Source organism: Podarcis pityusensis (assembly GCF_964106645.2).
Source record: "Podarcis pityusensis genome assembly, chromosome: 2".
NCBI lineage: Eukaryota > Metazoa > Chordata > Lepidosauria > Squamata > Lacertidae > Podarcis > Podarcis pityusensis.
In genome coordinates this window covers 58,591,244-58,735,422 of record NC_138029.1, presented here as the reverse complement: position 1 = coordinate 58,735,422, position 144,179 = coordinate 58,591,244, and the positions used below count along the sequence as shown (strand labels likewise).

At 43.0% G+C, this 144,179-nt stretch overlaps 2 protein-coding genes, 1 long non-coding RNA gene and 1 pseudogene across 15 annotated transcripts in view; 2 read left to right on the top strand and 2 right to left on the bottom strand.

The window, feature by feature from the left end:
• Window positions 1-19,119, bottom strand: part of TCF7 (transcription factor 7) — a 115,357-nt gene extending 96,238 nt beyond the window's left edge. For 3 of the 12 annotated variants that reach the window (XR_013983438.1, XM_080997205.1, XM_080997211.1), the window contains exons 1-3: window positions 18,556-19,109; window positions 18,279-18,345; window positions 17,286-17,392 (exon numbers count right to left, since the gene is read on the bottom strand). Coding sequence is in view for 11 of the 12 variants with exons in the window: in XM_080997205.1 (XP_080853331.1) it covers window positions 17,286-17,392; window positions 18,279-18,345; window positions 18,556-18,837 (456 nt within the window). In the remaining variant the exon portion in view is untranslated. Of the gene's footprint in view, window positions 1-9,959; window positions 10,038-17,285; window positions 17,393-18,278; window positions 18,346-18,555 lie in introns of those variants that run through there. The other 9 variants (XM_080997212.1, XM_080997207.1, XM_080997213.1 and 6 more) reach the window with 8 other exon arrangements.
• Window positions 19,120-43,519: 24,400 nt separating this feature from the next.
• LOC308472435 lies at window positions 43,520-53,481 on the top strand. Its single transcript, XR_013983514.1, has 3 exons — window positions 43,520-43,617; window positions 48,222-48,344; window positions 53,388-53,481. It is a non-coding gene; the product is annotated as an uncharacterized lncRNA (long non-coding RNA).
• An 18,200-nt stretch (window positions 53,482-71,681) lies between these two features.
• Window positions 71,682-98,083, bottom strand: LOC308471539 (phosphatidylcholine:ceramide cholinephosphotransferase 2-like; annotated as a pseudogene). Its single transcript, XR_013991585.1, has 5 exons — window positions 97,658-98,083; window positions 84,736-85,161; window positions 78,735-78,762; window positions 78,069-78,145; window positions 71,682-71,726 (listed from the first exon to the last, which is right to left on the bottom strand). The product of XR_013991585.1 is annotated as a phosphatidylcholine:ceramide cholinephosphotransferase 2-like (transcript).
• Window positions 98,084-98,207: 124 nt separating this feature from the next.
• VDAC1 (voltage dependent anion channel 1) lies at window positions 98,208-121,079 on the top strand. The gene is made up of 9 exons (XM_080997268.1): window positions 98,208-98,390; window positions 110,187-110,256; window positions 111,305-111,354; window positions 111,511-111,663; window positions 111,760-111,812; window positions 115,985-116,212; window positions 116,756-116,906; window positions 119,317-119,374; window positions 120,075-121,079. The coding sequence occupies exons 1-9, from the start codon at window positions 98,292-98,294 to the stop codon at window positions 120,164-120,166; spliced, it is 954 nt and encodes a 317-aa protein (XP_080853394.1). The 5' UTR covers window positions 98,208-98,291; the 3' UTR covers window positions 120,167-121,079.
• The last annotated feature ends 23,100 nt before the right edge of the window (window positions 121,080-144,179 follow it).

The window sequence follows — 144,179 nt, the reverse complement described above, 5'->3', positions numbered from 1 at the left end:
ACCCATTCAGGACCAGGGAGTCACCCACACCCGCCCCGTCCCCCTCAAATAGTGCTTCTGTCTTGTCAGGATTCAACCTCAATCTGTTAACTGCCATCCATCCTCCAACCACCTCCAGGCACTCACACAGGACCTTTACCACCTTCACTGGTTCTGATTTAAAAGAGAGGTGGAGCTGGGTGTCATCTGCATACTGATGAACACCCAGCCAAACTCCCCTGATCTCTCCCAGCAGCTTCATATAGATATTAAAAAGCATGGGGGAGAGGACGGAACCCAGAGGCACCCCACAAGTGAGATCCCAGGGGTCTGAACACTCATCCACCAACACCACTTTCTGGAAACGGCCCAGGAGAAAGGAGCGGAACCACTGTATTAACAGTGCCCCCAGCTCCTCTAGACCAGGCTTCCTCAAACTCAGCCCTCCAGATGTTTTTGGTTTGCAACTCCCATGATCCCTAGCTAGCAGGACCAGTGGTCAGGGATGATGGAAATTGTAGTCTCAAAACATCTGGAGGGCCGAGTTTGAGGAAGCCTGCTCTAGACGGTCCAGAAGGATGTCATGATTGATGGTATCAAAGTCCACTGAAAGATCCAGAAGAACTAAGAAACAGCTTTCAAATTTGTCCCTAGCCTGCCAGAAATCATCGACCAGCACTACCAAGGCAGTTTCAGTCCCATGATGAGGCCAGAATCCCGACTGGAAGGGATCCAAATGGTCTGCATCCTTCAGGCATGTTCAGCAACTACTTCAATTACAGCTTTAGCTTCTACTGGATTCAATAATTGGCATTCATGCTTATCTTGTTAAAACCCATGGAAACTCTAAAAATCATATGAACTTTATGCCAACATACTTAACAAGAAAGCGTGATCAAATGCTCAGTTCAAAACCCAGAGGCAAAATCAAAGCAGAGAAGGATTACTGGGGGATTGTACTTCAGTGAGTTATTGCAGTGATTTCCCTTTTGGTACAATGTGGCTTGGCATTTAGGGGACGTGATGAAACATTTGGTTTACCAAACAATGGTAACTTTCTTGGATTGCTTGAATTAATTGCCACATCAGATCCCTTCCTATGTACACACATAAAGCAGTATATGAGTAAAGACTCTTGATCAGCCATTGAACTTATCCAAAACCATATGTGAAGAGGTTATCCAGCTGATGGCTAATACAGTTCGAGAAGCAATATTGAGCAACATCAAGCAGGCAGGTTATTTTAGTTTATCAGTCAATTACAATCCTTGATGTTTCCCATGTTGATCAACTTTCTGTCCTTGTTAGATACGTTACTCCTAGTGATGAATTACCAGTTAAATGGTTCCTGAGTTTTTTGAACTGAAAGATCACACTGGTGAAAGCATGGCTGAGCTGATACTGAACGAGTTCAATGAACTTGAAATGAATTTAAGTAAATGCAGAGGACACTCATACGGCTGGAAAGTATAACTGTGTTGAACAAAAAATTGTGGAAAGGAACAAGTATGCAAAGTTCATTCCATGTACAGTGGTACCTTGGGTTAAGAACTTAATTCATTCCAGAGGTCCGTTCTTAACCTGAAACTGTTCTTAACCTGAAGCACCACTTTAGCTAATGGGGCCTCCCGCTGCTGCCACGCTGCTGCTGCGCGATTTCTGTTCTCATCCTGAAGCAAAGTTCTTAACCTGAGGTACTATTTCTGGGTTAGCGGAGTCTGTAACCTGAAGCATCTGTAACCTGAAGCCTATGTAACCCGAGGTACCACTGTACTGGACATTCGCTAAATCTAGTTAGATAAACCACAGTAGACTTGTGCTTACATTGTTGAAGCCCTCAGTTATATTTACTATGATGAAACTGAAAAAGGATACTCTAGATGCCAAACTGACAAACCTCTGCAAAAAATGGAAGAATCTGAATTCATTTTCATGCTTCACCTTTGGAAACATTTGCTACAGTTAGCAAGGCAATCCACAGTATACAAATTTCACTGAGCACATGTGCAAATATTTACAGCTCACTATTGCAGTTCGTATCAAATGCTCAGGCTAGTTTTGATGAAATTGAACAAGAAAAATGCACTTTACTGGATGTAGAGCACAAATCTATCAAAAAGCAGCAGAAAGTAAAAACAAAAACAAAATGATGGGACAGCACCCGAAGCCTTAGATAAACTTTCTCCAAGAGACAAATTTAGGATAAATTAATTTATCCCTGCCCTGGATGTTCTTGAAGCCAACCTAGACAGAGCAGAAACAGTGTATAGGAGTGTAGCTGGCAATTTTTCATTTTTGGTCAACCTGCAAGCTACTAATGAACAGATTCACAATGGCATCAAGATGTTGATGCAGGAGTATCCAAAGGATGTTGACCTTAGTCTAATTGATTAACTCTTGCCCTTCTACCTGTAGTCAAATAAGGTCACCCTGAGAAAGAAAAATTCAGCCACCAAGATATGTATCAAATAATATTCCAAGAGAAACTTCAGACAGCTTTTCCCAAATGTGGAAACAATTTTCAGATGGTTCCTATGTTTAACGATTACAAACTGTACTGGCGACAGATCATTTTCTAGACTAAAAAGGATAAAGAATGATCTACGGTCTATAATGTCCCAAGATTGGTTGTCTGATCTAAGTATTCTCTGCACAGAAAATGATAAACTGTTACTTATTGAGTTTAAAGATATAATTGATAAGTTTGCATCCAAAAGAGCTTGAATCTGCTCTGACTTTGCTTAAAATGTGATGTTATAACATAGCTATGATTCTGTACGAATTTCTTCATTAATTCCATACTTTTGCAAACTTACTAAAGTTTACAAATTTATAAGCAATCTTTCTATCAATGCTAAAATTTCACCTAATGCAAATGCACCTACTGCAGCCCAATGGACACTTTCTCTGAAGAAATGCGGCTTTCAAGAGGGTCCATCTTTGAACAGAGAAGTGATGGGAAGAGAAGGGTGCACAATTTTTTCTCCACAAGGAGTTTTCTTCATCCAAATTAACTCCCATGCAAAGACCTCTCTCACCCAAACACATTTTTGCTTGTATTTGGAAGTACACTGTGTGTGCGTGAATGCACAAGGGATGGCAAATTGGAAATGGCAATTTGTAGCAGATAAGTATTGGGGCAAGAGAAAAGCACCCTTCCGCATCCCACTGCTCCTCTGCTTAAAACATGTTCCTCCTGAAGCCATTTTTCTTTAGAAGAAGTGAAACGAAGTCAATGCACTTTGTTTTGATTCTCCCACATCACTGGGTGATGGGAGAAACACATACACAGTGCAATGACATCACATAACACACTGAGCTCCCCCATTCTTTAATGAGAAAGAGGGTGGAGAAGCACAGAGTGGTGTCAGTTGTGTGTCCCTTGAAACATTCTAGGTTTGATTAATTACTTGACTTTCATGTGTCTCAAGGTGATTTACAAACATACCACCAAACAGCTAAAAATGTTTTAAACACGGTACAGGAACAACTAAAGATAGATTTAAATCCAAGGCAGAGACCGTCATCCATCTGGAAAAGCTTGTCAAAACAAAATTTGTCTTCACTTGATTCCAGAAAGTACAGATCGTGTTTGCCTGTCATATCTTAACAAGGATGGTGTTCTGCATAACAGGGGCAGCCCCACTGAAAGCCCTGCCCCCAAGTTACTGCGGAGTGGGTTGCTGATGTCCTTGCAACTTGAGGAAGCTCTAGTGCAGAATGCAACAATGTATGCCTCCATCGGCACTATACCTTTAAAGCAGTACCATATGACTTTAAACTAGGCATAAGCAAACATGGCCCTCCAGATGTTTTGGGACTACAACTCCCATCATCCCTAGTTAACAGGAGCAGTGGCCAGGGATGATGGGAGTTGTAGTCCCAAAACATCTGGAGGGCCGAGTTTGCCTGCTTTAAACGGTCATGGCTTCATCCCCCCAAATTCCCGGAAACTGTAGTTAAGGGTGCTAAAAGTGGTTAGGAGATCCCAATTCCCATCACAGAGCTACAATGCCCAGAGTTCACTAGGAAGAGAGATTGACTGTTAAATAACTCTGGACGTTACAGCTCTGTGGGGGGAATAAAGGTCTCCTAATAACTCTTGGTACCCTTAACAAACTGCATTTCCCAGGATTCTTTGGGGCAGCTGCGACTGTTTAAAGTGGCAGAATGCTGCTTTAAATGTATAGTGCAAATTAAGCCTTACAGAGACTATGAGGGATAAAGCGCAATGACAACACATCGTACACCTGGTCCTAAGCTGCATAATGCCTTAAATGTTAGTTCTGCCCTCATTTGAGCAAAATAAATGAAAACTGCCTGCTAAAAAAAAAAAGCAGTTTTTTAAAAAAAAAAAACCAATTCCTATGTAAAATATAACAAGTCAAGAACTCCAGCTTGGAGCAATGTTATTTTAAAGAACTTTTCTTCCCGCCCTGCCTTTAAAATGCCTTATTCAGTTCTTTTCAAGTTGGGTTATTAAAAGCTGAAGAAAAATGGTTGCCATTTCACAGATGCACTGTGTACTCATTTAGTTCAGAAATCACTTTGTTCTTCAAAGTGAGAGTTTCTAGGATGCTAATCTGTAACGTGGATAAGCCTTGTGGGTTTTGGTTTGTCTTTTTTTTATGAAAGAAAGAAAAACTAAACAGCTGATTTTGTACTGTTTCAACAAACAAGCCTAAAACTACACTCAGAAACTCATATAGTTAGTGATTTAACATCAGTTAAAATGAACACAACGTAATAAAAACACAGCAGCTATGGATGCAATATTTTATACAAAGGATGTATCATGAAAAATAAATACTCAAGGACTTTCACACATACTTTTTATTCATTTTCATACTGCACAAGTTGGCAGACCATAATAAAGAAATTGGCTCTATTAGTGGTATTTTTAGGAGTGTGTATCTTCAACCCAGGGCAGTGGATCAGGAGATCTTGGAGATTCCACCCTGCAATTATGAGATTCCATGATTCAGTGTTTCATCCTAACTGATGCCTCTCCAATACACTCGAGTTAATGTAGCTCATGGCAGGCGCACCAAACACGTTGTTTCTTCTGAAGCAGAAACAAAACCACCAAGGCACATATACATAAAATAGAACTGTAGAAAATTAACACCTCTCTTCTTGAGTTCGCCAAAGGTGAACGAGATCAAGTTTGTCACGGCCACATGAGAATTTTCAGTGACATGACCATGCCCAATACAATCAAGCGCACACTCTTTCTCTAGTGGGTATTGTAGATCTTGTGCATACACACGCCTAAACACCCTTGCTTTGATTGGACATAAAGCTCACTGGATAATCTTGGGCCAGTCACATCCTACATCACTGGATTGCTGTGAGGGTAAAATGGGTGGGGGTGTAAAATGGGCTCATACTCCCTGACCTCCTTAGAGGAAGGAAAGTTTAAAGGAGAAATAACATCAAATACAAAATAAACTGATCTTTTGAGACATGGTGGCCATGTCACACTAGAACAGCTTTCCAAGCTACGACCCACCAAATGTTTCGGGCTACAACTCTCATCATCCCTAACCATTAATCATGTTGGCTATGTCCGATGAGAGCTGTTGCTCAAAATATCTGGAGGACACTAGGTAGGGGAAAGCTATGTTACACCAACACCATGGTTTGGCAGCACTGTACATGCACAAGCAGGAAGGAGTTGCAAAAAGCTTTTGGCTTACACACTCTATCAACAGCTGCTGAAGCTTTAACTTAACTGTATTTTCTCATGATGTCTGCTGCAACAAATAGTTATAAATACTAACTTTTCAAACAAACCATAGTTTCTGAAGCTGGCTTATTGAAAACTAAGCATAATTAATGTTCACTGCAATTCCAGTCCACACGACAGAGCAAACTGTGGATAACTTAAAAATGGAAGCAAAAGATCCCACACTCCCCATCTCAGAAGCATGGGAGGAAGATAGCGGGATCAGGGGGAAGGAATGCACAAGCCTGAGTTCCACGCTAAACCATGGCTCTGCATGATGTTAAAATGTGGCTTGGCTGAAACAAAGGGAGCTCATCAGGTTATACCGGGTGTGATACTGAGAAAGATTATGACCTGTCTTATAATCATGAATGCCCCTTAAAATGAAAAGGATTCAGGAAAAGCAGTGTGATAAGCAGTGTGAAAGATGGCTATATCACCCTGCACTCCTTGGCAGAATAGTATGGGACAGAAATGTGGTTAAGAAACAAAATCTACCGTAAGGAAAAAAGCAGGGAAATGGGACTACTGCATATTCAAATATCTTGACTGGAGATACATAGCTAGACTCTTTGATACATAATGTGCTTAATTGACCAAGAGTAACAGAATTATGACTCACACCTGTAGTACTCCATATGCAAAATGCTTTATAGTCTTTATCACATCCATCTGCACAGCATCCGATGAGCCATTTTTAATCCTTACTATTCTTATTTTACAGATGCAGAACTGAAGCTGAGAGAAAGTAACTTGCTTAAGGATACTCAGTGTACAGAGATGTCAAAGAAAGAAAGAAAGAAAAAGCAATAAGAGCACCATTACCCAGACTTTAATTATCCAGTGCTCACTATCATCCACATTCATTTTGTATCATCCATAGATTCATGTCATGGTAACCCTTGTAAGGATGATAATTATATCCAATTTTCCCATTATATAAATGCTTTAAATATTCTACAGGGCACTTGGCTATATGGGGCTACAGGTAATAAAGGGTTATACCAGTTCTGTAGTTGTATGGAAGCTGCACAAAAGGCTGGTTTGCAAAAGCAATGTTTTCTTATTAATGTGAATCGTGTTCCCAATCAAAGTAACAGGAAACAAATGTAAAAATATTTCCCTTTTATTTGTTTGGATACCCACCCCCCCGCAGATGTTATACAGGTCATTTTTAGAAACCAATGCAATATGATTTGAGATCAACCAGCAGTACGGCTAGGTTTAAAGGGCCAGTTGCTTCTCTTGTTTTCCAAATAGTAGGTGGGATATCATAGAATCATAGAACTGTACAGTTGGAAGGGACCCAGGGCCATCTAGTCCAACCCCCTGCTATGCAGCAATCCTGCCCACAGCTGTCCCTGGGCGGTATTGAATCAGCAACCTTCTGGTTAATAGCCAGACACACTTCATGGAGACAAGTCCTGAAGTCTCGGAAAAGCAAGTTCCATTGAAGTAAACATGCTTAACGTCATCAATACCTCAGTGAGAACACTTTGAAATGTTAGGCTAGTGTAAAGTGTAAAGGGACAAAGCATCCAGAACTGGCAGATCCAAGGCTCAACTAGATGAGAGTCATATGAACATAAATGTGCAAGTTTTTGTTATGTAAATAGCAACTGCAGCATCAGGACACGGGGAGTGAGAAAGGAGAGTTTAAACCTGTCCACTCTTGCAGTGGTCACTACAAAAATGCCTCCCCCCCAAAAAAATTGCTATAGGCATTGGGTGGGCAGCCTCCATAGGTGCCCATGGTGAATTGGTTCCAAATGAAATTTTGGGCAGATGAGTGATTTCTTTTGGGACCATGGCAAAGGCGGAAAGGGCTAAAGTCCCTTCCACCCCCTGCAATCTGGATGCTGTGCAGCCTCCCACCCTTCTGGCAGCTACTACTGACATGTGTATGTTCACACAATTAATGCTGCTTCTAGCTTGCTCCTGAGGAGACCAACTGCCCAATGGATTATATGGATAACTGTTCTTCTAACACAGTGAGGGACACTCCATACGTGGCAGTAGAAGTGGAGATGCACCGAAGATGAAAGATGTATCCATTTGCACTCAGCAATGTCTGAAGGAGCTTGCATCAATTTCTCTGTGCATGTACCCTGTTTTGGGAAGTCAGTCTAGATACTGGTTCTCTGACATGTACACTTAAAAAAGAAGAAGACGTATAGCTATTTCACATAACAGAGAGGAAAAGTGGGCATTTTAACAGACAATTGAGGGGGGGTAGGGGGAGGGAGAGAGAGAGAGAGAACGAACAAGCTTTCCACTTGGTATTAAGGAAGGAATTAACTTTCCCTTTGCTTAATACACAAACCCACAGAACCCAAGATGGCTTACACACAGCCAGAATCTGCCCTTCCATCATAAATGTTTATTTTAAACCCATAAAACTGGATGTCTCTGACCTCAGCCTGTTCAAGCCAAAGGGAGTCCTTGTGTTGACTGAGGCTGAGCAAGTCTGGCCTGCAAATACCTATGGGAAACCCCAGCTCATTTCCGTAGCTAACACACCCAGTTCCAAAATTAAGAAACATAGAAGTGCTTCTTCAAGCCTTTTGGCTGCTGTATATTACCGACCTGCTGCAAGATGCAACAATGTTCAGAAAACTCCCTCAGGTGTCAACTTAATTATATTGCCATAGAAAGGAGAATAGTTTAATCTGATCAAAGTTTCAACATGTCTGACCTTTAAGGTTTATAACCACCTAAAAGGCAGACCTACCTACTGACGAGATACCTCAATTTGGTTTTAAAGTGATTTGTACCATTTAAAAAAGGATATACTTTTATGATTTATAGTTGATTTTGAGGGGGGAAATTAGCTTTTGATGATGATATATTCCACACTGGTTTTTGCAATAAGCATCGCTCTGTCTCTTTCATCTCTTTCAAGGAGAGGTCCTGGTAAGGGTAGACAGAGCTTCAAAGCTGCTGGATTAAACCTATCATATATACACTGCAGCTAGTATTGAAGGTCAAACTATGTTTTGAAATGTGGGCAGACACTTAGCGGTAAAGCAGACAAGGGAGACTTCCACCAAATGCTGTAACGAGCCCTCATCTTCCATAACACGAGTGTTCCATTCATGGCTTCCTCTAAGATACTGTAAAAGCCTCAAACAAGTCAATGCCCTTCTCTCCCCGTTCTCAGGTTTGTTTGTTTCCCTCCACTTTCCAGTTGGTGACTTCTTGAGGTCACTGAGCCTGCTCAATCATCATAGGTCCATTTTAGGATTCTTGTTTTAGTTCCCCTTTGGTTTTTTTTTTTTTTAAATGTTTTGTACTTCTAACACACCTCGGGTATTCATCCAACCACAAATCTTGTTAGCACTCAACCATCCAAGTTTGTTATTAGAGAGAAAGAGATTATGGGGGTTGAGGTGGCAAAGAGAGCGAATGTATCTTGTGCCTACCTCAAGTGCAAACATGGTTAGACGCAACATAGAAAAGCAAAACACTGCCACCTTCTTTCTACCCCGCCCCCAAAAACCAACAGAAAAGCAATATTAAAATATTACAAGTTTAAAATCCTAGAAATCAAAAAGAAGTATTGTTTAAATATCCATTCTTCAGGGGAAAGGCACATGTAAATATCATAATGGTGTAAAATTATTTAATATGGTAAATACTGTTTGTGTTTTTATATTGTAAATCACCTTGATATCTTTTGATGAAAGGTGGTATATAAATCTAATAAATAAAATAGTGGGTATATTTGACTGTCTTCCCTCAGATTATCTGCAAATTATCTGTGGTGCAGGGAGGAGATGTGGCTGCCAGTTGAGGGAGGGTTATACCATGTGGACAGCGCAGAAACATAGAAAGTAAAAAAAGGGACACAAGCAGCTTCAAATCCACATTAAACACCAGTGTGGATGAGCTCCCTTGTCCCTTCCGGGCTAAGAACAAAAGTTTCCTAGTGATGAAATTATACATTGCAGTGTGAATATTGAGGAGAAATGTCTTCAGATGTCCGGATACCAGCTAACACACAGACACCGTTTGCTGCTGACAGATAGTCCTGCTAAGACTGAAACAAATCTTCTATGTAAGTGATCCTGTTATAATGTATGCTGAGATAACAGCATTCAGGTTACAATCCCAAATACCCTTACCAGGGAGTAATACCTGTAAAACTCAGTGCGACTTCCTCCTGAGTAAACCTATTTAGGACTGTGCTGCCAAACTAGATTTGCATGCCCTTGATCTTCCCGAGAAACATTATTATAACTGAAGTACTTACTCTTTGGTGGTTTAGCAGAACAGGACCCTTGACAGTTTCGAACAGCGCTCCAGAGGGAGGCATACGAAGGGGAGCAGAAAAGAAGGATTACAGAATTAATCCCAACCTCCTACATATGTTTACAGGAAACCCTGACAAGAAATAATACACCCTTCACTAAACATGGGTAATGCACAGTAATCTCATTTCGGGAAAAGAAGGGAAAGTGAGAATCTATTTAGAATTTTAATTCAATAGAAGTACCCCTGCTAGACAAGTGAGTGATGCCCAATCAATTTGCAGGCATCAATATCTAGCTGAATCTTACCCCGTTGGAATAATCTGTCAGCCCCAGGTACTACTTCTCATCCGCCCATGTGCTCTTCCTCTGTTCCTGCATCCTGCTCTGTAAGCCACTTGTGCTACCGGGCTGGTATTGATTCATATAGATCAATGGACCACTGTATTTACGGGTTTCCCCAAGTGTTTCTGTTCGCAGAATCCCAGCCAGAAACCAGATTCAGTGTTGCTTTTCTCATGAACTCCACCCATCTTAATTGCCAGCTCAGTTGTCCCTTTCCTTCACCTTGGAATTCTCCAGATTTGTTTCAGCTGGGAATCTCCAGCAAGATTGGCCCTAACATTAGGCAGAGTGAGGTAACTGCCACAGTTGGCAAATCCTGGGGGTAGGGAGACAGTAGCAGGAGCAGCCCCACCCACCATTTTTAAGTCCCATTGTAGTTTGCCTCTGTTGGAGGATAGAGCTGTCTGTGCCATACAGTCTGTCCTGTGTTCCCAAAGCGAGCCTGCTACCCTCAGGCGCAGAGCAGCACACTGACCCATCCTTAACGTTGAGAGTAATGTGCAACTGGGAGTCCAGTTGGCTCTGTACGTAGAATGGGGGGGGGGCACACCATCTTGTCCTTTGACTCAGGCCACAAAATGCCTTGAAAACAAGCCCTGATCTTCAGCACTTACACATACGTATACTGAAACAAACTAAAACCAGAGGCACTGCAACTGTCTCTTAGGTAGAATCTTTCAGCTTTCTAGAGGTGATGGGACAATGTTCTGACTTAAAGCTTATCTCTCTCTACATAGCCATGGAGTCTTCAGGCTCATTTAAGCTCTGAACCAAACCTGTTGAGCACTGGTTAAACGCCTCACCATCACATCTAAACATATTTGGAAAGGCTGAAAACAAGTTATATGAAATAAGATCTAGAGAAGTGAAGACTGGTGATACAGATACAAAAGGAGGTAATGTCACAAGCAACAAAGAACATCACAGCCGCCGAGGAACAAAGAGCAGTGTTAGAAACTCGGATATATAGTGGTACCTCGGGTTAAGTACTTAATTCGTTCCGGAGGTCCGTTCTTAACCTAAAACTGTTCTTAACCTGAAGAATCACTTTAGCTAATGGGGCCTCCTGCTGCTGCCGCACCGCCGGAGCACAATTTCTGTTCTCATCCTGAAGCAAAGTTCTTAACCTGAAGCACTATTTCTGGGTTAGCAGAGTCTGTAACCTGAAGCGTATGTAACCTGAGGTACCACTGTATAAGTTAGGCCCCAAATGGCACCTTAAACCTAAGTTACGGTTGCCACATCGGAATGTTTATTAACCAGGGGGTTGGACTAGATGAGCCTTGAAGCACTTATAAGGTAGGATAAAATCTGCAAGATCTTCAGACTCATGGAAATAGTTAATGAATTTGGTAGCAACTGAATGTAACTGGTATGCAAGAGTCTGCTTATGACTTTTGAAGAAAACCCAATCCAATCCAATATACCGTAAATACAAAATAACCCCAAAGTCCATGATAAAAAATCCATGTACAGCTACATTTTACCTTGCAATTTTACTTCTAATCTTTTGGGAATTAATAACTAATATTCCAACGGATAGAACAGTAAATTGATTTCAGTTTTTATGGCTACAGTTTTAGACATTCTACTAGTTGGCAATCCATTTCCTACTTGGAGGTTTGCAAGGAGGATAGATCAACACATAAATTTTCTGTTGCTTCTTAATCTCTAGGGCATTTCTTTTGTGCTACAAAAGGCATTTGGGTTAACCTACCATCCCTGCTCGTGCCAACCTAGCAGTTCGAAAGCACGTCAAGTGCAAGTAGATAAATAGGTACTGCTCCGGTGGGAAGGTAAACGGCATTTCTGGTTTGCCAGAAGCGGCTTTGTCATGCTGGCCACATGACCCAGAAGCTGTACGCCGGCTCCCTCGGCCAGTAAAGCGAGATGAGCGCCGCAACCCCAGAGTCGGTCATGACTGGACCTAACGGTCAGGGGTCCCTTTACCTTACCGTACCTCTTATTTCTGTGGTTTACCTAAATAAGAAACAAGCGAGTCATTGTTTCTCTTAGTTTGCATGTCCAAAGAGGTGTTAAAATATGCCCAATTCCCAAATGAGCAATAAAACAAGTTTAAGAAACAGAGATGCTCAAGTCAATAAGCCTAACATCAGTCTACTTCTTCTGACTGGGAGTAGTATGATCAAGGCACTTTATCAAAGCCGCTAACAGATATCTGCAACTGTTAAAATCATCCTCTTGCATAGAGCTAAATGCATATCTTGTGCTTAAATGTGCTTTAAAAAAACTTTAAAAAATTCTTTTAAAAAAGGAAACAAGTAATATTCCAAAAGAAACAATATACTGTTTAAACCAGTAAGTATTGGGCTTCTGCTGTGCCAGAAATTTTGGAAAGCGGTATGGCACAGATCCCACAAAGAAGAACTAGACTCTGCTCTATCCGGTCCTGCTGTTGCAGGTTTCAGTAGTTAGCAATGTTTTAAGGCCAATGTCACATATTATGCGGAAGTGGTGAAGCAGAAAGCACAAGTGATATTTCCACATAACATACAAGGGTGCTCTAAGAAACCTCTGTATTTTCATGTATTTGTATGCTCATGCCTGTACTTCTGTCCCATCAATCAGACCAACATTGAATCCTGCTCAGTAAAATGTACCGGTAATGAGACCTTCATTATCTCTTTCTGTAGTTTGTTTTTAAATGTAAGTTTCCCCTTTCCTTGTTTTCCTTTTCTTTCTTTACACTAGGTGTAATGAGGACAATGCTCCTGTATTTCTAAAGCAAGCAGTACTCTTGCTCATATTACTGTTCCAGTTTTCTATTGCTAGCAAAATAATCTCCCATGAACAGTCCAGTCCATGACGCTGTCAATCCCACTGTCCCTTGTTTACGATTGCAGCCTTATTTTTTTTCTATATTAACATTACCAGTGAACTAAAACAACTGCATGCTAAAGTTCCTTTAGATCATAATTTGTTGTTGTTAATGCTATATTTTGCCAGTATTTTCACTGTGTGAATTTTTGGCCTGGTGTGAGAAGGATCTGTGAACTCCTTAGTAATGGACCAAATATTAAGTATATGACCCTGAAACACTCTCCTTGTAGTTAAAGGATCAATCAAAATAAAAATGAACTGGTAGCACTTTAACAAGCTATAAAAAGTTTTACTGCTTCATTGAGGCTTATTTCTTCTGTAGTTTTCATTTCTAAACTACCAATGTCCTGATATCCACTAAAATTAGCAACTGTTACCATTATATCCTTTGCCCTTTTAAGCAAAATGTTCCTCTCTTTAAGGGTCACCTGTGATACCAGGCAGCTTCAAGGGTTTTCCATTTAATTTTGACTCGTAAAACATAACAAAACATTGCAAAGCTGGATCCTTCCCCCTTTTCTGTGTTTAGGAACTGGTGCTATATTTCCCTTCCAGTTATTAGAAAATATTAAAAACGTTCTCTTTAAAACCAGACACTACCCTTCAGGAAATTCTAGAATTTCAGGTATGCCCAAGCCAGCACCTTTGCTTGCATGCAGTTACCCTAATACACAGAAGCCAGTCTAAATGTAGACTAGCTCCACAGTAAAAGGAAAAGGTTCTGGAGCATGAAAACCAATGACTGCATGAGCAGAGCTCCTGTAACTGGCTAGTGATCGGTGCTGTCACTTGTAGAGGTGCCAATCACTTGTTGCTGAGCATTAACAAGGGGATAGTGAAGCAGCTTTTGGTCCCAGTCCAAACGCTGCTACCCACTGTAACAGGTGAGAAGCAGCATTCTTAGCTTGGAACGCCCTGAACGCATCTTAGGCAGGCTTGCACGTGTATGTCTGCATCTCCGCACAGCAGCAGGATCCAGTTTCTGTTTCCAAGATGAGGCCCAGCATCTTTATGAACTGAGCCGCCCGAGCTTGTTTTCATTTCACGCAGATGCACATTTGCCAATTCTATTTCGGATACCATTTTGTTTTCAACTCCCATTATTTATTTATTTACTGTGGAAAGGGAGAGAACCGCTCACACCTCCTGTGGGATTAAGTTAAACTGTCTAGTTACATTTGTAGCAGGCTAAGGAGAGAGAATGCTGTGATTTTCATTGACAGGCATTCCCCTTTGTTCTTAGAACTCACACTAGTAATTTTCTTTCTTTGTCTGGAATAAGATTCTTATTACTAAATAGAAGCATTTACATTCTTTCATGGCAAAACTTACTTTGATCCTTGTTTGAAACCCTTTTTACACGGGGGAAAAAGTTTGTCCTTTATGTTTTGTTTACAGTGCTATCTGCAAAACAAGTACCATAGAGCTTGGAAAGGTACAGAAAAAGGTACGGTAACCAAAATGATTAAGAAACTGGAGCAAGTTTCTCCAGGATGGAGAAGGAAGTCCCACTGAGTTGAATGGGGCTCACTCCAAAGTAGGCAGGTACAGCACTGTGTTTAAGGTGTTTTCTTGGGGAGATGGGGAAGATTGCCAGAGACGTATTATAGAGGATATGCATGGAGTGGAGAAGGATAAATTGCTCTCTTATTTTATAACATTATAACCAGGACCTTGCTTCCACAAGAATGGCTACCGGCCAAGACAGGAAATCAGGCAAATTCAGGAAGTGATGGTCTGGTGACAGCTGCCAGTCATGAAAACAAAATGAAGACTTCATCTGGAACAGGCAGCACACCAGTTATTGATGGGAACAAACAATGGGGAGAGACTATTCCCTTCTTGCCCTGCTTGTACACTTCCTGGAGACAACTCCCATTTGTCAAGAAAAATGTCTGACTCTAGCAAGATCTTGCATTCGGCCTGAGATGTACCATGGGTTTCACCCAATCATTTTTCTCTTTCTGTGGGAAAGTCACTTCAGGTACATTTTCTACCACCAAGACTTGGGACCGTTTCCTCACAACTACCTAGAATTCTACTAGAATTCTTCCTTCATACACTGAAAGCATTGTTTCATCTCAACTACTGCTGAATAGAAACCCACAAACACACACGGCTATCTCAGGCATCAGCTGTCTAAGAAACTGGCCTGCCCATTGTACGTTCAATATCAGACAGTGCTGATTGTACGCTCAACTAAACCCAAACAAGTTTACCGACCTAATGGAAAGCAATTGTTTCCCGACTTGGCTATTGTAAGAGATGAGTATGTAGAGTCCCATGACTATACAGCTAGACACTTGGCCTCTGGGGGCTGTAAGCGATAGAAAAAGGGGGTAGGGAGCAAAACAGCAACACAATCCAATGCCTGCTCTCATCCTCCAAATGCAATCAAGTTTCATTTCAAAAGTAAAAAAAAGTTTATAGTGCAAACTACATGTATAGTGCAATCTTGAGACAGATCTGCTTAGAAGTCCCATTTTCAGAAATGAAACTTACTCTTAAGTAGGAATATCAGAAGCTGCTTTATATGGGATCAGACCAGTGGTTCAGCTCAGACAGACTGGAAGCAGCTCTCCAAGATTCCAGGCAGGACTCACGCTCAGCCCTACTGAACCTGGCACTTTCTGCTTGCAAAGCTGAGGGCTACAGGCCCCCCCCCCCCAGCAAACTTGTGGCCGTACGTCAGTAGGAAGCCCCACTGAACCCAATGGGATATACTTCCAAATCATACATACATAGGTGCATACTGCAGGTCATAGTACTGTCAATCCCAGTCTTAAACATAATGTTTTTAAGTAAGCTCAACTGAAAGCTGGCGTGTGTAAAAGGAGATCGTATTTGATTGTCACATGAGAGGCTTATAAAGTACTTGAAGCAACATGACGAAAACAAGGCAGGAAAACAGAAAAGTATTCAACTGATCTTTACCTTTACAAACGAAAAAAAGTGAAACTAAAAATAATATTAACTGCAACCGCCTTCCTGCAGTTAAGATGCTCAAAACATGCCAATCCCAAACACATCTCTGTCGAACAGAGTCCCTCTGCCATTTATAGTACCCACTTCCAAATGAGTAGGCATAAGTTCACAGCCTAATACTTGCAATATTTTAAATTATTTGAGAGGATGCACACAAGAGCCAAATACTGACATACTGCTAGGATTGTTTCCCAGCACACCAAAAGCATCACCACTTCATATAGCACTGGTTTATTTAGTCTGACTTTTTCTGCATATAAATTATTGCAAGTCCTAAATTTAACAAAATTATTTTCAGTGAATACTAAAGAAAAAGAGAGAGACAAAAATGTAGGGACTCTGTTGTCATATTTTAGCCACTATCCATAGCAGAGTTCCAAAACTCCACTGCATATATATATATATACACACATATATATAGGCAGGTCTTGCTCTCATTTCTACCAGTATCCATCTGGTTCCAGTCTACTGATGGTTAGGTACTGTAGTCTCAGCTTTCTCAGTATGAGAAAAATGTAGCTTTAAGAGTAATTGTTTATTTGTTAAAAAGCAAACAAACTGATTTGTTACAAGGTATGAAGAGTACAGTGCACTTAAACGAAGGGTTCCTACATCATGCATCTGTATGCAAACAAGGAAAGTCTGTCTGACACTAGATCCTTCAGTATGAAAATTTCCTTCCAACAAAATGTTTGCCTCCTTGCAATAATCTCAGAACTAATTTACTTGTGCAAAGAGAATAGGGGGAAATAAAAGTGACAACTAAGGCAGTAATCCTAGACACAAGGCAGCAGCTCCCACTGAATGTACATTACTCCAGTCTCTATACCCATGCATGCATTCATGAATGAAAATGCCAGTCCTAAATATATTTACAAAGAAGTCGCATTGATTTGAGAAATACTCAGTTCTAGAGTTTACTTGGATTAAAACTTAATGGAAAGAAAAATCTGGAATTTCCATATGTTGTTAAAAACCATATATATTCAAGAACCAGGTTATCACTTTTAATTAGGCCATTCTTGTGTGTTCTTTATCATTTCCTATACTGAAAAAAGCATAAAATATAGGGACTAAGACTGTTGTCACTACTGTATTCTAATGTAAGCATAACAATGCAAAGTATTAGAAAACTTTACAAAACGAAGAGAACTCACCAAAGGTGACATAGATCCATTTGGCAGGTAAGCATCTGAGAGCATTAGGAAAGGGTATCCAGAGTAAGAAGATCCTTTATACATCCCTGGGTCCTGATGTTTTAAGCCTGTTAAAATAAAAGTTTAACATTAGGACTTCGTCTTACAGCCAATTCCCACTCCATTCATACTTGCCTTACGACAAGAAGCACCACTGCATCTCTATGTAACTGCATGTTTTAAAACAACAACTCTCCTTTGATTATGTGCATCTTTGCAGAATCACTCCTCCACCTGAAGTTCATTTCCCCTTCGCTAGCACACATCAACCCAAAATCCTGACTTCTTTGGTAGCGACAGAAACAGAACAAAAAGCCACAAATAATCTGAATAACAAGCTTGATGTCAAAGTTATCACCGCCCTCCACCTTGCCTGATCTGACAATACAGCAGCAGCAGGTTTCCCAGAGTTTTGATGAGTGGGGAAAGAGATGTGTATCCCTCAATCTGTTACCAAGCTCTGTTCCAGGTATTTGTACCAGGTCTGCCCCTCCTCCAGGAGGTCCTCAGACAATTCCCAGTCCAGGTGCTCCAGACCCAGAGCTGATCAGTTTGAGAGAGACAGACTTGGATCAGGAGTGCTCAGACAGACCTCTGCTTGCCTCCCTCCCCAGTCTGCCTTGGATTCCTCCATCCCTGGTATTACATATATTAATCATATTTCAGTTATGAGCAAGTTGGGGGTGGCAGGGTGGGGGTGGGGAGGAGATTGTTACTTATTAAGTTTCAATGGCTTGTCTGTTTGGTAGCTTAGCAGCTAAGGGCTTCAACTACCAAATCAAAGTCCCTCCCTCCCTTGATTTCTTTTTTACTGCTTTGATTTAACAGAAAGATGGTTTTTCTCCTGCCGCCAACTCCCCCACCTCCTCCCACGCTCCCCATCCTCTCCTGAGTTCAGCATGTGAAAAGGGGAGAGAGAAAGAAAAGGCAGAATGAATGGATTCCAAAACTGACCATCTTCCATGTGATCCGGGAGTTTCTCCTGATAGACCCTCTGAGGATCTTGCAAGCGCCTGATGGCCTGTGTGGAAAGGAAAAAGAGAAGGGTGATCAGAGTTGGATGGAAATATTTTTTTTTTAAAAAAAGATTATATATATATATATATATATATATATATATTGCTCATTCCCCCTGCTTATAGCTCGTTGTAATAACCAGGGGGAATAAGAAGGTGGCGGAGGGGCAGAAAGCCCTTTGTGATGCGGAGTAGCGAGGGTCTCCCTCTCTCACCTCGGAATGGGCTACTGCTGTTGTCGCCACTGTGGCCGCGGCGTTAGAAGTCTGGCTGCTGCTGGTGGTGCTGCTGCTACCGGTGCCGCCGCCGCCGCCTCCTTCGCCGCCGCCGCCGGTGCTTTCGGACTCATTCACCAGCGATGACTTGAGGTCAGCCAGATCCCCCTCGGTGAAGACGTTGGCCTGGATCTTCTCCTCTTGCTCGCCTTCGTCCTTAAAGGCGAGCATCTCGTCATTGGCTCCCAAGTCATCGCCTCCGCCGCTGTTGAGCTGGGGCATTTTGTCTCTCCTTCTTTCCCACCCCCCCCAGCCCGAGCCACGCCACCAACAAGAGAACTTCTTGGTCGGGAAAGGCGACTGGGGGATTTACAGATATATATTAAAGGCCGGGCGTGGAGAGGAGGAGGGGACGCTTTGAAATACAGCTACTGGTCTCTTCGCCCCTCGAGGAGAGCAGCCCTCTCTCCTTACTTTTAAGGGAATCTGCCGGCAACTCGAGGGGAGACCGAGACAATCGGAGGGATCGGAGGGATTAAAGCAGCGACCAGCCCGCACCTCCTTCTCCTCCTCCTCCTCTTCTCCCCGTGTCTGCTTCGTTCCTCCCTCCCAGCCCCAGGAAAGTTTGACTAAGTAGCAGCAGCCAGCCCTGCCTGGGCGCGAAACCGGCGACGGCAGCGCCAGAGGCTTCTGCTGGGAAAGGCACGGAGCGCTCGAGAGAGTGAGCGCCCGTAAGTGCGCGAGCCAGGGAGAGAGCCCCAGAGAGCCCCAGCCAAAGGCTTTCGACATCAAAGCAGCCGCCGGGTGATTGACAGCGGCGGGGAGGGGTTGGCGAGGCTCTGTTCCTCGCGACGCGCTCTGGCCTTAAAGAGACAGCGCCCGTCTCCTCTTACAAGCCCGCTCCGGGAGAGATGCCCCATTACAGGCATGCAAAGCCCGCCTCACTTCTAGGGGTAGGGTAGGGTAGGGGGTCAGGAAGAAGGTGCCGCTTCCCAAATGCTACAGCAGCAGCAAAAAAGGCAGCAAAAGAGGCTTTTTTGTCTTCCAGTGAAGCGCCCACCGCCATATCTATACATACACAAACACACGTGTGTGCTTTCTCCAAATTTACTGTGGAACAGGTCCCATTGACCGCAGTGGGAGTTAACTTCTGAATAAAGACGCAGGTTGGAACTGATGAAATCAGTGCGAAATGAAACCCCTGTGATAGGGCAAGTCATCAATCAAATGAAAGGGGGCGGGGCTGCACAATTTCTTGCTAGTTGCCGATACCGACACTTTTAATATGGTAGTAATGATAGAAATTGCCCCGTGCAAGCTAATGGAAATGGTTATCATCACCACCATCATTAAGAACCATGTATAGTATAAATCGGATTTCCCCCCTTCGATTGCTTGGAATTCCTATCGAACTCAATGCTTCAATATTTCAAACTTTCATGTTTATTAAGGCTGCAATCCTAAACACACTGCCAAGGGAACAAGCCGCATTGAACTGCGTAGGATTTACCGTACTTCTGAGAAAATGAGCATTGCGCTGCAAGGCTGTGATCCTAACCCCACTTGAATTCAATAGGACTTACTTCTGAGTAGACATGGTTAGGATTGCGCTGTGACTTGGGCGTAACCTCCTCTCCAGCTTTACTTCCAAGTAGTCAGACAGAAGATGTCCCGGTTAGCGGGTCCTTTGGATTGAAATCAGGTCCTTTAAACTAATATTCACAAAAAGTGCACCGAGCCTCTCAGGAAACCACACCTGTCTTGCCAACAGATCCTAAAGCACAAGCACAGTACTTGGAAGTCAAATTCCTTCTAAAGGCACAAGATTTCATACAGGTGTGAGCAGGACTGCAGCCTCATTTGTCTTTACTATGTTGCATTTTATTTCCCTAATGAAGAATCAGAACTTTTTTAATTGAACAAGGGTTTTTAAGATTAAACACAAAACAACATGAAAACTCAACATAGGGATTTGATTAAGGAGGCTTCCGATTTTTTTCCGGCCAAGCCTGCAATCCTATGCACATTTTTTCTTGTAGATTGGAACCAAGTGGGACTTAGTTCCATGCTCTGGACGTGTCCCAGTCACGGCTCCCTTGCCCCTCTCTCTCCTCCCACCAACTTTTCTTTTGCTGATTTCCTCAGGACTTGCCGAATCTGGACCCATTTTGCACTGATTTATTTCTATTTTTAATGAAGGCCAATCTCCTTGATGCCTATAGATGACTTGTGGAACTTCTTCACTACTCCAGAAACTCCACTGGCATCAGGAGGAATCTCGACAATATATCAGTTCCCCAACACCCTCTCTGAGGAGCAGGTTTCCAAAAGATCACCAGGTTGCCCGACAAGGGGTGGCCTGGCGCCATCTTTATTTTTAAGGGCGAGCCAAGAAGCTTCCTTTTTTTCGTGGCCTTTGGCCCTTAGTCCGATTGGCTTTAGGGATTTGTGGCCTTTCAGTGGGGCGGGACTGTATTTTATACAGTCTATATACAGCTTACAATATTATAGTTGCGTTGGTTTCGTTGGTTTTTCCTGTTACACTCGGTTTTGGTTTGGTTTTTTAAGCCACTTTTGGTCACTTTTCTCTCCCCCCCCCCCCGAGAAATAGTAATTGAACTTACTGGGACTTGTGAGTAGGCATGTTCTTTGCCAGAGTTTCCAAAATACCAGACGCTCCAGTTTGGGGAGTTATTAGGAGGAGATGTGGGGGTGGGGGCACCAAATGTTTTGGTAGTTTTGAGGAGAAATAGTTTCTTCCAGATCATTTCTATATCAGACATTCCTGTAGGCAGGAAGGCTTTCAAGCAGCAGCGAATGCAAATCTCTCTCTCTCTCTCTCTCACACACACTCAGAGGCTGGGTAGGGCCGCGCTGAGCCTTACAGATCTTCCGTCTCCGGTTTGCATGGCTCCACGCAAATGGGTCTTCCTAACACGCAACATAGCACGTAATTGTCAGTTTCAACACCTCAATTACCTCCAGCACCTCCGCTCTGTGAAAAGGTCGTGCTCAGCTGTGGAAAAGGAAATTCAGAAATAAAAGTTCCGAAATAAAATAAAACCAATATATCAAAATTCTTTTGAGGACTTCTTTTTGGGGCGGGGTGGGGTGGAGGAGATGGAGAAGGGGTAGCCTTTCTGTCGGATTAATGACTTATCCGGAGGACACATTTAAAAGGGGGTAAGCGAAGGCGAGTTCAGGTTTTTGGAGGCAGCTGAGTTTGATCTCCGTGGGGCAGAAAAAATCGTGGCCCTTTTGCTTGGACTTCTGGCGAGGTTGCCTCCGACGTGTGTCTCGTCCAGAAGAAGCACGCTAAAGAAACATTTTTTGCACTTTAAACAGGACTAATCCGCATCCCGTTTGGAAAAGTCCTCGCTGTTTCACATACTGTAGTTCGGTTTGCAGTCAAAAGGAAACGAGATGGGAGAATTAAAAAAAAATGCTACTTCTCTCCCTCCTCTTTTCAGACGATTCTCTTGGTTTGTGTGTGTCTGGTGTGTGCGGGGGGGGGGGGCGAGTCGTCTGAGATTTACAGCCCTCCCAAATGGAGATAAAACCTTGGCAATGAGTTGGAAACCTGTTGTAATCTGTGATCCAGGAAACAAAGAGGCTCATTAATGCAGAGTCTTTGGTGAGCCTTTGATGTTAGCTAGCATAGCATTCACTCTCAGTTCCATTTGCATTTAAACATTCATAAACATCATCTCTGCTTCCTTTGCCTTAAGCAATTTAGGAGTAAAGTATAGCTTCTATTTAAAGAAACCCACTGTGGTGAGGCTTAGAATACAAATATCACATAATCTTCCAACAGAGCAAATATTTTATCCAGCGCATTACTAGTGGACACAGATCTAATAGACTGAAGACCCCAAGTAACATAGATAAAGCCAGTTTATATTCAAGGGGAGACAAAACGAAAAGGAACTTGAATAATCCATTTCAGTAATAATGATACTATGGTACTACTACTACTACTAATAATAATAATATCAGCACAGGCATTTTGAGAGACTTCAAGCAAAAACATGGAACTTATGAGTTTTAAAAGTAGTCCTAAAACTGAGCACCTATCATTAATCTGAACCCCCCCCCCCCGCATGCCTCTGCAAAGTGGCTCTTGAATTACAAAATGTTTATCCCGACTCAAGACTCAAGGCACATATTTGGCAAGCGAAAAAAATGAAAATAAAAACAAGCATCTAAGAAAGCTTTAATTCCCAAATCACTTGGCTTCAAAGAGAAGGCTGAGGATGCATCATAATCACAGAAGGTGTCTTGAAAATTTTGAGAAAGTTAAAGCTGGACAAGCCCCATCCTTTGGGCAGTCATATGTGCCCCCCCAAAACAAAAAACAAAAAACCCCCCAGTTTCTGGCAGCCAAAGAAGCAGCTTGGGGAAGGGGAGGAGAGAGTAGGAGTGAAGAATGTGCAGGTTCAATTAGGAAGCAGTAAAAAAACCAACAGCACACAATGTGCACTAAACTGTAATGTGCACATAGTGTAAGACATGGAAGAGACAGGATCAATGCTGGAAACACACAGCACTGGAGCCCCACCCCCTGCACAAGTGTCCAAATGCTTAGGGTGATTCTGCAGTTAACGGTGCAATCCTAAACTTGTTTTTTTGGAAGTAAATCCCAAGATTCCAAGCTTAGGTGAAACACACTGAGTTTTACTCTTGAGTAAACTTCTGCTCAACGACTTGACTTCTATTTTGTACAGTGCAGCTAGATTGCTTTGTTATGAAGGGTGGGCATGTGGCAAAGTTGGGAATTAAGAAACTGGAACAATAAAGGTCCATTTTATTTGTCTGGATTCTCAACACAGTGTGCTAGTTTGAACAAATGCAGCAGCATCCTTGAGAGCTGCTTCTCTTGTTAATGAATTAATTGCATGGGAGTGTTCCTGTAAACCACACCCATGCAGGTTTCCCCCCATAAAAACAAACAAACAAATGTAATGCAGGAAAGCAATGTAACATGAATGCTTTGTTGACACCCGTGGAGCTGCTTTAGAGCAATGGATTTGTGGATTACCCCATGATCAACATGGTCTTACTGCACAATCTTATGCATGTCTGTTCAGCAGTAAGTCCCACTGAGTTCAATGGGACTTACTCCCAGGTAAACTGCAATAAGATTACAGCAAAGGTGGGGAACCTGTGACCCTTCAGATATTGCTGGTTGGGGCTGATGCAAGCTGGAGTTCAGCAACATCTGGAGAGCCAAAGGGTCCCCATCCCAGGATTACAGCCTTAATATCCAAATTTGGAATAACATAAGCATGGGATTTAAATCACTTTACCAGAATCAGTCCTTTAGACATGAAACATAAAGGTAAAGGTACCCCTGCCCGTACGGGCCAGTCTTGACAGACTCTAGGGTTGTGCGCCCATCTCACTCAAGAGGCCGGGGGCCAGCGCTGTCTGGAGACACTTCCGGGTCACGTGGCCAGCGTGACAAGCTGCATCTGGCGAGCCAGCGCAGCACACGGAAACGCCGTTTACCTTCCCGCCAGTAAGCGGTCCCTATTTATCTACTTGCACCGGGGGGCGCTTTCGAACTGCTAGGTTGGCAGGTGCTGGGACCGAGCAACGGGAGCGCACCCCACCGCGGGGATTCGAACCGCCGACCTTTCGATCGGCAAGCCCTAGGCGCTGAGGCTTTTACCCACAGCGCCACCCGCGTCCCTGACATGAAACATATAATGTTAATTAATGTCTAACGTGCATAGTCCAAAATAAAAATGGTTACACTTGGGGAAAAAAGAAAAAAGAAAAACCAACTCTTGGATATCTTATTGGAGCAACATCAAAGTAAAACAAGGAGCTTGGAGCATTTGTCAGATCATATCTGCATGGAACGTCAGAGGCTGATTTGTATTATTTGTATGGAAAAAGTCCCAAAGAACCAGTTTGGCACTAAATATCTTCATTACATTGTCTGACTTGCATAGGTGATTTAAATAAATCTAGCTTTTCCACTTTAATAATCTGGAGACTATGCTGCCAACTATGAATTTAAACAAAACAAAAATTTCTGATGTCTTTGTTCCTTTGGCATGGCTTATCTCCTTCTTCTTCCTCAAACATTAAAAAGAGGACAGCTGTTGCCGGATATGCTTAAGAGTGACCGACTACTTGTCTCGTAACATTTTGACTGTAAATGGTGCTCGGAGACACAAAATAAGTAAGGCAAATTCTTTTCTTCTTCTTCTTTAACTAAGCAGTTCTGCTGATACTGGGAGTCTCTGTAATTTTCTAGTCTGTGCCATTATTTACCCTGTCAGGCGTGGGAAATCTGGAACCATTTTAGATGGCATTTATAAGAGAACAAGCATGTGCGCATCAGTGAAGGTATCAGGGTGGTGAGTTTAAGATAAAAAAGGCAGGTGGCAAAGAAATATTGATGCTGATCCACAGCACTACAATGTGATACTGATGCAACACCCACTTTCATGTCAGTGCAGGCAGCCTCACATTGGGAAATCCTAGACATACCTGGAAGGTGGGGTTTTATGTGAGCTGTGCCTGCTCAGGGATCTGTTGTAGTAGGGGCAGGGGGGAATTCATCAGCACAATGCAGTTGGTCCCATATAATGTCCAATGATTTGGCAAAGGGAAAAAGATGCTCTCATTTTATAATATGCCGAACTGAATCCAGACAAATTAAGTTGCACCTGCCTGTTGCCACTGAAATTGTTTTCAGTTCAACCCATTATGTGAACCAGGGAAAATGGGGTGCTGAGATGCTTTGTCCATCTGCTTCAGTAGTGTCTGCTCTGGCTGGCAGCAGCTCTTCAGGATCTCAAGAAAGAAAGATTTTCACATCGCTTGCTCCCTAATCCTTTGATCAGGACCTGTCATGGATTGAACCTCGAACCCTTTGCCACTGACCTACGGCCCTTCCCTTCTACATGGGGCTTGGTATGGTTGTAGAAATGCTTTTGTGTGTGCGCTAATTTCCAAGTGCATACAGCCTGGGAGCATATCCTGCCAAACATATTTTCAAATAGGAACTGATGTTGCTGTATAGACCCATGAACCAGGAGCAGAGAACCAATGGCTATCTAGTGGTTGTTGGACTAAAGCTCCCATCATGCCTGACCATTGGCCATGCTGGCAAGGGCTGGTGTCCAGTTGAGGGCCACTGAATCCCCCTCCCTGCCATTTTTGTTTACCGTAAGCCACTTTTGAGTTTATTTTATACAGAAAGGTTTGTGGCTTCCCAGAAGTACGTGGTTGGCTACTGTGGGATGAAGAGTGCTGGACTAAATGGACCTCAACTCTGATCTAGCAGGATTCTCGCCCTAGCAGAGCAAGTTTTTTTTTTTTCCTGGAATAACTTAACTAAGGCTGTGTACAGTGTACACACATTATACCTTAAAAGCATGTTCAAAACACATTCTTTGCCACGAAGAATGAAGGGCGCAGTAGTTTACCCCCCACAGTATTGCAATTCCCAGCTACCCTTAACAAACTGTGGTGCCCAGAGTCCTTTGAGGGGAAGAAAGTGCTTCAAATGTGCTTTAACGGTGTGGCCAGAATCCATGCAAAGTGCTCTTGATCATGTGCTGGTTCAAGGCATTTTAGTGGATTGAGCATTATTCTAAATTATGTTAACAATTCTGAATTGAACCAGATTAATTAATATAACATTAAAGAGAGTGACACATATGAACTATTAAGAAACATCATTTTCCTGCAACTATATTGATCCAAACCAGAGAGCCAACAGATATGAGGACCAGGCACGGAATTGTAGCAAAGATTGAGTCTCTTTAAGCACTGAGAACTGAAAAACATAGTTATGTGACATCTTGGGCCAATTGTATGTAAAGACAAGGATTTTGTCTATGTAACATTCTTTAACTCTGCCCCCCACAAAAAAAGTGCAGAGGGGGAGGGAGGTGATATTAGACCTGGTGGAACAAACATGGTACAGAATGTTCAGTCTTTGGCACCAACCTCCTGGTGATGGCAGAACTTGCACCTGATTTTAAACAGAGTTTGCAGGATTCCATACTTGTAAAGCAAAATATGAGAACAGAAGTGCAGCCAAGAGAAGCTGTTGCAGCATCATCAGGAGGTATGGAGAAGAAGAAGATGAAAGCAATGGCCAGGAAGGTTCCAAATGGGGACATTGCTGCTGGGACTCCTGCTAATTTGAAATGCCTTTGATGGGCTTTCCCTATAGAGATGGAGCTCCTAGTTATAGGGCTACCTTGGCCCTATGTCTGGCAAACATCCTTTGGCAGGTAAAAATCATTCCACTTTCTGAGAATGTACATGGTGTTCGTTCCCTCAGTTATAACCTAGACTCTTACCTTGAATCAGGGGGAGCATGTTGTGGCACCAGAAAAACGGGGGGAACACAAGGAGCAAAGTATAATTCCAGGCGGCTAAGTTGTGTCCCACATCTGAAAGAAGTGTAACAGCATATGCAAATAGCAGGACTCCAGCAATGCAGGTGGAAAGCTTCTTGTTTGCGGGGGATTGACTGAACTCCTGTCCCTTTCTGGTTAGCACACCCATGCCTGAGTTCTCTTGGGGTGGACCTTCCCTGTAGAAATGCTTTGCCCCCCAAAGAGACCAAATCTCTGTCACCAACATGCACACTCTTTTGGTGTTGAGCAAGGGGAGTCAGGAGAGATCAAACAAGCTGCTCCCTGGTGGATTGAGCACCAGGGCTTCTTTCTCCCATTCCCAGTAGAGCGCCTTTGAAGTACAAACTTTTAAATATGCTCTTTTCGGCAAACTAATAAACAACTTTAAGCATTTGCTGAGGAAGACGTGTGTTTGTCCTGCATGCTATTCCTGCATGCTGTTTTCCACTATTGCCTCTGGTTGCAACCTAAGTCCTGGTGGATGTTTTAGTCTCCAGGAGGAGCAGAGGAAGGGAGTCAAATGGGGAAGAGAACTAAAAGTGGGAGAGACACAGCAGGACTGGGTCTGTGAAGAGAAGGTGAGGAGGGCCTGGTTGGAAAAGCGCAATGGGTGGTGGAAGAAGCACATCGACTGGGGCGTCGGCAGCCCTGCCAGGAGGGCCAGCTGGTCTAGTGCAGGGGTGGAAAGTCTCTTTCAGAAAAGGACCACCTTTCCTTGTGGGCAATCTGAGAGCTGCATGATAGTGTTGGACAAGGCTAGAAAAGGGAAGAAGAGGTCAAGACAACAGGTCCCAACCATTAAAATGCCAGAGGTTTATATATACACATTGGCCTCTTTTAGCCTACATAAAAACCCCACTCCCCCTTTCAAACTCAGCTCCCCTAATTATTATCTTTTTGAAATTTCAACAGGATTGGAATATCACAATTTTGGTTATCATTATTATTTACTTCTATTGTGCATTTTTTAAAGGAAACAGCCTCACAAATCTCTGTATGCCCCTTGTTTGTGTGCCCCACTGGTTGAGAAACACTGCGCTATCCAGCAAGCAAGAGAGATTATCACTGTCAAGAACATATTCCAGCTAGACAAAGGCAATTGGACGGGGGCAGGGTGGTCTCTGTTATGGGTGAGGCTCAAGGAGGCAAGTATATTGCCTGGGTAGGGATGTTCCTTGGGGAGGGTCCCGGAGGCTGCATGAAAGGCCACATTCCCTGTGTCTAATAGGCATTGTTCTGTGAACACCTACTTTGTGTCTCCACCTCCTGGTTTAGTGCCATTCTTCTTCACAACATTCTTGCAAGGTAGGTCAGCATTTTTATCTAAGTAGTGAAAATATGCATGGAAGCTGAGAGGAGTGACTTGCCTAAGGCTAACTGTTGGGTTCATAGCAGGGGCAAGATATGAACTCTGGACTTTTAAGTTCATCCTTCAGTTATTCAGCTACTACATTACAATCCTAGGCTCACAAAAACCCCGACAGAGGGAAGGGAACGTAAGTGTTTCTTGTGGATGAGGCTCTCACAGTGGAAAGGGGAAAAGAACTGTCTGCGAGAAAAGAGTAACATAAAACTCTGGCCTCTGCAAATCTATGCATTTAGCAGGGCATAGACTTCTAACCTGGGGAAAGAGTGATTCAACATTTCCAGAAGAGGAGTCTGAAAAGCAAAATGCTAAGGACGGTTTGTTTATTTGATCTGCTCAGAACAGATGCATCTAACTAGGGTGTGACTATATATGCTTGTAGTCGTTTATGAAATGGCAAAATGGGTTTTAAAGAAAATGGATGAAGTTGTAAAGATCCACATTTACAGAGAGACCCTGGAGACACTGCTTGCAAAAGCAATTGTTTTAATACCACTCAAAATAGGGCTTTTAGAGCTACATGCTCGGACTGCATGTTGCTCCAAAAAGTGTTGTATGTGTGCAGACATCTGTTGCTGGCAAATGAGCAGACCCAGGGCTGCTTGCCAGCTCGCCTTTTTTTGAAAGGGGAAAAAGGAGACTTGCAGTGTTAAATACATGTGTCATCACTGGGCTTCTCTCCCCACCCGCCCCATCACAAAATCTAAATTGTCCTCTTGTGCAATCATATTAAAATGTGGGGGCTTTTTGGGGGGGGGGGAGGAGGTAACCTCATAGCCCAGTAACGTTTATTTGAAATTGACTTCCAAGTCTTGCTGTGTATGCCACAAACAACACACAACCAAATATTCTTAGCGGCAAGGGGGTTTCTCTACCAGTTATCAAGAGGAGTAAAGTGGGATTGAGTTGCAACAGCACCTCTGGCATACAGCAGTGAATTTACTATGTTGTTGTTTTAAATCAGAAATTCTGTTCAGAGGAATTGGCTGTAGACAATTCATTGGGCATTGTTCTACTGACTCTTTAGCAGCCAGCTTGCTGCTGGTGCTGGGGGGGGGCAACTGACTCCCTGCATCTCACAGATGGCCTTGAAGACAACGTGGATGCTGTTCCCTATGCCCTCTCCCACAAGTGATCCAGTTCTGGATATAATACTCCACACAGTTCTTAAGAGACTGTCTAGGAACCTCTTCCTTGACATTACTCCATGTAATGTGTACTTTGAGCCTTGCGTACTAAGCGGAAAGTTCCCAGTTCAAGACTTGTGGTGGGAGGCGGAGGTTTGAACTTTAATGATGAGGTGCCCATAATTGCAATGCTTTTTGTGTGATGATTGCAGTGCTTTTCCTATATAGCAAGAATGAAGAACCTGGGGCCCTCCAGATGTTGTAGGGCTACAACTCCTACCACCTCAGACCATTGGCAATGCTGACTGAGGATGATAGGTGCTGGAGTCCAACAACATCTGCAGGGCCAGAGGTCATCTATCCCTGATATATAAGGTCCCAGATTCAGTTCACACTTCAGTTAAAGGATCTCAGGTAGAAAGCACTGGGGAGGTGCACTATTAGTCACAATAGCACAGGGCTAGCCAATGTGGTGCCCTCCAGATGTTTAGAATTATGACTGCCATCAGCCTCAGCCAGCAAGGTCAATGGCTGAGGATGAATGGAGTTATAGTCCAGAGCATACAAAGTCAGCAATCCCTGCTGTATGGCAACATCCGATGTTCATCACAGCCATGGATGGACAGCTCTGTGAATCAACTTCTACACAATAGCCATAATGTGTAAGTCTCAGCTTTTATTTCAGTGATTAAGAGTGGAATGAAGGTAGAAAAGGTAATACCTTTTGTTGCTGCTGGTGTTCAGTTAATTAAGTTAATGTGCGTGCTTGAGTTGAACAGAGCCACAGTTCCATCTAAGAGAGTTATGAGAAACCCTATCTTTAGCTGCTCTCGCCCACAGAAGATGGCTTGATAGAAATTAAAACCCCTGTCTGCTGTACATCCCTTTTAAAAATCAAACCGCCAATGCAAATTCAAGGCTACATAATCCCGTATCCAGAGTTATGCAGACCTAAATCCCATTAATTTCACCGAGACTTAAGTGGGAATAGCAAGTCTCCCAAGATTGCAGCTTTAGTATATGCACATAAAATGTATAATAGGAAGAGCTGCATTCTTAGTGGAAATTAAAAGGCAGAGGATAATCAGTTGTAAGAGAGGAGTTAATAGCTGATCAATCACAGGTTTCTTAAGGGGAAAAAATCCGGGCAAAAGGAAGTAAAATGCATTGACAAAAGAAATGTATCAGGTCTGATTGCCCATTCATTTATAGAGGTATTTTTAAGGATGATAAAAAACTAAACATAAATTATGTGTTGGAAGTCTTTCATCTTTGTGAAGCTTAGCATTCCTTAGCTTTTTATATTTGTATATAAATATTTTTCCTTGAAGCACAGTTAGCTTAATTGGAGGTAAAAGCTATTCTATTCCATTTATTGGAATGTCCTAATATGATTTCCCCTAGTTAATCATGTCTATTCCTAAATATAAGTTTCCTTTTTCTTTTCTTTCAAGTTGCTTCAAAATGAGAGGGCCTGCGTCGCTCTTTGACCTTCTGTTATATATCAGACCCTTGAAAGGCAGCATTTCCAAAACGCAGCAGATGGATTTAGTAAATTACAGCCTGCAGAGGAAACGGTACCCGGAGCCGAGTTAGGATAGAGTGTGGGGTTAAATGACACTGGGAGATTTTCTCAACTGCATTCTTCTTCTTACTGGAGAATGTGGAGCATTCGCTTCCTGTGACAAGCACAGCAGAACCCTCATTATCAGCTCCACTATGCTAAAGTTCTGGAAAGTACATTTCCTTCAACAGGTTTCTTTTTGATATTTTGCCTCTGATGGATGGACCTGTTGTTTTCTTTTGGAAAGGGTTCTCCTGAGGGTAGAGCTTTTGAATTCCACTGGTACAATTGAATTTGTTTGGTTTCCAGCTCACCTTCATAGGCACCAAGGCGCCTGAGATCCTGAGGCACATGAACTTGTCAGTTCTCTGGTTGTACTAGGCAGAGATTCCCAAACTATGTGCTGGGGTCCAAAGAGTATGCCACAATATCTTTTCTACTTTCCCCTCACAGAGGTACAATTCCCAGAGGTCCTAGGGAAGAGGTATTGATAGTTAAAACCACTCTGGGAATTGTAGTTCTGTGAGGCAAATAGAGGTCTCCCAATAATTCTCAGCAACCTTAACAAACTACAGTTCTCATAATTCCTTGGAGGGGCAGCCATGACTGTTCCTCTGGTTATAATTAGGAAGTGCCAGGAGGTGGGTAGGGTGGCTTAGCTATTATAAATTTGGGGAATGTAGGCACATGGTACGTCTGACTTTTTTCTTTTCTTTTCATAGGTAACACAGTGCACTTGGGATTTCAGTTTTATACCCAAGAATAGTGTTGCTGCTACTGTTGTCCCTGACAGGGGCTCAGTTCCTCCAGCTTCTGAATGACAGCCAACTCTTCATTATTTCCTGTTCTGTAACTGTCAAAAGATACAGAACCCTGTCAGGGTAAAACAGAGATGGCAACCCTAACAATAACAAATAAAATTACTTAAGGCAAATATAAGGGGGGAAAGGTCCCACCATTATAACATTCTGGAGATTATTAAATTGGCACCTGATGAGTTAATAACTCAATTTGGTTTAATAATAATAATAATAATAATAATATTTTTTTTTATTATTTATACCCCACCCATCTGGCTGGGTTTCCCCAGCCACTCTGGGGAACAGAATACTAAAAACAGCCAACAGAATACGAAAAACATGATAAAACATCAAACATTAGAAACTTCCCTAAAGAGGGATGCCTTCAGATGTCTTCTAAAAGTCAGAGAGTTATTTATTTCCTTGACATCTGGTGGGAGGGCATTCCACAGGGTGGGTGCTCAGAACACTACTCAGAAGGCCTTCTGCCAGGTCCCCTGTAACCTCACTTCTCACAGTGAGGAAACCGCCAGAAGGCCCTCGGTGCTGAACGATGGGGGTGGAGACCGATGTAAGCAACAAACAGGCATGGGTGAACTCACTGTGTTTCTAAAGAAAAACAGCTTAATTGGCAATACAGGACCAGACAACATAGTTGAACATTTTTTGCTGGTCCCCACCTGGATTTGGCATGGAGGGTAAGTTGTAAGCAAGCATGACTTACAAATCATTGCACAACATCATTACTAATCACCAGGCACACCTGTTAAGGCACCAGCCTTAACTTCCAGTAACCCAGATTTGTGAAGTTTGACCCAGTTGACGTTTTAGTGGTAAAGAGTGAGTTTTCCTGGGGAAAATGGTGGGGCAAATAGAAACTATGCTATGGCACTGGGTCATTGGATCAACCTGGACAGGAACAGTTATAAGAGGACTTCTTATTCCTTTAAGCCTTATTTGAGTAACAAGGTCTTGCTGATTATTATTTTTTGTGTGTGTTCCTATAGCCCTTCTCCCTGGCTTGTTCGTGCTTTGTCTTTCAGTACTGACTCCATCCCATAGCTGCTGATTCCAAGTTCCTGGATCACCTCTGACTGCTGCCTGTGGCCAAGTCCTGCCCTGACACCTATGAGGTCACTGTCAGATGGAGAGACAAGGCTGGAAGATAATTGCACTCTTTATCCACTACACCATGAAAAAATATGTGCTGCTAGCATGGTAGGCGCATCAATCAATAGGCATCCCTTTCAACCCTTTATATCAAAGATCCATTTGTTTACAAGAATATAAAACAAGGAGGTGAACAGTAAATGAGAGAAAGGTAGATGTGATCACAAACCCTTTCCAGGTCCATTAGCCTTAACTTCTCTTTCTAATGTTCTGCTACTATGTTTATGGCATTTCCAGGTCCAGGCTCATCCTTTCAGCTTTTATTCCATTAAGGAATTATTATTGAATTTATTGGATTGGTTATGTGACAAGGGACTGAAGAGCATCTGTTAATTACTGCATGCTTCCCTGATGGTTTTCGAGTGTTGCTCCAAGTCTTGAATATCAGTAAAATGAGCTTAAGTGGCAGAAAAGTACCACCATGATAAAAGAGATACTTTTAGGAGGATAAAGAAGGTGTCTGTGTTTATTATTTGAGTAGTTCAACTAAAAAATTGTGTTGTTGTGTATTTTTTTAAAATCTGACTTTCCCAGCAAGTTTGTGACTAAGCTTGCAAATATTTTTACTAGTACTGTTCCATAGGCTTTCACCATGTGCCATCACCATCAGTCTTGCTATGGAAGAATTAAGTACATTACAAATAGTCTCATTATTAAGTGCTTGCAAACCTACTGCAGTTCCACTGTTCCAAACCTTTTTTGTTTGATCTAACCTGAATGAGATGATTTCCATAATACTATCTATCTGTCCCAATCCGTTGCCTTGCAAACATTTGGGTCACCAAATGGTTCATAATCATGTGACAGATCTTGGTGGACATTGCTGCCTGGTTAAGGATGACTCAAGGGATTTGCCGGTGTGCAAAATTAGGCTTGCAGGAGCTACCTCAACAACCACCGTCATCTGACTTCTGCCAAAAGGAAATTCTGATGCTCTTCCAGGCATGCCTCAACAAACCTATCCATTTGCAGAGCTGCTCTTACTCACCTCAGGAGTCCTCCTACCTCTGTCAACAATATTATAGTTGCCATTTGCTCCCCGCCTCTTGCAGCAATCTTTGAAGAATACAGTGGTACCTCGGGTTACATACGCTTCAGGTTACATACGCTTCAGGTTACAGACTCTGCTAACCCAGAAACAGTACCTTGGGTTAAGAACTTTGCTTCAGGATGAGAACAGAAATTGTGCTCCAGCAGCGCAGTGGCAGCGGGAGGCCCCATTAGCTAAAGTGGTGCTTCAGGTTAAGAACAGTTTCAGGTTAAGAACGGACCTCCGGAATGAATTAAGTACTTAACCCGAGGTACCACTGTACTGGTTTTCAAAAGTGGCATCTATTCCAAGCATTCAATAATATTTGGACTTAACTGGACAAATCCTACAAGGCTAGGGAAGTGAAAGAAGGATATTGTGAGATGGATCCAGCATTTTTTCTTCTTCTAAAAAAATGTTTAGGGGTACTCTCATTTTGACTCAAGAAAACCACCATTTTATAGTTCAAATTGGGAAAAGTAAATACAGTAAATGGACAAAAGTACAAAGATTCACAAAATGTTTATGGGTATGCGTACCCTTGCATCGCCCCAGGAAAAAAAGCACTGGACGGATCTATCCTGAGTGCCTGTGACATCTGGCCCTTAGGAAATCAGTACTGCAGACAGTGCAGAGTGAATATACTGAAAGAGAACAAGTGCGATTTGTGGAGGAGGATCCTAAGGCGACGAAGCTGAATGCTAGTAGCATTCATTTCGAGCCTTCATGATCAAGGGTGCTAAAAAACTAAATGAAGTCTACAGAAGTTCTGCAACAGAGTCAGGTAGCTCGCATTTTTTAAAATACTAAAGCAGCTGTAATTAAAACAGTGCAAAGGAAATAGGGCTGTGTTGCATCAGGTGAACAAAGGATCATCTTTCTAGGCTTTTGTTTACCTTGATGTTTGCTGAAGCTGAGGCAGTCAGTGATGTAGTGCAAGCAGGGAATGCGGTTACACCTTACCAGATCCAGACTGCCATGTGATGAGGGGCTAATAATAATAATAATAATAATAATAATATATTATTTATATCCCACCCATCTGGCTGGGTCTCCCCAGCCACTCTGGGCTGCTCCCAACAAAATATTAAAACACGACAAAACATCAAACATTAGAAACTTCCCTAAACAGGGCTGCCTTTGGATGTCTTCTAAAAGTCAGATAGTTGTTTATTTCCTTGACATCTGATGCGAGGGCGTTCCACAAGGCGGGCGCCACTACTGAGAAGGCCCTCTGCCTGGTTCCCTGTAACCTCACTTCTCACAGTGAGGAAACTGCCAGAAGGCCCTCGGAGCTGGACCTCAGTGTCCGGGCTGAATGATGGGGGTGGAGACGCTCCTTCAGTTATGTCGGGCTGAGGCTGTCTAGGGTTTTAAAGGTTAGCACCAACACTTTGAATTGTGCTTGCAAACGTACTGGGAGCAAAGAACAGCTAGGTTGCTTCCAGATGTGGACTTGGTGCTCCTGAGCATGGTGCTCTGCTCGCTCAGCCCACTGCTCACTGCTGTGGGTGTCACTCCATCAATGCAGTATTTCCCCCTGCCCAACATGCAGCCAGGGTTCTGCCCCACCATTCCCAATGGGCGCCAGTCACCACTGTGACTGTTAAGTCGTGGGTTGACATAGCAGCCGGCACAGCGATTTCTTCAAGTAGCTCTTTATTATGGTAAGCTGGAATAGAACTGACTGCGAACAGCTCAGCCGGCCTGTATTTATAGGCAGCCGGCTGTCAACATTGTAACCACAACAGCCCAGAGTTCCCGCCTAAAATAACTGCCGCGGACCTGAGTGAAAACTATCTACAGACCTGAGTGAAAACTATATACAGTATCCCCCTGTTGGCCCAGGGTGAAACTACACTACATAACACCCCTCCCCACCGAGATAAGGCGTTAGTTACAATCGTAATGGTTTCCTTATATACAGCACTACGCGTAATGGTTCAATTAAGCACAAAAGCATATCGGTTACATTTCCCATACTTAGACCAACAGTGATACCTGTCCAACAACATAGTCCTTTAAATAAGTTGGGCGCTTGGAAACTCTGCCAGACCGCCGGGGACTGGTAGCCAAGTCCGGAGGGCCACACAGTTCTCGCTGAGGCTGTGGTGCGACCCTAGGTGGCGTTGGAACCAACTCCCCTGGATCCGCTGCTGTGGGTGGAGCCTCCGCAAGTGGAGTGGTCTGAGCCTGTTCTGAAACGGCTTGGTTCGGCTCCACGCTGGCAGTTCGCGAGGGAGGTGTAGGTGGGGCCTCGCCATCTGTACGTGTCTCTTCTGGAGCCGCAAGCGCAGTTGGGGGCACCTCGGTAGTGTCCAAGTCCCCAACCCTGCGCCTAAGCTGGTCTATGTGCCGTCGCCACAAGCGTCCGTCTTCGAGTGCCACCTGGTACGAGCGAGGTCCAGTGACTCCCACTACTGTGGCTGGCACCCAAGGGATGTCCCCCACATAGTTCCGGGCAAAGACCTGGTCTCCTGGGACAAATGACCGTGGTGCGTTGGCACAGCCTGGGGGTTCAGCCACGGCAAAGTCTGGGTGTAGCCGGTCGAGCGGTGACCTGAGGCGGCGGCCCATAAGCAGTTCAGCAGGACTCCTCCCTGTGGCCGCATGAGGGGTGATGTGTTGCACGAACAAGTATTCGGCGACCCGCTCATGCCAGTCTCCCCGGTCCAGGCGCGCCAGTGCCTCTTTTGTCGAGCGCACCATTCTTTCCGCTTGCCCGTTGCTGGATGGATGAAAGGGTGCCGTTAGGGCATGGCGGATGCCCAGTCCCAAAAGATACCGCTCAAACGTGCCTGACGTGAACTGCGGTCCGTTGTCAGAGACAAGAACATCAGGACACCCATGCATTGCAAACAGGCCTCGCAGCACCCGGATGACAGCTTCGGTAGTGGTGGAGGGCATCAGGGCGACCTCCAGCCATTTGGAATAGGCGTCCACCACTACCATAAAGGTCCGGCCGTGAAAGGGGCCAGCCAGATCGATGTGCACCCTCGACCAGGGTGTCTTTGGCGTCTCCCAGGTGTGTCCCTTAGCTGCCGGTGGTGCAGGCCTCGACTCCTGGCACGCTTGACAGGCGGACACCCAGGCAGTGATGGCATCGTCCATATTAGGCCACCAGACGTAACACCGAGCCAACGCCTTCATTTTGACAATTCCCGGGTGGCCAACGTGCAGAGCCTCCAGGACGCGCTGACGGAGTCCCTGGGGAATCACGACGCGGTCTCCCCACAGCAGGCAGCCGCGATGAGCTGAGAGTTCATGTTGTCTGGTTGCGAAGGGCTGGAACTCCGATGCAAAAGGCCCTTGTGGCCACCCCCTCCACACCCAGTTGAGCACCCGGCTGATGGTGCGATCCTGGGCAGATGCGGAGGCCACAGTGGCAGCCGATACAGGCGCTGCCGGAAGATCCTCAATCAGAAGGAGCGATGAAGCTGGAGCCGGGTCTTCCACAAATGCTGGAAGAGGGCAACGGCTGAGGGCGTCGGCATGGCCCATCGATTTCCCCGGGCGATGGATGAGCCGGTAGTGGTAGGCAGCCAGGAAAACAGTCCATCGCAGCATGCGTGGTGAGAGGACCGGTGGAGTTGGACGATCACCGGCGAGGAGGCCCAGGAGTGGCTTGTGGTCAGTGATGAGGTCAAAAGTCCTGCCATAGAGGTATTCATGGAACCTCTTCACTCCAGCCACAAGTGCCAATGCCTCCTTGTCGAGCTGGCTGTAATTCCGTTCCGTCGGAGATAGTGTCCTGGAAAAGTAGGCGAGCGGTGCTTCTCTTCCATCTGGAAAACGGTGACTAAGGACAGCACCGATGCCAAAAGGTGAGGCGTCGCAGGCAAGGACCAGCGGCCTGGATTCACTGTACTGTACCAGCACACTGTCTGAAGAAAGGAGAGCCTTGACCGCGTTGAAGGCCGCCGTCTCCCGATGACCCCAGGCCCAAGGCGTCTTAGTGCTAAGGAGTCGGTGAAGAGGCTCAGCCACTGTGGCTTTGTGGGGCAGGAACATGTTATAAAAGTTCAGCAGCCCCAGGAATGCCTGTAACTCCGTTTTGTTCTTTGGGGTGGGGGCCTGCTGGATAGCGCGGATCTTAGATGTGGTTGGATGAAGACCGGAGGCATCGATAAGATAGCCCAGGAACTCTACCTGTGGAACGGCGATCTGGCACTTCTCCCTCTTTACCTTGAGCCCGGCCTCCTGGAACCTGGTCAGCACGGCACGGAGGCGCTCGAACAGCTGCTGGTGTGAGTCTGCAGACACCAAGACGTCATCAAAATATGGTACCACGCCCGGAAGCCCTTGCAGGAGACGCTCCATAAGGCTTTGGAAGATGCCAGGAGCCACACTCACCCCGAACTGCAACCGGCGGCAACGGAATGCCCCCCGGTGGGTGACGATCGTCTGGGCTTCAGCAGTGGCATCATCGACTGGCAGTTGTTGATAGGCTTGGGCAAGGTCCAGCTTAGCGAAGACCTTACCCTCACCCAGGGAATGCAGCAGGTGTTGGACAACAGGAACCGGATAAGCGTGCTGCTGAAGTGCCTTGTTGATCGTGCACTTGTAGTCAGCGCAGATTCTCACCGACCCATCTGGCTTGACAGGCGTGACGATGGGGGTTTCCCACTTTGCGTGGTCAACCGGCTCCAAAACTCCTTGGGCGATCAGTTTGTCCAGTTGTTCGTCCACCTTAGCCTTGAGAGCAAAGGGAACCCGGCGTGGCTTTAGCTTGATGGGGGCGACTTGTGGATCAAGGCTAAAGGAGATGGGCGTACCTGTATATTGGCCCAAGGTGCCGTCAAAAACCTCGGCAAAGTCTTTGACCAGACCCTCAGTCTCTGCGTTAGAGATGCAGTTGATGCCGGTGACTTCCAGGCCGAGGGCATCAAACCAGTCTAGCCCTAGGAGGCTTGGCCGCTGACCTTCGACCACCACCAACCGGAGCAGGCCCGAAAAATCCTTGAAGGCGATCCGGAACCGGCCAACGCCTACCACGGGAATGTCGTTTCCCTGGTAGTCTCTCAGGTGTACGCGGTGAGAGTCGAGTTGCCTTTTGGACACTCTGGGTACCAGTCTTTTGATGGTGCTCCATGACACGATGGACAGGGCAGACCCGGTGTCGATCTCCATGTCACATGGAGCTCCTTCAATGAGCACCGTGACGTTCAGCTTGCGTCGCGTAGGCGAGTCGGTTTGGCCAATCGTGGTTCCAGACGGGCAGCGGCAGTTGGTGAGAGCGAAACAACTTTCCTTGGCAGACTGGAGTGAAGACTTGGACTTGCGAGTCGATGAAGGGGGGGTGTCAGACGGAGCCGATCGGCAGACCTTAGCGATGTGGCCCCTTCTGGAACACTTCCTACAGATGGCGTCTCTGAATCGACACTTGGCACGGGAATGGTTGCCTCCGCAGCCAGCACATTCCGGTTGGCCCTTGGACTTCTGTTGGAACTTCCTGCGCTCCCGCTTTGTCTGGTGCACGTCCTCGTCTTCACTGGCGGATGCCTCCTCACTGCTGGCCTCTTCATGATGCACCAGAACTGGCGCCCTAGCAAGACGCGGGCTGCTGGACTTGCGGATCTCCTGGGCGGAGCGTTCAGCAGCTTCTGAGGCCACAGCCTCCTCAATGGCTTTCTGTAGCGTGAGGTCTGGCTTGGCTAGGAGGCGCCGTTGCAGATGGATGTCCCGGACCCCGCAGACGATTCGATCCATCAGGGCATCGTCTAAGTCTCGGAACTCACAGTGCATTGCAGCCTGTCGCAGGGCGGTGGTGTAGTTGTTGATTGACTCCCCCTCTGCCTGGTTCCGGTGGTAGAACGCATGGCGGGCAGCAATCTTGGACGGCTTTGGTGCGTAGTGGTTGCGGAGCTTCTCTTGGATCGTGTCCCATGGTGTTGCCTGGACTGCTTCAGGCGCAACCAACGCTCGGGCCGTCTCAAACACCTCAGGCCCACAGAGGCTGAGGAATAGGCCCCGCTTCCGATCCTTTGATACTGCTGTCAGCTCGTTGGCTTGGAGGTAGCAGTCGAACCGAGCGAGGTAGGAGTCCCATGATTCAGAGGCTGGCGCAAACGGCGGTAGAGGCACAAGTGAAGCCATGATTCCGATGCCGGCGTGAAGGGCGATGGATGGAACACAGTGCTCTAGCCAGAACAGTCAGCTCTGAATTGGTTCTGCCCAGTGATTTCGCTCAGTGATTTCACTCTGTGATTCAGCTCAGTGATTCAGCTCAGTTCAGAGGCTGGCCGCATCTGGCTGTGCTCTGATGTCCATCTATCCCACCCTCGTCGCCAGAGTTAAGTCGTGGGTTGACATAGCAGCCGGCACAGCGATTTCTTCAAGTAGCTCTTTATTATGGTAAGCTGGAATAGAACTGACTGCGAACAGCTCAGCCGGCCTGTATTTATAGGCAGCCGGCTGTCAACATTGTAACCACAACAGCCCAGAGTTCCCGCCTAAAATAACTGCCGCGGACCTGAGTGAAAACTATCTACAGACCTGAGTGAAAACTATATACAGTATCCCCCTGTTGGCCCAGGGTGAAACTACACTACATAACAGTGACAGACCCCAGGAACCCCAGGCTGTGGGTTGGAAGCAGCATTCTGTCTGTTTCAGGAGAGCAAGAAGAAGAAGTTTTGAATCTCTCCTGTCCAGGAGAAACATTTGCATTTTTGCAACTGCCTAGAAAGCAGAAGCCCTTGAGCACTTAGGGCAAGGGCTACATGCATAGTATTATTCATAGATCATGTTATTAAAGATCTCAAGAAGCTGATGGGATGAAAATAATCAGACAGTTTTGTAACTGACTGTGATGAAATGCAGTGGAGTGTTATAACTGCAGTCCACACGTCCCATTGAATTCAGTGTGGCCTATTTCTTAGCAAGCATGCATAAAATCAGACTGTATGTACGTAAAAAAAAAACCCCATAAGAGTGTAATCAGAGGGTTTGTAGGAAATCATAGAGTATAATCAGACAGTATGCTGGAAATCATGCTAAACTGAAACAATTGCACCTTGGCATTTTTACCGCTAAAAAAAAATCAAATTAGTGCTGCTAAACTGAGTGCTATATTACTGATCGTAGCAGCTTAGTGAAACTTACCACCATAAGTGAAGGCAACACACCTGGTGACAAGGAGCAACTTTTGTGATAACAGAGTACATGTCACCTGAAGCTATAGTGTGGAGATAAAGATTTTAGGCACCACAATTTATTTGCTTCCGGGAATACCTAGTTATAGAAGCCACCCACAGAGGCAGCTGTTCCTTTAGTGTTCCACATGGCACAGAAATGAATCCAAGCTGTGAATATGATTATTGCAGAATGATTATTGTTCAACACTAGAGCTGCAACAAATTATTGAATAATCAGTTAGATTAATCCACCAAAACTGTTGCTGTGCAATGCAATGCAAGTCTACTTGCATAGTAGTAATAATAAAATTATTATTTATTACATCTGAAGACAGCCCTGAACCAGGAAGATTATAATGTCTGATGCTTTTTTATGTTTTATATATTCTGTAAGAGTGGCTGGTGAAACCCAGCCAGATGGGCAGGGTATAAATAATAAAATTATTATAATTAATTATTATTATTACTCAGAAGTAAGTCCCATGGAAGTCAATGAAACTTAATCTCATGTCAGTGTAAATAACTATTTTACACAGAAGTAAATCTTATTTGGGACGCGGGTGGTGCTGTGGTCTAAACCACAGAGCCTAGGGCTTGCCGATCAGAAGGTCGGCAGTTCAAATCCCCGTGACGGGGTGAGCTTCCATTGCTGGTCCCTGCTCCTGCCAACCTAGCAGTTCGAAAGCACATCAAAGTGCAAGTAGAAAAATAGGTACAGCTCCGGCGGGAAGGTAAACGGCATTTTCGTGCACTGCTCTGGTTCGCCAGAAGCGGCTTAGTCATGCTGGCCACATGACCCGGAAGCTGTACGCCGACTCCCTCAGCCAATAAAGCGAGATGAGTGTTGCAACTCCAGAGTCATCCGCGACTGGACCTAACGGTCAGGGGTCCCTTTACCTTTAAATCTTATTGAATTAAATGGGTCTGACTCCTAGGTAAGTGAGGTCAGGAGTGCAGTCTTAATTGACTAAATAATTGCCTTGAATGAAGCAGATTTAACTTAAGTATTATGTGGCAAGCATTGTCTTAGAATAGGCATTCCACCTGCATCTCTCACAAAGGAGAGGGTGCCTTAGGATGATGCTTGCTATGACATATGTGTTTCATCCATGTGCAAATTTTAACAATAGATTAAACAGATCAAGACACTCATGACTCACTAACTAAGATTTTCTTAACTAGGTTACAACACTGTTGATCATTCTCAGCATATTGGATTTGAAGTTACTTTACCACCAAATATGCTGCTTTCCCACCAATGTTGTCCCCCAGTTTCAGTGAAAAGATGAACTTGGGTGTGGTTGTAGCTGTTGTAGAACTTCTGCACTTTGAGACTGGAATTGGCACATTGCATCCACGGGGCTGAGTAAAAGAGCCCTAGGTTAGCAGATAACCATCCTAGTTTGGGCTATTCACTGTCTAGGTAGGCCACTATCAGATGTCTTGTACTGCCTTGATGATGGATTTGTTGTACTTTCCTGTACTTTCCTGGTAACCTTTGTAGTATTAATATGCTGTTCCTCATAAACCATAACATGAGATAACTCTTTTTATGGGGTATCTACCCAACACTTGCATCAGCTTGTTGTTCCTTATGCTTCTTCTGATTTTATTTTTTTTTAAAAGAAGAGTTGTGCAATCTTGGTTGCTACTCTTTTGCATACTCTCTATTACGCCGTGATGTAGTTGGGTGGATGAGTCTATCGTGAGACACATTCTCTTTGGCATAGAGCTGAGCCAAACGATTTGCTCTGCTCTCTTTCTAGCACTAGGTGGCGGCCCAGCAATGGGTGGTGCCCACTGAAAATGGCAGGGTCGAAGGTAGGGAGACCAGCAGTTGGTGGAGCCTTAGCCAATGACAGGCAGAGCAACTTCTGGTAGGTTACAAATAAGAAGGCAGGCAGCTTCGGGCCCTAATGGACCAGCCTTAACTGGTGGTTGAGCCAGTGTGGTGTAGTGGTTAAGAGTGGTAGACTCGTAATCTGGGGAACCGGGTTCGCTTCCCCGCTCCTCCACATGCAGCTGCTGGGTGACCTTGGGCTAGCCACACTTCTCTGAAGTCTCTCAGCCCTGCTCACCTCACAGAGTGTTTGTTGTGGGGGAGGAAGGGAAAGGAGATTGTGAGCCGCTTTGAGACTCCTTCGGGTAGTGATAAAGCGGGATATCAAATCCAAATCCAAAAGCAGCAAGCATTCATCCTTTGGTGATGATGAATGCTAGTAATTTTTTGTGGTCTCAGGATGTTTATCATTACAAGAAGATGGCAGAGGGTAGCAGTGCTTTCTCTTCTTTTACAGAACAAGCTTTGCCGCTGCTTCAAGTAGCGACAGGGTTGCAATGAGTACATCTTCCCATTCTTCAGGCCTATATAATGGATCTGGCAAATGGGGTGAATCCTTATCTCCTGCAACCCCATAGATCAAGTTTAAGAGGTGGGGAGAGCCAGCCACCCATCAGTCGTATGACATTGCAATTACATCAGGTGAATTATTTTTTAAAAGTGCTCTGCGTGTAAACTCTGCACTGTGCAGCAAGCTATGCAAGCCCTGGCCACCAGCTGATCACCAGGGTTTTCATGCACAGTGCTATGCAAGCTCCGATGACCAGCCGCACTGTGCCATAGTATAAAATGCCCCATAGGGAACACTGCTATATCATGATGGAAAAAGATGGCTACCCCAAACAGCCCTGGCAAGGTGTGTGTGTGCATGTGGACATGCACCTTTGTAAACTACCCTGAGGTAACTTGCTCAGCTGCCTAATCCTATCAAGTAGTAAGGCTTTTCTTTTCTTTTCTATCACATATCAGCTGCCAATGTTTGGTAGAATGTGTGGTAAACTGATCATCTAGAAATTCAGTGTTTGTGGCAACCTCCTGCTGCTTTTTACAGCATGTTTGTATCATGCCATTATGCTAGTTCAGTACATCACCACTCTTGACAGATTTTTACCATTTCTTTAGAGGAAACAGTCAAACATCTGCTCTTCTTTAACAAATGTGTGTGTGTGTGATTCTGTGATGTGTGCGTATGTATTAAGCTTGGGTACCAGAAGACACATAAAACATCATTGACTTTAAAGACTGCAATTCCCCGGTTCTCTTCCTTTTTGAGGAAGTCGTTGAAGAAGGAAGCCAATGTTAACTTTTTCGGCTAATTATCCATCAATCTTATCCATAATATCTGTGTTTGGGAAAATTTCAAGGCCACTGTCTGGATCACCACCCAGACACTTATGGCAGGAACTTTAGGGATTTTAAGATTTCATGTTCCAAATCAAACTGCTTGGCTTACCAAAAGTTTGTCTCATGGATATATAAAGAATTTCTGAACTCAGGACCAGGACACCAGAAAGGGGGGCGGGGTGTACACATTTTAAATTTTGTTCTGATTGTTCTTCATGTTTGCTTACTCTGTTGCCTGCAAGATCCTAGCTGCCTTATTTTTACTCCCATCCACCATGACACCTCATGGCCCAATTGTTTGTGAAGCAGCTCACTCATTAACTGTTGGACTTCTTTCCAGTCTTCTGAAGGTTTCAACTTCACATAGCCAGCCATCGTCAACAATTTGCCACTCATACCTATTTTAGATGGAAAGGAGCCAGAAATTCCTGAACAGGATGCTTTAGCACACTAATAAAACTGTGTCTACACCTATTTCCCATCTCCCATTTTGTGTTTATACCCCCTGCCATTTTTCACCGGTTCCTTTTTTTGCACACTTATATCTCAGTTACAGAACTTGAGTAAAATAAATTGAAGAAAGGAAGTTAGAGTCACAGTGAGAAGACTTGCAGCAGGATGGGGCACTGAGTATGGAAAAGCTCCATCCTCTTGGCAGATATATAACTTCATGAGCATATGTGCTAACCTACTCCAGCCTTTTCCTTGATAAATTAAATTCGGAGCTTATTCAAAGTAGTTCTTCTTTCAAGTAGACACATTGACTTCTGTTTCAAGCCAGCAACCTTGCAGAAATCAATGCATTTTGAGGTCAGTTCAGTTGTTACGCAGAGCACTGCAGGAGATTTGAGATCTTAGCTCTGCCCTCCTTATGATGGAGAAGAGGTGAGGAACTTGATACAGCCAGTGGGCTGGATTCTGACCTCCCTCAACCCCCAGGGGGCATTTTGACAGATGGGTGGGATCACTCACCTGCCAAGCACCTGACATCACCTTGATGTCAAGTGAAGTGCGTTCATTTGCCTGCACCGTTTGAATCAAACTGCATGGGCAGGTTTGCCGGAGCTTCTGACCACCTCATTGGCAGCAGGTGCAAATCCACTTTCTGAAGGGAGCCATACCTTTACCTGCTCTGCCCACCTGATGGTATGTATGACATCAAATGTAGGGCAGGTGGATGGGATTGAGAGAAAATAGCTTCATTGAGTCTGTGGCCCACAAGGTCCGAACCACTGTGCTAGGGCAAATGCCCATGCAAGTGAAGGGCCTTGTCACCAGGCCATGTCATTCTTCCACCTTTGCTTTGTAACATTTGTGCAAATGTAAAGTGGCTTGATATTAGCAAAGTATGTATACCCCTCCCTCAGATAGCTGACTTGGTTTGCAAGAGGGACGAGACACAACTTGATGATAGCACATCACATTCTATGCCTTGCATAACATCAAGCCAAGCGCTGATCATCTATAAAATGAGAATTATAACATTGGCACAGGGATCTGTGCCAATAAATCTTTCTGGGTTGTGATTGATGAAGGAATGCATGTGCCTTCAGACTGATTCTAACATCCAGTGGTAAAGTCCAGGGCTGGATCAAGACACATCAAAGAAGCATTTCAGTTAAACGCATTGCAAACTTTGTATGAGAAATCAGGTTGGCAAAAACGGAACTCCACAGCGCCATCTGGTGTCACAGTGTTATAATGCATATACAACGCATATAAAGTGCTTTTTCTTTGCCAATGTAGCTGAGTCTCAGATTTCAGGTTTTCCAGATCATTGTGAACCCTGAATCTAGGTTTCACGAAGGTTTGGTTTTTTTTTTAATGATATTTATTAAAGTTTCAAAAAAGATTGCAAAAATAAGAAAAAGAGAAAAAAGAAAAGAAAAAATACAAAATACAAAATACAGAAAAATAAAAACACTTAAAAACAAATCAGTCTTTCCATGTCTTGTCTTTCATTTACTTGTTTCCCTGACCTCCTCACACCTCCCTTTTTTGTATTCCAGTTCAGTTAGTTAATTCAGCAAATCCTTCCCTCTTTCTTTTTATCTTAATCCTTTAACTTAATATATTTTAACTTTAGATTCTCACCTGTTAACAATCCATTTTTACATACTCCTTTGTAACATTGCTGCTAAAACCACTTAACTTCATTCTGACATCATTCTAACATTCATTAATTTTGCAGTATTTCTGTAAATAATCTTTAAATTTCTTCCAATCTTCTTCCACCGACTCTTCTCCCTGGTCTCGGATTCTGCCAGTCATTTCCGCCAGTTCCATGTAGTCCATCACCTTCATCTGCCATTCTTCCAGGGTGGGTAAATCTTGTGTCTTCCAGTACTTTGCAATAAGTATTCTTGCTGCTGTTGTAGCATACATAAAGAAAGTTCTATCCTTCTTTGGCACCAATTGGCCAACCATGCCCAGGAGAAAGGCCTCTGGTTTCTTCAGAAAGGTATATCTAAATACCTTTTTCATTTCATTATAGATCATCTCCCAGAAAGCCTTAATGCTTGGGCACGTCCACCAAAGGTGAAAGAATGTACCTTCAGTTTCTTTACATTTCCAACATTTATTATCGGGCAAATGATAGATTTTTGCAAGCTTGACTGGTGTCATGTACCACCTGTATATCATTTTCATAATATTCTCTCTTAAGGCATTACATGCCGTAAACTTCATACCTGTGGTCCATAACTGTTCCCAGTCAGCCATCATTATGTTATGTCCAACATCTTGTGCCCATTTAATCATAGCAGATTTCACCGTTTCATCCTGAGTATTCCATTTCAACAGCAAGTTATACATCTTTGACAAAATCTTGGTTTTGGGTTCTAACAGTTCTGTTTCCAATTTTGATTTTTCCACCTGGAAGCCAATTTTCTTGTCCAAATTATATGCCTCTGATTATCTGATAATAATGAAGCCAATCTCGCACTTTATTTTTTAGTTTTTCAAAACTCTGCAATTTCAATCTGGTTTCACGAAGGTTTTTATCCCCAACGTGGCCAGGAATCATAGAATCATAGAATCATAGAGTAGGAAGAGACCACAAGGGCCATCGAGTCCAACCCCCTGCCAAGCAGGAAACACCATCAGAGCACTCCTGACATATGGTTGTCAAGCCTCTGCTTAAAGACCTCCAAAGAAGGAGACTCTTTGGCAGCAAATTCCACTGTCGAACAGCTCTTACTGTCAGGAAGTTCTTCCTAATGTTTAGGTGGAATCTTCTTTCTTGTAGTTTGGATCCATTGCTCCGTGTCCGCTTCTCTGGAGCAGCAGAAAACAACCTTTCTCCCTCCTCTATGTGACATCCTTTTATATATTTGAACATGGCTATCATATCACCCCTTAACCTCCTCTTCTCCAGGCTAAACATGCCCAGCTCCCTTAGCCGTTCCTCATAAGGCATCGTTTCCAGGCCTTTGACATGTTCCAGTTTGTCAGTGTCCTTCTGGAGAGGGACCACAAGTTGCATCCTCATCTGGCAACCTTCCCTGGAGCAACGGGTTCCTTCTCAGCACCAGGCAGAGAACATGTTCTCCTCACTCTCTCATGCAGGGTTCCCCAACATCCTGAAAGGCAACGCATGGCCCCTTTCTTTCATTGCTGACAACACTTCTCTTTATAGACTACGTTTGCCCAAAATGACCATGATGGCAGGGGGAAATACTTTGAGTTTCTTTTTTAATTGTTGATTTCCTTTGCTTAAGTAATGCTAACGCTGTAATTCTAATGAAACTATGAATTAAGAGGTCATAAATCTAAAGATACTGTGACTACCACAATGTGGGATGCGGAACAAATAAGCCCTATGGGGTTTATTATATTACACCTTGCTTTGCACAGATGTTATCTATGCTACTTTAAATTATATTGTATTGCTTTCCTTTCAGTCATGACAAAGCATAAGTTGTGAACAAGAATACTGAGAATCCAACCTGATGGGTAATAAGGAAGAAGGCTGAGCTGAGAGCTTGGAAGTCCCTGAATTCTCAATTCAGCAGTAAATTTACAAGGTGGGCCTTGACACTACACTCTCTCCCAGCCCCCTACAAAGCTGGCAATAATGGGGAATAAAATTAATACTGGTCTTTCTTGCAGGGCTGATTTCAGCCTTACTGAGATATTGTATCTGAAGCACTCTGAACATGGAAATGTGCTGTGTAAAAGCAAATTATGATCTCCATGCACTGCTTGCCAATCAGTCAATATTTAAAAACTGATAAGTGTTCAAACCTTATTTTAAATTTCAATAATAAACAAAATGCTTCTAATGAAAAATAAAAAGCCTATTTCTGGGCTCTAACAGCTTGATTGTATGTAACACACTCCAAACACTTCAGAGTTATCCAGAACCAAGTAGGAATAAGGGAGATTAAATTGGTCCATTGGGGGGGGGGGGGGCGTCCAATTTCTGGTGGACCACTTAGCGTTTGGAGTCTTGCGAAGAAAGGATTAGGTGTGCTTTGGTCTCAACCAGTGCATCAGGCACTTCTAATGCCATAGAGTATATAGAGGAGCACTAAGTACAGATGAGGTATATGCCAGTAGACGATGCAAAGTGTCAGCCGCCCCCCCCCCCTTCTAGAAGAATGTCAGCCTTCAGCCAGTAATCTGCATGTCATTTTCCTGTAGCTGCCACCCCATTGGAAATCAATGTCCTTTGCCTTAAATAATGCATTTGACATACAACCTGGCAATAATACAGACTGATCTAATGGGAGAGTGTATCCATTAGCCTTTTAGATAGACCAATTTCCTTCAAAACGAGTAGCTTGCAGTAAGGTTGTTCACACAGCTTATTTTAAGGCCTAAATCAGCCCAAATCCAGGTGCTCAAGGCCTAAAAACCTGAGATCTGTGCACAAAAAATTGTTCAGGAGTTGTTGACACTTTCATAATTGATTGCGTTCTGCAAGCTGTTTCTATACATGTGCACCTGTTAAAGTCACAAAACAGGGTGGTGTTGCATGGTGGCCATCGTATTAGGTGTGCAGCAGCAGGGATTTGGGTTCTCTGTGTTTATATTGGGCTTTCAGAGGGCTCCCGTGGGCTGCCACACAAGAGCGTGGATGTTCTGAAATTCTGACACCAGCAGCAGGAGGAGCTGAGGCAGGCAGACAATGCAATTAATCATAGTAGATAGCAGAAGGTACTAGGCTTCCTACACCCCCTAGTGGACGGCTATGGAATGGTCAAGGTACTTGGCACAGTAAGCTTGTGCAAAAAGTGGGTGTTTCTTTTTTTAAAGCAACTTATACCACCACCACCACCACTACTAATAAATAATTGTCCACCCTAAGGTCTCAAGCAGCTTACAGCATTAAAACATAATATTAAAAACAATTTAAAACAACCGAGATAGCCAGAGTGTGAGCTGTATCATTACATAGCCAGGCTAAGCATCATTTCTGTTCAGAAACGTAAAACAGCACCATATGGAATATTGCAATGCTTTAATATGCTCTAGAATCATTACCTGGTGGGCTACTACGATGAGACTCAGCCTGTTAATTATGCCAAAACAACAAAACAAAACCCCAGAATTTATAATTATGTCTTCAGCAAAATACTTACCCTTTTTTTGGTATGAGTTGCAAATGATGTTTTTTTTTGTTTAGTCATTTAGTCGTGTCCAACTCTTCATGACCCCATGGACCAGAGCATGCCAGGCACTCCTGTCTTCCACTGCCTCCCACAGTTTGGTCAGAATCATGTTTGCAGCTTCGAGAACACTGTCCAACCATCTCGTCCTCTGTTGTCCCCTTCTCCTTGTGCCCTCAATCTTTCCCAACATCAGGGTCTTTTCCAGGGAGTCTTCTCTTCTCATGAGGTGGCCAAAGTACTGGAGCCTCAGCTTCAGGATCTGTCCTTGCAGGATCTGTCCTTGCAGCACTCAGGGCTGACTTCCTTCAGAATGGATAGGTTTGATCTTCTTGCATTCCATGGGACTCTCAAGAGTCTCCTCCAGCACCATAATTCAAAAGCATCAATTCTTTGGAGATTAGCCTTCTTTATGGTCCAGCTGTCACTTCCATACATCACTGATACTGAATATTAAAACAGTTTTCTTTCACATTGCCATCATTCCTGTCTCAGGCACACGGTCCAGAATCTGTTCCTCTGTTCTCTGACTACATTAATTTTTCTCCCATTTCTTTTCAATTTTTTCATGAGTTAGTTCTTCAATAATTTCTGCCAATACATTTTATGTTTCTTCCACCTAACAAAGTTTACACCCTACTGAAATTAAATTGAAAGTTAGATTTTCACTGAAGAAGAAAAGGCAAGATACGGAGTAAATTTGAGGATCGATTCCTTAGAGATACTATATACAATTCTCTGTCTCAGGCAAAAAAGGACAGAAGTGCTCTGAAACTTGCAGTTTGTCTGGCAGGAGGGGAAATTGTTTCTTTGCTTGCTAGTTTTGGAAAAGTCCTTATGAATAGATGCCATCCAGGACAGAGAGCATGACTAAGCAGCCAGAGAAAGGGAGCAAATATTAATTATGCTGAACTACAGCCAGTAATGGTCCCTACTGATGAAATGCTGCATTTTTATGACCTGGTATAATTTGCAGCATGAAGCTACCCAGAGTCAGACTTTGGAGAAGAAGTCATTAGCCTTTCAGAAGCTGCAAGAGTGACATCATGTGAGCAATGCATGTCTTAGCCTTCAGATGACAATATACCCAGTCGTCTCTTGCTCTTTCTGGGGTCACTCCATGTTGCTAATGTAGGCTTCCTCAACCTCGGCCCTCCAGATGTTTTTGGCTTACAACTCCCATGATCCCTAGCTAGCAGGGCCAGTGGTCAGGGTTGGTGGGAATGGTAGTCTCAAAACATCTGGAAGGCTGAGGTTGAGGACGCCTGTGCTAATAGCACTGGGTCATGCTTGCATTTCATTCTGCAACACAAAATATGATGGTTCAATGTTAAATCCTTCACCAAAGTCAGAGACTATGGCATCCTAATTTTGCTAGGATTAGAATCAGGGTAGCGCAAACCAGTCCTTTGGATAAATTGTATTCACCAGCCAATTCTAAAATGCTCTTCCTTGCCACTACTTGTGGAACTCTATAATTGAATTGATTATAGGCTGCCTTTTTTCTGTGAAATGGGTCAGACTTTTGGGGATATTGGAGCAGAAAAGATCCAGTGCATTACAGAATGTTACATTCCAGCTTTGCATTCTAGGAATTCTACAGGACCCAAAAGAACAAAAATATGTTGGATAGAATGTCACAGTTCTAGCTATAGAGCTGCCATAATTTGCTATCAGGGGTGGGGTGGGGGTGTCAGGATAGAGAGAGAGGAGACTTCCATCCACCCTGCAGGTCCCCAGGAACCATTTATATGGCCATGGATTCAAGAGCCGACCAATGGCTCTAACTGGAGCAGCATCCTTCAAACTGGGAATTCCCTAGGTTCATACATTAGTGGACCATGGGGGATTCTAGCTCCCCACCTTGAAGGTTGAAGTCAACCTTCTCCATTTGCAGGGACTGTCCTGTTTGTGCAGAAACGCATCCCATTCATATAATCATATCTTGCTTCTAACTTAAGGGTTTAGGATCAGGAGATAGAAGTGGAAATCAAATGTTACAGATGCACAGCAGATTCCGCCCCTTCTGTTTGCATACAACTGGGTGAATGGGAGGCAGTATAAGAAGAAAAGGTACCAAATTCTTATGGGGGGTGGTCCTGTGGATCTTTCCATAATATGGGCCCTGCACTGCAGGGGGATTAACGGAAAGCTAGTACAAGTACTAGGTATATGGCTGGAGGATTAAGTTACATTTAAAAAGGCACCTAAAAATTCAAGAGTGGTGTGCCTTAATTGTCTATTCACCAGACAATGTAGGCCCTGGAAATGGTCCTTAATGTCTTCCCTATACCATATTATATTGAGACATGCAGTGTATTTAAAGTCTTAAAAGAAGACCCCCCTCCCCCACTCAGAAAAGCTCCACACCCTTCTCCCATAACAAATAAGAAAACCTTTACTTGGTGGTTTTTAATGAAAATGCCATTTTGTTGTTCTAATGGCCAACAGCTGGGGAAATGAATGCTTTTCTCCTTCATCATCTGAAAACTTATTTGGAAGAGTATTGGTTTGTGGCTCTACTGGGTAACTTTGCTGATGATCTGATTTTAAAAGTCATTTAATTTCTTCTAAGACCACAGTGGTTACCATAGAAATACATTTGCTGCAAAACAAGGAATAATTAGTATACATTTGTTTCTTCATATCCCTTAATTTCTTCCATTCAGGGTCTTAAGCATATAATTAAAGGGATTATTTGGCTTTTTGATCCCCCCCCAATTCGTTTAAAGACCATACTCTTGTGTCGGCAGCGCCTAAGTCACATTGAGTAATCAGTCCAATCTGTTTGTCTACATGGATAAAAACGTCATGTTTTCCGCTGAAAACTCAGAAATGTAAGTAGCAATGAATTTTAGGATTTTTGTTTGTGTGTAAACAAGTAAAGCAACTGATTTACACAGGTAATGCTATAACCCAATGTTGTTAGAGAAGGTACTCCTAAAGAACGCTTTATGAGTGCGAAGCTCTCCTGTATATGCAGCTTTCTCTATTTGTGGAATGGCTGCTTCAAAGGCAGGCGAGGTCATTGGCAGCAAGAAACTGAAGCATGGAACAGCATACATGGGAGGAGGTGGATAGGATGTGAGGGACAATTGGATCAGCCCCAAGGTGTATTTGCCAATCAGGTGTGTGTGGAAAACATTTCTCACTGGATCTCTCAGCAGAGACAGAAAGAACATATGGTGAAAATGGACCATCGCGTTTTAGTTGACTCAGCATGTTCTGTCATGGCGAAGTCTATTTAAACAACCCAACTTTGCAGATAGAAAATGAAGGCTGCAATCCTCTGTGTGCTTGCCCAGAGTAAGGCCCATTGAACTTAGAGGAACTTTAACATGCATTGGATTGCATCATGCATCCATCCTACACCCAGAACCTATTATTTGCACATTTTTTTCCTAATTTATTTCAGTTGCAAAATATTTTTGTTTTCTTGGCGTGTTTATCCAACAGGGAATTTAGTGGTGGAAGAAAATGAATGAATGCGGCAATATAGCAGAAGGAGGGGTGAAAACAGCGTAGAAGGATTACAAATAGGCAGATGGAGGTAAGTCATGTTCCAGCTGAACTTGCTCCAGCTGACCTGTTTAGGAGCTTTTTGAAGATGTTAGTGGGATATTTTTAAGCATTTATTTAATAGTAGAGAAGATTTGATTTAATACTTGTATTCCTCATTTCGAACAACAAATGTTGAGCACAAAGCAACTCACGGTAACATTAAGAAAGCAACACACAATGCAAACACTATATTATCAAACACTGTGGCATATTAATAAAGCAAACAGCAGCTACAAATTCACCAAAACAATGAATACAATTCAATAAAGTCATTATAATTCAAAATATGAAAATGAAAGATTGACAAAAAATTGGGAAGGGGAAAGAGAAAGAAAACATGTGAAGTGTTTCAGATAGGCCAGGCCTTCCCAAGAAAAGCTGCCATGGACCTTTGAAAGCTCATTGGGTACAGCATGAGACTCTAAATCTCAGAGTTGTGGATTCGAGCCCCATGTTGGGCAAAAGATTCCTGCATTGCAGGGGGTTGGACTAAATGACCCTCATCGTCACTTAGAATTCTATTTTTCTTTTTCACATTAATATCTCTTATTTATTTCCTAGGGAAACAAGAATGGAGTCATGCAGAGAAAGAGAAAGAGAGAAAGAGAGAAAGAGAGAAAGAGCAGAAACAGCTACTATGTCCAGGGCTTAAGTAGACCAGGGTTTATTTAGTGCTTAATGTTATTATTTGTATTGCACCTTTCTCCCATTCTGGAAAGTCATCTGCAAGTGGTTTTTAGGCACTGACCAAACCAAAACCTGCTTAGCTTTAGCAAGATGGTGGAACCGCAAAAACAGAATCTGATGTCAGTACCAGGATTTAGGACATAGAGTAAGATTAAAGACAGCCTTTTGAGGTAGGTGTCTTTGCCTCCCCACTAAGAAACTCACAAAGGCATGCTCGCTTGTTGACAGAAGCTTCAAGAGATGCGTTTACCAACATGAGACTGTTCGCTGACAATACATCACAGATAGAACTTTCACGCCACATGAAACACAAAGGTGCATTTCATACATTCATCAACCCCATGTGATGGTGGTACAGGTGCATATGCCTCTCCACACACCTGAGCGAATATATTGATGGCATTTGGGGCATACATGTTCATACATAGTTGCGTGGCAAGACCCTCAAGCTGACCCCTCATTAGGGTAAATAAATTCACACAGACACGGGCGAATGTGTTGATGGCATTTGGGGCATACATGTGCATACAGACATAGTTCTCACATCATTCATGGCTTCATGTGCACAGGGTATGGGTATACAGTCCTACTCTTCCCTCATATGTACTTGAACCTTGCTGGGCAAGGTTGTGAACCAGCCCCTACTGATTTTCTCAAGACTACCTATCAAATTCATTGTTGGGATAGGAACCTCGAACATCAGCTCCAGAGTTCTGTTGCCTCCTGGAAATACACAGATTCTCTTTGCTGCTGCCACACACATCTAAATATATTTGTAAAGAAAAATGGTATGTTGTACATGTTTATTTTTGTGACTGTCAGTCCTGTATAGGATGTGTATTTAGGGTATCTTATGTGAAGTTTTTGCCTAGAAATGTATTGCCCAGTATTTGACGGTTGAATGTAACTCAGAGGTTCCGTTCTGCGATGGGCTAGCAGCCTTGCTGAGGTATATATTTAGGAGGCTTTATATAGCACACTACTTATGCTAATGCACAGAAGATAAAACGACTTGTAAACCACTAAGTACAAGCAATAAAAGACAGTGACCACTGAGCATTTCATTGCTGAAAATAGATGAGCATAGTGTTGCATTTCAAATGTTTTGCAGACTGAATATAACTACAGATGCTAACAGATGCTTTAAATATATAAAGGAAACTGACAGATAATTATTTAAGATATGACTTTTGAGGAAAAAGTGTTCCCACTGGATTTATTAACTGCAGCTTACAAAATCCAATTGCACCATATATTTTCCAGGCATATATTATTATTATTATTATTATTATTATACCTTTTCACATGACATGGGGATTAGTTTAAATTCTAAACTATGGGGTTACTCACACATTGCACTGAAAACAGATATAAGCTATCTCCACACATGTACAAGTGTTTGTTTGTGAAAGAATGCACATTTGTTTATTTGTACAGCTCAAGTGTTGTGTACACATACTGAATACCATTGAATATTTCATTTGCATTACTGTATGAGTATACGGCTCAAATATTTGTGTACTCTAATACACAAATTGTATAATCTTTGAAAGTAATGTGCGAACATCCCTTAGGAAAGCAAAGGTCAAAGTACATCAAAATGATTCCTAAGATTGGAACTCATTTTACACATACAACTTGCTACTACTATAGGCATGGCAGTGGCAACAGGACAGGAAATAAAGTTCCTCCCAGGCACACAGCAGAAAACATTTGGCACTTTTCAGACAGAGTGCAGAGAGCATATCAAACCAAACATACATAGGCACTATGCAGCATCAAACACATGTTGGACAGATAGAAACAAACTTTCTAGATAAAGCGCAGTCATGGGGGGAAACCACAACTGTACACATAGCATGGGCAAGCATATTACGTACAGCACAGCAGAACACATAGAACAGATGCACACACTATCAGCACAAACAGTTGCATATACGACCACACCAATATCAGAACATTAGATAAAGAACAGGATGCTGTGCCATTCCCACACAAGCATTCAGTCCTGTGACTTGACTGGCAGGGCACATGCCTTGCAGCACGGGCACAGTGCATTTCGTTTACGTCTTGGTGATTTCATTCTAACCTACTGATCTGGGAGTAGGTGGCAAGGCTTCCAGCCTTATCACTTGTGTTTTAAAAAAGTAATTGCTGCCTGTTCATGACATTTACAAGGCTACTCCTCCCCCTAATCTGAGTGACACATCTAATATAAGTCCTCTTCACACAGTTGGCGCATTTTGTTGTTGTTTAGTCGTTTAGTCATGTCCAACTCTTCGTGACCCCATGGACCAGAGCACGCCAGGCACTCCTGTCTTCCACTGCCTCCCGCAGTTTGGTCAAACTCATGCTGGTAGCTTCGAGAACACTATCCAACCATCTCGTCCTCTGTCGTCCCCTTCTCCTTGTGCCCTCCATCTTTCCCAACATCAGGGTCTTTTCCAGGGAGTCTTCTCTTCTCATGAGGTGGCCAAAATATTGGACCCTCAGCTTCAGGATCTTCTCCTTCCAGTGAGCACTCAGGGCTGATTTCCTCAAGAATGGATCGGTTTGATCTTCTTGCAACCCATGGGACTCTCAAGAGTCTCCTCCAGCACCCTAATTCAAAAGCATCAATTATTTGGTGATCAGCCTTCTATATGGTCCAGCTCTCATTTCCATGTTTTGACTGAATTCACGGAGGGGTGCTCCTGACCTTCGTCATATGTCCTGTGGAAGATACACATAGGCTCTTCCATATGATTGGGATTGCTGTTCACCCAGGGCTCCTCATACAGCTGTAATGCATGTAGAATCCCTTCCACACCTTCTAGTGAAGATACAGAGGTGTGATTCTGCTCACCCTTCCATGCATTCAATCGATACACGTAAGGAGTGCATGAACTTGTCTCCATCACTTTGTTTAGAGCTTTCCCACCACTCACACTTCAGCTTCCAACCAATGGCAAGAAATAACGATTACAGATACACATGGTTATGATCATTTTTATTCAGCTGAATTGCTAAATGTGAATGTCAACCACTTGTCTGTCCAGTTGCCTTACAGTTATGACCTGTTTGACTCATCTGTTTCCCATTGTGGCCAACAGTTGGCCAGCCCTTCTGTATGTATTTTCTCAGATGCTGTGCAGATGCAATTGTGTTAGTATGAGTGCAAGAAAGATAGATTTCATCCACCTTTTCGGGTGCAATTGCTTAGCAGGCATCACTGTAAGGTACAGTACACATCCCTGAGTGTTCGTGAATTAACAGAATCCTTGATATTCAACAACAGGTCTTTGTTTTTTTAAAAAAACCAAAACCAATGACTGAGATAAAAAGGCTGAATCTGAGCATTGTGTTCCATTCATAGTTAATTATTATATGCTTCAAGAAGCACATTCACTATTGCGTGAATGAGCAAGTTAGTCAATGGAATTCTGCTCTCCGATACCAAGAGTGTAGCTTCATGCCAAGACTTTTTATCCATTCATTATTTCTGATAGTTATCATCTGCAAAATTATTTTCCTGCTAAATCTGAGCCAGATAGAAGGAAACTTCAGCTAGATGCTCATTTCTGTGAAGTAACTGAACAAATAAATTAAAGCAGACAAACAGAGTTCACTTTTAACATTTAACCCCACATGCTGGTTTGAATGTAAACAACTAAAGAGTGGAGACATATAAGACTGTGCACAAAATCTTTTCAGAAAGCGTCAAGTGAGTAATTGCTTGGCTGAAAGTAAGGAGCAATTTAGCTTTTCTGGACTTCAGCTAGAAGAGATTTAGTGTTGGAAAGCGGATGTAAAATTCCATGGTGATTTGACACAGAGCTGTGATTTCATGAAGCACTTTAAAGTTTACCAGCCATATAATAGGCTGCTAGGATAAGGTCAATGTTAAAATTACTAAGAAATGCAATGCCATCGAGAGCATTGGGGACAGGCACCACTGGGAGTACTGTGTGCGCATCAAGTTCCATAAGTGGCCTTGAGAACAAACTTGAACAAAGTGCTTGTCCGATATGGACTTTTAAAAGAGAGGAATTAACCAGATTTCCCCCCCCCCCCACGATGATAATAAATTCATTATTGAAATGGAGAAGGACATTGCAAGCCCCTGCCTATCAAAGGAGAGGCTGCTAATTAATTCAATTCTGTAACACAGATTTCCGTTGAGCAATCAAGAGGAGTGTCCTTTCACACATTTAGCTCTTAAGGCTCAAGCTATGCATGGCTTTGATCATGTATCATGTGCCAGAACTGTTCCAAAACATTAATGAATGTCTGCCTCACAGATGTGCAGCTCAAAACTGTGTGCATGTTTACTCAAAATTAAGAGCGTAGAATCATAGAAGGGATCCCAAGGGTCATCTAATCCAACCCCCTACAACTGTGATCATTGGAACTTACTGGTGTTCTAGGTAACAAGGCAAGGATTGCAGCTTTAATTTATGTGGATCACTTAAATTCACAACAGAGTTTGCCTCAGGCCCGTCTTACCCATAGAGGCTAGTGGTGCAGGGCGCCATGGCACCAAGTTCTGGAGGGCGCCAGGCGAGAGTCCGGGGAACACCGAACGAGTGCGCTGAGTGAGCGAGGGCGCGTGCGCCGCTCCCGCTGAGCGTCGGCTTGGTTTTTTCCCTTTTAGCCTGCAGGCGCTGAATTCTGCGGGGCGCCAGAAGGCTAAAAGGGAAAAAACTGAGCCGACGCTCATTGGGAGCAGCACACACGCCCTTGCTCACTCAGCACAGGCCCACTCGCTCAGTGTGCTGCCTGCCATGGCCACCATGGCACGATGCGACCAGCTGAGCTGGGAGGCACCTCGTCCAGCCTCCGCCTCTTCCCTGCCGGAGGAGCTGCCCTCCAGCCACTGCCCACTTCCTCCAGCCCTAAAAAAAGGTTGAAAACTCTGGGAAGCTGGAGGAATCTTTGCAACAAGGTGCCTGATATGCTTAAGATGGCCCTGGTTTGCCTTGTGGGTTCTGGATGATTGTGCATCTTCACATTTCAGTTTTTGTAGTGTGTCAAGTGTTGATCTTGAACTGAGGAGATTTGGCTTCAAATCTCCAGGCAGACATGTAGCTCACAGGGTGACATTAGCTCAGTCAGTACATTCCAGTCTCACCTACCTCACAGGCATTGTGGGATGATAAAACGGAGCAGCGTTGTGTATGCCGCCCTAAACTACTTGGAAGAATGGAGCAATAGAGATCTATAATAAACAAGCAGTGACTCACATAAATAACAACCTTAGGTTTATATTAAAATAATATGCACATAGGGGAAAAAATCACTTTGTTCTTCTCTCTTCCCAGTGCAGTGATAATGCTGCCTAGAACCTGTAAGATTTAACATGGGGCCCCGTAAATCACAGATAAGTGTTCAGGGCAAAGTCTGGGATTTGATTAAAGCAACTTTCATTGAAACAAAGATGTAGAGTGAGGCCCACCAGGATCTATCATGGCTGCCAAGCCAAGCACAATTTGTAGAGATAATTCAACCCATAAGTAAAATCTGGATTGGATTTCCTCCAGGTCTAGTAAACTAGAAAATATGGAGTGGACCTAAGGCATCTGCTTGATGGCCATGAGAACAGGACACTGGACTAGATGGGCCTTTGACCTGATCCAGCAGGGCTCTTCTCATGTTCTTAGGGATTTCTAAACATTATGGTACCATTGATCCTGGAAAAATTTCATTTATAGGCTGGAAGGGAGGAGCAACCTATATGTGACATATGTGATCACCAGTTGCGCAGTCAGGCATAATTTATCAAAGGTTGCTATGACTATAATTCTTTTTTTTTAAATAGTTTTTATTGGTTTTTCGATATATACATCCTTTATGAAATATCTCTCTAACCATTTTCCATTTTTTTTCTGCCCTCCCCTCCCCTGGACTTCCCTCATACTTCCACTTTGTTTTACTTTCAAGTTATTCATCCTGCGTATTATTCCCCCAATTAATTCCTGATACATTTACATCTATTTTTTATTATTATATATATTTGTGAATATTTACTCAAACCCTGGCAATGAGTCCAACTCTTCATGTTGTCTCTTCATATATATTGTAAATGGTTTCCATTCTCTTTTAAAGTCTTTGTTGTCCCTTTCATGTAATTTATCTGTTAATTTTGCTAATTCTGCATATTCCATGAGTTTCTCTTGCCATTGTTCTTTCGCTGGGGTTTCTTCTGTCTTCCAAGCTTGTGCTAGTAGAATTCTTGCCGCTGTTGTTGCATACATAAATAATTCCCAGTTGTCATTTCTTATTTCTTGATCTAAAATCCCTAGTAAGAATGCTTCTGGTTTCTTAACATTAGTCTTTTTAAACATTTTTTTTCAATTCATTATATATCATTTCCCAATAATTTCTGACCTTTTTGCATTCCCACCACATATGATAAAATGTACCATCTTTTCCTTTACATCTCCAACAAGTTTTTGATCCCGTCTTATACATTTTAGCCACTTTCTCTGGTGTAATGTACCATCTATACATCATTTTTATATAATTCTCTTTCAACTATGACTAAAATTCTACAGTGTCCGGAATTCTCTGAAGGAAAGAATGCGCTTCGATTGTGCTTTAAAGGTATAGTGTGCACGCAGCCTTAGTCATCACAATCACCACAGTGCTGACTTGGCCAGAGTAGTCGAATGCTTTCATTGTGTCCAAGCCCTTGTGTTCTCCCAACTAGTGATCGTATCTTAGAAAGAGGGCATTCAGCCTAGCTTCGCTTTTCTCTTGCCACAACACATTGCAAAACACAAGCATAGAATTCAATGGGGTAAAAAGCAATGTGTCTCTTGATTTTGAGTGGGAAGTTGACTGGTTGGGGAAGGGCTAAGCATCCCTCCTCCTACCCTCCTACCCTAGTCACATCCAATCTCTGTCAAATGTGTGGCAAAAGCCATGTTAGGGGAACATGGATTGAATCTGAAAATTGGGTGAGCGAGTAGGGAGCACCCACTACCCCTTACTATCTCTTGGAGTTACCCTGTCACCTTTGTACTCCTCTTAAGGATGTTAATAATCCTGATCCTTTGGAGACAGTTTTGGTTAATAGGTTTTGTTAATATGTCTGTTGTTTTCTGACAAATTTTGTGAAATATATCCAATTTAAAAGTGCACATTAGCATTCAGCTGCATTGAGCTCTCATCCATGTTTGCATGTAACCTATGCTAAGGCCATGAAATAATATTAGAAGATCAAACTTGACATACTTGCCTCCTGTTCAAAAGAAGTAATGGGGGAAATGTCATACCCCAGAATTTTTTTTATTTTTAGGGAAGGGCAAACCAACCTCCAGTTTAAAATACTTTTCTTCTTCTGCAGATTTCCACCAGTATTTCATAATGGGGAATTTTGAACTTCAGTTGGTACAAATAACAGAAAACTTATTGGATTTTTGTAAAATTGGGGGCATAGTCCCAATTTTGGATTTTTTGAAAATTGAGATATAGCTCCCAAACTTGGAGATAGTTTTTCAAAATAGATTTTAACTTTAAAATCTTTAGTATCGGGGTGTTCAATACATGTGAATACAAATGTGCATTGTTTTTTTAAAAAAATGTTTGATTATCCCAAAATTGGATAAATTAACAGGATTTTTTTTACTTTTAAAACTTTGTCTCCAGAAGAGTAAAACAACTAGTATCTTTAAAGCAATATCTGTGCTGAACTGTCTTGCTGTAGAGTGAAGTTACAATTGACAGATGTTTCCATTCTGTCTTTATCTAGGTACAAATCTGCAAACCCTTTCACCACAGGTACAGTTATACCTAAGATCCCTATCTATATTCCACTACAAGTTTGCTAGCAGGTAACTAAACATAGAAACATTAAAATGGCATGCACCTCCCACTGCTGTATGAAATGTACTGAACAATTTCCATGTAACTTTAGCATACTAAGCGTATTGATCTATCATGCCCTCCTTTATCCAAATAGGTGTGGTGACAGCAGAATTTACAGCACCAAACCAATCAAGACGTAAGTCCAGCATTGAACTGAGTCATGTATATGCTATAGGGTGCTGTGTATGCTATATCCATCCATTAGTGCACAGCTGATCAGCATGTAGGTCTTCACATGTAGCTTCTGCTGCTTGACTGGGGCTGTTGCTCAACACATGCACATCACCTGTTGGTGGGGATAGGGGTTGAGAGACTGAATCTACTAGCTCCCCGTTTCCCTTTCAACAGGGGACCTGTAGACCATAATGCAGTGCTTAACATTTCTTGCAAGAATTTCTGAATCTGGGCCTTTGTTGTTGTTGTTTAGTTGTTTAGTCATGTCTGACTCTTCGTGACCCCCTGGACCAGAGCACGCCAGGCACTCCTGTCTTCCACTGCCTCCCGCAGTTTGATCAAACTCATGCTGGTAGCTTCGAGAACACTATCCAACCATCTCATCCTCTGTCGTCCCCTTCTCCTTGTGCCCTCCATCTTTCCCAATATCATGCTAGTCAGAAATCTGCAACACTAGAGCTGCTATATTCTGAAACTGAAAGGGCAGATAATGACAGCGGATCTGTGACTAAAGGAAATTTCAGATAATTTGAATACAGCAAAGATGGGGAACCTGTGGACCTTGAGAGGTTGTTGGACTACAACTCCCATCATCCCTGAGTACTGGCCACGGTGGTTGAGGGTGATGGGGGAAGGAGTCCAACAGCCTTTCGAGGGCCACAGGTTCCCCCATCCTTGGAATAAAGAATGTTTGTTTGAAATGTATACCTTCAGTATTTTTATTCAATAATCTAATGTCTTTGAATGCTGTCAGCATGGCTTTAAAAAATCTCATTTGTTTGGGTTATTGTAAAAAATGAAACCTTTCACAGAAGAATGAGATAAAAAAGTGTGTTCATTTTATGGATGGTTTACTAGTGATTAAACACTGATGAATCAATCAGTTTCAATAAATTATTTTAACACGATGTATCATCCCCACAGCATACTTGCTTAACATGTGCACTACAATCCTAAGTATGGTTACTAAAATATATCCCACTGAGGTCAATAGAACTTACCTTCTGGGAAGTGCATTAAGGATTGGAGCCTCAACTATACATAAACAACTCTAATTGAGAGCAATCCTATGTATATATAGAAATTCTGTTGTGTTCTCAGGAGTTTAAATGTGAATAGTCAACACTGAACACAGTGGGTCTTACTTCTGAGTAAATTTGCATAGAATTGCTTCTTTAAAATAGCTATTTTAATTTTTTTGTAAAAAAGCGTAAGTCCTAATTAACCTTTTATTCTAGGCAGTGCTTGGAAAATGAGGACTGCTAATATAAGGTGAAATGAGGTTGTATTTTTCTAAGGCGTAATTGTTCACATTGTGAAGCACAAACAACTCCTAATAACCGAGCTCTAGTACCATGCACAAGGCACCTCTGTATGACGAGTCTCGGTGCAAATCAGGGCCAATCTGATGGTGCATAAATATTCAAATCCTCTGTAGAGAATGAGCACACCTGGCTTTATTACAGGGTAACACATTCTAACAAAGAGAAGGTGATCAATATGGATGTCACAGCAAAGCCCTGTGTTCTCCTTTGAATGTGAAGTACAGTTGCTTGCACATCAATAACTTGAGCATCAAAGGAGCAGCACATTTTAATGAGCCATTTCAACAGTTTTGTTTGAAAAGAATTGTTTTAAATTCATTTTAAAGCACCATCACCCATCTCAATCACCCATCTTAGTGTTTATTATGTAGAATGGCATTAAGGTTATATTTACATACAATCACAGGTTTGGGGAACTTGATGGCACTGAATATTGTCGTATTCTGCCATTGAAATGAAGGCTAGAGCAGAGGGCTTTTAAGAACTAGATCACATTGTAAAACTAGTTACAATAAAAGTGTCAAGTCATGGTCAGCAACCACATACCAGCCGGACGAAAGTCAGAACAGGAGCACTTCAATTACAGATCAGGGACACCCTTACATTTACTGTTGCGGAGAATTAAAATAAATGTTACTCAATACAAAGAAAAAACTACCGGTAATAATATAATTTTAAACAATGCTGTGAGTTTCTTCCATCAACTATTTGGTCACTTCCTGCTCTTCAGTCTATATCACTCAGTCAAGAGGTGGCTAGGTTGATTGTGGGGACAAACCACCATAAGCATACAATGTTTTGCTTGCAGGATTTTCACTGGCTGACAATCTGCCACAGGGCCAATTTTAAGATGTTGGCACTAACATATAAGGTCCTATACACCTGAGAACCAGGTTACTTGAGAGACCAGCTTATCCCTTATGTATGAGGAAGATCACTGTGGTCAGTGAGAGAGTTTCTCCTGCAAGTTCCAAAGACCTCAGAAGTCTGCTCTGCAGTAACTCAGATCAGGGATTTGAATATGGCTGCCTCTTCTGTAAAACAGTATCACTGTTGTCAGGCGCCTAGTATCTGCACTTTGTGGAAACAATTGAACATTTTTATTCTGACAGTCTTTCTCTGCTGGATAAATGGGTCTTTGCCACAAGTGTCTGCTTTGTATTATTTCAGTTTTGTTTTAAATGTATCCACTGGGTTTTTAACTGGGTTTTTTGCTCTTTTTATTCTATATCAGCTTGGGATGATTGTGTAGAAGGCGTTTAATAAATAGATTAATAATAATGTAGATGCATTTCTAAAAAAAGAACCTATGATTCTTTTTTCATGATTCTAGCTTGCACTGGCCCTACCATTTGGTAGAATGATGCTGCAGCGGCAAGGAGCAGCAGTCAGGTGTTAGTGGACAGGGGTGTTTTTGCCACATGGCTAGCCCTGGGCCTGCTCTATTCAGTTGTGATGGGAGAATCTTTCCCTTCTCCATTGTTGAAGTAAGATTCTACTGGAAGTCTCATCAGTTTTCATATGAGGAATGGGAAACACTAGCTAGTCTTTCACCCAATGCCGGATTTACATATAAGCTAAACAAGATATAGCTTAGGGCCCCACTCTCTTGGCCCCCCCAAAAAAATTAAAGGAAAAAAACAACAACTGGATGTACATTTCCAAAATTCTTAATTGTATTTCAGTTCAACAATTACTTTGATAAAATACATATCTAGTTATATGCAAATGGCTTTAGATACCTATTAGGTCCATGAATTACCATATAGCATATATTCAACACAAAAAACAGCGACCATTTGTTGTTGACAAAGGACAGCTGGACATAAAAGGCCCCATTAACTTCAGTAGCTTAGGGCCTCATCAAACCTAAATCCAGCCCTGCTTTCACCTCAGGTAGAAAAAGACATTGGACCAGTCCTTGTTATAACATTAGGTAGCAGTGCCAAATAGCACCAGACATGTTTTTATTTATTTAAGAAAAGTACACCCTCTTTTTCATCATGTGTCTCAAAGTGGTTTACATAGCGGCTTACATAGATTAAAACATTTCACAGCAGAACACTAGAACAATGTTCATGGTGTTGGAGCAACTGGCTAAAATGTTTTTAAATGTTTCAAACAGTTCTAATGTTGGTTCATCTGTTTTGTTTTTGCTGGGTTGATGTTGGTTAAATGTTTAGTTGGGGCTGGCGGTTATTTTAATTTTGGTATAACTGTAAACTGTTTATTTGTTATTATTGTTATTGTTGTTATTATTGGTTTCTATTGATTTGTTTGTTTGTTTGTTGCTCTTATAGGATATTTTGTTTTTTAATGTTTGATGCTTTGTTGTGTTTTTATATATGTTGTAAGCCACCCATAGTGGCTGGGGAAACCCAGCAAGACTGGCGGCATATAAATAAATAAAAATATTATTTTTATTTTATTATTCAAAAGCCTCTTGAAGTAAAGCCATTTTAACCCGTTGCCTGAAACTTAGAGATTGTGCCTGCCTAATTTTGACTGGGCATCAAGGGCTCAGACTTGCTCAGAAAAAAGAAAAGTAAACACATGTTAAAACTGTTCTTATAATATTTTTTAAAAAACAATTCACAAGGAACCTCCTGGACTGGTTTGTTTTTTTTGGTCAAAAGTGTTAACCTCTGATTCAGAAAAATAATATTAAATGAAAATAAACATAAAAGCTTGTCTTAAAAAAGCATCCCTTTCCGGCCAAACACAGTGAAATACAACGTTTGCTTGGGGATATCAGGTACATCTACCACATTTTACAGCAAGCGAAGCCTGTAATATAGAACGGTTTTGATCTCCAGTAACCTGTTCACAACTGCACATATGTCATAACGGATCCTGTCTCTCTTCTCGATAAGAATCTCCAAGAGGTTTTTTTGTTGTTTGTGTTGTGTTGTGTTTTTTTTCTTTTTGACAAAGTACTGCAAGCAATTCAAAGCTGCTTGGCACACAACAAATGTGAGAAACCCATGACCACAGACTGCCTTTAAAGCAAACCCAAGAGTTGACATTACTCACATCTTCCGATACCTGTCAGAGTTCAAACAGGAAACCTGCTTTTTCCTCAAATGTCAACAACATTATTTTTTACGAGTTGCTCTGAGGTAAAAGTCACAATGTAAGGGGCCAACTGTCTTGCAGCTTTTCAGGGCCGGCGTGAGCTACTATTTTTGTATCATTCTTGACACAATATTAAGTGCACTCTTGGGCGCTTCAGCAGAAATGGACATTTTTGCCCTGAACTCACAAAACACAGCAGCATTCTGAAAGATAGAAATATTTCATTAACAATCCCAGCATACGTGTAAAGCACATTTATACCACTTTAACAGTCATAGATTCCCCTCAAGTATCATGGGGCCTGTAATTTACCCCTCATAGAGCTACAAATCCCAACACTCTTAACAAACTACAGTTCCCAGAATTCTTTGAGGGCATGTAGCTTTTAGATGATGATATCTGCTAATGCCTTTTGCTGGCTTTGCTGGACAGGTGATGATGGCGCTACAATCACTATTTCCAGTCAAGAAAACAGAACAAATCTCCGTCACAAACAGCTGTGGCACCAAGGGTTAAAAGTGAGGAATTTTAGATTATTTTCAGACCTATTTTGATCTTTTGTAACACCAAGACCCCAATGTTCCTTCCTTCCTTCCTTCCTGAGTGGGCAACTGGGGTGACTGTTGCTTCACCCTTGCCAACATCCTGAAGCAGATTAGGCTACTGCATCCATTTCACAAGGCAATAGTCTATAAATGCTTTCCCAGGTCCCGTGCTGGAGGCCTTCATTTGGAGTTAGCCCATGAGTCATCATAAAATCCATGCTGTTCATTTGCTAGGAGGGCAGGGATAGGTGGATGAGTACAGTGAGATGTGTGTTTTTAAAAAATGGCATAAAATTATTGTAAAAGTGTTAATTATAGTTTATTCAATGAGTTGGCTCAAGAGCTGCCTTTTAAACTTCCCACCCTTTAAAAAATAAATACCCTAGCTGCCATGTTTTATCCCGAAGTGTCTCTCTGAAAGCAATGACACATTATGAGATGCCCTCAGTTCAGGCAATTCCATTTTTTTCTTTTCTTTTAACATGCAGGTTTGATTTTTCCCTTTTTTATAATAATTTTTATTTGTTGTTGTTGTTTAGTCGTTTAGTTGTGTCCGACTCTTCGTGACCCCATGGACCGGAGCACGCCAGGCACTTCTGTCTTCCACTGTCTCCCGCAGTTTGGTCAGACTCATGTTTGTAGCTTCGAGAACACTGTCCAACCATCTCGTCCTCTGTCGTCCTCTTCTCCTTGTGCCCTCCATCTTTCCCAACATCAGGGTCTTTTCCAGGGAGTCTTCTCTTCTCATGAGGTGGCCAAAGTATTGGAGCCTCAGCTTAAGGATCTGTCCTTCCAGTGAGCACTCAGGGCTGATTTCCTTAAGAATGGATGTGTTTGATCTTGCAGTCCATGGGACTCTCAAGAGTCTCCTCCAGCACCATAATTCAAAAGCATCAATTCTTCGGCAATCAGCCTTCTTTATGGTCCAGCTCTCACTTCCATACATACAATAATTTTTATTAGTTTTTCCAAATATTTTCCACCATAACATCAATTTAATAAATAAAATAAAGAAACATTTGGCTATATAAGCCAGGCTAGGCAATTCCATTTCCCCCCTCTGACTAGTAATTCCAAATGTGCTTCTCAGTTCTACTTTTCTAGAAAAAGAGGTGCTGGGACTCATGCCTCCCTTGTTCTGTTAGAATGCCAATGGTGCCCACCTGAGAGGTGCTGGAATTGAGTTCCGTTGAGTTCCTGATGATACAAAGCCCTAGTGCATCTACTTATGGGTGGCTTTTACCTGCTGTTCCCAGGTACTTTTTGGACTCCATGTCACGTAGTGTTTGGCAACCCTTGGTGTGAACCCACCTGTCCTTCCGGTCATTGTGTCATTGAACTGCCCTGGCTGAAGGAATTAATTCCTAGAGTGCTACTGGGTGGTGGGAGAATGAAGAACAGCTGACCATTTTTGACACTGACTGAAAATGAATAAAGGGGGAAAATTAGCCTATGGGGAAACTGCTTGATTGGGAAAACTTTCCTTGATGATTTATGAATGACAGATGAAAAAATGCATTGTGAAAAAGGACACACAGGCAGTTCCATTACTATCATCTTGCTTTTTACATGTCATTCTGAAATACATTTTTATAGTGTGCATAATCAAGAGGCAGACCATATGGCAAAACCGTGTCATTCTAAAAAAGAAAATCACATCAAATCCATTGAGCTCAGCTGTACAGCTGGCTTGTTTAAGAACAGCTGGTTGGCATTAAGAATACTAATAATGCTCATAGGGAGAACTACATGTGGAGGCAGCAGGAATGAGACCAAATGGTCCACACACATCAGCTGATTTCTGCAGAGATCAAGGAGGGTTTCTTTTTTTGTGAGCAGAAATGCATAACAGATTAGCTTTGTTACTTGTATGAATAACACATTTGACTTGTTTCTGCTACCTCAAACTTTGAGAGTTGCAACAAGGCATAGAGTGCATTCATTGACAAAGCTACAGTTGCATGCTGAGCTTAGGGGACAGGCACATATTGTTGTGTTGTATGTCAGTTGCAATCCTGCTCACAAACCTTATGTAGTCGGATATAGGAAGCATGCAGACTTGTGCTGCCATGGCTGGATCTATGATGGTGTAGGGATCAAAGGCTGCTGCTTTGCAACAAGGTATAGTTCTTTGTTCTTTGCCTGAACTCAAGGAACTGTGGTTTCTTCTAACTCTGGTTAGCAAACCAGCATCAAACTGCATCAAACTTATTTATTAGCTAGTTAGGATAAACCATAGTTCCCTGACTTCAGTTGTAATAGGGAACCATAGTTTGCTGAAAAGTGAAAGCCTTTCATCTTCTCCTTGCACATAGGGAGGAGTTGTGGTGGGAGATGGATCAGTGGGGATGGGAGATAGACCATGAGGGCTGGACCCAGGGGGGCATAAGTCTATGGTTCCTCACAACAACACTTAGAAGGGAGGAAAACACAACAGGGCCGGATTAGTATGTTTTGAAGACAGTGAAGAAATGCACATGGCAATCGAAAGAGCACCGCTCACTCCAGAGTCTAGAATGATCTAAATGAGCCACTGACGGGAGCCATGTAAGCTTAAGGCTCATGCAAGTTCATTTTTGTAATGGGAATCCATCGGCATTAGGCCACTCTCTGCTTCTAGCTCTATGCTGGGCTTTCTGGATTACTGGAAGAAATGAGATTAATTTCATATTACCTGGTGTCTGTCTCAGATTACAAGCATTTCATTTAGTTTTAAAAGAGTAAGAACAACTGCAAGATTCAGACCAAAATCCATTCAGTTTCTCATTCAGCCCAATTAATTTGATGGCTCTGTAGGAAATGAACAACTACCTCATCACTGAGAAATGCCTTTGCTGTTGGGAAATCAACTCCTGATGTAAATTTTGATCCATGCTGGTGGGAATGTTTCACATGAAATTAGAGCTAAGCACAGCCTAATATCAAATTAATCTACTGCTTGAAAGAGAGGAGCTCATGTCTGCATAGAAGGCCCCAGTCACAGAATGATTATAGGCCATATTTACAAAGTAGTGAGGGAGAGGTAAGGACTCAGCTAAAGGTCAGAGGGACCCTCGCTGGTCAGCCTGCAGGGAAACAGTGAGTTCTATATCAGAAAATGTGGGATGAGGCCTGACAGCAAAAGCTTCAGTTGGAATTATTATGTACTGATTCTTGTTCTTGAATGCTTTGAGCTGGTAAAGCAATCTGGTCATATAAAGCTCTCTTGTTATGCTTCCTTGTTTAGAATAGAAATTCCAGGGATTGAAAATGGGGTGTTTTATATGACGTGTACACATAGCATAGTCTCAGACACTAAGCTACAGGCCCAAAAAACCTCCAAGATAATTAGAATTTATTCTTATGACTTTTAGATTGCCATGGATGACCCCCCCCTGCTTTCAAACTGCTTTTAATTGACATTTTAATGCTCTGTGTATAACTATCCTTTAACAAAAAATCTTAAAAAAATATTTATACTGCTTTATTCTGCTGGGATTCTTTTGACTGCTACCGTAATATTGTTTTAACATTTTTAGACTAAGGCTTTATGGATTGTATATGTTATTATGACGTATTATTTTTTAATATGTGACTCTTTTCTAGGTTCAGAAGCTGAGGAAGGAAGAAGCATTGTGGTCTTTGGGAGGGAAACCGAGACATGAAGAGGGGAGATTGTTTGGTCCTGAGGGGAAACAGAAACAGATGGCAGAGAGGAGGTATTGTGGTCCTAGAGAGGGGCTCTCTGAGGGGAGAAAACTGAGGCAGAGAGAGAAGATGTGGTCTTGAAGGTAAACTCACTTAGTGACCCAAGGGTTCAAGGTCTCACATGATGACCTAAGGGTTCAAGCAGGAGGACATGAGAAAAGACAGGTAAATAGGGCAAATGGGTCCTAGATCAGGGGTCACCAACCTAAGGCCCATGGGCCGGAAGTAGCCCATGGAGGTCGTTTGACTGGCCCACAAGCGACCCCTGAACTGAGGTGCCTGCTCGCACGCTGTCCTAAACTGGCACAGTTTGGCACAGGGACTTGCTTCTGTGGTGCCGGAAATCATATCTGCGCACACGCAGATCCCAGAAATCACATCTGCACAGATGCAGACTCAAAAAATCATGGGCACACACGTGCAGACACTGAAAATCACGGGTGCTCATGCATGCGAGAGATCCGGCCCATGGAGGGAGCTCTGCGGGACCAATCCAGCCCAGGCAAGATAAACCTTGCCGACCCCTGTTCTAAACAGATGAAGAATTTATACACCAACTTGGCACAGTAGCTAAATTGGCAGCCAGCACAGACCTCTTAACAGCAGTATTGCATGCTGACAGTAGGTCACTCCTAACAGCAGCCTAACCCTGGTATACGCCACCAGCTGTAGCTTTGGGACCAACCTTCAGGACAGCTGTACATAGGGTGCGTTACAGAAATGCAGCTTTGAGGTTACATGCACTGTATTAGATCATTTCCCCATGTAGCTGTATTCCCAACAAAGGCTGTTCCGTGAGGAGGAAATACATGTCTGAGCCCCTCACGCGTCTAGAAAGTCCAAAAAGATCAGATACAGGGAATCAACCACAGCAGCTGAATTATGGCGATGACCTGCAAGAAACAAACATTAAAATGAAATATTAGGACACGTTAGGTCTCATATTAAATAAGTGAAGGCAATGGTGTGGTGTGGACTATGGGTGAATATGACTTGGAGCAAGTGGGCTTTCATTGAATTAGACTACAATTTCAGCAATTGAATCTATTTGAAAGAGAATCCCCTGTTGGGACTGGGTGGGTGAATTATTGTGAAGCCAAGTTAAAAGCTCTACTTGTGGAAACATTCGGTTGGTGGTCCTTTTTCTTTGTTTTGTCAGCTCTTGTTGAACATCTGTTTTGAAGAATAATTAAGTGCACAAGTGGCTAGGAACCAAATCATATTCGTGAAGTCATTGCTGAATAATTCTGTTTTCTGTGTATGAAAGCATTATGAAGCTGTGTTAGGACCGGGGGAAATGCTTGCCCATGTAATTCAGCTTTACCACGACAAAGAGCTGAAGTTGTTCCAGCCCAGGCAGAGACGTCAGCTTGTCAACAGCGGAGCTCTCGAAAACACTGTGCCAACTTTGCAACAGAACTCTTTGAGGAAGACATCACATAGTGTTGGCTGAGTAAAACAATGCAGGGAAATGCTTCTCCAGACGGGAACATTTGGGTACCAAGAAATCCTTATTTATTTGTGTAGGATACCTTATTTATTTTGTCACCTTCCAAGCTATCTTGCCTTTCCCCCAAGAGTTTATAATAACTTCAACCCCCCCAAACCCTTATCTAACTTTTTTTATTTTAAAAAACACTATATGTCAAGGCTCAGTGGCACAGCACATGTTTTTCATGCAGAAGAATCTAGTTTTGATCTCTGGCTCCCCCTGCTTAAGAAGAACTCTGAGTGGAGAACCCCTACCAGTCAGAGTAGACAGAATTGGATGAACATACGTAACTCTCTATGATTACATTAATTCAGTGTGCCCAAGCCATGTGCTGCTTTGTAAACCATGTGCCCCTGGCACAGCTCACATCCAAACCATGCACTGAAAACACATAGCTATTCTCCCAAAGAATCCTGGGAAGTGTAGCTTACCCCTCACAATTCCCAGTGTCCTTAACAAACTGCAATTCCCAGTGCCCTTAACAAACTGCACGCAACCTAGATAGACACTCAGTAAGGCACTGCAGTTGTGGTAACAGAAGCCTCTGACTGGTTCGGGAGAATTGACAGGGTTCCATTGTTCCTGTTCCTCTCATGATGCAAGTTCCCTCCATCCATCCCTCTCCTTAATAGGCTTTTGGACTCTGTTGGTCATTTTTCTCAGCCATGGAAGGCAAGGATTGAGCAGACGAGGGATGAATGGATCAGTCATGCTCCTTTCATATTTACCCATACATCTGCTCTGTTCTAATTCCTTATTGATTTCCCACCCCCCTAAATAAACTCTGAATGGATTTAGTATGCAATAGTACACAATATCAGATACAATGGGTTTCTTCTGTTACTGCAAGGATTTATGTTTGCGCAACAGAACACCCGTCTCTCTGCACCCCCCATGTGCTCCCTACATCTGTTCTCTGTTCTCCTCTCAAAAGCCACTGGAGCAGATCTGGGGAAGGTGCAGGAGGGTGGAGAAGAAGGAAAGGTCTGTTGTGCTAGCATAAATCTTTTCACCGACAGGGCAAATGTACTGGATACGGTGTCAAGGACTGGACTGAGGAGGAATGGTGGGGACCGCCCCCCCCTCTTCCTGAACCTTCCCGAGAAGAGGAGGACAGTATAGATTTAGAACAGTGGTTTGCAGAAGGTCATAGTTCAGAGACGGTAGCAGGGAGAAGCTGGGAAATATTGGGAGAACGGCAGGAAGATAAAGAGAGGGATAAAGAGAGGATGTATATTTTTTTTGCTGTCTGCGTAGTAAGAAATATACATCCTCTCTCTATGAAAGCAGAGAGCAACTGAAACAAAGGAACAAAGGAACAGAGAAACCAGTACGTCACATCCGTCTCCCTTCTCCTGTGAGACTTCCAATAGCCTGGACTGTCTCTGGAATGTAAACAGAGCCTTGTGACACTAAGCAGCTGCTCAGTGGCAAAACAGAAACTAACAAGAAGAAGCACCAGGGGAGAGACAGCTGACAGACTCAGTGTCTTTAGATAGCATTCCTACCCCACCCCCTCCCAGGACCCAGCATGCATTGAGAGTAGTAGAACAGAAAGCTCAGAGACAGAATGCACAGATCAGCTGGCACAGGGAGGATGTAGAATAGGAAAGACAGAAGGGTGGAACTTTACTCAGAGCAGACATCATCTCTCTCTCTCCCTCTCTCTCTCTCTGAATATTGAATAAAATACCATGGTAATAATGTCTTGTTTTCCCATTTCTAGCTGCCAGCCACGAGGGAGAGGGATCAAATTCCTTGAAGCTTGACATACAACCCAATATCTGACAACTGACTGTATACATTTTTCTTTGTTGTTCTGTGGAGCAGTTGGAAAGATCTGTTCCTGCCACCCATATTGAAAACAGGACTGGTAATTGCATCCATGGTGGTGCACCATCCCAGTGTTTTTCAACCTTTTTTGGGCAAAGGCACACTTGTTTCATGAAAAAAATCACGAGGCACACCACCATTAGAAAATGTTAAAAAAATTAACTCTGTGCCTATGTTGACTATATATAAAGTAATTCTCTTGAATAGGAATCAAATAAACACAAAGAAAGTATTTTATAATTACTTTATTATGAAATAGTAAGTAAACAGAAATATGAAAAATTATAAAATACTTTATTCAGTGCGCAACCTGGGCCTGTTTGGCTGAACACAAAGCTGATATTCTGGCTGGAATTGAAGAAAGACACACACGTAGCTCTTTGTCAACAGCTCTCCGTCTCTCTCTGTATTTAGTTTTTATAGCAATCATGCTTGAAAAGCTCATCTCACACAGATATGTAGTGGAAAATGGGAGCAATGTCAAAATAGCTTTGTTTGCCAGAAGGGGGAACTCCTTGGCAGTATCCAACCAAAAACTGTCCAAAGGTAGATCAGCAAATCTTAGCTTGAAACCACGATTTTGTCTCAGTTCAGTTAGTTCCTCCTGCTCCTGTAAAGTCATGTCCTTTCCACCAACTGATGCTATAAGGGTCCCTAACCCAGTCAAGGCATTCAGTGGAGACTGAAGAGAAATAAAATGACAACTTCTCCGGTCCTCCTGGTGACTCGAGTCGCAACGTCTTCTTCTCTCCGCTGCTGCGCACACTGTGCTCGGGCGGGAAGGAAGTCGGAAGATGATGTCCTACTGTGATAGGTCCAGGCTGGAGTCTGGACCAATCACAGCCCGGACATCAGAAAAGTGGAGGGTGTCCCCCTGAGGAGCCCCAATCGGCGCCCCTGCTGGCCGAGGGTGGGGTCAAACCCCCCCCATACCCAGGACACAGTCCGGCGCCCGCCTAGTGGGCGAAAATTTGAATTTGTTTTTTTAAATCTTTCGAATTTTTCGATTTTTCCCACGGCACACCAGGCAACATCTCGCGGCACACTAGAGTGTCGCGGAACAGTGGTTTAAAAACACTGCACTATCCCAACCAGGGATGTAGTATGGGGAGGGGGGAGATATACAAGGCAGCCTTCATAGTCATAGCCTATTGATATCAGGCAGGTGATCTCACTGCTTGGTGCCTGCTAAAAACATTCTTGTTTAGACAAGCCTACCCAGATATCTAGACTGCTGAGGGGGTTGGACTTGGTGACCCTCACGACTCCTTCCAACTCCAGAATTCTATGATTTGGTTTTTTGCTGATTCTAATTTTTTGAATGATTTAACTGTTTCTACTAATAATTCTATTGTGTCGTCCCCCCCCCCCCGTAAACTGCTTTGTGGTTTTATGTTTCTCTTAACAATCAAGTGGTTACGAAATAAATGTTACAAAATAAAAATAAATAAATAGTTCTATCTGCCACTTCCTCCTTTCTGGAGTCATTCCATGGGTAATACCATGCAGTCAGATATGGCCATACACCATAACTATATGATGATGCCACTGAGAGCGGGTTGGGCAGGGTGAGAGTGAATAAATCGCAAGTACAAACGTTTCCGCAAAGAAGGCCAAAAGGCTTTAAGAAAATGAGAGCCGTTTTCCCATGCTGCTGAAAAATACTTTCTCTCTCTCACACAAAGTCTACTAGTTTTGTTTGAGTTCTAGTTGCAATCCAATTTGGCTTGATTCTGTGTGTACATGAACTTTTAAACAGCCCCTTCTTTCCTGTCTGTATACAGACACGCTGAAGCTTTGTTCAATCCCATCACCAGAAATGAGGATTATCTGTCTATCCTGCAGTAATTATGATTCATCACTTCAATGTAGTTCAGTGTTAAATCAGGACAAGCTGTGAGTTAGTACATCTCTAATCTGCAGCTTCAGAATGTTATAAACAGCAGGTCACATCATGCATATGGATTATTCAAGAATCTGAATATTGTAGTTGCCTTTCAAACTGAGCTCATACTCATGTTTAGCTGGTGTTTAGATAAGAAAACTAGCGTAGCAAGACAGACAGCCCAATGTAAATTACCCCTTTTATCTGTTGTTACTTGATCTGCAATGTCAAATGTCCAGAGAAGAAAAAAGGTTTGCTGCTACAAAATCCTGAACAAATCTTGTATGAATGTCTATTTGTGCAATATGCATATGGCTACAGTCCTACTATAGAAGGAGCTCAAATGTAGGCCATTTACTCAAAAGTAAGTCCCACTGAGGGCTCACTCATGTAAGGGGATGACAGAGTACGAGATGGTTGGACAGTGTTCTCGAAGCTACCAACATGAGTCTGACCAAACTGCGGGAGGCAGTGGAAGACAGGAGTGCCTGGCGTGCTCTGATCCATGGGGTCACAAAGAGTTGGACACGACTAAACGACTAAAAAAAAAACATGCATACACACCAAGGAGAAAGTTCCATTGAAACCAGTGATTTTTGCCTAGTAGGACCAGTTTGTTAGCTATGTGTATCAAAGTCTGCTTGGCTTGGGAGGTCATAATATTCCCAAATGTCAACATGCAAGTGCAGCTCTAGTTTATTGTTTATTTATTTTATTAAAAAGTGTTTGTAATCCACCCTTCAGCTGAAGGTCCCAGGGTGGCCTTTTACACAGTCCAAACCCAAAGCTAAATGATAAGATTAAAATGGTGTAAAACAAAATACAGAATTCAGTTAAAATAAAACCATCCATGGCAACAGAAATTCAGATGGCAAGTAGAAAAGTCAAATTGTTATTCTCGCTTTATTTTATAAAATGCCTGAAATTCCAGATGCTGCGCAATATTGAAAATGAGAATATGGAAACTTGAAGCAACTAAACTAGACCCAATGCATGGAGGTTTCACTGGGTCTTACACTATTTAAAGAAGGGATCAAAGGTTCTTGGCTGAATATATGTTTTGCATGCAGATGGTTGCAAATACAACCTGTGGAACTTGGAATCCTGGTAAAACTCCCACCCACATTTTGATATTGTGTTATGTAATGTTTGATGCTTCATGGGTTGTGCAGAACTCATGTGGAACATCTGCTAAGGAAGCATGGGACATGACTTACAAAGACAGCAGTGCGAGTTGTTACCCCTTCCTGATGCCCTCAGGTTCATCCTCCATTTTGCAGATGCTTAAAAACTTCATAGACAGAGTCCTGTATTGATGGAAGTCATGTGTTCCTATCTCCTACAGTGATTGCGACCATCTCTCACTGGGGATGAACTTCAGAAGAGTCGCTATGTTATTCTGTCCTATCAGAATAACAGTCTTGAGAAACGTTGATGATTAACTGGTGGACTACAGCATGGGACTTCATAAGCAACGGTCAGCTCCATCAGAGACATCTGCCTATTGATTAATGTTTTAACTTTAAATAGTAAATAATGCGTAATTCCACTACAGACAGCAATGATGATTTTCTGTGGCTTACAGTTTAATTCTTTTTTTATATATAAAAAAATCAAATACATTATCTGAGTTGTCTTAATCAGCTGTCTCACTAAAAGATAGGCAAAGAGGAGGAAGAAAGTGAACACAAGGGTGGAGCCAGGAGGACATCTAGAAAAACAAAGGCGACCACATCTGAAGACCACAAGTGTCACCCAGATGGCGGGCGGGGGAAGCAACAAAACAGTTTCAAGCCAATTAGTTCTTGGTTGTAGCTCATATTGAGGTAGAAAACAAATTGCTTCCTTGACACAGTTTTTGTGTGTGTCTTGCTATGTATAAGAGGCTTATTAAGAGCTTGTCCTGAAGGAAAAATGGATTGTGAAATAGGATTTATATTTCCTGGAAATGTCTAGCAAGCATGGGTTAGTTAACATCACTAACTAACTGAGCTTCAGTTGGTTCTGTTGTTACTTGTGACATACTGAGAAAGAATGAGGAATACTTCCTAGGATATTTTCCTCACAAATATTCTGAACCACCAGATGCTGGAGAGGTATTTCTAAGGAGGCCCTTTCTTCAGCTACTAGTGAATAGAAGGGAAGGTCTGTGAGTTCCATGGCACTGATAAGTAGCTCAGTACATCTAATATACAGGTCAGTTATGCTGAACCTGTGTGGTGTAGAGGATAGAGGACCAAGGACGCCCAGCCTTAAATCTGCATTCCTTTCAAGAAGTGACCTTGGGCCAGTTACTCTTTTGATGCTTCCAGACTATCTACCCTTTGAGTTTTCCTTCTGAATTGTTAAACGGAGATGTTGCATTGAGCTCACACTTTCCACTACATTTTCCTTATTGCAAAAAAGTTTAATATTTTTGGGGAAGCAGGTTTGCTTAACTCTTCCATGGAAATGTGGAATTCGAATGCTTAACTTTGGCTTGATCAGGCCCTAAATATGTGGTTTGTTCATAATTTTCACATACTATGGCCAAATATTGATAAATCTTATGAAGCCTGAAGGATGTCTTATTTTGATTTCAAAGTTCTGTTTCTCTTAACTTTAGGCTTGAATTGATGAGTTGCAGACCCAGAAACACATTCTGTTGTTTTGTCAAGCATGTGGCAATAATATTAGTACAACAAAACTTACATCATCAGAAAAGACAATTGATTTCTTACTGAGCAAGATTTATTAATGAGCACAACTGACAATGGAAGCATAATGGAAGCAACTAAACGCCACATGTACTTGAAATGTTTAAAAGAGACACCATGTATAAATGTATGTATTTTACTAAGTTTGTAAGGTTACAAAAAATACACACACAGAAACCACGTGTTTCATGCAGTGGAGTCTGGTTCATTAGAGCAAATGGGGCACTGCCCCATCAACTTCAGTATGCCATCAGCTAGATGCCACCTGCCTTCATACTTACAACCAGCCAAAGGGGGTGACTCCAGCTGTCAACTTCCTCCTGCTTTGCCTCAGTACTAACCCCTTGTAGGGAGGAAGATGGGGGCAAAATTACAATAAGTTGCCCCCATCTGTCCTATGCTCTGGTGGCCTTTCTGCCTCACCAGACTCAGTTGGTACCTGTGACTATTGGTTTCATGGTGGTTTATGACAGTGGGTTTCACCCAGTGTGCTGTGGCACCCTGGGGTACCTTGAATGATGGTCAGGGGTGCAGCAGGCAACACTGGCCTCTGTCCCTCTTTCCTTCCCTCCCTCCTCTAATGCCCTCTCATATCTCTGCTTCCCAAAGGCTTGCACAGCTGTTTCTTGCAGCAACCCTGCTGCCGCCACTGCTGCCTCCCAAGGTAAGATGCTGGCCTCACATTCACCTTTGGCCAGTCTCTGTTGGGCCACTAAGGCTGGGGGCATCCTCTGCCCAGGCCCCTGTGGGGTGGCGTGAGGTGGCACCTTTCTTTGGGGCGGCAGCAGCAACTGCCCGGAGTATTCCCAAGGAGAGGGGAGAGGAGAGGAGGCTGAGGGAACACTCCACAAGGGAGGGGGTTCGAAAAAGGGTGAGAGGCTGCCAGCTCTGCAAGCCAGGGGTGACATAACTGGGCTCCTGAGCCTCACAGGGGTGCCGCAGAAAGAAGGCAGTTGGTCAAGGGAGCCGTGGACTCAAAAACCTCTGGTATCTGATACAGTAATATCAAAATGAGCATAAAACAACCAAAGGAAAAAAAAATGGCAAAAATGTAAAATAGTAGTAGTAGTAAAGTAAAGGTAAAGGGACCCCTGACCATTAGGTCCAGTCGTGGCCGACTCTGGGGTTGCGGCGCTCATCTCGCTTTATTGGCTAAGGGAGCCGGTGTACAGCTTCTGGGTCATGTGGCCAGCATGACTAAGCCGCTTCTGGCTAACCATAGCAGCACACAGAAACACCGATTACCTTCCCACCGGAGCGGTACCTATTTATCTACTTGCACTTGACGTGCTTTCGAACTGCTAGGATGACAGGAGCAGGGACCGAGCAATGGGAGCTCACCCCATTGCGGAGATTTGAACCACCGACCTTCGGATTGGCAAGTCCTAGGCTCTGTGGTTTAACTCACAGCGCCACCCGTGTCCCAGTAATAGTAGCAGTGAACATAAATTAGCAAAACAGAAACAAAAATTTCTTAACTAAGGAGGGGCAAATCAGTCTGGGTGGAATTCAGCATTCTGCTCAGATGATGGTTCAAACAATGCCAGAATTTCTGCTTGGTGGATGGAATGATCTCTCCTCCCCTCTCCTCTTGTGTTGTTCTGAATCCACCACATCATCCCAAGGGGATTTGGAAAAGGTGGAAGGGAGGGCAGGGAGAAGGAAGGGGGGAATCCTACTGCACTGAAAGGACTTGCTGTGCTGGCTTCTGCTAGTGCAAGAACTTGGAGCTGTCATTCTGTTGGGGAAGTCCTATGGACTGCTCTCATGTTCTGCTCTCAATTTGTTTTTCATTTAGCTGTTGACTACGGTGGGGGGGGGACCCCATTTGGGCTACAATTGTATTTACAGGCTTTAATGAAGAGGCAGGTGAGAATGAGTTTAGTTGCATGACCATACACATACACTGCAGGAAGTGGAAGATCTCTGAATAATCTACCTGCTGATTCTGTTTTCTGTGTCTGTTTCAGCAAAAGTTTCTGTCTCCATAAAATGGAGAGGAAGAACAAAACATGAGTTTGTCTGTGTACGTATGGAGGAAACCGTGCCTGCTCACCATTCCAACCAAATCATGAAGAGACAATTGCTTCCATGTTTATTCTGTGGTGGTCACAGCAGGAAAGCTCATTAAAGTTTAACTGAGAACCTGTTTTGTTCCTGTCTGGCCAAGCCACAGTAATATATCAATAAATCACAACATGGTTCTGGAAAAGATCTCAAGATCTTAAATGCGCTTTCTAATGACATCACAAATATCAAGTCCAAAATATTTAGAGCATTCTGCAATTGGGAGCTTTGCTCATAGTAGAAAGAGAAAAAAGGTAAACCTTAGGGCTGAGTCCATGTAGTCTTTTATCACTCATTAACCATCCTCCTCTCCCTTGTATGAATCAGTGGGGCTTTGACCAAGGAGCCATTTGTGGACCATGTCCCACCTCTTGCCTTCCATTCAACATCATAGTTGCATCGACCCCTGAAGCGTCCCCAAGGCTCTGTGTCCAGTGTAGCTGAACTAGTCGTGCTTCCCTAAATCCACCTCTGCAGGAGCTTCTATATCAGAGTGCTGCGTGTTCCTAGCGCTAGCGGCAGGAAGAGTGGTCTTGTTTTGGGCTCCCGGTAAACAACTCTTTAGCTTGCTTGTCTTCCCTGGCCTCTGTGTGGTTATGTCCCCATGCCAAGCAATCTGTTGGATTTCCCTTACCTATCCTGGCTTTAATGCTTCCCAAAAGCTTACTGTTTCTCCTGGTAACTGTTTTGGGGCCTTCAGTTTTTAGCAAAACTTATCACCTCCTGCCAGTGTGATACCAGAAAACCAGGTAACATGACTGTCTTAGTGCCACACACATAGCTGATCAGATTTGGCAAGGTAAAGTAATCTCTGCAAGTGAACAATTTCCCACATTGATCCAACTTTTAAAGTATTTTCAAATACAGTGGTACCTCGGGTTACAGACACTTCAGGTTATAGACTCCGCCAACCCAGAAATAGTACTTCGGGTTAAGAACTTTGCTTCAGGATGAGAACAGAAATCGCATGGCGGTGGCGTGGTGGCAGTGGGAGGCCCCATTAGCTAAAGTGGTACCTTAGGTTAAGAACAGTTTCAGGTTAAGAATGGACCTCCAGAATGAATTAAGTTCTTAACCCAAGGTACCACTGTATGTCAAATGTTTTCCATGACAGAGAATTTGAACAGCTTTTTAGTTTTTGGAGGAAAAGGGTGTTATTTTCCAAAATGTACCGACAGCTAAAACAAACGTGTTACAGGTTATATGTGATGTTGATGGCTGTGTACACACTGTACCTTTAAAGCACATTCTTCTCCTCAAAGAATTCTGGGCACTGTAGTTTACCCCTCACAGAGTTACAATTCGCAGCAGCCCTTTACAAACTACAGTGTCGAAAATTCTTTGAGGGGAAGAATGTGCTTTGAATGTGCTTTAAAGGTATAGTGCTTTAAAGGTACACTGCTTAAAAACTATGTTATTATGCAGCATATAAATTACTAAAATAGCAAATAAATGTGGAATGGGAAAAGGGATTGGAGAAAGGGATTGACTGTCCTTCCCTCCACTTCTTCCCCAATGAAATTAGCAGTCCTCCCCAGCTGCTTTGAAGTAAAGAAAAACATCTGGTTTTGCCCTCAGCGGAAACAAAACTTTATTATAATGTAATACCATTGTACGCAGATACACAGAACTCTAGAGAGGGATGTGGAAAACAGCAATGCCCATTGGTTTAAATGTAAATATTAACAAATATATCTAATTATTTCTCAGTGCTATTATACCCATGGGAAGATCAGAAAGAAGTTGAATTTAGGGATGGTCAATCACTCTACTGAAAGAGCTTCAAGTGATCTTACGAAAGACTAAAAAAGGAATGTAGAAATAGGAAATATGACTTATTTAATGATGACAACATCTATTTCAGGAAGATGTTTGGGCCACTATGAGTGCAATGAGTGAAATTTAAAAAGGTTAAAGTGAATTTTTTTTTCCTGGACATGATGGATTTAATTTTATTATCTTCTGTAATTTAGCTTGTTTAATAGAAATCTTAAAATGCTCCACAATAAAGCTTACACACCAAGGAACCCTATTTTTATTAAATCCTAGTAAATGTCAAAATCAAGTTACCAGATTAATATCATTAATATCCAGGCAAATAGTAAAAATTGCCCAGTCCTCCTGCCCTAAACTATTTAGCTTTAATTTAAGTATTTGTTAAGTATTGTGGTGAAGGAAGATTTGTTTTCTTAAAAACTGTTGTTTCTTTCCAGTGAAAGTTGCAGTCACCCTCTAGCGTTGTTTGCTAGAATAGCTTCTAATAAAACTCCGGTACTTCTGAGAGTCCACAACTGTGGGAATCCACATTTGTAACTTAACTTTTCCTCCAGGCTTTTATATGGATTGAGACTGCATTAAAGAGAATTAACCACATAGCTCTCTGAGGTGTTTTTTGTTTTGTTTTGGGGGCAGGGTTAGTCTGTATGCCTGAGTTCCTTTTAATTCCTGGATGTTGTTGTTGCTTCTGTCCATGGAGCAGAATGACCATGGTTTCTATACCACAACAGATGTATCTGTTGTGTATCTGAAGAAGATGCATCTGTGTATCTGAAGAAGTGTGCTTGCACACGAAAGCTTATACCAAGAACTAACTTAGTTGGTCTTTAAGGTGCTACAGGAAGGAATTTTTCTATTTCGACAACAGATGGAGACAGGGTTCATCTCAGAGCAGGCCGGTCCACCTATGTCTGTGAATGTAGGGCTATGATTCAGAGGGGTTCCAGAATATGGGTGTATGGGAAATATGGCAGAAGACATATGATGATCATGAGGAAATAGTGGCATTTCAACAGGCTATCTCTCTGAGGTCTTAGGCTTATGAACCTGAAAATGCTTAGCTAATACAGTGGTACCTCGGGTTAAGTACTTAGTTCGTTCCGGAGGTCCATTCTTAACCTGAAACTGTTCTTAACCTGAAGCACCACTTTAGCTAATGGGGCCTCCCGCTGCCGCCGCGCCGCCGGAACACGATTTATGTTCTCATCCTGAAGCTAAGTTCTTAACCCGAGGTACTATTTCTGGGTTAGTGGAGTCTGTAACCTGAAGCGTATGTAACCTGAAGCGTATGTAACCCGAGGTACCACTGTAACAGAATCCTTCTAGCCTGCATCTTACATGAGGAGTTAATTGTGTAGAAATGTATGACGTCATGAGAAAGGGCTGTGGTCTTACGCTAAGACCACAGCGTGGGAAAGTACAGATGTAAGGGTGGTGGGCTTCCCTTAAAGGCCATCAAGATAAGGCCCTGGATAGCTGCCCAGGCATCACTGATGCACGAGGTTAACACAGGAGTAATGAGCCATCACCTTTGGCCACCGGCCAGTCCTTTGAAGTCGCCAACCAACTTTGCAGTCAACAACCAGGAGAGTGGAAATATTTTGGTGACTTCCTCTTGAGACATCAGAAGTATATAAATTCAGCAGTGCACCCTGCTTAGTTGGAGATCCCAATGCCAGCCATAGACTGAAGGAGTGGGAGGGTGTGCTGCTGCTCTGGAGGAACTTTGGATGGCTTTTTTTAAAAAAATGTTTTGCTCTTGCAGTCTTGTTTGGCAAATAAAGTACAGTGGTACCTTCGGTAACATATGCTTCAGGTTACATACGCTTCAGGTTACAGACTCCGCTAATCCAGAAATAGTACCTCGGGTTAAGAACTTTGCTTCAGGATGAGAACAGAAATCGTGCTCCGGCAGCACGGCAGCAGCAGGAGGCCCCATTAGCTAAAGTGGTGCTTCACGTTAAGAACAGTTTCAGGTTAAGAACGGAACTCCTGAATGAATTAAGTACGTAACCAGAGGTACCACTGTATCAAGTTGGTGTCTCTTTTATTGCCTACCTGAATAATAATAATAATAATAATAATAATAATCCCCTTGACAAGACAACAGGCCTCTCTTGTCCACTAAGAGCCTGTGGAGACAAAATGCTCACCTGTATTGGAGCAGAAGCCACTGAAGGAGCCAAAGAGCTACCAGCAGAAAACTTGTGACTTTGGACATTTCAAAGGACCGGATAGCACCTCTAATATAAGGGGTGGGGGGGAGATGCAGTTGGAGAGATGGCATATTTAGCATCACCCTGTTTGCTGAGTGGAGAGTAAAATCTACCGAAGATGAGCATAGCAAAGAACATCTTCTGTAGAGGAACATTGTGAAGGTCTTATACCACTCAGACGGATATTTGGCACCCACATTTATTACACATATCTTAACATCCTCCTGCTTCTGCATATCAGCTTCTGAGTTCCATTGGAGGATCAAGAAGTTCTGCTGTGCATTTGGAGCTCAGTGAGGGAGCTCTGGTCATAGAGCATCAGAAAGGACTGAGTTGCATCTGGTTCTCTTTACTGATTAAAATCTGCAAAGATAAAAACCATACAAATAGGTGTCAGGGTTCCAGATAGCTAAATGAATAGAAGTTCAAAGCAGAGAACACAGAGACTTCTATACCACCTCTTCCCCAATGGGGTCACTGTAATGTCTGTGTAGGGCTACACTGGCATCTAGGCAGGTCAGGAGAGCCTTTTGACTCAGTGGATGGTGCTTTTCACACCTGCTATACTGAATGTCTTTTGAGCATTGTTGATGTGCTACTGGAAAATGTATGAAGAGGATAGTTGGTACTGACACAAGAGCAGCATAGTAGCCACCATTTTACAAGGTCTATATGTGCTGTGGTCTAAACCACTAAGCCTCTTGGGCTTGCTGATCGGAAGGTCAGCAGTTCGATCCCCATGACGGGGTGAGCTCCCATTGCTCTGTCCCAGCTTCTGCCAACATAACAGTTTGAAAGCATACCAGTGCAAGTAGATAAATAGGTACTGTTGCAGTGAGAAGGTAAACGGCAGTTCTGTGCGTTCTGGTTTCCGTCACAGTGTTCCGTTGTGCCAGAAGCAGTTTAGACATGTTGGTCACATGACCAGGAAAGCGCTTCTCCCCCCCAAAAGCCCAGCAAGAACCCCTGAACAACTTTGACCTGAACCCCTAAAAAAGGGACTTTCCTCCCTAAAAAAAACTCAACAGCTTTGACCTGAATCCCCAAAAGGCGTGGATCACTGCCAGTTTTTTATTCTCTCTTAGGAGTTGGCTATCCCTGGACTATAGGATCAGACTACATTTTCCTTGTATTTTACACTGTGTTTGTGATTAAATTTTCCCTACACAGGAATTTCCATGGTGGAATAGCAGCACATTTAATATTCTCCATTGAACTTATTCTCGCATAGACCAGGTGAAGGAATAATTCTGAAAGAATAATTAAATGTGCTGCTATACATAAATCACACAGTAGACATTTACAGGTCATAAAAGGGGGGATCAGCCTGTATGTAAATTTTCATCCAGGCTGACAGCTCATTAGAGAATGTTGCTTTTACAGCTCAGCACAGATGAAACTGATTGCCCCTTTAATTTGAATACAGGGAAATGAAAGGGTTTGTGGAAGGAAGGAGGATATAGGTCAAGTGCATCAGCAAGATGCCAAGCCGTCTGCCCCAGCAACTGCATAATATTTGCTACTCTTTGAAAGAGCATAACACACTTTTTAACTACTTTCGTGGAAAATTATTATAGTCCCAACAGAGGAATCTTTCAATTAAATCCCAATAACTCTCTTTGCTACAAATTAGAAACGCTGTAAAATGTTAATAAGAAATCTTATTCCACTTACACGGCTGCATCCAATATTTTACAGCAATGCCAGATTTATATGACCCGTAGTGTAATTACACTAAGTGAGTGGTGCTTTGAATGCCCTATAGATAAGGCTTTACCCTTGGTCAATGGAGAAACCAGCTTGAACATACTGAGCTCTCGGCTCAAAAGAACAATGTTCTGTAATTCAAGCCATCCAGCGGGTGTGGATAGGGCACATTAGCTTCCATGTCCAATGGTACCCAAGGAAGTGTTGCATTCAACCATCTTTAAATTCCAACTGTTCAGCAAGCTGAAGGCAAACATATAGGAGTGGGAGAGGCACATCCACTGTTTCATCTTTTACAACTATAGAACTATGTACCACCCTTCACTTGCAGGGTGGTTTACAGTATAAAACAGAAATTATGTAACACAATAACAAAAACCTCACCCAGTCCCACAAAAATATGTTTCTTATTGCACTCCAAAATGGAGGAGAGAACATAAACTCCCCAAGGAAGATGTAAGAGCTATTGTCAGGAATGAGCCAGCTCCAAGCGAAGGTTTGCAGCCAACTGCAGAAAGCAGCCAGGAACAGAGAGGCTTTGATGTTAGTCAGGCAGGGGAGAGCCAGCAGCTGCAGACTTCGGTTCTTCCTGACCTTGAGGGGAAGGCTAATAAGGCAGTAGCTGAGAGCAGGCTAGAACACAGCCAAAGCTTGCCGGAAGCACAAACAGGCGCGAACAAACTCAGAGACAGCCTCTCAGAACGGGAGGAGGTTGGAGCTGATCCACTAAGTCTGAAGAGTCAGTGGGCTGCTAGATAGAAAGCAAAACAAGAGACATAAGGCTTGTAAGCTCAATATCTTCTGTCAATGCCGGAAGAAGTCTCCAGAAGGGTCATCTTGAGTAATGATTTTATTTTCACTGGGGAGTGTATATCAAACCTCTGGAGCTCTCCTCCATTCCAAATGCAAGGTGTGTAGAACTAGACCAGGGGTGGGGAAACATCTCACCCACAGGCTTAATTAGGCCCATCAGACTCCCCATTTGGCCCACAAGTCCATTTGGCCAAGACATGCCCAAATCAGGTGTGTTGTAGCTAAAGTTGTGACTGGGGCAGGCATCAATCAACTGATTGGTGGTACCCACTAGGCCCTGTGTTTAGTACCCCAGTGGCTATTGCACAGATCCCTGCATGATGCCATGAAGCTGCAACAGTCAGCTGATTGTCAAGACTTCAAAGTGCTGCTGGACAAAAATGGGTCATGTGATTGGAAGGTGGCCAGTCATGCTCACTTGAAACCTTGAAAACTATTTGAAAACAGCAACACAGTATCAAGAAAAAAGTGTTAATTTGGCACCAGGAAGTTATCAGGGTTTGCTGGCCATATCAACAAAAAATGCCTTTTTAACAGCCATCACCCATCTGACAGCAGACAACACTATCAATGGCAAAAAGTATTATTAAAAGATGCCTTGTTGTGCAATCTCAACCATATCTGCTCAGAAGAAAGTCCTGTTGAATTCAACCCCAGGTAAGTGTGGCTAGGATTGCAACCATGAACGCTTAAGTATTATTTAGTCATTACTTAGCAACAGGTGAATTGCAGCTGGTTTCTCCATTGCTTTGCAAACAGTGAGAATGATATAAAGAGTGTCTGCTGTAGGAAAACACATCTGCTCCAAACACTCTAGGAATCACTGCAGAAAGGAACTCACCCCGTACCACAAAGCTCTGATGGGATGCACCATATGTCCTACTTATCCACTCAAATTGCAACAAGAAAGATAATAATGCCAGCATGAAATATTTTCATGTCCCTTTAATGCTAATTAACACATCTGTCTTTAAACTGTGCCCAGGGATTGCCTCACATTCTCTGCTTTCAGTTGCAGCTTTCAGTAATTAAAATGGTAATCAGAATGAAAGCCTTTATTGTTTCCAGTGGAGTGACTTTGCCCTACTAGTTCTATGCTGTTCTGAGGCTTTGATCTGCTCATATGTTCTGCCCCTGGACACTGACCTCAGACTTAATGTGATGAAGTTCCTGTGAAAACCTTGATGTGTTCTTTGTGGGAACTTAAAAAGCAGTTATTTTCATGGCATAACAGGGGGAAATCTAGATCCTAATTCTGGGCACATATCTGCATCTTCAAACCACATATGCATTTATCTGCAAACCTAAGAAATTACACTGAATAATTCTATGAATTTCCTCTTGCTGCACATCCATTGTAACCTCCTGCTTAGATACATGGGAGAGCTGAGATGTTTTCAGCTTAAGTCCAAATCTAAAAAAATCTACCTAGGTCAGTAACTTTTCAGCTAACATTCAAAGATTGATTTCTTCCTTGGGTTTCAAATCTTTTTCTTGGGATCATTTATTTGTCCTTTATGCTTGATGTGGAATGAAAATGATGATGTTTAAATGTGTGATATGCCACTGGGGTGTCATTGACTGTCTAGATCAGCGGTTCTCAACCTGTGGGTCCCCAGATGTTGTTGGACTACAACTCCCATCATCCCTGAGCTCTGGCCTTGCTAGCTAAGGGTGATGGGAGCTGTAGTTCAACAACATCTGGGGACCCACAGGTTGAGAAAGGCTGGTCTAGATGCTGAGTAGCAGTGGGAGGCACCAGCTGAGCAGCCCCCAAGGGAGGAAGGCTTAGAGCCAGGAGACTGGTGGTGGGATGATGATGAGTGGGTACCACATCTTGCCTTTTTGGCTGAAGCTTCCCCATCCCTGATATAAATGGCACATAGCTAGCAGCAGCATCCATAATTTCTATCTTAACCTGTTTTATTTTTTAAACCAAAACCAGAAAATGATCAAACCTACGTGATAATTGGAGTATATTTATTTCCTTCCCCATAGTATTTAATTTGTGTTCTCTAATTCAGAGATTTATTGGGGATGGTCACATTTGGGTGGGTATCATACCCACATCATTCCTGTCTTATTGAGACATCCCCCCACCTGTTTCTAAAGAAGGCAGTTCTAGTTAATTGGGTTATATGTTTTTTTAAATAAAACATTAACAAATGTAAGATAATGGTTTGTAAGTTGCTTTAGAGGGGGTTGTTGCCTTGAAAAGCAGCATAAAAATATTGATGTAGGTAAATAAAGTAAGACAACAGATCCATGTATCCCTCTTTTGATCTCTCAAGGGGTATGAAGTCTTAAGCTTGTATTTGTGTTCTGGAAACCTGTCTCCAAAGCTACAGGGGTTGTTCCACATTCATTTCCCAGTTGTGTCTTCAGGCTGCATACATTTACCTTTGAGGCATGGGGATGGGGTTACAGAATCCACAGGAGTCTTCTCTTTTCTAAACAGTCCTGTTTGAAGTAGACTACTGGTCCAGTGCTTCCAAGAGGGAAAATGTTGCAAACTTAACAACTTGCGCTCAGAGTAAAGAAGAAAATATAAAGTGACAGAAAAACTGCTTTGACTTTGATCACTGCCTGTTACGCAAAGTCAACACACACATCCCAAAGCAAGGGGGTGAGGGGAAACAATAATGTCAGCTGACTTTCTTTGTCATCTATCATGATCAAAAGATGCTCACTTGGCTCACTTTTGTGGCACACTTTTTTTTATTTCTTATTTTAGCTTTTTTCCAGATGACTGGGAAAAAGGAGATACTATTCAGTTATTTGACTTTTCTAAATTTTGTTTGCTACTTAATGTGCTCTTTTAACCAAAGTACAATTTATTCCCCACCATCAATGGCAATACTCCCCCCCCCCATTTTTAAAAAAACATTGCATGCATGGGGTGGGGGGAGAAGTTACTGAATTTGAAAATTTAAGTTACATTTTCTCTGTGATTACATTCTCTGTTTTTAGGTACCAGACAAAAACCTTTCTTTTGACCCTGGCTTTCGGCCTGTCATTTAGAGGGCATTGGGCATACTGGTGGCCCATTTTAGTGGGGTGGGTTGTGTTAGACCTGCAGTTTGTAAACATGTTGTATATATGATATGGAGACTGCAACCTCCCAATGACATCTACCCTTCGGAATTCCCCTTCCCTCAAGAATACTAAACACCTACTGAATACCTTGTTCATTCAACAGGCCATTTAAGTTGAAAACTCTCCCAGTCTGCATCTGCATTGGAATTGTTTTTAAGATTTTTTTTACTATGCTATCACTTGCTGCCTTGCGCTCCTTTAGATGGAAGGATGGGATGTTTACATTGAATAATAAATTCAATGTAAGTACTTTTTGCCAAGCAGGGTGATCCAGTAGTCCTACTCTGTTAGGCAGCCATGACTTCAGAGCTGACACCGGTGTAACAGAGCCACCATCCGTAATCTTGTAACAAAATATAGCAACAGTGACAGGCAGTCCTCCAAGCATCCCTGGTAACTTTGTCACCATTCAGCAATCAACGTGTTACTTCATAACCATCCAAAATAGCAGTGCATAGAAGTCACCAACAAATGCATGGCAATGGCCAAGCTGGCTCCATGATGTCACCCGATGCAAGGTATAGTGCATCACCTAAACTTGTAGCCCAAGAAAGAGACCCTTTTGCATGTGCTTCATAATGCTGTGGATAGACAGAGAACCCACAGGCTGTAGCACACCATTTCCATAATGCAGCACACAACACATTAATTTTGCTACCTATGAGTGGCTATGAGTGGCTATAAGGGACGTGGGTGGCGCTGTGGGTTAAACCACAGAGCCTAGGACTTGCCGATCAGAAGGTCAGCGGTTCGAATCCCCGTGACGGGGTGAGCTCCCGTTGCTTGGTCCCTGCTCCTGCCAACCTAGCAGTTGGAAAGCACGTCAAAATGCAAGTAGATAAATAGGTACTGCTCCGGTGGGAAGGTAAACGGCGTTTCCGTGTGCTGCTCTGGTTCACCAGAAGCGACTTAGTCATGCTGGCCACATGACCTGTAAGCTGTACGCCAGCTCCCTTGGCCAATAAAGCGAGATGAGCGCTGAAACCCCAGAGTCGGTCACGACTGGACCTAATGGTCAGGGGTCCCTTTACCTTTTATGAGTGGCTAAATAGCTTTTTGCAAGGAAGAGGGAGGTATGGGGCACGCGACTGCCCACACCATTCCACTCATTGGACAATATCACACTCAGTTATCAACTCAACAGACTATTTTATAGCACCATCTGTTTATTACAACAGAAGAAAGCCATAAATAGTATATAGCTAAATTGATAGGACCTTTACTGCCATCTTCTGGCAGATGTATATAAAAAATAAAGCAAGCATACTCAGTGGATATGATAAACTCCTGCCCAGAAACTTATATCCCCACTGTGGAAGGACATGTGGATCCAGAAGTGGCCTCCACAGTCACTTATGGACTCACTGTTAAGACCGTGTTCATGGAAGATAATCTTACTTGGCTACAAGTGATCGCCAAAGAAGAAGAAGACAACTTAATTCCCATACAAGCATTGAGTGCTGTCACCACAACAGAAACAAGATTGCTGGAGCAGGTTAGTCATTATAGGGATATTCCTGGCTCCATCATAAGAATGTATTGTCACCGCTATGAGGTAACAGAGTTTATCAGTGAATAGCAGAAATTAATAAATGGTAGGATTTTGATTATTTGTTGTAAGAAGGGAAAATACAGCAGAGGAATTCCTGGACTAACCTATGCAAAAAGACCTGGATGAGCTATGACCATTAAGAAACAATAGAGGGCCATTAAGAGCCATTGGCAATGCAAGAAAACTCTCCTTCCTTCCCTGCCCTGAGGTGTGAACAGAGACAGGATATTTGGAAGGTTGGTAGGGTAATGGGGTATGTCGTCACTGGAAAGGTTTGGTGCCTTTGGCTTGCAACAGCTGAAAAAAAAGGACAGAATGATCTTGGATGGCTGTTGAAGGCTGGCTGGGAGAGATGCCCTGGAAAGTCAGGCGCTGCACTGCTGTGGAGAACAAGCCCCTCTTGAGATGAGCATGCTGTAAGATCTGGACTCTCTCTATGTAGACTAAAGGTGTGTTGTTGTTGTTTAGTCGTTTAGTCGTGTCCGACTCTTCATGACCCCATGGACCAGAGCACGCCAGGCACTCCTGTCTTCCACTGCCTCCCGCAGTTTGGTCAAACTCATGTTGGTAACTTCGAGAACACTGTCCAATCATCTCGTCCTCAGTCGTCCCCTTCTCCTTGTGCCCTCCATCTTCCCCAACACCAGGGTCTTTTCCAGGGAGTCTTCTCTTCTCATGAGGTGGCCAAAGTATTTGACCAAAGTATTTGACCAAATGTGATCCACCTGGAGCAGGAACCGGCAAGCCACTCCATTATCCCTGCCAAGAAAACTCCATGGACAAAGACAAAGACTAAAGGCGTAAATATGTGTAATTAAACCATATTTCTAAAGGCACGACAGTCTCCACTGTGTCCGAATTATCACAGGAACACAGACCCTCGGTGAGCACCTGGAACTTCCTGGAATCTTGTCACAGCTTGTTAGAGATTGGTGGTGGCTTCCAACTTTTGTAACCATAAGAAGCACTTGCAGTAGCCTTACACAGAGTCCGAGCGTTGGGCATATTTCCTCCCTTTTCTGTCTTATTTCTGGGCCAGCAGAAGTCTGCTTTCTATGAGTTCCTTTATGTGAACGTCCCGAAGGTGTCTTATACACGGCATGTGCCTAAGTGGATTGCCCCCTAGGCCACATAAAGAACCAGAATGTAGACATCTCTGAATCTGCATTAAACAAAAGAAAGAGTTTGAGGCTAAAGGTTATTATCTTTATAATATTTTTTTAAAATAATTTTTATCCCATGTTCCCAGAGTGGCCATCCAGATTACTAAAAACAAAAATGATAGTCCCTGACCCCAGGAGATAGTAAGCAATTGCATGTACAAGTTTTTAGTTACAAAAATAAGGAACAGAGAATAAAAAAGAAGAGCTTACCAGAGACATCTCACCAGAGGCAATGCCCCTAGACTAGTGTGATGGTTGAAGCAGAATGTCATCTGCAATGGGCAGGCTGTTGTTTCAAGTCCAGGGGAATGTCAGTCACCCAGCAGAGCTAAAAACAGCCCTGCAGGGATGAACTCCTACCTCAACACAAACACATAATTAACAGCACATTCAAAACACAGGAATGAACACACACACACACACACACACACACACACACGGCCACAAAGTTCCCTGAGGAACCTGGCTCAGGCATTCATTCTCTCCCTCCCTCCCCTCTCACACACAGAGTTTTACTGCCAGTGATGCATGAGGGGCCAAGCAGGCAGTTACCAATCCTTTTGCCTTGAAAGAAAGAAAGAGAAAAAGAACAAAGAATGGAAGCAAAAACTGGCCTTTGTAGTTCAAAGCATCCTGCAATTGCATGAGCAAGAGGCCAGAAAACACCACACTGTATCTTCTTCCCCATTCTGCAAAAAGGGGAGGGGGAAACTGCAGAAAGGTAAAAAAAGAAGAGGGGAATAGAAGGAGTTGTCTCAGTGGTCCAGACTCCCGAACAACTGACAACCCAGTAAGCAAGAGGCTGGTCCCCTGGCAAGAGGAAGGAAAAGGTCCCACATGAAAAGTGACTGAGAAACTTTTTTTAAAAAACTACAACAACCCATCACTCCAACAATAAAAATCAAATAAACAACCAATTGTTTTAAAACGTTTTTAACATTGCATTTCATTGTTAGAACCCAGCCAGGGACTGTAGGGTGAAAGGTGGAATAATAATAACAATAATAATAATTTAATAGGAGCAGCAGCAGAACTGAAAAGTCATGGGGCAGGGGGTCAGACAAGGTGGCTGGGAAGCTGGGAAGGAAGGACCTAAATTCCTCTTTCTACTTCACTGCTCATTCAGGTCCCTCCCCCTGCCCCCACAGCAGGAAGCTCTTTCTCTGCTTTCTCTCCTCTCTGCCAGCGTCCCTTAGGAATGAATCTGTTGTCATCCCTCTGCTATTTCCCTCTCTGTCTCTCCACACTGTCCCTGAGTGACCTCAGTGAATTTCGTGGCTTACAGAACCACCCCTTCATGGTTCTGTAGGCCACCAGATCCTGCTCTACTTCTCAGCTTTTCCTTTCCATATTATTATTACTTATTGAATTCATTAGTCACTTTATCTTGTTCAGGGCAACCCAAAGCGATTTACAACTGATATAGTAACCTCCCTATAATAACCTCACATCTCTAACTTGCCTGTCTGGAGATTTTTACTTGGATCATAAAAGCATCAAACTCAATATGATCAAAACTTCTCATTCTCCCTTCCTCTCCTATTCTCTAAAGATCCATCCCTGTTACCACCCACCCTGTCAACCAGGCATGAAGCTTCTCTCTCCTGCTTCCCCTGAGTATTCATTCCATCACCATTGTGCAACTTCCCTCTATTCTTTGGTGATCACTTGCATCCGAGTAAGATTGTCTTCCATGTAATGAATTGAAGAAAATGTTTAAAATGACATTTGTAAAAAAACCAGAAGCATTTTTGTTAGGGATTGTAGGACAAGACCTACCAAGGAAAACAAAGAACTTATTCATGTATGCTACAACAGCGGCAAGAGTCTTGATAGCAAGAAACTAGGGTTCCAGGTGGAGAAATCGAAACTAGAAACAGAACTGTTAGAACCAAAGACTAAGGTACTTTCAAGGATGTATAACTTGCTGTTAAAATGGAATACACAAGATGAAATGGTTAAATCGGCTATGATAAGGTGGGCGCAGGACATTGGGTATAATATCATGTTTGAGGACTGGGAAAGGCTGTGGAGTACTGGGTTGAACTTTACTGCATGCAATGCTTTGAAAGAAAATGTAATGAAAATGATATATAGATGGTATATGACCCCAGTCAAACTTGCAAAAATATACCACCTGTCTGATAATAAGTGTTGGAAATGTAAAGAGAGTGAAGGAACATTCTTCCACCTCTGGTGGACCTGCCCTAAAGTGAAGGCGTTCTGGGAAATGATTTATAATGAACTGAAAAAGGTATTTAAGTATACCTTCACAAAGAAGCCAGAGGCCTTTCTTTTGGGTATCGTCGGCCAAGGGGTGGTAAAGAAGGATCGGACATTTTTTATGTACGCAACAACAGCAGCAAGGATACTTCTTGCAAAGCACTGGAAAGCTCAAGATCTACCCACACTGGAAGAATGGCAGATGCAACTGATAGACTATATGGAACTGGCTGAGATGACCGGCAGAATCCGTGACCTGGGAGAAGAGAGGATGGAGGAGGACTGGAAGAAATTCAAGATTTATTTACAAAAATATTGTAATTTGAGTGAATGTTAAGCAGGATGCTAGATCATAAACAATTGAGCACCACTAAATTAGATGATTTAAGATGATAAGTGAGATTGAGAAAATATAAACTCTTTTGAGAATTACAAGATTAAAATAAACAGATGGGACATAAGATTACAAACAAGATGATAAATTGCTGGCAAAAAGTTACAACGATGAAAGTGGGAGCGGGAGATGTGAGGGAGTCCAAAGAAGATGTGAAACTATGTTAAGGCATATGTTATATTGTCTATTATATCTATTTGTATTTTAAACTCTAATAAACATTTATATATATATAAAAAAAGAGTCTTGATAGCACAAGGATGGAAGAACGAGGAAACCCCGACAAAGGAACAGTGGGAAGAAAAATGGATGAACTATGCAGAATTGGCTAAACTGACATACAAACTGCGAGATAAGGACAACTGTGACTTCAAAGAAGAATGGGAACTTTTTACAAAGCACTTAAAAAGACAACAAAATGAATTGGACTCCTTGGCAGGTTTTGAATAAACATACACAAATTAATTGATTGATAACATGATAGATAGATAATACAAGGATTGAAATAATTTTATAATATGCAGAGAATAACGTGTGCTGAGAAATCAGAGAGAGGAGCTAAGGGAAGTCTCAGAGGGAGGAGGGTTTGATGGGGAATGGGAAAAAGGGGGGGGGAAATAATGAATATGATGTTTTGCTATTGTTATGTTGAAATTGTTAATATATTTTTTTTAAAAAAGGGGGAAAAAGATTGTCTTCCATGAACACAGTCTTAGAGGTGTGTCTGCGACTGTGGAGGCCAATTCTAGATCCGCGCATCCTTCCACAGTGGGGACATAGGTTTCCAGGCAGGAGTTGATCATGGTGAGGGTTTGCCAAATGTGCCTTCCTCTTAGCTCATTTCTCCCTTTTGTCCTGAGTTTGTGTTTCTTTTTTTGTTGACTTCCTCTATACAAACATGGTGAAAATATGGCCCTTCCTTCCCACTCCCACTAGTTATCTACCACCTGAGGAATTGTCACCATTTTCTTTCCCCTATTCCAGTCCCAAGGGGAAGAGCTGCCATTTAGTAGTAGAGAATCTGCTTTGTACACAGAAGGTCCCAGGTTCAATCCTCAACATCCTCTAGGTAGGGCTGTGACTGGGAGAGAGACTCCCTGTCTGAAATCCTGGAGAGACACTGTCAGTGTGAATAATACTGAGCTGAATGGAACAATGGCTTGATTCATCTACTCCAACCCCCTGCAATGCTAAAGCATCCGAGACAGATGGCCATTCAACCTCTGCTTAAAAACCACCAAGGAAGGAGAGTCCATCACCTTCCGAGGGAGTCCTTTTCACTGTGGCTCTTAATGTCAGGAAGTTCCTCCTGATGTTTAGTTGGAATCGCTCTGTTTTATGTCCCTCAGAGCTATCATAGCTACTCCCCATCATTTGATGGCCAGTACTAATGTGGTGGGTTCCTCTATGCACTCTGTCTTCTTGTGTCTATATGCAGGGCTCCCATTGTCTCCAAGACCTTCAGATATTCCTTGTGCTCATCTTGTGGGCTGCCCACTGCGAGAGCTGGACGCTGGTCTAGAGCAGGGGTTGGCAACCTAAGGCCCATGGGCCACAAGCGGCCCACAGGGGTCATTTAACCAGCCCACAAGCTGCCCCCGAACTAAGCCGCCTGCTCAGGGAGTCCCTGCGCGCTGCACTAAATCAGCACAGCGCAGTGCGAGGACTTGCTTCTGTGGCACCGAAAATTGCGTCTGTGTATGCTCAGACGCCGAAAAACACATGTGCACAGACACAGATGTCGGAAATCGCATCTGCACAGATGCAGATGCTGGAAATTGCGTGCACTCTTACACACGCGATCCGGCCCATGTAGGGGTCTCCGCTGGAGTAAACTGGCCCAGGCGAGGTAAACCTTGCTGACCCCTGATCTAGAGGCTTCACTGGCCTGATTCAGCAGATGCTGCTTACGTTTTTGGACAGCTCCCCCACCGGGCATTCTTGGCATGCATTTTAGCATATCCGGAATTCACACCAGCCTTCCGCTGCCTACGTGCGAACGATCCTCACGGATTATCTGGTGTAGCGATCTCTGCTCTCTGGCTTTTAACCGATTTCTAGCTGTTTCGAGTGTTCTATTCGCTTGGAGACTTGTGTGTGTAAAGCGAGGAATAAATGCTGATAAAGACCGCCATTCCTGAGCGGGAGCTCCGCTTGGAAGCGAGGGCCACCGATTTCAGTTGGAGACGAGGCATTTAACACCACCTCCTCGCCGCCCCGTCTCCAACTGCAGCAGCGGCCGGGGCAGAAAAGGCGAGGCGCTAAAGCTGAACGATCCGGCGACTCCGCGGGCGCCCGCCTCCAGCGTCGCGCTTGGCAACCACCGTGCGGCTTAAGACGCGAGAGACGCCGCCCTTGGCTCATTGGCCGAGCCGCTCCCTTCGCCCGGAAAGCCCAGCCCCGCTTCTTCTGCCATCCCCCCTCCTGTCCCCGGCGCTCAGCCTATCCGCGACCGGCCAGCGTCCGACGGCGGCGCAGTCACGTCCTTCTGCTCGGCAGGGAGGGTCCGTCTGCCTGCCTGCCTGCTGCCCGTGGCTCTCCCGCGATGCTGGCCTCGGCGCCTGCAAGATCCGCCCCGTTCCACGCCGCCGCCGCCCCTCCCGCCGCTCACCAGAAGCCTTGCTGCGGCCACGGCAAAGACACGGTAAGGCGGACGAGCCAGATCGGCCGCTACTGGCGGCGCCGGGGCTGCTTGCCAGCCTCTCTCCGGGCCGCCGCAGGGATCGGGAGGGAAGGCGAGCCGGGGCAGGCGGCCTTGGCGCGGCCACTGCTCCCCTGCCCGCCGCAGCCGGAGAGAGGGATGCTGGGGGAAGGAGAAGGCTTTGCGCCACTGCAGGCCTGGGAGGTGGCCGTCGCGAGGATGGCGAGAAGAAATCGCCTTGCCCTCCAGCGCGACCCCTGGCGCCTTGCCCTTTCTATTTCAAGGCCGCGAAGGCTGCCTGATCGGCGCGCCGCCGCAGGCCCCGGAAAGCCCTGGACGAGGCCGCCTCGCTTCGCCGCCGCGGGCGCCAGAAGCCCTCTCGCGGGCCTCCCTCGTGCGCATCTGCTTCCCATCAGACCTCTTTCCGCCTCTCCATCCTTCCCTCCCAGAGGTGCCCGGCTGGCCCTTGGACACCTCTTCTTCCAAGCCAGCGCCATCTGCGTGCCAGCTCATCCCCGCCGGGGACTCCTGGAAGACGGGGACGAGGGGGGTCTGCCGCTCCCCTTCTCCCCGCGCTCAGCAGCACCGAGCTGTAGGTGACCTCTGTGCGCGAAGCGTGCTTCGCGCCGACTCCATGTGCTCTTCTTCCTCGCTGGAAAGGCCTCGAGCTGAATGCTCCTTGCGCTCCTGGGCAGCACATACCCAAGTAGTAGCGAGGCCAGATGGTGTGACCCCGGGGTAGGCCACAGACACGGTAACGTGGGCTTGGCAAGGTCTAGATGCAGCGCACAGGTGGCAGTGTCGTCGCCTTTCCTGGCTACCTGTTCGTGGGTGCTGCTTCCCTCCAGTTTCCTCTTTTCAGGTTCTTCCCCTTGACCTCTAAATGCCCCTAATGCCCTTGCGTGTTCTTATATCTGCTGGATGAAGGCAAAAGTTCAATGGGTGGAGAACATGGAGTCATGAGGTTTTGCCCCAAAGGGCTGGGTGTATTTGAATGTCTTCAAATGGATGTAGATAATTCTAAAGGAATGTCATTTTAAAAATAAATAGCAAGGGGTTTTCAATATTCAAGAGCATGGCTACTTCAAATTCCACTGTCTGCAATGGGAAATACCTTCATTCTCAGATTGATTTTGATGTGTTTCAAAAGGGCTATCTGAATGTGATCTGTTTTTGCAGCTGATTTTTGCAGCCATTATGGCTGGATGCAGATTGTATTTGTTGCCCTAGGCAGAAGCCTAGTGCCATTCATAAGGCCAATATAGCTGCTAAGTAGATAGAATTCTACAGTGCCTATTACATTACATATATCTAGCAAATAAACAGTTAATTATACCTGGGATATTTCTAACTTTCCATGTATACTGTCACAATCCTTTTTGTTTGTAATAGAATTAAACACAATATTAACTACTAGCACAAATTCAAAGCCATTGACAACCAAAGGTATGGGGATAAAACATAAATGTGTGTTTTGAAAATGTGCTTTGGTATTGAGCAAAACTGACACATGACATCCAATTCTAAACATGCTTTTAAAAGTACATGTGAGACTAATGTTTCTTTCACACTTCAGTATGGAACTGTGTTTTTTTTTTACATGACATGCTAAATTTCATTCACACCAGTGGCTACAGTGTTCATTGGACAATGTTGCTACTCCCTCATCCTTTCTGCACATGTGTGCTTCTGTTCCAACTTGATTCCCCCGTGAAAATGGCAGGAAAAATCTGCATGCTAATCACCACCTCTAATTTCATCATTTTACTCCTGCTATTTTTTTGTTTTTTGTTTAGTGGGGTTGCAAACAGATTCTTTGTCAAAAGCAATGCAGAGAGATAGCATCCACTTTCAGATACACTTGAGATATATGTCCACAGGTTCCTGATTCGGCAGGTGATAACATGTGCAGAAGTCAGATGTCCTCAGCTGGTTCAGGTTGACTGACTGGAAATCCAAGGGATTGAAGGCTACTGTATGAAAGAAGCATGTACACTGTCATATGTAAATATTCTGGCTGCCAGTACAGGTGTTGTCTTCCAGACAAGTGTCCAAGGAGCAAAACAGACTCATGTAGCCATTCACATATTACATTTAGCAGATACTGATCTCAGTGGGAAGTTACACTGAGGCTATTGTTTTTCAGTTGCTCCATTTGCATATGCCTCTGCTCTTTTAGCAAGACATATACTAGTGATGTGCTTTCCTTTTAATACAATTCTTTCAATAGAACTGTTCATGTGTGGGCAACATTGGTGAAATCTTCTCCAAGATGCCCTGTTAAAAGGCTTCCCAGCAGTTTTCATAAAGTCTGTAGCAGAAATAAAGCAACATATTTAAAAAGACACCTAGAGGCAAAGTAAGAACAAAATCTAATTCATAAAACACAAAAGAAGAAGGTATTTTCCTTCCAAACCTGAGCTTCTTGCTGAAAAGTTATTGCAGCATGATTTTCAGTTGATACATATATATGATGAAGCTACAGTTAGATTCTCAGCTATATATGCAAATTTAAGAACAATAATAGAGTTCAATGCAACTGACTTACTAGTAAGCTTGTATAGGATGTCAGCCTAAATTTGATACAGAGAATTAGCTATGCTAATAAAAATAATAAAATCTGCTTTCATCAGGGCAGCGAAACCTGTGGCCTTCCAGATGTTGTTGGACTCCAACTCCCAGCAGCTCTGGCCAGCATGGCCAATGTTCAGGCATGATGGGAGTTGTAGTCCTGTAATATGTGGAGCTAAAATTGTTTTCTGAATAAAAATCCAAGGTGAGTCTGTAAACAAGTTCCCTATCATTTCAGCGGCATGTCATACTGTTGCTTTGAAGGAACATATATTTTAAACACAAAGCTCTGCCCATGATTTATTTATTTGAGAAATGATACATTTGGGCACATCTGTCATTCCTGTTCTCCCGTATCTTCGTCCAGCTAGGGGGTGGAGTCAGGACTGAGTGCTCACAATGCTGCATTCAGATCTTGATAATGAGTATATGAAAGGTACATCAAGATTGCAGGATGGATATCACTGGAGAGAAGGCAAAGAAAATCCTCAAATGCACAACGTAAAAGCACAGAGCCAGAGAACTGTGCACTCACTGTCCTTTTACCACCTAAGGAAAGCAGGAGCTGAGTGCAAACTGTTTCTCACCAAGGAACATTAGATGCAAAAGGCGAGGACTGGTAGAAGTCAGATACTGACTGAGGGTAGCAAAGATGAGATAGACATGACGTAGGTGACAGTGGAGATAAGATAAGGCTAGCGCTGTTAGGAATGGGTTGTGTGTGTGTGTGTGTGTGTGTGTGTGTGTTTATATAGACATATGGGAGGGATAGTGGCTTGATATATAGAGAAGAAATTTGGTCCATTTTGTTTGTTGTTTATTGAAATGTTTTAAAAAGATACAATGAAAGAACCCCCCCTCCCCAATTCCCAGCAATGCAGTTAGTGATAATGGACAGGTAGCATTAAATCTGCAATGTCCCATTTTTCTCCCTGCCCCATGCCTTTCATGTCATTGATGTGTCAAGTTCTGTGCCTTAAATAAGGCACCATTTACAGTTACTACATATATTGATTTGACTATTCTGGTAATCAAATTTTTACAATGGAAAAAAGATTAAGAGAGAGAGAGAGAGAAAACAAATCAGTGTTGGTGGTGCAGAGGGAGCAAAATCCGTCTTTTCAGTTTGCAAAAGATTCCAAGAAATTATGTGGGATATTTTGAAATGTATATTCCACCCTTCTTTTAATATAATGTATTATTGCTTGCGAGCTGCAAGATCTAAGAGGTCTTTCATCAGGAGACTTGGCGACTTTCCACTTCTGCAGTGTGATACGTTTGGCTCTGACTTCTGTGGTGGCCACATCTCTGTGCTTTAGACATTCCCTATGTAAAAGGTATGGATTCCAGCCTATAATAGTTGGGAGAAATTATTTCTCTGAAATAGGAAACATTTACAGGTGACTGAACAGAACCTCATACAGTGTGAACAATTGCTTGGGCAGCACTGGAGGACCAAGTTAGCAGATGTAGGATTTCTTCCTCAGCGGGTTATGTATCTAGTTTGAGAGTCACTAAAATGGCTGCTGGCCATCATAGCTATGCTCTGCCCCAGTGGATGGAGGCAGTAATGCTTCTAAAAACCAGTTGCCTGGAGCCACAGGAGGGGAGAGTGTACTTGTGCTTGAATCCTGCTTGTTGGTTTCCCATAAGCATGTGGTTGGCCACTGTGAGAACAGAATGCAAGACTAGATGACCCTTGGCCTGACCAAGCAGGCTCTGATGTTCTTATGTAAAAATATTATCAGCAAATGAGTAGCAAGGCATTTTCCTACCACTTCTGTGTGGTCAGGTCAAATCCCATGCAAAATGTCACGTCAGTCAGTATGACTGTGAAGTCTGCGTGTGGGTTAGAGCTGGAATTTTATGGAGGTTTGACTGTGGAGCAGGAAGTCAGAACAAATATTAGTCTCTTGAATCACCTTTGTATTTAGTAATATGAATGTGTAAATCTTACTGAGGCTGATATCATTCATGTTCTGTGGGCTGAAGGGCATAGGTTTGATTGCTTTCTGCACCTGTTCACACAGTAAGTTGGGGAGAATAAGGTAGGTTTCAAAGTATGTAGAAATTCTTTGCTTACAGTAGCTTTGTGGCAAGGTGTGCTACCAGTGTTGGTCAGGCGCCAGCCATATTTTCCAGCTGGCTTTTGACCACTTGCAACCAAGTGAAGATGGACTGTTTTCACACACTGATACCCCATCCTGTAGAATTCTATCAGTTATATTTTATCTGCACAATTGGAATGAATTTCTGGAATCAAATTGCTTTCTCTGTGCAGCCTGAAGCAGCAGCAGTCACCATTAAGAAAAAAAAGTTGGACTGGGCCTCTTATATGTGACTGTCCCTGGATCAAGTCAGTTTTCTTATTTAAGTTCTCAAAGCTCTTAACCTTGCTCAAGGTTGACATCTGAACTAGCCAGATGTTTAACTGAGACTCAATCACACTCAGTCCATCATTTGAAAAATAAGACTTTAGAGCAGTCTTACCCCAAAATAGCAACTAGACATTCTGTTTTGGCTATGGCAATCTTGGTTTAAGAAGCCATTTGGCACCTAGCTTATATATCTGAGTTTCTAACACTGTGTGCTACATCTTGTTTGGGGGGGTTACTGCGAACCAGCAGCAAGGAGGTGAAGAAATGGAGCAAGGAAAGCTGAATTACTTGGAGAAAAACACAATATTATGTGATTAAGACCAAACCTGAAAACCTCTTTGTACAAAGCTCCTCCTATTGGGATGGATTGCCTTAGTACCAAACACTGTGTCAAGATCAGCCCTGACATTCTGTAGCTGCTGGTACCTTAGGATTCTGCCACCGTCTCCAAATTCTGTGAAAATGATATATTACTTGTTACTCTTTAACTCTTTTGATTGGGGTCTAAAGTCCATTCCTCATGCCTGGCTGGGGTGTGGTGGTGGCAAGCGATCTGGGGCTCAGGTAGCAGTGAGGGGGTCAGCAAACTTTTTCAGCAGGGGGCCTGTCCGCTGTCCCTCAGACCTTGTGGGGGGGGGGCTGGACCATATTTTGAAAATAATAATAATGAACAAAGTCCTATGCCCCACAAATATCCCAGAGATGCATTTTAAATAAAAGGACACATTCTACTCATGTATAAACATGCTGATTCCTGGACCATCCACAGGCCGGATTTAGAAGGCGATTGGGCCAGATCTGGCCCCTGGACCTTCGTTTGCCTACCCATGCTGTAGCTGGTGCAGAAGCAGAACCCACAGTTTCTGTACCAGCTGCAGAAGAGGCACTAAATAAGGGCAAGAGAGATGGATCAGCAGAAAGTGGCATGGAGATGGGTGCTAAGACAGAGGTTGACCAAAGCTGGAACTAAGACTGCCTAATGTACATTGGTTTTCACTGCAGAGACTGAGAAGTGTATTCTTATCTATTTCATAAAATTCATATGCCACCCGGTTGTGAAACAACAACACCTCAAAGCTGCTTATGAAAGATAAAACAGTCAGAGGCACTTTGCCTTCAAATGCTGGTTGCTGGGAATCACAAGTTGGGAGAATGCTGTTCCACTCAGGGCCTGATTCTGGGCTTCCAGTGGGTACCTGTGCACTGTGAGAACAGGATGCTGGACTTGGTGGGCTTTTGGCCTGATTCTGCAGGGCTTTTCTTGTGCCCTTAAAATAAGATATGAAAAGTTTTTGTTTTTTTAAGACAGCAAATAATTCCTTTTGGTTTAAAAAATGAATTGTTCCATGCCCAAGGGTCCAGAACAATTTCAACTTGTCATCCCTTTGTGCCTATGCAGACTTGTATTTATTTTTAGAGAAAGTTCTTATGCCGTTTTGTTGGTGCTGACCTTTAAAGCCTTAAACGGCCTCTGCCCAGTATACCTGAAGGAGCGTCTCCACCCCCATCGTTCAGCCCGGACACTGAGGTCCAGCTCTGAGGGCCTTCTGGTGGTTCCCTCGCTGCGAGAAGTGAGGCCACAGAGAACCAGGTAGAGGGCCTTCTCTGTAGTGGCTCCCACCCTGTGGAATGCCCTCCCATCAGATATCAAGGAAATAAACAACTACCTGACTTTTAGAAGATGTCTGAAGGCAGCCCTTTTTTGGGAAGTTTTTAATGTTTGATGTTTTATTGTATTTTTAATATTTTGATGGAAGCCGCCCAGAGTGGCTAGGGAAACCCAGCCAGATGGGCGGGGTGTTAATAATAATAATAATAATAATAATAATAATAATAATATCTTCAGTGCTAGGGATATACAAGAACAAACTTACTTTTCTTTTAGAGGGAGGCTTCTTAACCCGAGTATGAAGGAACTCCAACCTATTCCTGCCAGGTGGTGTTTTCTAAAACAATTAGCTTCTAAAGCTTGCTACCTAACTTTGCTTCCACAACATCTTTTAAAAATGTAATAATCCTATAAATTGCAGAATCATGAGGTGGGACAACAGATGCCAGAGTTTAGTGTTGCTAAGTCAGGAGTGCTTAACACTGACTTGCATTTTGTCCCTGCTATTTCAGTCTTGGTGATATCCTTGAACAGGGATTGAGTCATGTGATAGCTTTATCATCTTCAAGGCTGGGATCAGACACTGACATGCAGTTTCACTTATGACCCAGTCAGAGTTCACATTCTGAGATCCCAGAACTGATATATAGGGGCATTTACAGGCTGCCCTGTTAAGACCCCACAGCCCCACTCATTAAGCTCGTTGAACTTTCAACTTGTGGAGCCTGACAGTTGTCTTTGAACTACCGCAGACCTAAAACGACTGATCAGCTCTTGCACAGAGGAAGCAAGTAACTTTTCCTCTCCTTGATGATTCATATCTTAATCGGGGTTAACCACAGAAAAAACACTGTGATATTGTCTGTTTCAGACACCTGATCCCCTGTGAAGTTAATAGTTGCTTAGAACTCAATTCTCATTAGATACAGGATTATCTTTTAATATTCCTTAATTTCAGTAATTGCCTAAGATGGGATTTAGACACCTCCCACTGCTTCATAGGCATAGTTTAGACTGCTGCATTAAGCTGGCATGTCATGATCGATTCATCACACAGCCATTGCTGACGTTTCCCGTGCTGTGGTGGCTTTCTTGAAAACCCCCGGAGCTGATCCTGGTGACATGGCTTTCTTCAGTGCTACCTGCTGGAGTTTTAGAATGGATTTGTAGCCAGTTGGAATAGAAGTTGTCCTGACTGATAGCTGTCACATCTGAGCACCACGAAAACATCATTAAGGATGTAAAGGAGCTGTTCCAGGTGTTGTTTCCTCCAGTTCACACTAGTATAGCAATGGACAAGTACAGCACTGGAGAAGGAGGCCTATGAAGACAAGCTCCTCTGAATTTTCTGGTTTCGGAGCAGAGACAGTGCTTGCCGCATGGAAAGATGCACGCAGATCTAGTCACTCCAGACAGCTGTAGAATCTTGAGAGGTCCCTTCTCTGACCTAGTGCTCACATTCAGGTCAACTGCTTTTGAGATCTGTTAACATTTCATGGTTCTCTTTTAGCCTTTCACAGTGACACGTATTGAGTATACCAGGGGTCAGCAAACATACCGTGCCTTGGGCTGGTGTCTCCAGCGCCAAATGCATGGAGGGCGGGGAAGCGTGTGCCCATACGCGTGCGCACATGCTATTTCTGGCGCACTTCTGGGTCGGAGGAGCACTGGAAATAGCCTGTGCACATGTGCACGGGCCTCCTCTGACCCGGATGTGCACCAGAAATAACGCTTGCGCATGCGCAAATAATTCTTGCACATGTTCACAAGCTATTTCCGGTGCTCCTCCAACCTGGAAGTGGGCAGCCATGCAGCGCAGCGCCGGTAACAGCGGGTGGAGGCAGCGGGCAGAAGGAGTTGTCGCGGGCCAGATAAACGAGTCCCACGGGCCTTAGTTTGGGAACCTCTGGAGTATATGCAGTGGTGGAGGAAGGGAGGGTGCGGGCCGCCCCGGGTGTCATCAGTGAGGGGATGTGACAAAATGACAAAAATGTGAGTTTTTTTAAAAATGGGGCTCACAAAACTTTTTAGTTCAGTCAACAAACATAACGAAATGTGGCTGGCACTTATTGCGGGGCCTGCAGCGTGCCCAAGCCACGCGTCTCTCCTGGGAGTGACATGGTGGTATGGGTGCCTGCAGGCTCTGCGCTGCCTGAAATGGCAGTTTGGGGCATGCATCTGCCCTCCGCCTCTCCCTCAGCTGCCCTGCAGCTGAAGGGGAGGCGGCGGAGAGGCTTCATGCCCCATGGGCGGCTCGCCCCTCCCCCGGTTGCAGGATGTGCGTGCTGCACCAGGCACCTGAGCAACTAGTTACGCTGCTGAGTATATGATTCTTGGCCTTCGGGTCTTCCATTTTGCTAAAGATCTCATTAGTTGAGGAGCATCCATTTTAAGTTTACTGAGTTGGGTGCCAGGCTTGGAGCACCCTGGAGACGGTCACAGAATAGTTAAGTTAGTATCACCTGGGGTTTGTATCTCTCAATCAGTGTACCCTCAAGAATGTTGACTATGTCACTAGGTCAGAAAGATTCTTTGTAGCGTGTTTTCTCGGTTTGCTTGATGTAGCCGTTCAATTTGAGCCAGAAGAGAGACTCTTGAGACTCTTGACTTATCTAAGAGTAGTATCCAACTCTGGCATGCAACAGCTTGTTGCACTTAGCGCTTCAGGCTGTGAATAACTGCTAAAGTACCTATCTGACATATGTGCTCTGGTAGTTCTCTTGTAAAAGCAAATTGCTTCTGGTCTGGAGCCAAAATAAGCAACAACTTAGTGGTGCTTGCTCCAAAAAGGTTTAGGGACATGCAAAATTTGGTGTTCAGCATATCCTTACTTTTCGTTCTCCTTTTTGGTGGAATTATGGTAAATAATTCTCTCTGTGAAATATGAAATACCGTATTTTTCGCTCTATAACACGCACCTGACCATAACACGCACATCGTTTTTAGAGGAGGAAAACAAGGGAAAAAATATTCTGAATGAAACAGTGGACGTATCATTTTTGTGCTTCATGCTGTGGCCACAGACATGTGATCTGATGGTGAATTTGGGGTGACCCAATGCAAAAATCCTGAGAATCCCTGTGGATCCATGCTTTGTAACCACGTTTTTGCACCATTGCAGCCCCAGGCAACAGTGGGTGCGTGATTTTGGGGGGGCAGGCTGTAGCCATGGACATGCTGTGTGCTCTGATGGTGAATTTGGGGTGACCCAATGCAAAGATCCTGAGGATCCATGTGGATCCATGCTTTGTAACCACATTTTAAGTGGGGAGGGAAGGAAAAACACAGAAGGCTAAGAATGCAGGAGAGGGCTATAACGTGAGGAAAGGAAGGCAAAAGTTCCCCCCCCCACCCACCCACACAAGCCAGCCAGCGCGCGCTCTCTCTCTCTCTCTCTCTCTCCCCCATCTGCATGTTTTCCGGCTGCCTGATATTTATTTTTTTTAATTGCCTTGACAGAAGAAAGCATTTTAACTGCATTAAGAACTATTTAGCAGCGAAACCTAAGCTTTGCCATCCCTTAAGAGGTACAGACACTGTAATCTTCCAGATCGCATGAATTTACAGGCAAAACACTGTTTAAGGATTTCATCCTTTTAAATTGAAGAAAGCATATTTGAATGCTGTGTGTCCCCAAAAACAAAAAGCAGGAAGTCAAATCAGAATTTTAAGCTGAACCTGTAATCTCTCTTCCCTTCACAAACATTGTTCCCTCCGAAGCACAGAGAGGAAAGCAGACACTCTGCTTTCCCCTCTGCTTGCCTGGAGGGGAGGGGCTTTCCCTGCTCTTTGTTCCGTTTCAGCAAACACAGCAACGAAACAGAGCGGGTGGGCAGTAAGACCCTGAGGCAGAATGCAGGAAAGCAACCACTTCCTCTTTTCCCCTCTGCTTGCCTGGAGGGGAGGGGCTTTCCCTGCTCTTTGTTCCGTTTCAGCAAACACAGCAACAAAACAGAGCGGGTGGGCAGTAAGACCCTGAGGCAGAATGCAGGAAAGCAGCTGCTTCCTCTTTTCCCCTCTGCTTGCCTGGAGGGGAGGGGCTTTCCCTGCTCTTTGTTCCGTTTCAGCAATCGTGAAGCCCGATTTGATTTTTGTCTGATTTTTCGGCTCCAGGGACCACACATTCGCTCCATAACACGCACAGACATTTCCCCTTCCTTTTCAGGAGAAAAAATCTGCGTGTTATAGAGCGAAAAATACGGTAGATCCTCAATGCCTGTTGCTTATTGGCAAAATAAATTATTTAGTATAAAGCTTCTAACCTATGGTGTGTAGCTAGTAGTATACTAATGGATCTTCTAATCCATGTAAGAAATGAGGGTGGAATCTTCAGTTTCTACAATAAACAATCCTGCACCATGTGTAATGAGTCAGATAAGCCATAAGGCACTATTGCATATTCATCTGGGTGAAGAGTAAAAGATTTAAGGGCTCATGAGTTGGACCTGTCTTGGTTGTTACAAGGCAACTCTACTTATCTGTAACATACTGGCCTTGCAGAAGAAGATGCTTTAAAATGTTATTTCATTGAGCTCAATTATAAGATTTGTTAACCTCATGTGGTTATAGACTTGATTACTATGAAATGGATCTCTATGGTTCCTGTTCTTAAAGAAAGATTGTTTTTAGAATAACTTTTATGTATTGACATTTAACAAGGTGCTGGATCCAGATCCTAATATTGCATAGCTTTGATGGCTTTGTTTGATTTCGTCAGCTGTTTCTGATGGATGCTTTGGGCTTCAAGGCTAGCTGGAAAAGAGAATAAAAATGCTTAAATCATACTATCTCCTTCCTTTGTGGAAAGATTTAGAAGAAGGGAAAACATAAATAGTGAGCTCTATATCAGGGGTGGGGGAGGAGAGAAGATGTTGTTAACTCAGCAGATTCAGAGTGACATGTTTCACATGCACCTGGCAGCCCAGATCATTGTGATCTGTTCATGTTGTTAAGGATCAAAAAGTAAATTAAAGCCCCAGGAGTTTTCTTCTTGTCCAAATTTTCTTCAATATATGTTTTTAGGTGATTCAACATTACAAATAAAGGTCACGGCAAACTCAGCTCTGTTCTTGATTGTGGGGTTTGTTTTTATAGCGACCAGTGAGAGGGCATCTCAGTGATGTAACATGAAAAAGGCTTTTTGGTTAATTGGTGGCTGGACCTCTGGAATGACAAAAGCACTGTGGTGTTTGGATTCTCCACAAAACCATAACTCAAGTGTCTTTTCTCTTTTTTTGGCAGAAAATGGCTGTTCCCCCTGCTTATGCTGACCTAGGAAAATCTGCTCGAGACATCTTCACCAAGGGATATGGTAAATATTGCCACAAGGAAATGGGTGGTGTTTCACTGGTTATCTGGGTTGTTGATTTCAAGGATTTCACACAACTATAATTGCAGTTTCTGGCCAGTTGTGTGTGTTATAGATCACAGTCAATATACATAGATCAAACTGTGCCCTAAGAATAGGTCTTTCCCAGTATGCACTAGCTTCTGGGCATCATTTAGCTCACTTAGTAAACCTTCTGACTAAAGATGCACAGGACTTCTCTGTCCGTATGTATTTATGAGTATAGCTCATGTCCTTCAAGGTGTAAACTGCAGCAGAGGGATGCAAAGAATAGTTCTCGGATGTAGCTCCCACTTTGTAAAAGCCTATCTAAGCCCATCTAACTGTATATCTGGAGGCAGCGTTGGCAATTGTGTATTTTTAAATTGTTTTTCAGTGGCAGAGACAAGGGGAGACATGTCCCTTTTTTGACCAGACTGAATTAACAGTTTTATCCAGCTGCTGTCAGCCTGAGTAATCAGTCTTGTCACTTTACTCGGCAACCTGTGGAAGGGAGTAAATTTGGGCCAAGTCCCAGCTACCTTTGAATTTGTGTACTAAATACTTTGGAGTATTTATTTCAGCAATTTGCCTTCTGATCCTTTGAAGAAAACTGTTTGTGTTCTGTTAAATATATCATGGAATCATTGATCTCACCATGTGTTTTCCCATTATTCATTTTATTTATATCCTATCTTTCTTCCAGTATTGCCTCACAACACGAATTAAAACAGATACAACTGAAAACACACCAATCAACTGAAATATATAAAAATGCTGTTCATTTTACTTCTTGTAAGAACAGCAGCAAAAGTTTATCATGTTTATCCTGATTGTCCTGTGGCTAGGTAATATATCATGTGAATATAATCATATCCCAACTTTCTGCAAGCTGCAGAAATTAGTGTAGCTTCTTAAATGCTTTTCTTCCTGCATAGAAGACTTACATTTTATGAAAGTTCAATCAGAATCTCTGCTTGTCTCTGCCCCAGATGGTTACTGACATCATTCTGGCTTATTTATATTTTCTTAGGATTTGGCTTAATAAAGTTGGATTTGAAAACAAAATCTGAAAATGGACTGGTGAGTAGAGAAAGACCAAACATGATTTTTTCATGTCATTTTAATTGACACTTCCAATAAAGCCACCTGTCTACTTGGACAGGGGCCTGTATATTTCTCTAACTCTGTAAGGTGACTTTGTGAAAAACAATTTTTCACCCTGCATTTTGTCCTTAGGAATTTACAAGCTCAGGTTCAGCAAATACAGAAACAACCAAAGTTTCTGGAAGTTTGGAAACCAAGTACAGGTGGACAGAATATGGCTTGACATTCACAGAGAAGTGGAACACAGACAACACACTAGGCACAGAGATAACTTTAGAAGATCAGGTGAGTGTTATATTGAAAGATGGCAGTTTTTCAACTCTTTAAGTACTCATCTTTTCAAACTACAAATGCAATTGGTGAATTTCTTTTTCTGTTCAGCTTGCACATGGACTGAAGCTGACCTTTGACTCCTCATTCTCTCCTAACACTGGGTAAGGAGTGGGTACATTCATACAGTAGAAAAACCTTTTTGTTGTTGTTAGTTGTCTGCTTAAATTGCTTTATCTTTCCAATCTGGGCTGCATTAGTGATTATCCTTTGTGTGCGATCATCCCTCCCCTTTTCATGAAGGTCTTTTCTTTTTGCAAACTTAAGTGTGGTGCTATTTAAAATAGTTAATCACTTGAGCCAGTTGTCATAACTGCTGCTAATTTTGGCTTAAGATGCACATGTGGGTCTTATAAATGCAAAATACATCTTCCAACAGCCTGCAGTGCAAGGTCTATTTAGTGCTACTTAACAATAACTGTCTCACTCTTTACCACTAAGTTGTGCTATTTGGGACGCCTCTTCTTCCCCTGCCCCAGCTGGATTTCTGGTCTCCATTCTTGCAGGCTGTAACGCTAGACACCTTTGGTTGGATGAAAGGTTTTGATGCTGTGGTTGTTTCCTGCATGTTATGTGGGCCAGGAGGATTAAGCAGCTGGGGGATTATACGTACTTAATATTTGTGTGTGTGCGTCTTCATTTTTATCATCCTTTCTAAATGCTCCTGATGTCAGAATGTTGCACAGCTAAAAGTAGCGCATTGCATTTCTAGTAATCAGGGCTGCATTCATTATGTGTGGTGTCCCTTTCCTGAGTTGTGGATGTTCAATCTCAGAATGATTACTGAGTATCTGCTCCATAGCCTCCAGATTTGGCTTTGCAGCATCATTACAAACTCAGGTTTTACTAGCAGTGCTTACCTGGATGGGAATAAAAAATGTAAAATGACAGAGCACCTTTGCTAAAAGCACCAGGGGTTAATGTGGCATCCACCTTAGCATTGACACGAAGCTCTAAATCAGAGATCTACTAAAATTATTAAATTAAATAGATCCTTTTAATTACTGGTGTGATTTTAAAATGTCCATTTGGGAATTAGCCGTTTTAAGACCCAATTTAGACATGGTGTTAAATGCACCTCTTGGTTGTTGCATATTTTTTGTTTCAAATTGGGGTGTGTGTGATTCACTTTGGGGACTGCGGAATGTAGGAAAGGAGTGGTTTCACTCCTTCCTCCTTCACCATTGTGCTAAATAAAATTCCTCTCTGCAGAGCTGCTATTCACCCAAGACACAGGGAACATTGATTTTCATCAGAACCACAGTGGTTCTCCTCCCCACTCCCCACTCCGACATCACAGTCCTGATGAAAACTGGTCTCCCTGTACTTGCCATTAGCAATGAAAGGACAAAAGTTGCCGCAGCATGTTGTGTGTTTAGTGTTGCATTAAGTGTGGCCCTTTGCAACCCAATTTCAGAAATTGCATTTTCAAAACAGCTGAATTACTGATAGCAGAGTGAGGAGGGCTACATCTTAAAGGCAGGTAAGACACAGAGCCATAAATCCCCTTTCCAAGTGAGTGGGTATTGAGAGGAATGCTTGTGTGGACTGGACTCCAGCGACAGGTAATCCTTTCCACTAGGAGTCCTCCATTCTGTCTCCATTCTTGCCTTCCTGATACCTCATTGGTGGCACAGCAGAAACCACACGTGGGAGCGATGAACCTCAGTCCTGTCATTCCCTTGGTGCAGGTGTCTGCAAACTTTGACTAACCTTCATAACCAATCAAAGTGTCACCACCAGCCACACCTCTCCCCTGACCTGGTACCTTGGAGCACCTCTGAAGCTCAATATGAGGTCAAAGTGTCCATAACACGCCTTGGGGGCCCCCACTGCCTCCGGTATGAGACAAGCCTCTCTGGGCGTTGTCCGGTGTTGCGCTCCCCTGGGATGGACATCAGTCTTCATCCCGGAGCACTCAGGGACACAGGTCGGATGATCCTGTGCACGCTATTAATCAGCAGAGTCTGCAGTGATGACTGGAAATATGAATGTAAACATTCTTAGATTCATTTTGCAATATTTACAGGACAAATCATAATGGCGTCTGCTCTCTTGTTCAGCAGCAGACACACAGAGAAAAACACAGTGTAACAGCAAGACATAACAGAAGAGATAAGATGTAACTTCCATCCTCAGACTTTCCCAGCTCAGGAAAGTAAACACAGACATGTGACTTACCAGTCATATATCAGCAACGGAGGAGTGATTTGCTAACACAAGGGAGACCCCCCCATCCATCTTTCACACTGCGATGGGATAACCTGTCCCTGATTTCTGCAGAGGTGCTAAGGAAAGCTGCACAGAGGAGGCTGGCTTCCTTCATGTTGGGATAACACCCCAGCGTAGCCACTGGCTTCAGTGGGGAAAGACCCTGCTCTCCTTTTATAAGTGGGTCCCTTGATGGAGTTTGGGAGTTGAAAGAGAGGGTGTGCGACATGCCTGGCAAAGAAAGCTGGGGAATGGCTAAGGAAGTTTTCCCTGTGGCTTCCAAGCAAGACCGCAGGGTGGATGGGAAGAGAAGAAGGAAGGTGGCAGCTTTCTTGAGATGCTAGTTGGGACTGTTCATGACTGTCCCTTTCTCCATCAGTGCCACACAAGCATCCTTTAGGGAGGGAGTATAGTTCAGAGGTACAGCCTGTGCTTCACATGCAGAAGGACCCAGTTGAATGCCCAGCACCAACCTAATGGCCTAAGACAGCAGTTCTCAACCTGTGGGTCCCCAGATGTTGTTGGACTACGACTCACATCATCCCTGACCACTGGTCACGCTGGCTAGGAATGATGGGAGTTGTAGTCCAACAACATCTGGGGACCCACAGGTTGAGAAACACTGGCCTAAGGGTCTGAGTATAAGGCAGTTTCCTATGTTCCTTACATGCACAGCAAACTCCAGCTAGATCAGATAGCAGGTAATGGGAAAGTGCTACCCAAGACTCAAGCCACTGCCAGTCAGTCTAATCAGTTCTGAGTTAGATGGACAAATAGTCTAGCCTAATATTAGGCAGGTTCCTGCCCATATAAAGCTCCTTAAAAAACATACCACGCTGTTCAGGAGTCACAAATGTCAGATATGCATGTCCTTTCAATTAATCCCAGGGAAAATGGAGGCAGGCCAGCATCCCTTGAATTAATTATGTGGTTAAGTGACACCATTTATATAAATGAAGTAGTGAAAGTGTTGCTTGACAAGGACTGGTGTGCGTTACTGATAGCACCTGCCTTCAGTGAACCTTGAACTGTGATCTCTTGAGGTGGCTCTGAGGTTTGCCTCTTCTCCAAACTTGAAATGGAGGTGCCGGTATGTGAAAGAGGGATGTGTCTGCCGATTAATGTAGCAGTCACCCTCCTGGGGTGCATGTCATGTCGAACCACGAGCTGTTACACCTGGGGTCTTGGTCTTGGATCATCTCAGTGTTCCAATTGGCTTCAGTGTAAATATCCAGGTTGAATGAATTGAGAGGAAATAATGTGGTTGATTAATAACAGGTAAAAAAGTAGGTCCTTAATTTAACCAGCATGTGGAAGGGTGCCTGGTGATAAAGGCATTGCAAGTAAAATGTTTGCCAGCCATCAGTTTTGAGTCAATATCTTCAGATAATGTTCCAAATAATTTTCCTAACCTACTGCATTGATCATTAGTCCCCTGTATTGAAATAGTGCAGTGCCTATTTCAACAGCTCAAAACAGGACTGATTCCTGGTTAGAATCATAGAATTGGGACATCAAAATCATCTAGTTCAGTCCCCTGCTGATGTAATAAATTTGTTGCTGTAGCCTCCATGATAGGTGGCCATCCAGTTTTTGCTTTAAAATCTCTAATAATGGAGAGGCTGAAAAAATTGGCCTACTTGTTTCAGCCACCAGGTGCATGATGAGGTAGCAGCTTAAGACAGCTTATGCATGGTGACTATAGCCTGTCAAGCGGCTCAGCATACAAAGAAAGAGGTTAATTTGTGTTGGCAGTCTCCATGTTACCGCTAAAGTTTTCTGGTGGTGGCAAGAACATAAGAGAAGCCTGCTGGATCATGTCAATGACTCATCTACTTCAGCGTTCTGTTCTCAAAGTGGCCAACCAAAATGCCTCTGGAAAAACCATAAGCAGGATCTGAGCACAAGAGCACTTCCCTCCTGTAGTTTCCAGCAACTGATATTCAGAAACATTTCTGCCTCCAACTGTGAAGAATGCATGGGACTGGTACATAGCAGTGAGGGGGAAATAGCTTTAGAATGCATGATTTAAAATGAATACTGTAAAGCACGGTTTTCCTTTTAGGAAGAAGAATGCTAAAGTCAAGTCTGGATACAAGAGGGAACATATCAACTTGGGCTGTGACATGGATTTTGACATCGCTGGTCCTTCAATACGTGGTGCCTTTGTCTTTGGCTATGAAGGTTGGCTGGCTGGTTACCAAATGACTTTTGAGACTGCTAAGTCCAGAATAACTCAGAGCAATTTTGCTGTTGGTTACAAGACCGATGAATTTCAGCTTCACACCAATGTGTAAGTACTGGGAAGACTGCATATTGGGAAAGTATTGTAACAGGAAAAAAAAGCCTATCAAGTTGGTGAAAAGGAAGGTGGTACTGTTTCTTTATCAATAACTTGGATTCTTTAAACATCACTATGTGCTTTGGTAGGAGGAAGATTGTATCTTCACTTATCCAAATTTATATTTATTCAAATATATAGGACCTTCCAGATCATTTCTAAATCCAGATCTCCAAAACCCAGATGAAGGGTTTGGAGACCTGGGTTCAGAAATGATTTGGAATGGATGACAGACTTAAATTCACACTAGTTTATTGAAGAAATAAAAAATGTGAAAGGATGTTGTTAATATATTTCCTTCATGTGTTTTTTTAAAGCACTATATATAATTTATTGTAATTTAGACTGCCCTTCATCCTGTAGGATCTCACAGCAGTATACAAATGATGAAAAGCTAAACAATATAAACATTACAAAAAAGAAACATACCCATGCCTAGGCTTGCACACTTCCCACAAATGACTGTACAATAAAGTATGAAAAATGTTCTTACAGGAATGATGGCACAGAATTTGGAGGTTCCATTTATCAGAAGGTGAATAATAAGTTGGAAACTGCCGTCAATCTTGCTTGGACAGCTGGAAATAGCAACACCCGCTTTGGAATAGCTGCCAAATATCAAATTGACCCAGATGCATCTTTCTCTGTGAGTAACATGTGGACACGCATTTTCATTGAGATTTATTCTGTTACAGAAGTTGACTGCTTAATTCTCCTGGAACTCCAAGACCATTTAACAGAAGCAGCTCAGCAGGTGGGGTGGAAAAGCTATGCCAGCTTCCCAGCAGGTGGGTTTCTGTTGCTTCCTGCAAAGGGCAAGGTGGTGGGGAGGTTGGTGCAGTGCAAAAGCACCAGCAGAGCCAGTCCTGCACTTCTGCCAATGCACAGACCTTCCTGCTGCCCTCCCCTCCCCCTCCTGGAGAGCAACAGCAACCCATCTGCTGGGTCACCTACGTCACCTGGTAATCACTGCTTCCTCTTGCTTCACTTATCAAGTGAAGTCCAGGCAAGGAAAGCAGCCCTGAGAGAAAAGAGACACTTGCACCTCAGCACCTCTCATAAACACGAAATCTTTTTTGTTTCCATTTGCTTTCCCTTTAATGTCACATTTCTTAATTTATTTCCCCATGTTATTCAGCTGTATTCAGATACATTGGGTGTTAACAACATGGACTCGTTGATAAGAAACAAGAAAACAGCAATACAGCTTTGTAGATCTAGCACTTTGCCTAGTTGCTCATTGTGAGTAACTATCACCACCACGCCTTCTCACTGCTGCTGGGATGTGTATGCAGCTGCCGTAGCTTCGCTCAGTGCTGTGCTATGGCAGCTGCACAGACAATCTCCTCATCGTTTCCTTTGACTCATGAAACAACTGGCTAAAGAATAGAAGGGAGAATGAGCCAAAAGGTTTAACAAACCTTATTTATGTGTGTTTTGAACTAGCAGTACTGCAAGAGCTGCTGCACCTGTGGCTGGCTCGTTCTCTCTTCCATCTGAAGCGGATTTAGGGGAGTGCGACTGGTTCACCCACACTGGGCGCTGAGCTGAGAGGGTGCCACAACAATGACTTAGAATGGAAGGCAAGGGGGGGGGGGGCGCTGAATTTTGGTGTCACACAGGACGCTGCTGATATTTGAAAGCCCAAAGTCTGCCGCTGGGCAAGGCGGAGGAGAGGGCCTTCTTGGTGGTGGTGCCCACCCTGTGGAATGCCCTCCCATCAGATGTCAAAGAAATAAACAATTACCTGATGTTTAGAAGACACCTGAAGGCAGTCCTGCTTAGGGAAGTTTTTAATGACTGATGTTTTAATGTATTTTTAATCTTTTGTTGGAAGCCGCCCAGAGTGGCTGGGGAAAGCCAGCCAGATGGGCAGGGTATAAATAATAAATAAATTATTATTATTGTTGTTATTTGCAGGGCCAAAGGTCCCCTATGCCTGACATATAGGGTTGTGTCCAATGTTAGTTCTACTCTGAGTAGCCCCATTGAAATGAATAGACATGGCTAACTTAAGCCCATTAATTTCACTACTCCACATAAATTTTGCTGGGTACGACTAATTGCCCCACAGTCACATCTGAATCATAACATTTTTTATTTTAAATCTCTGCACCTGAAAACCCCCTCTGCATTTTCCTCCCTGGGGATGTTTTATCGTGTTTTTAATATTCTGTTGGGTAACCCAGCCAGATGGGCGGGATATAAATAATAAATTATCACCATCATTAATTATTATAGCCCCACATGTAGCCTCAGTAGCATTTATGCTTTAAAACACTGGTCTTTACTATGGTGGCTGTGGTTCTATCCTGCTTGTTCCACTTGTGGACAGGTGCCTGACATGGCCCCACTGGGGAGGGCAACGGGGACGGGCAGTAGAGGCACGAGGGCAGGGTGAAAAGCAGGATCCAATAGGCAATCAGAGCTGTGGTAGAAGTTGACGACCCCTTTCATTAATTATTTCCTTGGTTGGAATAATGCATGACACACCTGCAGTAGCTATTCTGGAGAGTGGAAAGCGAGGGCTCTCCTGTTCAAGGCCAGCCTTCCGTATTTTGTCTGCAGTATAGAGGCTGGCTGGCAACTGGATGACTTGCAGAGAGCTTTTAAAATGATTCATGGCAGCAAAACATCATGCTTAGCCTTAGGTTCAAATTTATAAATGGGTGGGGTGGGGTGCGGTATAAGTTTCCATTTGCTTTCCCTTTACACTGGCACAAGCCAACAGCCTAAGTTCATTCTACTTGTGCCATTTGAGCTGCAAGCCACAATATTGTACTGATCACCTGGAGAAAACTTTTGTTAAGCAAAAGTAAAGAGTTTGTTAGGAAATGCATGAGTAGTCCTTTGCACATTTAGCTGATGGGGATGGCCAGGGCGGGGGGAGACCTGTTGAACTCAACAAGATCTGCGTTTTCAAATACACATCCACATGCTTTCTGAATTCCCAGTTTCCTTCCCCTGAGGAAATAAACTGTCATTTCTGTTTTCCACAATTCTTTTTATGATCTGCAACAAGAACTTTGAAAGATATCTTCACTTTTGTTTTTCAGGCTAAAGTGAATAATTCCAGTCTGATTGGTTTAGGATATACTCAGACTCTGAAGCCAGGTACGCATGGAATAGAAATGTATTTGATTCTGCTGACCTTTTCTGTCCAAATGGTTATGGTAGAAAATGACATGCTTGATTTTGTTGTATGCTTGTGCTGTGTGGAAAGCCTGATTATTCTTCAACCCTAGTGATCAATTCTTTCAGGCTTTATTTTTATCTAAATTGGAATTCTTGTGAAGGCGATTGAATGCCACTCCATCTGGTTTCTATATTTTTTCCTGTACTTCCTCAAAAAAATTGCCACTACAGTGCCAAAAACATTAAATCTAAATTGACAGAAAAAGCTGATCAGTCTGTGTAAGAATTATGGATAATTGATCATGCTTTATTGTAGTCATTTGCTTGGATCAAATCTAAAATACTAAAAGAGGGTGAGTCAAAGGACAGTGTTGCTAATGCTGACATCACAAGGAATGGCAAGCAAATAGCTTAGTGAGGTTTCTTGGTAGTTGTATTGAAGTTTTGGAACCACTGTCCTATATCAGGAAAGTATTAATTAACCCTTTATATCCATTGTATGTCTAGTTCTCATACATCTCTCAGATAGGCTTCCTATATGTCCAGAATTTCCCAGACATAGCCAGAACACGGCAGTCGGAAACTGTCCGGGCAGAAATCTCTGTCAGATTGTATGCATTGCCCTTATGTTCCTAAGTATGAATGCTCATATCTTCTCTCTCCCTGTTTTGCTATGCAGGTATTAAATTGACACTGTCAGCGTTGTTGGATGGGAAGAATGTCAATGCAGGTGGCCACAAACTAGGTCTAGGACTGGAATTTGAAGCATGAAGGAAGGAATTGTACCACCGTTATTTCTGGTGATTAATTCTGAAATACTATACAGCATAGCTACCTTCCGAATTTAGTGTACTTTTCAATGTTTTATGTCTGGGATGCAATTATTGCCATGTGTCAGTCATGTTGAACCTGGTTAAAGAAGGCTAAGCTTCAAAGTGTGTGTTTTCAGAGAAGGCCGGTGATGATTTTTTCCCTCCAGTTCCAGGCCTTTGGGGGAATGTTGCTTATTAGAATGCCATACTTACCAGCTTTTAATATGAAGGTCTGATTCTTGTCTTGAACCTTTTTCTTAAGATAATGGTTCCTGAAATGGTTGAAACATTTGGAATTCATGCTATGAGAATGCCAATCCATCCAAGTGCTTGGGAAGCTCCTTTTCCTGTCACTTGAATTAGCAGGCTTTCATTCTGTGACGGAGCGTTCAAATTTGTCTGATAAGGGGCTGCTCAGGCAGATGCATCACACACGTTTAAGTCTTACTTAGTTCTCCCTCCTACACCTTCAGCTCTCTTCCTACACCAACAGCTTGTCCTTGGAGTGCTTTAGAGTGTTCACTTCGTATAACTTTGGCGTGTAGAAAGTTTGATGTGACTCAGCCAACACCACTTAAAAATCACACCCCGTGTTGTGGTTCTTTCCCTTGCACTCATTATGGAAAAGCTTGTACGACAGAGCCATAAGCAGGGAAGTCTTTTGTAACTGTAATCACCTAGTGACATTGCATTAAACAAGATGGACTTTGTTTCTATCACTTCTCCTCCTCTCTCTTTTTAGCAGTTTAATGGTTACATCTTCAGTCTTCCATCTTTTTTTGTGTGGCATTAGACCCCAAAATGCTGTACTGGACACCACTTAAAATGAAACAAACAAGCAAACCCAACTTGAATAAAACATTGAAACTCCATCTCTAATTGTGTCTGTTTTCCTAAATGGTTTAGCATCTCCATCTGTGTTCTTACAAAACGCAATGGCTACATTTCTCTTGACAACTTATAGGTGTTTTCCCCCCATCTGTTGTAAGACAGAACAAACAGATGAGTGTATATCCCAGTAAAGCCCTCAGTATGAAAGCTTTTGGTTATTATGGAAACAAATGAGACCCCCCAACGTTGCAGTCACTTTCTAACAGGTATGCTAACTAGTCATATTCTCCTCTAGGATACTTCATGACTCCCCACTGTTTCCATGGTTTCTTTTCCAGTTTGACCCTCAACATTTCATGGGATAATCCACCCTCATTTGGATTCAGTTTTTTTTTTTTTTTTTTTTGGTGTGCGTGTATTTTTTCCTTGTTAAATTGTTTAAAAGAATTCTGCAAACCTTGGGATTTCCCAAAGCATGCCGATATCTCCCCCAGTGTACATGGAGTTAATATACACAAAAAATGTAGGTCTGTGTCTTGAGGAACTTTTGGTATGGGGTAGACATTTTGGAAGATGGAGGAATGGAAGGAATGAGAGCCTGGATGACACAATAGATCCATATAAGACTTTCTATTGTGGTATTGCACATCTGTTTGAGAGATCTACCCTTTCCCCTGCACTATGATTATAGTTGCTTTCATCACAAGCAATGCACATGATGGGGAAAAAGTACATTCCTTGGAGTTTGTTTACAGCCTTATCAGCAAATGAATAACCTTGACAGATGTCTGTCCATTGGTTCTTGAGCCAATGGTTTATTACAGTGTTCCTGTTCTTTTCAATGTTTTGCATTTGCCAATCTGATTAACATGTTCTCTCTGTCCAAATCTTGGCTGAGCCAGAGCTTGGCATTTTTAGCTCAACAGGCTAAAGTTTGGCAGCAGAGAGAAATTCAAATTCGATATACCTGCTATGCGCTGAGTGCAAACTGGTAAAGCCATCTAAGCATCAACATGAACCAAGCTGATGTGATGAGAAGCATAAGCACTAACCAACCACAGATGAGCAGCAAGCTCCACCCCTACTGAAGACCCTACTCTGAATTGTGTGTGCGCGCGCATGCGCCAACCTGGCACTAGTAAAAGGAGTGGGACAGATCAAACTACCTGAGATGAGGTGTTTCCACATGGCTGTTTATTTCAGACTCTGTACCGCTCATGCTTATAAGTTTTTGTGATGTCTCCACAACAACATCATCAAACTTTCAGCCCACGTTTCATTTCGCTTTAGTATGGATTTCCCCTTACGACAATAAAATCCAATAAGTAAACCCCTTATCCGTCTGCCATCACTGCTGATGTGAAAGTTGCTTAATGCATTTTTTGGGTGAGTGGTCAGTTTGTCATATGTGTGGTGACATTTCTGTTGCTCCAGGCCCCCTTCCACCTGTGCAAGGCCTGTAATAATAATAGTAAAAAGTTTGGGGCTGCTTTATGTGCTGTTTCCCTTGTAAATTAAGCTAATTCCTCACCTTCTGGACTTCTCAGACTAGTTTTCAACTTCAGCATAAAGCACGCACGAATCGAACCGTGGTGCTAAGATGAGTGAAAGGGAATCAAATCAGCCCTGAGTTTGCTGCAAGAGGCTTTTGGAAAGGTTTTGGGGAAAAACAAAGAAGAGGCAAGAGAGCAACCCTGTTTGCTGCCTCCTGCTGTTTCCCCACCTCCCAAATCTTTCAGTAGTGGAGAGGTTTGAAAAAAACATCAGCGAGCGGCTCAGGACTGAATTGATTTACCTGCTGCCTCAGCAACGTGACCAGATCCTTGGATGCTTGAAGCTGAAGTTTAATGGTTGGAGAAGGCAGCAAAAATGGAATTATCTTCACTATCAGAAGCATTGGCACACACACAGGCCCCACTCAGAGCACTAAGCTGTTGCATTTTGTTTTTATTATTACATATCTTGCACAAGTGTTAAATCAGAACTGCACAATTATTATTTTTTAAAAAAAGAACAAACTGATGGCTGTCTAGTCATCTAAGGTGTCTGAGGGAAGAGTGTTTAAGGAGAGGAACAAAAGCTACACATGAGATTGTACTTTGAATATCTTCTGCCCAATTCTGGGGCAGGCAGCAAGCAGCAGAACAGGGATCAATAGGGTGACTGGGAAAAAAGGGAGTGTGCTAATAGAGCGTGCAGAAATATCAGCTCTGAAAGAGTTTGTGAGCTAATGCCCCATCTGGACTCAGCCTTGGACAGGATTTGCTGCTGTGTGGCTTGGCTTTTGCGTGGACTAACAAGTCCTTTTAGCACCCTCCATTGCAACCCGCGCAATCAAGTTGCTACGCACATGGTGCCACATAGGCAACCCCTAGCAGGCAGTATGCAAGCAAAAACTCCTCCCTCCTCCTCTGATTGCCTCGTACACCCCAGAGGCAGCACCCATGCCACTGAGAGGCCTTTGCAGATGATATCAAGCAGAAAGACGCCGACCTGTAGTCTAACAAGTTGCCTGCCCATTTCCCTTGGGAGTCCCATCCTGGAGTCAAATCAAACTAGGATGTGGATTAAGAATCTCTCTCACCCTCTAGGTGAATACTTCTGGCAACACTCAGACCTTTATTGAGCAACATCCAGGATACAGAGCAACACCCACCATGTTTTTACAGAGTCTTTACAGAGGGTGGTGAACACAGCACATGATATCATGGGCTGTCCCCTGAGCCCGCTAGATGACATCGCAAGGGATCGATGCCTTAGGAGAGCGAGAAAAATTCTCAGGGACGATTCACACCCCGGCCAGCACCTCTTTAATCTTCTACCCTCGGGCAGGAGATATAGAAGTATAATCAGTCATACCAACAGGCTAAAATACAGTTTCTATCTGTGGGCTGTTAGGCTACTTGAATGGAAAATAATATAGTGCAAATGACTTTTGGGGTTGGTGTATTGTGCGACAAGCACACAGAGTGCAATGAGATTGAGTGTTTGTGTGTGGGGGGAGGGAGGCTCGGTTATTTTCATTGTACACAGGTTGTACATTGACAATAAAGGTATTATTATTATTATTGTTTGGAAGAACCTTTTCATACAGTTCATGCACAGTGTCTACTGTGGTACATGCTGCCAAATCCAGATCCACACCTTCTGGAACTTTGCTTCCTAAATCTTCTATTGCTTTTGTTGGCACTGCTTTTTAAAACTATTGATTTTCCTGGGAGGGAAAACACACCAGCCCTTGATGTGGTGTAAAGTTGCATCATCCTTGTGGCTGTGTTGTAGAAATTAAAGGGCATTGGCTATGGAATACACCCACAATCTGCCACAATTTCTATATCTATCATTCCACTGGTGCTTGACACTTACGCTGCTTCCTAAGGAGGAAGAGATGAGAAATTTGACTCAGTTCATATTTATAGGTGAGCCCACCTAATTTGCCCTTTCAAAGCAATACGTGAAATGAAACACAGACATTCTTTGAAATTTTTGGTACAGTTCTCCAGCTAAGTAATGTGTACAAAAATGCACATGCCAGGGTGATATGAAAGCATATATCAGTGAAAATAACATACAGAATGCATTATATTAAGGGAAATTGCTTTGCAAAAATGTGTGTATTAGGCATCAAATGTATACAGGAAGGCATACATAAGGAGAATGAGGACTTATGCCCCCTTCCCAAAACTGAGCTGGAAATGTGAAGAACCGGATTTAAGATTGGAAACATGAGAAACCAAGACTGACATATTCACCAATCCTTTATTCTTAAGGCTGCTCAGTTAGTAGATCAGGGGTCAGCAACCTTTTTCAGCCGTGGGCTGGTCCACCGTCCCTCAGACCATGTGGTGGGCTGGACTATATTTTTGGGGAAATAATGAATGACTTCCTCTGCCCCACAAATAACCCAGAGATGCATTTTAAATAAAAGGACACATTCTACTAATGTAAAAACACACTGATTCCTGGACCGCCCGTGGGCCAGATTGAGAAGGTGATTGGGCCGCATCTGGCCCATGGGCTTTAGGTTGCCTACCCCTGTAGTAGATCTTTGGAACAGGATTGTGCCTTTACTGCATTTTAAAAATGGCTGTTTTATTTAATGTGACATAATGGGACCAGTTAAACAGAATTGAATTTTAAGATTTTGTTTCGTTCTGCTTAATTATAACTTTTAAGCAGAAACTTTAGTAAGAGGCAATCAAATGTGTCAAATTAAAAGAGAAATGATAAACAGGGGGGAAAATCAATTTAATATCAAAACCCCCTTAGCTTACCAGAGGCAAGGATGAATTCATCTCTTGAAGTGAGGAACTTTCTCCTATGAAAGTGAATTATGCCTTTCATCAGTGTTCTGGTGAAAGGAATAAAATATTCTCCAAGGTTTTCAGTAGATGAAAGTTGAGAACTCCTATTGATATAAGCTTTCTTGATTTTTGTGGAATATAAAAAGTAGGAATGAAACAATTCAAGCAAATGATGCTCAGTACAGTTTAAGATTCAAGGTTGCAGGATGGCTTCAAGTCTCTCATCAAAGGAAAGTATGTAATTAACACTGTCTGTTGTTTTCTGCATTTTATTTCTCTCTGATATCACTTTTTATTCTCACCCCCCACAAAAACCCATGTGCACAAATATCTGTTATTCAAGAATTGCACTTATTGCAACTGATGAAGTTGACTGTACTCTATGAAACCTTATACCATAATAAATGTGTTGGTCTTTAAGGTGCCACAATCTCCCTGCAAAAGGACTAATATTCCTCCACATGAATGTCATTGCTAGTCTCGAATATTGAATACTTTGTAGTTTAAAAGCTTAAAAAGTGCCTTTTAAAACTGAAAGCTGAAATTCACAGACCGATGGATTCTGTGGAAACAGCAAAATGTTGTCCCTTTTCTGTCACCTGTCGTTGAACATGTCTAGTTAGCATAGCTCTGCATGGAACCTCCCCCTCCTCTCAGTGTAGCAAATCGCCTGCTAAGGTATGAGGCCCTGGCCAATGGGCGAGCGGCAGCTGCGCGTGGCCAGAGGAGGAAGGGGGCTGGGCTGAGCTGGCCAAGCGCATTTCCAGCAGTCCCTCATTGGAGCAAGCTGTTTGCTGCTGCCGCCCTGCTAAGTGCAGCTCCTGTGCCTGCCCTTGCGAGCAGCAGAGGCTGTCATCAGTAGAAGAGCCCACCCCCAAAAAAGCTTGCCGACCCCTGGTCTTAGGTGACCCCTGTGAAAGGGTCGTTCATCCCCCAAAGGGGTCGTGACTCACAGGTTGAGAACCACTGCTCTAGAGGGATCATGCCTCTTTACAGATCCTGAGAAGGAAGGGTTCAAATAGCAGCTGCCCTGATTTAAAAAAGTAACTCTTTGTAGAGCAACAATATTTTTTTAAATAGTGCTTGGAGGCTTACAGTTATGGAGAATCAAAGTAAAAGATGCTTGAACTTGACATTCTTTGGTCCTGAAGATATAACTTCCAAGTACTGACCTTAAAAGTGGACACAAGTCGAGGACTTCCGGGTTGGCGCCATCGCCGAATGGCAGACTCCCTCCGAGCTCCGGAGGGAGTCTGCTCGGCAGGGGCTGGGTCCTACCGCGCCGGCGACGCGGGGACCCTTAAAAACCACGGGCACGGAGCCCGTGGACATGGGTGACTCGGCTGGCACCGTTAGCGCCCTCCCGACTCGTGAAGGAGCCTTTTTAAAGGCTACGGATCGGGTGCCGGGGAGTAGCGTGGTGCTGTGAGTCCTCTGCTTTCCCTGCCGAGCGAAGCCGCATGCCATTCGACGGAGAGCGCTGACTTCTTCTATTGAAAATTTGGACTATCAACAACAACCCGTGAGTAATTCGGAAACCGGGTTTAAAAGGAGAAAAAAAAGAAATTTTTTTTCGGATTTGGCACGAGCGGGGGGGATCCAAAAAGGAAGTCAGCGCCCCCCCCTATCGTAAACATTCTAAAACAAGGACTGGGTAACCAAGGTCGAGAGAGAAGCGTATTTCTGACAAAAATTAATAATTCCACGATGGGAAATTACAAGAACTGTGCTGGAGGAGAAGAGTGGAGGGTGAGAAGGAAAATGTAACCCCCCCTGGGAACCGGGGCGATTTGCGAGAGAGCCTGGTGAAGAGAGACGGAGACTTTGACAGCTGTCAAAGTAGCTGTCAAAGTTGGAGAATTTAAAGAGGACTTTGCCATGAGGACTTTGCTAGTTAATTTTGTTACAATTTGCTACAATTTGGATATAAACTGTCGAAAATAAGGAACAACAATCGGACTTTTGGATCAGAGGAAACAAAGTTATCACAATCCCCCTAGAGGGGTTTCGGGACATTACAAGAACGGTCGTAAGTGGAAAAATACTCTTGGAATCGTACAGGACTTGTTATCTCCTGGGAAAGCTGCAAAACTGAAACAGTATTTTGTCTACAGGGGTGTTTATATTAAAGGAGACAATAGAATTTTCTATTGAAGAAAGGAAGGGACTGGATGTAAGTTTTTGTTCCTGAACAACAATAACCCCTGTAGAGGTACCAAATTTCTGAATTAGAACGTTTTAGCAGCGGAACAGGACAAGAAACCTGAGAAAGTGAGAAAAAAAGAACAAAGGACTGACTACGACATGGAAAGAACAATGGGGGGAGCCTTAAAGACCAAGGAAGCTAAAGGCCCTTTGGGGCCGTTTTTAGATTGGATGCTTGAAGTTAAATATCATAAAAATAAATAAATTAAAAAACTGGCAAGGTGGAACTGGGGAAAATCTGATTATGGATCTAAGATTTCCAGGCTGACAACAGACAGACTGATGGACATGGGGAATTCAAACCGGGGAAGGGGGGGGGGGGAGATTTAGAATCCAAAGGCTGTGTAACTACTTTTTGAATCCTTTTATATTTTTTATTTTTTCTATCTTTATATAGCTTTTTGTATATCATCTTATTTTGACTGGAGGTGTTTATTAAAAAAAGGGAATTCGTGGAAGGAAACTGGGGCGGACCTCGGGGAAAAAATCTTTTTTTCTTTCTGTTAATGATGAGGGATGGTGGAATGATTGTATAATTTAAATTTGAATAGTGGGTTAAACAAATTAAGTTTTAAATTGGGAGTGAGAGCTTGTAGAACCAAATTAATGAAAGGGGAATGCGGTAGGGAGGGGGATGGGGGAGTCCCAGAAAGTTGGTAATGAAAGTAAGGTTTCAAATGTATTTTTTTTTATTTTTTTTTTGGTATTTTTATCTTTTGTATCTTGGAAACTTTAATAAATATGATTTAAAAAAAAAAAAAAGTGGACACAAGTCTACACAGGCAAGCCAACTCCAAGCAAAGCATACACATTATCTACACAGGCCATCATGATTCTATGAACATATAATATTTGCTTTGAAACAACTTCATTGGGTACTATTTTGTTTTCAGATCCAGTCCAAGGTGCTGGTTTTGACCTGACCTGAACACTTTGGGTTCTTTTTGGGTCTTTAAGGGTGCTTCTATGTATGCCCTCACTGACACACCAATCAATCATAATGGCCTGTGTCCAGTCTTATTCTGGACCAGTTGAATATTCAGGACAGTCTTTGGGCGAAGCCCCACATAAAGTGCACAACAGTTCTGTCTCTCCACGACCCAGCAATATAATCCTGGATGTAGCTAAAGAGAAGAGGGAGCTGGGAAATGTGTCCATATGAGTAGGCTCAGCTGTCAACGTCTGCAGTTGCTGGAACTGTAAGTAGGTTTCATCTCCATGGCCCTGATCCCCAAATGCACCTCTTTCACCCATGGTTGACAGTCACTCTTATGAGGAAAAGCAAAGGGAAGTACTTTGAGACACCATTGTGATGGTGTTGCAAGATGTTTAGATGACGGTGCAGTTCCAGTTACAGAAAAACAAGGTCTTGAGTCCAAAAGGACAGCTTTGATTCTGCTCTGGCAAGGAGTGTGTTTTCTTCTGATGGTAACAGATTCCTCATCCAACCACAGCCCATGGACAACATCCACATCCAAAGGGTCCCTGACTCTCAGAAGTGCCTTTGAGAGACTGAGGGTAGAGGGAGCTGTAAATACATCCACAGGATCCAATTCACAATATTTTCCTGTACAGCAAAATATTATATTTCCTAAAAAACCAACCAGCAGTAAAAAACAACAACCCCCCAAGTGATCTCCAAGTTTCATGGTTTGTAAATCCACTCTGTGTAGTACAGAAGTATTCAACTCAGGGCCTTCTACTGGCAGTGTTCTCTGTATTTGGTTAGCAAAGAATTTCCCCCATAATTGGTCCAGTTATTGAATTTGCATAGACAGTTCTTCACATTTATTTTTAATTACAAGGTCTACTGCCTATTGAATTATGAACCACTGAAATGTACTTCAGTAGCTATGTTTTGTCTTTTGTTAAAATGGGAAGATTAAGACCCCTTGTTCAAACTGAGGAGTCCTCAGAGTTTTATTTATTAGATTAAATAGAAGCTAGATTTGGACATGATTCTTCATACAAAACCACAATAGTGGTGATGTTAAGAAATTGTTTTGAAGTCAAAAGTTGTTTTTTTAAAGTAACATGCTTTTTTAAAAAAAGGAAATTTGAACTTCATTTCATTTATTGAAAGCAATAGGCCAATCAGTATCAGACAGGACTGGCTTTTGAGGTTACATGGCTCATTTGGACAAGACTTGAGCTGCTTGCTGGTTAGGCTGAAATATTATAAACGTCATAATTACATGGGAGTACTTCCCACCCAGCTCAGTGGAGTTTACTTCTCAATCTCAATAGATCTTTATATGATTGCATAGCTTGTGACTGTTATTATTGTGAGGTATGTAAAGGGATATGAGTAAAAGGGTTGCTGTGAAAGGGTTTGGGGCCACTGTGAGGTCGAAGGCCTGATGCCTTTGCTGCAAGAATACCCCAGGAATACTGATTCAGGCAGGAACCAATGGTTCTTTCTGGGCAGGGCCGGTGCTATCATTGGGCCAATTAGGCAGCCGTCTAGGGCCCAGACCTCAGAGGGGTGCAGTGCTGACCTCTGAGGGGCACAGTTTTATACATATTAGTTTTTGCTTAGTTTATCTTATACATTTCTGATAACATTTTACTTTTATTTCATGTTTCAAATAATTTTATCATTTCTACAAGACACCTGTTTTGGAAAATTGAAGTTAGCCAATTTATTTATTTATTTATTTGGGGGTGGGGTGGGGTGGGGTGGGGCGCCTAGGGTGCAAAATAGTCTGGCACCGGCACTGTTTCTGGGGTCACTGCAGAAAAGGCATCTGTGCTAAAGCTTATTCAGTGAGGGTGGGAAAAAGGACTCTGTTTACTGATTCAGGACCTTTAGAAGGACCCTCCTGCCCAAGTGGCTTCTGCTGAGGCAAAAGTGTCCATTTTGTATTACCTAGTGAAAAAGCTGGGTGAAGCCCACGCGGCTGCTTTATAGACCTCTTCTAAGGAAGCGTTGGCAGAAAACTGTTCTTATTCTACCCATTTTGGCATGGCCCCAGCAGTTCTCTGAACCCATCCTTCTGCAGGAAAAAAGGGGCCCAAGGGCTGGGATTTGATTGTAAAGATATAAATGCTACCTTTCTAACTGTATCTCTCTCAGTTCCTAGATGAGACTTATGGATGTGTTAACTGTGTACTCTTCTTAAGATTGTACAGTAGCAAAGTCTAGTGTAGTAAGGACCAGTGGAAGACACTTTGCCACCCTGGCAACAGGATAACATCCTTCACCACACCTGAGGCATCAGGTTAGTTAAGCAATCCAAGACAGACCATGAGGCACCCATCTTTGTTTTATAATTGTAATGGCTTTACCTGTTTTTATAATGGTGTATTCTATTGTTGTAACCTACCCTATGATCTTATGGGCAGGTGATAAATCTAATAAATAACCGCTCTGTATTCCAAGTGAGGGAAACAGCTTGGGGACTCAGGAGGTATAACCAGTACCTGTCACTTGAGGCAGTTGCCTCACCCTACCCAATGGTAGTGGTGGCCCTGAGTGTAGTGAGATGTTTTCACCCTTCCTTTTTACTTCTTGCAGTCTGTCCACTTCATTAATTACCCCATCATCACAGGAAGGTGATTGCTTTCTTTCTTTCTTTCTTTCTTTCTTTCTTTCTTTCTTTCTTTCTTTCTTTCGTCTTTGGAAAGATCTGAGTTGTGTAACATTCATTGAGCAGCTTCTTGTGAGACTGTGACAGAATATGACTTATTGCTCTTATGAAACTTCTATACCTATTGAGAAGAAAGAGAGTTGTGTCTCTCTGTGTTAAAGTAAGCACCCACCTGGAAATACAGTTTTCTGGAGTGTTATCTCCCAATTTCCATTGAATATGCAGCAGGGGGTGCTGTGACTGCACGGCACACAGCTATTTTAAAAACCTGAAAAAGAGGGATGTTTCTAAACAAACACTGAAAGCCCTTCAGACAAAAGCTGACATTGTACGCTAGTCTGTGTGCTAACATAAAGCACACCCTCTTGTTCTAGATTGTTTGCCCAGGTAACGGAGGAGTAGTTCTGGCAAACTGAATACAAAGTTTCAAATGTCTTTTACAATTGGCATTGATTATGACTGCAATAGCCCTGGCTTGTTGAATGTGTGATTTGCGTTTGTCAATGCCGAGATCAATGAGTGCCAGTTAGCGAAGATATACAATAGCACGTGCAAAGTGTTAAGGCAGTGAGACTATTCTTCTGATTGCCATTGGGGAGTTGTTCAAACATCTAGGTGTGGTGATGTTTTCTTTGGCATTATCTTATCACTGCACCTCCTACTGCCAATAGCAAGGCACTCCTCTGTGGGCTGGTGGTGGAGCCACTTGCAACACATACATATTTAAATTTTAATTTTCAACCCACTGTTTTGCGCAAATCTTGTATACTGAAAACTTTGTAAAGTAAAAACCAAAAACTAAAAACCTCTGGACATCTGCATGGGTCGATTGTCAATTCTCCATTTGTGTCTCATTCTTTTTTTAGAGGACACCATAACTTTGGACTTGCTATAGTTAATTATTAATTGTTCAGCATTACAATAAACAGTGAGAGATCTTAGAAGTTTTCTTAAGCCTACACAGGAGAAGGAAATTAGAACTGCGTCATCCGCATATAAGAGAACTGGGTATACCAGCCAATTTAGGGGGGGGGGGCATTTTCTTCCTCCATGTTTCCTACTGAGTTAATACAGAAGTTGAATAAAGTAGGCGCAAGGACGCAGCCTTGTTTAACACCATGGTAGGTTTGGATTTTCTTGGATAAATGGCCCTGTTGGTCACACCTAACCCGAGTGTTTTCGTATAAACTGCGGATGAGACACAGTAGAAGTCTGTCTATGTTTGAGGCGCTTAGTTTTTCCCAAAGTCTATCTCATGATATTAAATCGAAGGCAGATTTAAAGTCTATGAAAGCTGCGTAGAGAGATCCTCCTTTTCTTGAGGTATATCTTTCCACAAGATCTGCATGGGTAAACATACACTGGCTCACAATGAACCTCAGATTTGGGGTGGGGGTGGGGCTGTGATACAGCCATTTCTTCTTAAGCTGCTCTTTTATGTAAGCCGGATATACTGGAATTTTTTATAAGGAAAAAGAAGCCTTGCACAATTTAACAGATAACTGTGCACATAGGAGCCAACTCCTAGGGGCCAAGGGGTCCTCAGCCCTTCCAATAAAATATTTGAGGGGGCCTGTCCCTCCAAGTTGATAGGTATTGCCATTCAAATGATGTGCATGCACCACATCATGCAATTGATTATGAAGTTGGCACCCCTGTCTGTACATGCCCACAATGGACCTCAGAATTCCAGGACTTAGGGAGGGTGGGGAATTGCTTACCAAGGGGCGGAGATAACACTACAAATTCACCCCATCAAGCTCTGCCCACTAGTGTGGACAGATAACACTTAAATAGAGTTCAATTAAAATCACCCGTGGGACAAACATACACAAAAGTGCACACAGATAAATCAGATCTGTGTGACCCATGTGCACAATTAACAGCCTGGTTTGTGCATTGCCTTGGAATTGGCAGGTTTGATTCTCTTCAGTGATTCAGCACCATTTATTGACTTGGACACATTTCTTTTACAACCTTAAATTGATTCATCCCTTCATATATTTTTGGTGTTTCATTGTCTCCCCCCTTTTTTTTTACAAAGGGCCAGCTGTTCTCCAAGCTAGTCTGAACTATCCATATTTGTATTTGCTATTGAAGCAACATGATTTCAATCAGCCTCATGTGAAGTTCTCTCTCACCAGTCTTTATTATCTCATATGATAGAATACAAATCAGAGGATGATTGAATGTTGCTCGTAATGAGATTATAGTACGATGAATCTTGCCCGGTGACAGTCAACATTTTCCAAAGCAATGTACAAATAATTGCTGGGTCCTGTAGCAAATATAGATTTCGGGAGACTTTGCTAAAATTACTGTGGCTAATTAATTTGTTCAGCTACTGACTGATCAATTATTTTGTCCTGCTTTATTGAACCACTGCTTGAAAATGGGTTATTTTTTGTTTGTAAAGTATTTGCTGGGCTAACACAACAGATCTTTTCAATTATGGAGCCACTGTAAATTTATGCTGACTGGCAGTCAGGTCTTGGCTGCACCCCCCCATGTCGCTTGTAAAACACTTACAGCAAAGTAGAGGGCTGCCCCAATGATATCTACCACTACAATCCATGGAAGCAATGGGGCAAAAAATCAGCAGGTTGCCCCCAGACTTGCCTCAGAGCAGGGCAGTAATAGATGGATTATGCAGAATCATAACTGTTCAGGATTAGTGGTTACATAATGTATTGCATCCTCCTGCCATGCTCCAATGGATGGAGCTAGGGTCCCAGTTACAGACAATATAAGCCTCTACCAAAGTACTCACCAGTGAGGGCAGGGTGTGATGCAGCACAGTTCAAAGAAAACAAGGACAAGCACAGAGAATCAGTCTAGGTCCAAACGTGACCCAGAAACAAGGTTAGGAAACAGTCAACATAACAAGGAGATCAGGCAAGGTACAATGTAGGCAGTTGGCAAGACTAGAATTTGGACCAAGGAGGCAGAGATCTGTGTTGTTTCCAGAAGCTGGAAGAATCTGGTCTCCTCAACAACACCTGCTGGCAGTGAAGGAGTATCAGGAATGCCTTACTCATGAGCTGACCCCTTACTCACAAGTAAACCAATGGCCTGGGTCTGTAGGTGCATATTGTGATGTCGCACTCCAGTTTTGACCCAAAGCTTCTGGCAGCCTCACTGCTGAGGACTGTTGGGCTGCCCCAACTCCTCCTCTTAGAATTCCATGGGGTTTTTCACCAGGTACCAATTCAGAGGGTCCTTCAAGGGGATGTTTGAAGGGTTGGGTTGAGGGGGCCCCTACCTGCTCCTCAAGGTTCTCAACCTGTAGGGTGTCTGATCCTTCCTTTGAGGACTCAATGCCTGCCGCCAGGACATATCTCTCTGTGCCCATCACTAGAGGGTATGATGGCTCTGTAGTGAAATGTGATCCTGAAGGCCTTATTGTATGGTATAGAAAGTGAAACTAGAACAGAGACTGAAGCACAAGAAGGCCTGCATTAGAGAGGTTTTTCTTTTTAAGGGCTATTGTGTAGCTATTCCTGGACAATGAGTTGCATTAAACTCCTGTGGTCTTTGGCATTCATTAAACAGGCTCCACAGTGAAACTGAGCTCATGTGTGTCATAAGAAGGGAAGCAGGATTGGCCCTAGGATAAATAGTGCTCAGGTTGAAGAGTGCCTTCAATGCCACCCACCCAGTTTGCAGTGTTGCTGCGCTGAATGGCTTGTTCAGAATTGCAAAACTTCATCCTACATACCTTACTGCTCTTTGTCTTTCCTAGCTATCTCAACGAACAGAGCTACCTCTCAACAGTTTTGCCCTAGCTAACTGCAGACAGTACTAAGTTCAGCTAGTCTCTCCATTCTGCTTGGTGCCCAGGGGTGAGCAGTGAACTCACCTACCCCTAAGGCTGGTCCTGAAGGAAAGGTGGGTTTTGAGGCAAAACTGTGCTCCTAGGCATCTTCCTGTGCATGTGAGCTGATGTTCCCTATGTTACAAACTGTAGATGTGCCCATGGGGAAGCCAAGCAGGCAGACAGGATGCTCACTCACTGCTGTTAGGCTGAGTCAGACCACTAGGCTGCCTGACCTGCAAAAACTCACCATGGCCTCAGGTAGAAGTTTTATCTGGATTTTTTTAAAAAGTGGAAATGGTAGACATGAACTCAGGACTTTTTGCATAGCTACATGTGCTCTTCTGTTGACCTTGGCCCCCTCCCCCAATTTCACCAGCTATTTCAGTTCACTTGGGGGGATTGCAACAGATATCCACTGACCCATGTCATGGTGGGTGGTTTCTTCTCTAGCACGTGAGTTGACTGCACATGGTCTAGATGTCACAGCTTGCAAAGTGTGTGCGAGAGAAAGTTATGCAAGTCTTGGGCCCTGCTGCTGGCAGCTGTGGGTTAATGGGAAGTCCTTTGCTTTCACATCTTGAGGAGGCAACCATTGGTTGAGTTCTGGAGTATATTCAAACACCTTCCTAGTGCATGTGGGGGATTTAGGCTCAGCATCCTGGGTTCTTAGAGTAATTTTTCAGTGAGATGCATCCTTCTCATTGCTGGCCGCTAGATGTCAATCTAGGACTGGCAAAGTTTCAGCTCTCCACTTCCACCTTACAATGAAGGAGCTCTCTCACACAACTGCCCCTTCAGGCAAGGGAGGCTTTATCCTCAGAGGGAGGAGAAATCACTGGTTTCTTTCCTCTTCTGGTCATTTCCAATGCTGTTGACATGCCAAGCATGCCCAGCTACTGTAGCCTATGCTACTCTTGCTTCTGCTTGGCCAGATCTCTCTTCCATCAGTCTGCCTCTGTAGCTCTACCTCTTTCCTAAGGCTGTTGCTGCCTCCACCTATTGTTGTGCCTTCCAGTCCAGCCATTGCAAGTTCTGGGTGGATCAGATGGAGCAGGAAACTGCTACATAACTCTCCCACATAGCTGAGCAGTCTTAGGGCTTATCCACACTTATCTTTCCTCCACTCTTTCTGGACATACTCTGTACTTTATGGTTCAGGTGTGAAAAAATAGAGCACTCAGACATAGAGCTTTAAAGTGTGCCTGGAAAGTGTGGGGCAAAAGCTAAGTGTGGTGAAATATACTCAGAGTCGCAAAGTGATTTCATGCTCTTTATTCAGCTCATAGTGGTGAGGAGGAATGAATGAAAGTCCCCTCAAAGTACTGTATCTGCTTTATATACATTATTTACACAATGGGCTGCACATGATTGGCTAATTCTGGAATTCTACTGTAAGCCAATCAGGTTGTGGATTCACTTATATCGGGAGCATGATTGGGTGGTTCCTGCCAACCAATCATACTGCTGCATTGTTCTAGGACCAATCAGACTGCTGCATTCTGAATCCTATTGTTCTAGGACCAATCAGACTACTGCAATTTGGATCCTATTGTTCTAGCACCAATCAGACTGCTGAAGTTTGGATCCTATTCAACTCAGTACATAACATGTGGAGAAGCCCTTAGACATTTTTCCAGAAAGGGACCAAGTTCCCTACTTGCTGAGTAAGGTGTATTGCTGGCGGCCTGATGTTTCCAGAATGGGAGCCTGATTAATATAATGGCTCACGCTCACTTGATTGGTGAATGCAACCAACAGGCACAAAACTCAAAAGGCAGCTTAATCACATGGGCTTCATTTGCAGTAAGGTGATTTAACTGACTTGTAATGTCTCCTATGCAATGGGAGAAAGCGTTGCTCAAGCATCCTCTATCAGTGGCTGGAACAGGCTAGACATTAAATTTATCAGATTGGTATGTAATAATAAGAAAATGAGAAGGACTGCAAAGGCTCGGGAGAATAGGATATCTAAAAGAAAAGAGATAAGAAGTGCTTGTCATATCTCTGCTGAGAATTGTAAAGGGTTTAAATAACAGTAAAGTAAATTAAACATTAGGATGGGAACGCTTTCTAACCAGAGCAGTTCAGCAGTGGAATAAGCAGGCTTTTTAGAACGGCTGCTTTAAGATTTATTGCTGCAGTGATCTCCAAGGAAGCCAAATATAATCCAAAATGGTGGAACCAAGTATTGGCTGAAATTGAAAAACATCCAAGTGGCATAATAATTAAGATGACCTGGAATGATAACTTATCATGGATGCTTCAGTTATAGAGCACCCGTTTTCATGGCAAAGAGCTGGAAGAGTGATACGCTGGACGATTTCTAAATCTAGGGTCTATGAAGCTAGATACACTAAATCTAAATCTCTAGGCCCCTTAAATAAATAATAGCCCTTCTTACAATGTTTTTGTGGCTAAATTGAATGAAAATTGAATTCATCCACCAGCTACAGATGAATTGCTGGTCTGTACTGCTTTTGCATGTGTTCCTTGATAATTCCATTCTGTCCAATTTTCACGTTGATCTGCAAATTAGTAAAAACAACCACACAACAAATCTGTATGAGGATTGCATACAAATACCTATTTATTGCACATTTCCCGTGCTTTTTTTTCTAAAAAAATTGTTTAGGGGTACTCTCATTTCCCTACTCATATTGAAATACTGCCCCTCAATGAGGCCAAACTTAGATTCACAAAATGTTTAGGGGTATGCGTACTCCTGCGTCCCCCCCCAGAAAAAAAGCACGACACATTTCTAAATGAATTTTCTATCAGAATAGTTTCCCAAAAATATATTTAGATATGTTCTTTGAGCCAAAAACTGTAAGAGAAACACTGGGGCCTAATGTGATCTGTAGAATATTTGACATCTGATGGGTGGGGCTTGTATGTTCTAGAATCAGCCCTTCCCTTCAGTGTATTCCGTAAAGTTTCAGTTAAGAGGGATGCGTTATCTCTTCTTTTTCTTGCCTCAGACTTGCCTCATGTTGTTGTATTCAGTTTCTCTCATTATGCTATTTACAGTTACAGTTTTCTTTATTATTAAAGCTTAGTTTGTATTTACGTGAGCCACTTATTTTCCCCAAAGAAAAAGAAACTCTGCTGATGAAAGGCATGGAATGTCCTAAACTCCAGGAGGACTGATTTTGTCAAACCCCCCCCCCCCAACAATAACTCTCTCAGAGCATTTGGGAAATGTGAAAGCTGGTACATAACTAAGTTCAGACCTGCACATTCATCTAGGAGGCACAGATCACGTCCATTGATATTGGGATTCGCAACCACAGGATTCCTCAAGTATTCTTAGTGGAGACCGAAGTTCCTTTATTCCCTCCATGTCTACTGAATCTTTTTCTTTGGAGATATGGTCAGAACAGGAACAGAGGGAAAGAACACAGCATCCCAGAAGAGGAAAACCCTCCAGTGTTGTTCAGTTTATAAAGCCAGATACAGCAGTGAAAGGAAATAGATTCAGCTGAAGTGAAAGGGAGGCAGAAGGAGACAGAAAGGGAGGACAGCAGGATGAGGAGAGAAGGAATCATCCTGTTACTGACATACTGCAATCTACCAGGCTTCCATTCCACTTTCCTGTTGGGGAAAGTAAACAGGAACTAGGCCAAAGACACGTCAATAATAATTCTGAGTGTCCCTCCCCACTCAGCCCATTTCACAAAATTTGGGGAAGCAAAGAGAGATGCAAGACTGGCCAGTTAGTGGAATAAGGGGAGGTGGGGCTGGTTGAGACCATGGGCTGGCGATTGCTGACATATGCTTCTTTGCCATTCAAACAAAGCCATAAAGAAGGCCTTACATTGGTTTGACTTCCCAAGTTTTGTGAAGCAAACTGTAGCAAAATAAAGCAAAGAAAGGGCTGTGTCAGGACAAAGGTCTCTGTTCCTAAGGAGAGAGAGGAGAGGAGAGGAGAGAAGCCATGGCTGTAGAAAATTGTATGTAAATCATAATAGAATATTCAGTGGTTTTTTTTTTAAGTAGCCATTCTGGCTCTATTTCTCCCCCCTTGCTCCAGCTTATTTACTCTGCCATTTCCTCAACTCTTTGGGGGCTTCTTAATGCTCTGGAAACGGTTTTGAAGAGAATACAAATGAGGGTTTTAGTGAGTTCCATTGATCTTCGTAATGCTCAGTTTTGTAGCCCTATGAAAGAAACAGAGGGGAAATATGCCAGTGACTCTTTGTGGCTACTGCTCGCTCTTGGGTACAAAAACAACCCGCTAAATGGCCAGTGAGCTTAAGGCTGCATTTGGCTTTTAAATGGGGAATGTATCTTTAGGGCATTGGCACCATCAGTATTCTAGGCATGCCTTGGCCAGTTAGCTCCTGCACAAACAATGTGTGGCTATTTTGGGCTTGCAAGTGCTTAACACTGTTTGGGAAAGCTTATTTGCTTGAGCAGGAGTGTGCTTGGAGGTCATTACCTGGATGACTCTGAAGCCCTGCGGAGGAACAGCTTTTTTGCTTTTATGGGTGAGAAGGGGGAATGTTTCAGTAGTCTTCCTGTTGTGAAGGATTATAGAAATGTTAGTTTGGAGATGCAGTATCTGGCTGGCTTTCCCTGGGATTTGCTCTAATAACCAGAATCCCAGATTTTGTTGTTGTTTTTGTATTCCTACAGTGATGAGCAGTGACAAGTTAAGGCCTCAGTCCATCTGCAAGGGATTGAGTGAAATGTACAAGGCTGCCAAATGCTGGGCTGAACTGCTGTGAAGAGAGGCTACCTATAGGTAAAAGGTATGATTAAGTGCCAAAATTTACGCTTTTGTGCTTTTATGCCAGAGCATGATGGTCAGTGAGTGCTGCATTCCCTGTGCTCGTCCTCCACAGCATAGGACGGTATACAGTGGGTTTTGCATACAGTGGGTTTTGCTGAATATGATTAGAAGGGAACAGTTGGTTAAAGGTATACAAGTCGGAGCCAAACAGTACAAATTGAGAGCATTTGCAGATGACTTGGTATTGACGTTACAGGAGCCAGAATCTAGTACCAAAAGGGTTTTAGAATTGATTCAAGAATTTGGTCAGGTTGCAGGATTCAAACTGAATAAGTTAAAAACCAAGGTTTTAGAGAAAAACTTAACACCGATTGAGAGAGAGAGGTTTCAGAATGAGACAGGTTTAACAGTGGTTAAGAAAGTTAAATACCTGGGGATTAACATGACAGCAAAAAATGGGAATTTATTTAAAGACAACTATGAAAAATGTTGGGCTGAAGTGAAAAAAGATTTAGAAATTTGGTCAAATTTGAAGCTTTCACTGCTGGGTCGTATTGCTGCGATAAAAATGAATGTATTGCCTAGAATGTTGTTTTTGTTTCAAACATAGCAAATTGTGGACAAAATGGACTGTTTCAAGAGGTGGCAGAGAGACATTTCTAGATTTGTCTGGCAGGGCAAGAAGCCTAGAATAAAATTTAAAATACTAACAGATGCAAAGGAAAGAGGTGGATTTGCCCTGCCAGACTTCAAACTTTACTATGAATCAGCAGCTTTTTGCTGGTTGAAAGAATGGCTGCTTCTTGAAAACACAGACATCTTGGATCTAGAAGGTTTTAATAATGTATTTGGATGGCATGAATATCTGTGGTATGATAAGGTTAAAGCACATAAAGCATTCAAAAACCATATTGTCAGGAAAGCATTGTTTAATGTTTGGATAAGATACAAGGACTTATTGGAAAACAAAACCCCAAGGTGGCTGTCACCGATGGAAGCGAAAGCTCAGAAAAAGCTCAATATGGAGGTCAAATGGCCGAAATATTGGGAAATTTTGGAACAAGATGGAGATAGACTGAAATTGCAGAGTTTTGAGAAATTAAAAAACAAAGTGCGAGACTGGCTTCATTATTATCAGATAATGGAGGCATATAATTTGGACAAGAAAATTGGATTCCAGGTGGAAAAATCAAAATTAGAAACAGAACTATTAGAATCCAAAACTAAGATTTTGTCAAAGATGTATAACTTGCTGTTGAAATGGAATACTCAGGATGAAACGGTGAAATCTGCTATGATTAAATGGGCACAAGATGTTGGACATAACATAATGATGGCTGACTGGGAACAGTTATGGACCACAGGTATGAAGTTTACAGCATGCAATGCCTTAAGAGAGAATATTATGAAAATGATATACAGGTGGTACATGACCCCAGTCAAGCTTGCAAAAATCTACCATTTGCCCGATAATAAATGTTGGAAATGTAAAGAAACTGAAGGTACATTCTTTCACCACTGGTGGACGTGCCCAAGGATTAAGGCATTCTGGGAGATGATATATAATGAATTGAAAAAGGTATTTAAATATACCTTCTTGAAGAAACCAGAGGCCTTTCTCCTGGGCATAGTCGGCCAACTGGTGTTAAAGAAGGATAGAACTTTCTTTATGTATGCCACAACAGCAGCAAGAATACTTATTGCAAAGTATTGGAAGGCACAAGACCTACCCACTCTGGAAGAATGGCAGATGAAGGTGATGGACTATATGGAATTGGCGGAAATGACTGGCAGAATCCGAGACCAGGGAGAAGAGTCGGTGGAAGAAGATTGGAAGAAATTTAAAGACTATTTACAGAAATATTGCAAAATTAATGAATGTTAGAATGATGTTGGAATGAAGTTAGGTGGTTTAAGCAGAAATGCTATAAAGGTGTATGTAAAAAAGGATTGATAAGAGATGAAAATTTAAAGTTATAGTATATTAAGTTAAAGGATCATGAGAAAACAAAGAGGGAAAGAAATTGCTGACTTAACTAATTGAACTGGAATACAAAAAAGGGAGGTATGAGGAGGTCAGGGAAACAAGGATATGAATGTAAGTTATGGAAAGATTGATCTATTTTTCTATTTTTTCTTTTTAAGTGTTTTTTATTCTTTTATTTTGTATTTTGTATTCTGTACGTTTCCTGTATTTTTTACTTCTTGTTTTTGCGTAATTCTTTTTTTCCTGAAATTTTAATAAATATCATTAAAAAAAAAAGGACATAATACAGTGGGATGCTGTATAACAAGGTAATCCTTGGTACTAAAGGATGCTCTATAATTTCTATAGACTCTCAATGCAACTGAACCACCCTTTTTGTTCACTAGTCCAATATAGGATTCAGCATGGGAAAAAAGGTAGATTCCTCGCACCCACCTCTCACATCTTTCCAAAGAGCAGAGCAAAGATTTTAACCCATTACAGAGATGGTTAGTCACAGAAGTTCGAATTAATTAATTTTTAAAAAGGACACAATGTCATGCATCCTTGTAAATACATTTCCTTGCACGTGTATAGAATGCATGAGAAAATGTACATTAGATTGTGTGGAAATAAAGGCTTCCAACAATTTAAAAGCTGAACCGGCTTGTGTTAGAATGCACTTGACAGTATGTCATAGTTCTCATTTGTGTCAGTGATTTGTGGGCCGTGAACTAGAAGGTTATATTTGTTCTGGATTAAGTGATCTAGAATAAGAGTATGGTTTTGCAAACCTCCACATTATTACCTGCTTGAGAGTAAAAAAAAAGGAGCACCATGATAAGCTTTACATGTGTTATACTGTACTTTCTTTTTGCTGCCAAATGCAAGAGGGTGGCCTGCTGGCGGTGCTCCAGATGATTGCTCTCCACTGTACTTATTCTTCCTACTTTGTAATTACTGCAGTAATTCCTAGCCAGAGGTTCACCCACTTGGATTTATGCTGCTACATCTGTGCATTTGACAAGCACAGAATGGTTGGCATGTTCAAAAAGCCTTCATCTGAGCAAACATCTCTGACTTATAACCAAACATAAGGGTGCTGCCCTCTTCCTGCTATATTCTACCTGCTGTTGGGACAGCAAATTAACCCCAATGTTTCAAGTTAATTTCTTCTTTTTAAAAAAGATATTTTTATTGAGTTTAATAATAAATAAGAATAAGCAGAAGAAGTCATCCCTTTCCCTTCTCCCCCCACCTCTCCCAGTCATTGTCAAGGAAAACCATTTTTTCCAGAGGTGAGCACAAGTAGCAAATAGATGCTAGGTTTCTGTGCTGTCAGTAGAAAAGGATTGAAATGGATGCCACATTTCAGTGAAATTGTCAGAATCCTGGGTGTTATTTAACGTCTTGATGTGTTTAGTCAATTTCTCTGTCAGGTCCAGCAACCAGACTCTTTGGCTCCACTGTGTGAGATGAAGATGGTCCAGATTCTTCCAGCTCAGTGCAATAAATTATCTGGCCACTACAAGTAGGAATGTTAAAAGTTCCTTATGGTGTAAGTCCTTTTGGTCCTCATGGAAAATGTTCAATAAAGCCAATTGTGTCAAGCTTTGTTTCATTTATTGCATTATGAGACTTACTTCTTTAAACATTGTGGTCCAAAAGTTCCTATATTCTGTTACAAGTCCATCACATATGATACATAGCATTTATACTGTTGCTCCATCTCCAGCAGATTGATGGACTTATATGATTGCATTGCAGAGGCATTAGGTACCACCTGTGTATCAGCTTAAATGTATTTTCCCTAATTTTAACAGATACTAACTGTAATGGTTTCTTAGCCCATATGTTATAGTAAGCGTAATGCTTACTATACAAAAGTAAGCTTAATGTTTACTAAACAAAAGAGGTTTAAATACGCTCTCAAGGCAAGTCTAAAAAAATGCACTGATAACTGGGAAACACTGGCCGCAAAGGTACCCACTAAAGATGATCTATTTGTTGCTCTGCAAGAAGAACTAATACAGGGTTAGAGTCAAACCTCTCTTTTGTTCTGCGCAGATAGCACACATGGGTAGCTTTTCTCCATTTTGATCCAGAGTTCCCACCTGAAGTAAAGATACCAGAGTCAGATGTGCCCTTTGACCCCCATCCAGATGGTGTGTTATATAATGAGTTTGGTAAAGATGATTAGTAGAGTATCGATGGACATACATATTGCAGGCTTTTAAAACCAGGCTCCCCTGCAGTTATAAACAGAAGCAAATGATGGTTGTGATGCATGAGAAGTGTTCCACTCCCAGTGTTCCACTCCCAGATGCAGTAGCCTCTGAATGCCAGTTGCTGAGATGCGCAAGAGGGGAGGCTGTTGCATTCAGGTGCAGTAGTACCTCGGGTTAAGAACTTAATTTGTTCTGGAGGTCCGTTCTTAACCTGAAACTGTTCTTAACTTGAAGCACCACTTTAGCTAATGGGGCCTCCTGCTGCCGCCACGCTGCCGGAGCACAATTTCTGTTCTCAT

What these genes read in the sequence shown, in the direction of transcription:
- VDAC1 (XM_080997268.1), top strand. Translation starts at nt 98,292, where the DNA reads ATGCTGGCCTCGGCGCCTGCAAGATCCGCCCCGTTCCACGCCGCCGCC. An exon ending in CATCTTCACCAAGGGATATG is followed by an intron (nt 110,257 to 111,304) that starts GTAAATATTGCC and finishes ATATTTTCTTAG; the next exon opens with GATTTGGCTTAATAAAGTTG. An exon ending in TCATTCTCTCCTAACACTGG is followed by an intron (nt 111,813 to 115,984) that starts GTAAGGAGTGGG and finishes TTTTCCTTTTAG; the next exon opens with GAAGAAGAATGCTAAAGTCA.